This window comes from Eptatretus burgeri, chromosome 6, assembly GCF_056783735.1.
Source record: "Eptatretus burgeri isolate ZD-2024b chromosome 6, Ebu_testis_v1, whole genome shotgun sequence".
NCBI lineage: Eukaryota > Metazoa > Chordata > Myxini > Myxiniformes > Myxinidae > Eptatretus > Eptatretus burgeri.
Genome location: NC_140966.1, coordinates 28,421,064 through 28,565,242, shown reverse-complemented (window position 1 = coordinate 28,565,242; position 144,179 = coordinate 28,421,064).

Here is a 144,179-nt window from a genome sequence, read left to right as displayed (position 1 = left end):
ATCCAATTAACAGTCAGGCAACAGTTGCATCCCCTGCAACCAATATGTAGAATAAGCTAATCTGACCAGGGGCACTGAGGGGCAGGTGGGGTAATTATCCCAGGGTCCGGAACTAATCGGGGCCTGTAATTATTTCTTCAATTTTATGTTTCATATCATTATTGTGACGATACAACACTGTGGGCAGCTTTATTTTGTATCTCCCTCCAAGCCACTCAGGGCAATTCTCTGGTATGGGCAGTGACACCACTTATGCAGTGCCCTCCGTTACCAGTACACTGATACTCATTCCACCAACCTCGGAAGGATGACAATCTGAGTCAACGCACTTGGTGTTAATTCAACAGCTGACAGGGGCTCAAACTCAAGACCCTAAGATCTGAAGCCAGCCACCTTAACTTTTAAGCCAACACCAGGCTTGACAGGTTAGTGATGTCTTGATTTCTATCTTCTGCCTGGCTTTGCATCTCATACCATCTCCAGCATTACCTCTCTACAACTCCTGTAGGTTGCACTGCACATTGCAATCCAAACACATTTCTTGTTAACATACACAAGTTCAAGTTTTATGCTCACTCCCACTCCTTTATGCCCCCATTTTTGGACTAATAATCCAAACCCAAGTGTATGAATGAAGCATCTTTGATGAAATCTATCAGGAGGCTACATGGAAAGAGCTTTTGTGCTCAGGTTATGCCATTTGCGGTTTATATGAAGAACAGGGTGAAGAGTACTATACAGCAGTAAGTGTACTATGCAGTTTTCAAAACTAATAAAAACTAATGTGAAAGAGTTCACTGAGTTGGTGATACATCATCCTTGCCTTGATGACACCGGCAAGTGCAGAGTATATACAGGCTGCTATCATCGTAAACAATGTGTGCAAGAGCATAATTAAATGCTTAGCATTCCTTCCTTTTTGCATATTGCATCGAGAGCTGTCAGTAAGAGTCGATCATTTTCTTTCTCCATCTCAGGGCTCGAGTTGAATTCTCAACAATAGGAGCCTCTCCCCCATTTGCCAAGCCCCCTTTGAAGAGAATCAGCCCGGGGAGTTGGAAAGTGAGAAAATTTGGCTGTAGGTCATGCCACAGCCATTTGGAGCATATTCCTACCTTTCCGTACCATTTTTCTATTTTCCTTGCCCAACATCCCTCCACTGAATTCTCAGTCACTGCTCTCACTCCCCACCCTACCCCCATCCCATCCTTTTTCTTTCCTGAGGGGTGCATTAAGACTTGGCAAATGTGTTCTGCTTAGTCCTGGTTGAAGGCCAATTTGTGGTTGAAACATTGCACCTCTGAGCCTTTGTTCTTCAAAAAAAAAAACCACTCAAATTGGTTTTTCTCTCCGGTTTTTGCCATTTTGTGAGCTCTGCAATCTTCTCGTGTGTGTCATGATGTCAGATTCATGAAAAAAAAAGAAGTAAAATTGTGCATCATGTACTTGTGATCGTGTTTATATTTATATTCAGGGAAATATGGTTTATGTCAGATTATAGTTCACTTGGCATTGAACCTACGATCATATATATCTCATTTATAATAGCATTTCTCATCTGAGCTATCTTGCTGCTTCAAATATATTTTGCTGGCACCATGCAAGCTCGTCAATGGTTGCTTTGTAAATGTCATTAGTTTAGTGGTAGCAATGCCAGAGGCTGACTGCTCTTACTGCTGCTACAAGGCTGACTGCTCTCTTACTAATCTGGCTGTTGACATCACTTGCACTGTGGAGAAGTAATACATGTCACTGAAAAAACAAATGTCTGAATATAATCATTGATGCCACTCTTCTTAGGTTTTAACACATTTTTCAATGAAGGTGATCTCACCCCAGCTGCGAGGGGATGAAACTGACAATTGTTTCCCTTTAACAAATAAAAATATACACAGGTATTTTTGAAAGATTCAGGTAAAGAGTACATATAGGACATAATCTCTTCGAAATGCCAACTAATCACCGTTGCGTTAGATTTAAGGGATGCCGTGCTTCCAACATCACTTATTCACTGGGCTGTAAAACGTTAGTTTTTTGGGACAATTGCTTTGAGTTATCACCATGGATCACTGTCACAGAAGGTCTTCACTGGTCATATTCAACCAATCTTGATTCAAAACATGATTTTGTCTTTCGCCCTTCACTATACAGCTAAACAACAGTTATTTTGGCATTTGACAGTTGAGCATGTAACAAGTATGACCTTGCAACTTCAGCTGTCAAATGTGAAAGACAATGCCAAGAAATTCAACTCCAGTGGTGAAAGGGGGATGAACAGTTTAAGACAGACTTTTTAAAGATTGAAAAGGTCACAATCTAATCAAGCAATTCGAAGCAGATTAAGGTTGTCAAGCCACCTTGAAGACCTTGAGTAAATGCAACCGCATGAGCTTTTTCATTATACATATCTGTTTCCAACATCAGAAAGAAGGCTGACATGTTTTCAAAGCAGTAGAGCATTGGTACATTCTCATGATAAGGACTCCACTGTGTCACAAACTAAACTGGGGCCTTTATGATCACTGACCCAGTGTCGTTACAAGTGCACCAACTTCACAGCTCAGTGAGTAAGCAGAACGCACAGATGAGCTCGTTGTCGGGAAGATTTGACATCCGATTATGGGAAATGGTGGCTGTGTAGGTGCTCCTGCGGAGATGACACATTTTGTCATCGCGGATTCATAAGGCGTGAAAGCAGATAAATCAGCCCTGGGCTAGGAATGTGTGACAAAAGGGAGTTATGGGAGACATAATGAACTTTAACAGCCGTTTTCTACTGTCTGCTTGTGCTGTTTCCTGTGACAAGGTTTAATCACTGTGGAACTCATTATTTCTGGAAAATGTGTGACCGATAGTGACTGATGGTTGCTCTCATTATTGGGCTATCCACACAAATGGCTTCAGGCTTTGTAAACAGTGATGAATCAGTGATCTCTTTCTTCATGCTGCTCTCCACAATTCTGTCAGACTTTATTTCTCTCTTTTATCTCTATCTGACCTTATAAGCCAGAGGAGTGGATCTTTATATGAACATTTTGGATGTAGTTCCAACATACTGACCTGGAACTATGTTCTTACCTCCACCATCAAAGTTGGATGGAAGTTAAGTTTTCACTTCTGTTTGTAAATCTGTCTGTCTGTCGTCTGTCTGTTTGCGAACAGGAGATCTGAAAAGGTGATGGACGGATTCTGACAAACCTGGTGGACATGTTGGTTGTGTGACAAGTCCGAATTGATTCGATCTTGGTGAAGATCTGGATCCGGCCTATCAGTCGGATACAAAACGTAAACTGTTCAGCCTGCTGGAGGTATGTGCTCTACCAAGTGCTGTTCTAGTTCTTCATTTGTTTTTCTTTCTGCTATTATGTGATAGTGAAAGGTGCAAATATAATGAAAGATTGTCCACGATAAAAGTCAGTGATAAAAAGAAAGCACAAACGAGTGAAGGAACATGGATGCATATCCTGCAGCTCCAAGGCTGTTGCGGTAGCTGACATTATATTCTTCAAGACTGTAAATACTACCAGCCACAATGGGTACACTGTGCAGAGCATGAACCTACTTTCAAAATGGCATAGAATGTGGTGGATTAATTAATAAGAAGAGCATATGTGATGTCATGAATTTGGTCAGGTGTTGCTGATTTGCAAACTTCTGTTGGTCGTGGAAGAGTTGCTGCACAACTGATGTAGCGAAGTGTGAGGTCACCTGTCGAAGAAAAGACATTTATTTCAATGGGATCTGGACAAAGGAATATGAGGAATGGGAGATAACCAAAGTTCACAAAAGAAGTGTTGAAAGGAACTACATTGAGGAATGGCAGCAGAGTTAAAAATGGAAAACAACCATTGTTTGGACTCATACATTGAGCTAACCTACAATGTTCTTGCCCGAAGGAGAAAAGAATAAAAAAAATATTGATTTATTAAGGAAAATGTGCAGTGAAGCATTGCTTCTCTGACAGCCAAATTTGCATAACAGACTGACATTCTTATTGGTGTTGATGCTATTTCAAAATAACTGTACACAATGGGCCTTATAGATGGAAAGTTAGTGTAAATGCCAAAAATACTGTCACATTATTTCTATAGTACATGCAATGCTGGTCATGTATTCAATAACGGCGTATTTAATAGAGCGGTGAGTCTTGGTCTACACTGGCTATCCACAAGGGGTATGTCTAAGTATGACTTTAACATTGAAGCATCACATCATTCTCTCTGGACAATTTTGACGAGCACTATATAGGAACTGTCACAGTGTTTGAACGGGGTTGTGCTCAAAAGGAACTGCCCCAAATATGGCAGCAGATGGAAACTTTTAAATCCCTGGAATAAGTGACAATTCTGTGAAATCCTAGCAAAACTACATGTACCAAACTACAAAAATACACATTAAAAAAAAAACATCCCTTTCACGCCGTCAGGCACATTTTTATTAGTTAAGGCTCACAATTCTGAACGGGTCGCCACTCCGACGCAGGATACTCGAATGGTTCATTTTTCCCAGAGCTGGTACTCATTTGCCCATCTTGGAAGCATGGCAGGTTGAGACGACCCACATGATGTTCTGGATGGCACAACAGGAACTTAAACCCTTAAGGTCTTAAGCCAGCCATCTTAACCGTTAACCCACCAACAGGCTCAACATACACACGTAGAAAATCTTAACACTCAAAATCTTGAGAAAGAATATACTAAATGTCAAAGGTTATCGATGAACTTCGTGCCAACAGCTATGTGAAAGGCCAATCGTTGACTGCGTCTTTTCCTTGACTTTTGACGTTGTAACATTTTACTTACTGATGTGCAAGGTTCCCCTCACCCCCCCCCCCCCACCTCTGGAATTACATGTACAAGTGCGGGCCCGAACATGCGTGCCCGTACGTGCGTGGCCGTACGTGCGTAATCCCGAACACCCATCACAGATTTAGTAGTTTGCTTTTGTAGTGCATGCCCGTACTACCCATCACGGATTTTGCAACCAACAGATTTTGAAGGATCTGATGGATGACGTACCTTGAGCCATTGCAGTGTTCGCTCTTCTGGTCGAAGTTTCGTAGCAGCATGATCACCATACACACCTTGAGAGTGATCCGATGTGGAGGCACCCCAGATGGACAGAGGGTGTTCAGGAACTCAGGTGGATAGAAATGATCACCCTCAGATTCCGCTGTATCGACGCTACAGCAAACATGTTCCTCCCCTGGAAATATGGTTGTCATGTTTTGATAAATTATTTTCGCTACAATTTTTCTTCAATAAATAAATAATAATAAAAGGTTTGTCTACATGTACACACCTTTACCTCGTTAGCACCTCTTCATAAACAACATTGCTGAGGAAACGAAATCCACTCCCTTCTCCAAAGGTTGCCATGGATACATCAAGCTGTCCATTTAATGAAGATTAAAATTGGCCATCTTAATCAAAGCCAAGGTCAATCGGATGTAAATCGACAATTTTTCAGTTGAAAATTGATGATTTTAGAGGTTTGACCTTGAGGTGACCTTTGACCTTTTGATCTCAAAAATAGTTGCTTTCTCAATTTATCAATGCACAATGCAAATCCTCTTCAAATTTCAAGTCAATCGGATGAAAAAAAAAAAATGATGATTTTAGAAATTTGACCTTTGACCTTAAAATCAATGGGCTTCTCAGTTGAGACTATCTCCACAACTTGGTAAAGTTTCGTGAAAATCGGTTTAAAATTGTGACCTGTAGGTGATTGACAGAAAGACAGACAAACAGATAGAATAACAAAATCAGCTGACCAATATACTTGAAAAATCTTTGATGAAGGAAATAAATAAAATGTAATTGCTGCACAAATAATGCTATTTATACCGGACAAGCAAGTGTTATTGACATGTGAACAACTTAAGGATTTGTGATGTTAAAACAGTTTATATTAAGCTCACATATTTGATGGACATTTGAAAATGATAAAGTACTGGACACATACACACATTTTCACCATATGACAAGCAATTGTTATCGTTGTGTGATGATCCATAACATCAAAGGAGCTCAGTCTCGGCGTGCCTCAGTCTCCGTGCGTCTGTCCATCCGTCTGTCTGTTCCTGCCTGCGTGCATCCACAGTTGTCCTGAAGGGAATACCACAGATCAAGCTCAAGCTGCAAGCAGTTGAGTAAGATGTGCCGGTTCAAACAATATATCTATCACTATCTCTACCCACTTTACCCAGTCGCACCCAACTGTCCCTGGACTCTGTATCCTTTTCTCCTGACAAGGTGGAGAGCTTGCTTTCAAACCTCGAGTCAGATTCTGCAACCGGTCCAGACGGCATCAGCCCACATGTCCTCAAAGCCTGCTCTTCTGCTCTTGCTCACCCTCTCTCTGTTCTATTCACCCTCTCATTTGCCCAAGGTCATCTGCCATCTGCTTGGAAATCTGCTAACATCACTGCCCTGCATAAAAAAGGTGCAAAAACAGATCCCTATAACTACAGACCAATCAGCCTTCTCCCAATCATCAGCAAGGTGATGGAATCCATCATCGCCTCAGATATGAAATCCTTCCTCTTCTCCAATGGCTTGATTTCCAATCATCAATTTGGTTTCAGACCAGGTCACTCTACCCTGGATATGCTGCTTCTGCTCTCCCATCAATGGATGGAGGTCCTCAATGCCAGACAGGAAATCCGAGCCGTATCCCTGGACATATCACGTGCTTTTGACACAGTCTGGCACCCTGCCCTACTCACCAAACTCTCTTCCCATGGTATTCAAGGCCATCTCCACTCATGGCTCGCAGACTTCCTCTCCTGTCGCAGTCAACGTGTGGCCCTAAATGGAGTTCTTTCATCCCCTCTTCCTGTGCAGGCTGGAGTTCCTCAAGGTAGCGTTCAGGGCCCTATTCTTTTTCTGGTTTTCATCAATGATCTCTCGGACTCTCTGGAAAATCCTCTATTTCTCTTTGCCGACGACTCCACCCTCTGCCGTACCATCTGTCATCCCTCAGACTGGCAAGCAGCAGCTTCTTCACTCACTGCAGATCTGGATAAAATCACAAACTGGTCCAACACGTGGAACATGTCTTTCAATCCAGACAAATCTCACACTCTCACTATGTCTCTTCGAAAGGACCGTTTACAAAACCCCCCCATCCACTTTCTCAACAATCCTCTGGAAGAAGTCTTTTCTTTCAAGCTTCTAGGTCTCACTATCTGCCATGACCTTTCCTGGGAAAGTCACATTTCCAACCTCGCCTCAAAAGTCAGTCGCCGACTGGGAATCCTCCGTCGTGCTAAGTCCTTCCTCGGCCCTCTTGAGCTCCTGACCACTTACAAAGCTTTTGTCCGTAGCCTGATGGAGTACTGCTCTCCCCTCTGGGCTGGTGCTCCTGCCTCCCACCTTTCTCGGCTTCACGCTGTCGAAACCAGGGCATTTAAGATCATCGGCATCTCCCGCAATGAAGCTGAGTCTTTGGGCCTCTCACTCAATCACCGCAGGTTGGTCGGTGGTCTTTCTGTCTTCTACCGACTCCTCTCCAGCCTTGCCCCCCTGCTCTCTCTGCGATTTGTCCCCACCACATTTCCACAGGGCGCTCAAGGTCCGCCAACAACCCCCTTCTGGTAAAACTACCAAAATCACGAATCACTGCTCATCTTCACTCTTTCATTCCTCTTTTTTCCGCCTTTGGAATAAACTTCCTCACTCTATTCTTTCCCATTCTTCCCTCCAGGCTTTCAAAACAGCTGTTCACCACCACCTCTTATCTTCCCCCATCCAAATCCTCGATCTTTTCTACCCCCGATAATCCACCCAAGCCCACTTCCTTCATTTCTCCTACTTTCCTTCCTGAGAGTCCCTGAAATGTCCATCTTCTCTTCGCCATGTTCCCCGTCCAATCCCCATCCCTCTCCCTTCCACTGTTCACCTAATGTGTCTGTTCCCCACTGTTTTGTCCCTTCCACTCCCGCCCCTCTTGTCTCATGCCTCCTTGCTGGGAGTTGTGTGTTAGCTCTCATACGAGCCTCGACCAAGGTATACAAAAAAAAAAAAAAATATATCAAACAATATTTCTGATTATACACCGCCTTTCACTCCACTCGCAACACGGTTGAGAAAAGGATATGACAAAACCAGCTCATATTTCAATAATTTATGCCCACAATTTTTAAAGGGTGAAAGTTAATTTTTCGCCGTGTACCCCTTCCAGTTTCATTAATTTGTGAAAACCGGTTGTTGAATTAACAGTTAAGGTTAAGGCTTGAAGGTCTTAGGGTCTTGAGTTTGAGCCCCTGTCAGCCATTATGGAACACCAGGTGGGTTGACACTGCCTGTCATCCCTTCAAGGTCAGCAAAATGGGTACCAGCTTATTGGAAACAGAAGGTACTGCATCAGTGGCACAGCCATGCTCCCAGCAATGATGCAATCAGCAGCCACAGGCTGAAAACAAAATAATAATAATAAATTTGTGGCAATGGTACTTCTGATTTTGTTGATGCTGAAAGAAATTCGAGTGAAAGAAGTATGACAAAATGGGTGAAGGTGTGTGTGTGTATGTGTGTGTGTTTCAGTGTGTGTGTGTGTCTCCTCCATAACTCCAAAACCATAAAATGTATCAGCCTGAAACTTTGCATGCATATTATGAAAACTCCAAGGAAGAGTGAAAATTAGGTGTTTGGGTTAATTCAAAGACCCCTTTTGAAGATAATTAATGGCCTTATTTAATTATATCCCTCATCACGCGATCCTCAGCCACCTTGCTGTCTGGGGTATGAAGGTGTTTCCTTGGTAAGGGCCCTGTCACACCTTGACGTTTTAGTCAGCGTATGGCAACGTATCAAAATGTATGTAAAACGCTGGCGTACGCTGAACTATTGATGTTTTTTTTCAGTTTTGGGCATATTCATAACGAGTTGGACGTATGCATAACGTATTAGTAACGTACACAGAACGTTTCGATAACTTATAGATAACTTATACCAACAAATGCTTAGCGTGTTGTCGGCGTTCACAACGTATGCCCAACGATAGTGTAACGTATGCATAGCGCGCGGCAGATTATCGCCGACGATCACGTGGCATAGCCTATTAAAAGGCTGCCGCTCAACGATTTCAATCATAACCGCACGAGACATCGAAGTGTCAACATCACCGTCATGCCGAAGAAAAAAATAACCAAAAAAAACATGGAATCTGAAACACTGACGGGTTCCTCCTGTGAAGCCCATTTTTATATACCAATTCCCCTAAACGCTGCCAATACCCCATTATACGGTAGCTGTAAGTTAGAAACATGTTCAGTAAGTTCTGTGGTCGTCCGGAAGACGTCAAATACGTCTACATACGTCAATATGCGTTGGAGATATGTTACACATAGGTTCAAAGCACGTTACTCATAGGTTAGAAATAAGTTTTGGGTACGCTAAACATTACCTCGACGTGTTTCGACTTATGAGTAACTTACAAGTAACGTGTGTCAACGATCTCATAACTGCCTACAACTTATGGCCAGCGTATGCGGAACGTGTGAGTCATACGCTGGCATACATCGAAAATTTTGAGCATGCATAAAATTTGTCGACGAGCTCGGTGGACTACGACGTATGCCAGCGTGCTTCAGCGTGCTTCAGTGTGCTCTTACCGTATTCAAAACTTACCCATAACGTATTCGACGTATGCCAGTGTGCTTCAGTATGCTTCAGTGTGCTCTTAACGTATTCAAAACTTACCCATAACGTATTCGACGTGTGGCAGCGTATTCGCCAAATTTTTCAAACGTCGGCATACGCTGGCTAAAACGTCAAGGTGTGACAGGGCCTTAACTTTGCTGGGGTCTGAAGCCGCCATGTTTTTTTGGCCTGTTCAACCTTGCCCTGACTTGGAACAGGCCGTAACGATTTCTTCAGGATAGTTTTTTTTCACTTTATTCACTCATATTATGGAATGCCTGTTCATCACAGATATGAATCGCTGGGTACATTGTAATGCTTATAAACACCTGGGGATGCCAGCGTTCATTGTTTTATTTCATTTCTGCACATGCGATTACCACGAGTATTTCTTAAACTAAAAAGAATTACAAAATTTAATCTCCAGAATCCAACTTACAAGCAGTTCCGACTCCAAGAAAAGTGTTCCTTTGTCCAAGTTAGACATAAGTGACATTTCAGGCGTCTCCGGGACGTGTATGTTTGAATATGACGGTTCGGTGATTGCCTATTGCATGTCAAGGAAGCCGTTTCTTATTAACCGTTTCTTTGGAGTGCTTGATTGAGTGCTTCAGCCACTTGGCGAGTGCTCTCCAAGAGCTGCTTGGTTGTTCATTTCGGGGAAAAGTACACATGCTTTCAATCTCACATCGATTAGATGTATGTTACCGCCTTTGTTGGATCTGCAGTGCCATGCAGTGGGTGCCTCAGGAGGTGTCTCATCCACTGAAAATGTGTACTTTTATTTTTACAGGACATCAGTTTGTTTTAATTTTTTGTGCTATCTATTCTAATCCACCTCTCACTTTGACATCGATACATATATAAAACCAATAAGGTTCATCTAACCAGGTGTTTGCCATGTTTGTTCTTGCTATGAAGGCATCGAGTACAGATCGACATTTTGTGTTCTGTGGCTTGGTGCATTTTTGAATTGAATTTCGTTAATTACCAACTATGAATCCTTTTTCAAAGAACGCAGTTTCAAGGGAAATCTTTATGTTTGTTGTTTTTATTTACTTAATGCATGTGTACATTTGCACGTGTGTACATTTGCATGTGTGTACATATATATGCTGTATGACCACAATGGCATTTGGCACCGATGTGTGTGTGTTATTGGTTATTGGTCGTTGGTTGTTGTCTCCATATACAGATTTCAGAAAGTGGAATGGAGCCCTCCCAGGTCTCAAAGTATCCACCTTCATATGAGTGCATGTGTGTGTGTGTGTGTGTGTGTGTGTGTGTGTGTGTGTGTGTGTGTGTGTGTGTGTGTGCACGCAAGTGTATGTACGTGCAAGTTGCTGTTGTCTGCTATTTCCACACGTGAGTGGGTTTTAGGAGGTGAAACATAGACCTACCACGTCTCAAAGTGTGTGAGTGTGTGTGTGTGTGTGTGTGTGTGTGGGTGTGTGTGTGTGTGTGTGTGTGTGTGTGTGTGTGTGTGTGTGTGTGTGTGTGTGTGTGCACGCAAGTGTATGTACGTGCAAGTTGCTGTTGTCTGCTATTTCCACACGTGAGTGGGTTTTAGGAGGTGAAACATAGACCTACCACGTCTCAAAGTGTGTGTGTGTGTGTGTGTGTGTGTGTGTGTGTGTGTGTGTGTGTGTGTGTGTGTGTGTGTGTGTGTGTGTGTGTGTGAGAGAGAGAGAGAGAGAGAGAGAGAGAGAGAGAGAGAGAGAGAGAGAGAGAGAGAGAGAGAGAGAGAGAGAGAGAGAGAGAGAGAGACAGAGACCGAGAGAGAGAGAGACCGAGAGAGAGAGAGAGAGACCGAGAGAGAGAGAGAGAGACCGAGAGAGAGAGAGAGAGACCGAGAGAGAGAGAGAGAGAGACCGAGAGAGAGAGAGAGACCGAGAGAGAGAGAGAGACCGAGAGAGAGAGAGAGAGAGAGACCGAGAGAGAGAGACCGAGAGAGACCGAGAGAGACCGAGAGAGACCGAGAGAGACCGAGAGAGACCGAGAGAGACCGAGACAGAGACAGAGACAGAGACAGAGACAGAGACAGAGACAGAGACAGAGACAGAGACAGAGACAGAGACAGAGACAGAGACAGAGAGAGAGAGAGAGAGAGAGAGAGAGAGAGAGAGAGAGAGAGAGAGAGAGAGAGAGAGAGAGAGAGAGTCATTGATTAGTATCTTCATATGCGGGTTTCAGAATGTGGAATGGAATCCTCCCAGGGTGGGCTCACAGTATCCACCATTATTTCGGTAAGGGGGGTCACGATTCATGGACTAAGCTGTGAAGTTTTCTGTTCTCAAGGTTTTGTACCGAGGGCTCTCTTCATGATCGTTACTGAGCTCAGGACAGCTTCCAACTGTAGTTTGTTTGTAATATTATTTCCAGGGATGGTTTTTAATATCCCTGTGAGGCTCTTCGTCATCATTCCCATAGCTCCAACTATCATTGGTGCAACTTTGGCATTCTTCAACTTCCAGAATCTTTTCACTTTATTCTTGAGATCTTGGTATTTGGTCATTTTCTTGATTTCTGCATTGTTTAGTTCAAAATCACTGGTATTAATACCACTGAGCAATGCCTTCTTCTCTCTTTTTTGTACTGAAGTGTGATATCTGGTTGCAATGTTTTGTTTTCCATGTTCACGCTCAATGTGATCATTCGGTCATACATGAGCTGTGCTTCCATGTTTTCAGTCCACGCTTTTGGTTTCTGTTCCCATTAATTTTCTGGAACTGGGATATCAAAATTTTTGCTGATATGTCAGCGGTTAACTTTAGAAATTCTGTTGTGTCATTGTGTGTACAGCCATTCTGACATGAGTTTTACTTATTTGTGTTCGGTCATAAAGCATAACATATCACTCTGTCTGCTGACGCCACCTCTACCCCTCACCTATCTCTTTTTTTTCCTCCTCCCCCCCACCCACTCACTATCTTTGTATATCTGTCTGTCCTCTCTCTCTCTCTCTCTGTCTCTCTCTCTCGCACCCCTCCCTCCCGCAGTGTATAGCATCATTTCATTTCATGAGGCGTCGCTCTCCCCACCTCCACCATTTTCCTCGCTCTTCTCCCCTTCCTAGCTTCCCCTTCTTCACCCACTCCTCACTTTCCCCCTCTCTCTCCCTCTCTCGAAGCGACAGGTTGTATTTGCTAGTTGATTTTTACATATATATATATATATATATATATATATATATATATATGTGAAAAAAGTTTCTGTGCATCACTGGCACCTTTATGAAATGAGAAATGAAAACAGACACATCATTTTGTTTGGTCATATTAATACTTAGTGTTTGAAAAACATGAAATTTACATGAGAATATCAACACATATGTGCAAGACATGTCTTCAGAGGCTTGAAGATGGATGCAGTCAAAAATCAGTTAACAGCTCAGTGTCTGGTGTGACCATTATTTACATTGACACACTTCGCAACTGCACCTCATTGAGGACACAAGATGGTTGAAGAAGGCTTGAGGGATGCCATTCCCTATCTGGAGAAAGGCCTGCCGTAGTTGGGCCAACGCAATTGTCATTCCATTTCATCCGACACTGTTATATGAGAGAAAGATCAAGTGAAACAGCTGTCCAGGGAAGTGTGGGAATCTTTTCTTTGCGATGAAGTCGGTGACCATTCGTGCAACACCAGGGTGCCCATTATCCCATTGAAGTGACATCCATGGAATGGGAGGATGTGAGGACTGAGAACTTCATCACAGTACTGAATACCTGCCACATTGCCATAAATGAACTCCAGCTGGGTTCTGTGATGTTGCATCATGCCTCCCCATACCATAACGCTTCTACTGCCGAACGACGAATGTTGCACATTACATGCATCAGCATAGCATTCCCCTTCCCATCGATAAATGCGACAACAGCCATCTCTGCTGTCAAGATGGAACCTCGACTCATCTGTAAAGAGAATAGCAGCCCAATTTTGTCTCCCTAGAACCTCTGACGTTGTCTACACCAAGTTCGGGTCACATATCGATGAGGTGGCAACAAAATCGATGTACTGCTCATCCTCATGGTCAGATGTTATGCTCGCGTAAACACTTCCTGACAGTTCTGGCACTGATTGGTCACAAGCCAAGGATGCTACAAGCTGACAAACTTGCTGTCTGGAAGCGATTCCTCGGGAGGAGCAACCGGATATGATTATCTTGCTGATGTGATGTCACACATGGTCGCCCAGAACGTGGATGGTCTGTGATGTTGCCAGTTGGTTGACAACATCTCCAGAGTGACTGTATGGGGTTCTCATGAACACAAAAACACTTAGCCACAACATTTTGTGGCATTTCTGTCAGGGGAACCCAAATGCATTTTTTTTCTTCTGAAAACCATTGAGGATCATTAATCACGGTCTAATTTGAAGGGGAAAATCATTGAATTTTTTTTGCCAATCACTAAATGATGAAAAAAGCACTTGAGTGTTGAGTTTTTGATTTCGCCAGTAATGTCACATCTGGAATCCATATTGATCCGAATGGCTGTTTTACATAGAGAAACAGTGCAAGTCGAGGTCAGATTCTTATGCTGATTCCACAATCATAAGCAACATTGTGGCATGACCACAGACACAACGGTGGGACAGGGCACGGACATGATGGTGGGACACTGCGTGGACACGATGCTGGGACATGGCACAGATACAACCACAGACACAAATGGTGTCCCGGGACAGTATGAAATGAGACGATGCCGTAACATCCAGGATACTTGGTCAGCCTGCGAAGTTGAGACAAAACATTTTGCGCCCATTTTGTTAGCGGTGTCCGAGTGTGCCTGTATATTGTGTGTGCCATGTCTGTGCCATGTCCACGTCTGCATATTCCCGTTTCCATGTTATGCCATGCCATGTACCACCATCGTATCTCTACCGTGTCCCACTGTCGTATCTGTGCCATGTTTGTGCATGTCCCACTGTTGTGTCTGAGTGTGCCATGTCTGTGTCGTGCTGTGTTTCTGCTGGAGTAGTGTAACTGATGCATCAATTAATACTAAATCCCTTACAAACTGTCAATTGAAAGAAAAACAAAACCTACCAATCTGTAATGAACATGTGACCGGCATTTTCATATTCACCAACCCCTCCTTTGTTGCCATCTTCATCTGAATAATTCGCAGATAGCTCAAACCAAGCGACTGCATAATTCCATCAAAAGTGTTTCCATCACGAATTTTGTCTCCAATAGTTTTTTCAATGTCCCACTGATCAGTTTCAATAAACTGAGAACCTTCAAAGTGGCCAATGATGGTGGAATCAGTATCGGAATCTGAGCTCAACATGCACTGTTTCTCTATTTAAATCCGTCATTGGTTCAAGATGTGTTCTGAGTGTGACGTCACTGGTGAAAATCGAAAATCGATACTCTCGGGCTTTTTTCAGCACTTTGTGATGAGCAAAACAAGAAGTCAAAAAAAAATTTTCCCTTCAAATTAGACCATGATTAATGATTTTCAACGGTTTTCAGAAGAAAAAAAAAATTCCCATTTGGGTTCCCCTTACATGGAGATCGTCCTGGAGCTCCATGCTGTGCAACATCGGTTGTGTCCTTCTTCGTGTACCTCTTATAGGGACAGAGAGAAATGCCGTACCTCAAGCTGCCATTCTACTTCACCTTCCCTGAGCACTCCAGATTGGTGTTGGTACCGCATGACCTTCGGTGCTAATGCTCGTCAGTGTGGAGCACCGTTTTCATACCAGCTGCAGGGAAATGACAAGGCCCACAACTAATAGTGACGAGTTCACCTGAGTCATACATCAGTCACTTTCTCTTCATCCTGAATCATACTAGCAGACTTCGTTTTCTTGTGGATACAGGGGAAGAGGTGAGCATTGTGCCAACGTCTGCCACTTCAAGGAATCTTCATTGGATGCTGCTACCAACAGTGCTATTGCTGCTTTTGGGGAATGTCTCCTCCAGCTTTATTTGAGTTTATGTCGTTCATTTTGATTGGGTGTTTACTCTTGCCGGCATGAAATACTTTAACTTGGGTGCAGATTTTTTTTATGTCATTTCAATCTCTTTGTCGATATCAAAGGTCTCCATCTATTGGATGCCTCAACACAGCTTGGTGTTCTCAGTAAAGCATCCACCATTTTGTCGCTGAATATCAGGTGTCTTCCATCCACACTTACGTGCCATTTTCAGAAAGTACTTGATGACTTCCCATCCATAAACTGCTGATTGGTGACAATCCAGCCCATCAAACACCAGAGCACACATCACATCAAGACCACGGGACTACCTGTATTTGTGTGTTCACGCCGACTAGCACCCGATAAATTATATATCACCCACCAGGAGTTTGAAAATACTGTATCTTACAACATAGGATCATCAAACCATAATCCAGCAGTTGGGCTTCACCAATACACATGGTACCCAAAAGACACCTGAGGATTGGCCTCTTTGCAGGGATTGCCAGTCTTTAAACAACACAGCTGTTCCAGACTGTTACCCATCCATCCATCCATCCATCCATCCATCCATCCATCCATTGGGACCATACTCTGTGCAGAGCATTGGTGCTGCCGAATCAGTCCACTGGGCTATTGGGCACAATCCTGGATGGGTCACCACTCCGACACAGGATACTCGAATGTCTCAATCACGTCCCAGCAAGCTGGTAGTCATTTTGCCGACCTCAGAAGGATGACAGACTGAGTCAACCCCACCTGGTATCAATTCAACAGCTGAGCAGGATTTGAACTCAGGACAATAGGATCCCAAACTCACCACCCCAACCAATCAGCCAACACCAGGCGTGCGCGGGACAGTATGAAATGAGACGATGCCGTAACATACAGGATACTTGGTCAGCCTGCGATGGTGAGACAAAACATTTATCGCCCATTTTGTTGGCAGTGTCCGAGTGTGCCTGGATGGTGTGTGTGTGTGTGTGTGTGTGTGTGTGTGTGTGTGTGTGTGTGTGTGTGTGTGTGTGTGTGTGTGTGTGTGTGCGCCATGTCTGTGCCATGTCCACGTCTGCCTATGCCCGTTTCCATGTTGTGTCATGCCATGTCCCACCATCGTATCTATACCGTGTCCCACCGTCGTATCTGTGCCATGTTTGTGCCATGTCCCACTGTTATATCTGAGTGTGCCCGTGTCTGTGTCATGCTGTGTTTCTGCTGGAGTAATGTAACTGATTTATCAATTAATACAAAATCCCTGTTACCCAATTCCATACTGCTACCAACCCTGTTACTGTTACTACTGGAACATACTGTTACTCAATTCCACCCATTCTGACTCACTCTCCTCGCACATTTCGTCAACTCAGTTATATCTCGCAATTTACCACCGACATCCAGCCCATCAACAGAATCACAAACTCAATGGCCGACGCTTTCTCATGCATCGAGGTATTGACATTGTCTTTAACCAACACACCGACCATCAATTTATAACACTTGCATCAGCACAATGGGAGGACAAGAAACTCCACCATCTAAAGTCTGCAGTCAGTTCGCTTACATTTTGTGAGATACCGCTCTCAGGGACAAACACGACCCTCGTGCGTGATGCATCGACAGGACAGTGATGCCCTTTTGTTTCTGTGGCATTCCGTTGTATCGTCTTTGATACTTTTCATTCACTCACATACCTGGGTATTTGAACAACCCAGCAACTCATCACCATGCGCTGCGTCTGGACAAGCATCAAAGCCGACGTGTGCCATTGGGCCAAGCAATGCCTTCAATGTCAATGCTTCAAGATCCAACATCATGCTATCGCACCACTTCGTAGCTTTTAAGCACCAGATATGCATTTCAACAGGGTCCATGTGGATCTTGTCGGTCCCCTACCACCTTCAAATGGACCCCGCTATTTACTGACTTGTATTGGCTGCTTTACCCGTTGGCTGATGGCAACACCAATAGCTGATATCACCGCACCTACCATCACCAAGACCTTTGTCCACACCTGGATCGCATGTTTTGGTGTTCCATCAACCATCACCATTGATCATGGTAGCCAGTTCGAATTGGCTCTATTTTGTGAGCTGACTCAACTCCTGGGTACCAACTATGTGCAAACAACCACTTCCCATCCAACAGTGAATGGTATGGTGGAGCATTTCCACCACCAACTCAAGTCTTCCCTGAAAGCTCATGACAATACCACACCCTGAAAGAACGTCATACCTATGGTCCTGCTTGGTACGCAAGCTACTTCAAAAGATGACCTTGGATGCTCCACAGCAGAGCTAGTGTATGGTGCACCACTTCATCTCCCAGACGAATTCTTCTCAGCATCCGTTAACACCTTACTTGACGCCACCAACTATGCCAACCAACTTTGTGCGGCCGTGCAGCCGAGCGTGGTGTAGCCGTGTGGCTACACCAACATGTACGCCTTTGTGATATCCAGTTTTTAGTCCCCAGGAATTTTCTACGTGCACTCACATATTCGTACGGTGTGATGCTGTCCGGAAACCCATGCAGCAACCTTATGATGGACCTTAAAATGTTCTACAATGTTCCGAGAAGACCTTCACACTCAATATTAACAGTGGTCGTGACACAGTCTCCATAGATCATTTGAAGCCACCTTTTCTGGATGCGGCAACAAAGCTGACCATCCCACTGAACAATAGGTCGACACCTACGACAACAGTACCCTTACCGTTGTATAAAACTCACTCTGAGCATCATTATACACGTCCTCGCACGATATTTATGACAGTACATTTAACTTGTGGACCTTTTCTCTTGGCTGTGACTTTTATTTTTACTTGGACAGTGCACGTCTCTTATTTCACAACATTATGTTTTTATTTTTGTGAACATTCTGTTCGATTAATGCATTAGGAGGGGGAGTACTGCAGCTGAATCATTTTACCTTGGATTTTGTAAAAGGTAAATATGCTTGAGCTCTGGTTTATCAGGGGATTTCCGGTATGGGGGTCCCGGAAGTAGGACGAGTGGGTTGGATGGTGGCGATTGAATAAATAGAACTGATTCGAAATCTGAACGTCTCGGGCGTCCGTTCTTCAACACTAAACGTTCACTAACTAATGCCGGGAGATGGGATGCTCAGTTTAACATCCATCCGAGGGACGGCACACACAATTATGAATCACCCTGCTTGTGAAACACTGAGATGATAGTCGAAAGCTGGGTTAGGATTCAAACTCAGGATAGATGTGTACCTCTAGTCCAGGGGTCTCCAACCTGCGGCCCGCGGGCCACATGCGGCCCCTTAGACGGATTTATGTGGCCCGTGGTGCCATATTAAGTTTACATTACAATGCGGCCCGCAATACTGCCAATTTGGCAGGGTCAATGATCAAAGCGTTCTTTTTTTTTTTTAAAGCAAAAGGATGTAGGGATGGTATGCCAAAAAGTATGTAATCAAGGGTAGGGATGGTTACAATAAATTATCATGTGAAACCATCCCTGCAGCTTTCTTTCAGTAATTGTTGTGTCTGCAAATGACACTGTATATCTCTCCAGATTTTTTTTTTGCATACCATGTGGAGGCTCGGTAAAAGCTAACACACAGAAACATATAACAAGGCAGGAGACAAGATGAGGGAGGAGACAAGAGAGGGAAGCACAAAATAGTGGGGAACAAAGACAATAGGATATCTGTGGAAGGGAGAGGGATGGGGCAGATACACAGGGTCAACAAGATGGTACTACAAGGACTTTCAGGAAGGAAAACGGGATTTCAAGGAGGTGGGTTTGGGGTGGATTAACGGGGTAGAAAAGATGATGGTTTGGGATGGGGGAAGAAATGAGATGGTTGTGAACAGCTGTTTGGAAGACTTGGAGGGAAGAGTAGGATTGAAGACAGTGTGGGAGTTTATTTCAGAGGTGGGAAAAAAAGAGGAATGAAAGGGTGGAGCTGAGCAGTGATTCTTGATTTTGGCAGTTTCACCAGAAGGGGTTTTTTCGTGGACCTTGAATGCCCTCCAGAAATATAGGGGACACAAATCACTGACAGAGTAGGGGGGGGGGGAGCCGGAGAGGAGATGTTAGAAGACAAAAAGACCAACAATCTGCCTCTGGTGAAAGAATGAGGGAACCAAAGACTCAGTCTCATCATGGGAGATATCAATGATCCTAAAAACCTTGGTTTCCACAGCATGAAGTTGAGCGAGGTGTGATGCAGGAGCACCACCCCAAAGGGGAGAGCAGTACTCCATTAGACTGCAGATGAAAGCTTTGTAAGTGGTTAGAAGCTCAGGTGTGTCAAGGAAGGACTTTGTACAACGTAGGATGCCCAGTCAGTGACTGACTTTGGAGGCCAGCTTGAAGATGTGGCTTTCTCAGGAAAGGTTGTGACAGATACTGAGGTCCAAAAGCTTGAATGAAAGGACTTCTTCAAAGGGATTTTTGAGAAAGTATATGCGAGATGGGGGCGGGGGTGTTCTGGATGGTCTTTTTGGAGAGACATGGTGAGGGTGTGAGATTTGTCAGGATTGAAAGACATATTACAAGTGTTTGACCAGGTTGTTATTTTATTCAGGTCTGCAGACAGCAAAGAGGCTGCTGCCTGCTGATCACAGGGATGAAAAATGGTCCAGCAGAGGGTGTATTCATCAGCAAAATGATAAAGAGGATTTTCCAGAGAGTCAGAGAGATCATTGATGAAAACCAGAAAAAATCACAGTGCCCATTGCACTGCCTTGAGGAACTCCAGCTTGGACGGGAAGAGGAGATTAGAAAATGCCTTTGAGAGGCACGCGTTGACTGTGACAGGAGAGGAAGTCTGTGAGGCATGAGTGGAGATTGTCTTGAATATCAAAACAAGGGAGTTTGGTGAGTCATGCGGGAAGCCTGACCATATCAACAGATCGCGATATGTCTTGGGAGATGGCTCTGATATCATGTTTGGCATTGAGGACCACCATCCATTGTAGGGAAAGCAGAAGCAGCATAGTCCAAGGTTGAGTGATTTGGTCTAAATCCAAATTGATGGTCGGAATTCAAGCCATTGGAGAAGAGGAAGGATTTGATGTCAGCAGTGATGATGGATTCCATGACCTTGCTGATGATTGGGAGCAGGCTGATTGGTCTGTAGTTGCAGGGATCTGTTTTTGCACCTTTTTATGCAGAGCACGTACACGAACACGAGGGCTGATGCCATCTTAACCGGTTGCAGAATCTGAGTCGAGGTTTGACAGCAAGCTCTCCACCTTGTCAGTAGAAAAGGACACATAGTCCAGGGACAGCTGGGTGCGACTATGTAAGGTGGGTATAGAAAGCGATGGGTTTGGGACACATTTAGAAGCAAACACAGAGTTTCGGCATTCAGCCTTTATGCGTGCATTGTCAGCTGTGCAGCCATTTCAGGTGAGGTAGAAGGTTGAAGAGTAACATACACTAGAAACAGATTTCATTAGATGCTACCAGGACTTGCAGGAGGGAGACAGGTTTGAGAGTTCAGACTTGTGATGAGAATGATGGTGTTTCCTGGCTCTCCTGAGGGAAAACACACACTTGTTCCAAGCTTTGTGGAAGGAACCGAGATTTCCTTCAGTAGCATTTGCCTTCCATGAGGAGAAAGTAAGTTGTTTCAGGACAACAGCCTCGCCACAAGCTTCAGTGTTCCATGGGCACGAGAAAGAGTGGAACAACTGAAGACGAGAGGGGGTAAATCTGTGCATGAGAGAGATAATTTCTTTGAAAGAATTCCCAGGCTGAATTGATGTCAGTGAGAGTAGAAATGGGAGACCAGTCGAGAAGTTTGATGGCTTCTTGAACACCTTGTCAGTTGGCCTGAGTGAAATGCCAGACTCTTAGGCATTGAGATAGTCCTCTCATCACAGCCAGAGGGATGACCACTTTATCAAGCAAATGGTCAGATGAACCGATTGGATCAAAAGAAGAACAGCAAACATTTTCTGGAAAATTGGTCAAAATCAAATCGAGAAGAGATGGAGTTACGTTGGCTGTCATCCGGGTCAGGACGTTCACAGATTGAGTCAGTCCCAATGAGTTGCAGAAGTCCTTTGCTGAAATGCCATGGCAGGTCAGAGAGGTACCCACATCCAGCCAACTGGAATGATGGCAATTGAAGTCACCACATATGAGGAAGTGTGGGTTTGGATGAGTGGATAGAAGTTAGTCCATGTTTTTGGCTAGTGAGATGTAAATGGAGTCATCACTGTTTGGTGGTTAGTACAACACACAGATAAACAAGAGTTGGGAGAGGAGAGGAAGCCTTGCCAGAGGTGTTCCTGGGGGTATGGAGGAGCGAGGGCAGTGCATGGAGAGTGAGGAGTAGAGTTTTTGATAAAGAGAGCAACTCCACCACCAGGACGAGGATCAGGTCTATCATATCGGTGGAGGGAGTAACCAGGGAGAGATACTAAGGAGTCAGAGATGTGTGGAAGGAGAAAAGTTTCTGTTTGGCAGATTATGTCTGGTTTGTCAGTGGCAACTTGTATTTGAAGATGTCAGATTTGAGTGAAGGCCACAGATGTGTTGAGGTCCAAACTGTTAAGGAAGAGGGAGGGGAGGGTGCTTTCGGTGCCGGTGAGGTGAGAGTGAAGGTAGTGAGAGTTGTTGACAGTTGATGACGGATTGCAGAAGAACTAGGGGGAGAGGGTCAGGTGTGGAGGAGCACAAATGGTAGGTGGTGAATGGATGAGTTGCAGTGGGGAGTAATAAGAGAAGGCGCAAAGGGAAGTGGGATATTAGAGGTGGTTGAGGAATAAGTTGGAAGAGAGAGGTTGAGGAATGGAGCCAGCTTTGTGGATGTGAAGGGGGAAGTTTTGAGAAGGGGAAGTGGGGGGTGGGGGGGGGGGGACAATTGAGGAGAAAGTTGTGGGGGAGTTTTTTGAGAAGGGTGAACGGAAGCTTGCGGGGAGGGGTAATAAGAGTGAAATTTGCTTTGAAGAGGGAGGTGGCTCAATTAAGAGGGACGGGTTAGAGGGAAGCTTTGAGAGGGAGGGGAGATGATGAGAGCTTGCATGGTTATGGGGGAGAAGGGAGAAGGAACGAGTAGGGAGAGGCGGAGGATGAGACTGGGTAGTGGTATGGTGGATGTGGGATTGGGCGGGGGGTGGAACAAGATTTGAGGAGTGCGAATAGGGGGAGATGTGATGAGAGGAAAGAGAGAGTGTGTTAGATATATTGAGGAGTGTGCTGAATGAGAGTGTGAGACATTTGTTAGGTTGAAACAGAGCCCACCGATGTTTGAAAACCATACAGTCTGAAATACCAGAGGAGGAGCTGTTAATAAGGCAGAGGACAGTGGAGAGATGCTTGGATGGAGGTCAAGATGGGAGGAGTAAGGAGGGGTATAACAGGGAAGGAGTTTGGAGGAGGTGGATTTAAGGAGGTGGGGTGAATTTGCACTGAAGTTGGAAAAAAAAGAACGATTAATAATGGAAGACGAACAAGCATTGCAAAATGGGATTTTTAATATTTGTAGGTCAGAGATTTGTTTAAATACATTGGAATATGGATGGAGTGCAGAAGAATTGACAGAGTGGAGAAAGGAAACGTTGAAAGAGATGGAATTTTTCGACATGGGATGAAAGAAAGGTCGAATTGAACACAATATTTTGAAGAAAAAGTCGTGAAGGTGTGTGGTGAATACCTTCATGGTAAGAGTGGGATTGGCAGGGAAGAGGGAAGAGAAGGAAGAAGAAGTTGGTGGAGGAAGTCACGTGGTTTTGTGGGGTATAAGGTGAGAAGGGTAAAGATTTGTTGTATTTTTTTAAATATATTTTAAGACATGAAACAGAGGATATTGTTGGGAGGGGTAGAAGGAGGGTGGAGGGAAAAGTGAAGAAAATAGAAACTGAGAGCAATAACGAGAAAATACAAATAAACACAATCGTGCGCATATACGGGAAGACCGGTCAGCCTCAGGGAAACCCGACATGATAAGACCGACGAATACTAATCAAATTGGCACAAATTTTGAAACAAAACCGAACTAGGATCACACAGTAAACATGGAGGCAACAAAATAACAATCAAAACGTGACAAACACCAACCGGAAGCTTATCTTTGAGGAAGATGGCAGAGACCTCTGAGTGAACCACCTGTCGCTCAAAAACCGGAACCGGAAGTCGAATCTTGGTTCACAATCACCACAAAGACAATCTGAATCCGTGTGTGTGTGTGTGTGTGTGTGTGTGTGTGTGTGTGTGTGTGTGTGTGTGTGTGTGTGTGTGTGTGTATTCACTGTTTAATATTTCACTGGTCAAATTCATAAATGCAAACAATCAACACACATTATCGTTGCAAATGGATACAGGGATGGACAGTTAACATCCATTATTCAAAGAAAGATCAAGGGATGCTTTCACTTGATAATTTGTTGCAGCCATCCCTTTGTTGTTTACAAACTTTTTGGCATACCATCCCTACATCCTTTTGTATTGAATTTTTTATTATTAATATTATTATTATTATTTATAAATGTAAAAATACCCCATCGTATCCTTCACAAAAACAAGCATTTGGGCAAGTAATGTGGTCAAATGCCACGTGTTCTGTATGGATCATATGTGGAGGTGCTCATCTTACCTCATTTTGACTCTCTGTGAGCTTTATAACCACTTTGGCAATCCCATGAGGCCCCATTTAGCGAGTCTTCAACGAGGGATCAGGCCATCCATCAGTCTGCCCATATATCTCCTCCATAACTCCAAAACCATGAAACTTAGTGGCCCCAAACTTTTCATGCATACTTGGGGAACTCCAAGGTGGTGCAAGAATGAAAATTGGGTGTTTGGGTAAATTTAAGCAACCCTTTTGAAGATATTTTGATGTGTGCTCATCACGAAAAACCAAAAGAAACCTCACCAATATGGCAGTGCACCATCTTGGTCAGCCCTCTATCAGCTCACAAGAGTCTTAAGCCACCATTTTTTTGGGCCTGCTCAACAATCCCTTGGCTTGGAACAGGCCACAATGATTTCTTAATGATGAAGTAATTTTTTTTCACTTTCCTCATTTATATCATTGAATGCCTGATCATCATACCTATGAATCGCTGTATACAGTATATTGCAATCCTTGTAAACGCTTGAAGATGCCAGCATTTTTGGCTTTATTTAATTTCTGCGCATTCTATGACCTTTGAAATCTCTGAAATTATGCCGAATTTCAAAATTGAAGCTCCAGAATTGAACTTAGCAGCAGTTCTGACTGCTAAAAAAAGTGTTCGTTTGTCTAATTCGGACATAGTTTCACATTTCTGGCATCTCCGGGAGCTGTTTAATCTGATGGATCGGCAATCGCTCATTGCGTACCAAGCCATTCCTTATCAACCGTTTTGTTGGAGTGCTTCCTTGTGTGCATAAGCCACCTGGCAAGTACTCTATAATATTCCCACTGTCACTGAACACTATATCGATCGACTTAAACAATGTACAGTGGCTCCTCGCCTGCGTTGGCCCCGCGTTGTTCTGCGGCTTGTTGGATGGTGGCTGGCTCGCAGAAAATGTGCAATTATATTTTACACTGTATTTCCCATTTTTGTATCATCTCCTTTCATTGTATGACCGATCACGTCGACATAGATAAATACATATAAAAAAATGTAATGTTTCGTTTTTAAAAGTTCCTTCAACCGTGTTGCTGGAGTGCTTGGTTGGAGCGCTCTTCAAGCTTCAATCTCTAACAGCTTCCATGATGAGAGTGCGGCGCGGTTGTCCATGTTGACATCTCCGGCATTAAGAAGGCAAAATAAATTTGATGATTACAATGAGTAAAAAATCCCTCTCCCTCACTCCCTTCCCTCACTCCTCTCCCTCCTCCCCCTCCTCTCTCCCTTCTCTATCCTTCCCTTCCATACTCTCTCCCTCCTCTCCATGTTTCTCCCCTCCCTCCCTTAATAGTCCCATCAATGAAGTGACAGGTTGTATTCGCTAGTCGTAAATAAATAAAGAAACATGGAAGCGTTCAATAAAATCTTGCCGTCTCCAGCTTGACACGTGTTGGTCAGACTGATTAAGCCTCTATTTATACTCACTGTGACTTTGCGCTTTAACATTATCAATTAGTCTTCTCCATATTCTCATCATAAAAGTTTGTTGAAAATTGGATGTCAAAAGCTGAAATGGTAAAGAAAGTTATTCCCTGGACGGACGCACGCACGCACGCACGCATGCACGCACGCACGCACACACACACACACACAGACACACACACACACACACACACACACACACACGATTGCAAAGGTCTGTCTTTCACGACGCAGGGTACGTGATAATTACTAAAACAAACAATATATTTTATGGGTGCTTTCAACCAAGGGTCAAATGCTTTGTTGTTGCACTTTAGATCATTGCCGCGATATTTGTGTGCAGTACCATAAAGTATCCCTCACAATTTAGAGTTACAATATCTTCTTGGTGTTGAATCTTTGACCTTTTGCCTCATTTGTATTTCACTTCAAGGGTCAGTTTCAGAAATTGATGTCTGTTCAATACAAGCAAGTGGTCAGTTTATCTTTCCTTCGAGCCTTGCTTTGTTGTTTTCTCCTTTTATGTCTTGCATTTGTTTGTTGAGAACCCCCTCTGAGTACATGTGCAAAACCTATAATACTTTCAGCTCACCTCCACTCATAATTCCCTGCAGGACCTACTCCATATGAATGACAAATTTCAATCTTCCCTTCAAGCCTTCAAAGTGTTGCCCTTCACAAGCTCATGCCAATAACTACGTCCAGATATTTGTTGGACATATGAAAATTTAGTAGTTTTTATTTTTCAATTGCCAGGCCTATTGAGAGAGAGAGAGAGAGAGAGAGAGAGAGAGAGAGAGAGAGAGAGAGAGAGAGAGAGAGAGAGAGAGAGAGAGAGAGAGAGAGAGAGAGAGAGAGAGAGAGAGAGAGAGAGAGAGAGAGAGAGAGAGAGAGAGAGAGAGAGAGAGAGAGAGAGAGAGAGAGAGAGAGAGAGAGAGAGAGAGAGAGAGAGAGAGAGAGAGAGAGAGAGAGAGAGAGAGAGAGAGAGAGAGAGAGAGAGAGAGAGAGAGAGAGAGAGAGAGAGAGAGAGAGAGAGAGAGAGAGAGAGAGAGAGAGAGAGAGAGAGAGAGAGAGAGAGAGAGAGAGAGAGAGAGAGAGAGAGAGAGAGAGAGAGAGAGAGAGAGAGAGAGAGAGACACAGAGAGAGAGAGAGAGAGAGAGAGAGAGAGAGAGAGAGAGAGAGAGAGGTTGAGGGGGGACCCTAACAGCAGTGTTGCATGAAGGCCAAGATAGAGGGAGACAATGACAAACAATGGGCTTGGGAGGAATGGAATGCAGGAGAGGATGCATGGTGTGGACAATATGGATACAGAAGAATACTCTCAGGAGGGAAAAACTGGTAATTTGGAAGGAAAGGGTGGGGGGGCTTAGGGTTGTGTGGGAGGGGAAGGGGTTAACGAGGGTATAAAAGATCATGGTTTTGGATTGGGGACGATCTGAGATGATGATGAATAGCTGTTTTGAAGACCTGGAGGAAAGAAAGAGGAATGAATGAGTGGAGGTAAGCAGAGATCCTGAATTTCGGAAGGGGGTTGATGGTGTACCATGTGTGCCTGCAGAAACCTGCGGGGACAAAGTACAGAAAAAGCAGAGGATACAAGACCTGGAAGAAGGTAGTAGAAGACAGAGGGACCACCGACCTGTCTGCGATATAAAAAAAAATTTCGGCCCATCGACTCAGCTTCGTCACAAGAGATTCCAATAATCTTGAAGGTCTTGGTTTCCACGGCATAAAGTTGAGCAAGATATGAGGCAAGGGAGACAGCCCAGAGGGGAGAGCAGTACTCCATCATGTTGCGGACGAAGGCCTTGTAAGTAGAAAGGAGTTATGGTGTTCCAAGGAAAGATTGTATGATGGAGGATGCCGAGTCGGCGGCTGGCTTTGGAGGCCAATTTTGAAATGTGGTTTGCTGAAGAAAGATCATGACTGATAGTGAATAGTGAGACCTAGGCTTTTAAGTGAGTGGACTTCCTTAAGAGGATTGTGAAGAAAATAGATGGGGGGGGGGGGTTGCCAGACGGTCCTTTTGGATAGAGATAGTGTAATATTTGTCAGGATTGAAAGACATATTCCAAGTGTTTTCCCAAATTGTGATTTTTTTTTCAAGGTCTGTTGAGAGGGAAGAGGCTACAGCCTGCCTGTTTGAAGGATGAGGTATGTCAAGGCAGAAGATGAAGTCATCAGCAAATGGATAAAGAGGATTTTCCAGAGTCGGAGAGATAACTTAGGAAGATAAAGAATAGGAGTGGGCCCAGAACACTGCCTTGGGGCACTCCAGCCTCGACAGGGAAAGAAGATGAAAGGATTCCTTTGAGAGCCACACGTTTGCTACAAAAGTAGAGGAAGTCAGGAAGCCATGTGTGGAGTTGGCCTTGGATGTCATCGGCAGATAGTTTGGAGATCAAGGCAGGATGCCGGACTGAATCAAAAGCATGAGATACTGTATGTTCAGAGAGATGGCCCTCATCCCATGTCTGACATTGAGGGCCTCCATGCATTGTTCGGTAAGTAAAGTTAGCATGTTGAAGGTGGAGTGACCTGATTTGAGATGAGGTTGTTGCAGAAAAGGACGGATTTCAAATGAACTGTGATGATGGATTCTATAACTTTGCTGGTGATTGTAAACTGATAGGTCTGTAGTTAAGAGATCAGTTTTGCACCTTTTTATGCATACAGTGATGTTGGCTGATTGTTGGCAACACTTTCATTCGACACTGCTTTTCCTGCTTTATCATCTTATTTTCCATATTGACCTTGTTCCAGTGTCAGTGGTCCAGCTATAGAATTGCCACTTCTACTGCATAAAACATGCAAGTGGCATTGTTGGTAGTGAATGCATATTGGAGTGAGATTCAGTTATTAATCCAGCCTTCTGGTTGCATCATTACTAAGTCGCAGCTGTGCCATTAATGCAGTGTTCCTGCACGTGAGGACAGGTATCTGTAGTTAGTTCAGGGCACCGACCATAACTCACCTCTTCTTCACAAAAGACATCGTCGGATCCTTTAAGTACACCATCAAATAATCCGAGCAGATGAGACGTGCTGCTCCATCCGAATGATGGCCCACACACTGATGCTTTGCCTTGCCTACAAAACACTCTGCGTGAGAGTTTATGGCTTGGCCGAGATTGGAACCCGGGCTTGACAGCTCAGTGGTGAGTGCAAGTTGTAAGTGGAATTAATTGGATGGAAGTGGAGGGTTCACAGATCTGAAACCCTCTCTTAGGATGAAAAAACTCTCATACACCACATTTCAACAATTATGCCTTAATTATTAATCATTTTAACGTCCATCTCAACAAATTTATGTGCGGAGACCTTCAATTATTGCTTTGCACCTACGGTGCTGGCCATAGTTTTTCAACATTTCAAAGAACACATGGGCCCAATCCTTTTCAAAATCCTGGAGCAGACAGATTTGATGCAGAATGTGTGGCAAAGTGGATACCAGAAGGTTTTCACGTATGTCAAGCAAGCAACTGAAATAAAAAGGAAAGAAAAAGATTGGCAAAACTCGTTCGGTATATCTCTTTGAATGATCCCAGAAAAGTTGGTGGCAAATTTGAACTCGTCATGGTATTTGACAGAATGCCTCGATTAAGGAGTCATGTAGGGCTACCTCGTTGAAAGTAAACTTTTAAGCTGTTTGCTCAGAAGTTCCATCACCAGGACATTTGAAGGGTGTTGCCTTTCAATGACATCTTATGCAAAGACAACGTATCGGCCAACACTTTTATTAGACAATGCAAATTTATTGAATGGATATTTAAGTTCAGGTTAGTTATGGGTAGACTGGCTTCTCCCTGTGTTCAGGTTTTCTGAGGGGTTGTATGCTTATTACGTACGCAAAATATGGCATAACCTCTTTGACACCTCCACCATGCTACCTTACTTTCCCTCCCTTTCCTCCGAATATTCTCCAAAGCTTATTTTCTTTCTGGGGCTGTTAGGATGGCCCAGAGGTAAGCATGCTCACCTCTGAGGTGTCGACCTAGCTATAAACTGTCATCCTGGTGTTTCACAGGCAGGTGATTCATCAATGTGTATGTGTTGTCCCTCGGATGGATGTTAAATGGGAATCGCATCCACCAGTATTGGTTGATGGACGTGAAAGATCTCCAGGTGTCCTTTGCAAAGACGATGCGAAGTGTCGCTGGCATCCTGATTTTTTTCTTCTCTAATTTAGAGGGGGCACTGCATCAGCAACACAGCCGTGCTCCGAGCAATGATGTAACCAGCAGCCAAAAGCTGCATCCGAAATAAAATGTTTTAATTTTCCATCTCTACAGTCCTCTCACTTCTGTTATCTCTTATTTCCCCCCCCCCCCCCCCGCCAGAGGAGAGAGTATTGCATTTGGGTCCATTTGTCTTTGTGTTTGTTACTTGGCAAAAAAACAAATGAAATTTTTGACAAGTATGTTGATCGCCTCCGTTTGGTTGGGTGTTTGTGTGTGTGTGTGTGTGTGTGTGTGTGTGTGTGTGTGTGTGTGTGTGTGTGTGTGTGTGTGTGTGTGTGTGTGTGTGTGTGTGTGTGTGTGTGTTTGTCTGTCTGTCCGCTCGCATCCAGCCCAAACCGCTCAACAGATCATTCTGAAATTTCCAGAGATTTATGGCACCGACCTTGCGATGGTCCTGCATTGAAGTTTCGTAGAATTTGTTCGTCCAGAAAGGTCTACATAGGCCAATGGGCCAATTTGAGCCAAATTTTCTAAAATCCTCAAATTTCATTTGATCAACTTGAAATTTGAACAGGATTTGCATATCACGTCACTGGATTCAACGTCTGATTACTTTTAAGGTTATCATAGGTCAAAAGGTCAACATAGGCCATAAGGTCAACCCAAAATGGGCCAAATTTTAAAATTGTTTCTAAAATTGTCAATTTTCATCCAATTGACTTGAAATTTGAAGACCATTTGCATATGAGGTCACTGAACTCAACCACCTATTAATTTAGAGGTTACTATCGGCTAAAAGGTCAACATCGACCAAAAGGTCAACATCACCCAAATTTCTAAAATCATTTTTAATCCAATTAACTTGAAATTTGAAGATCATTTGCAGATCAGATCACTGAATTCAACCACCTAATAATTTTGAGGTAAACATAGACCAAAAAGTAAAAATAGGCCAAAAGGCCAACATGGGCCATATTTTCTAAAATCCTCAATTTTCATCTGATTGACTTGAAATTTGAAGAGCATTTTCATGTCAGGTAGCTGAATTCAACTTCCAATTAATTATAATGTCAAAAGGTCAACACAGGCTTAATTTCTAACATTGATAGACAGGGTGAAAAACTAAATATATCCTCTATCTCAAAAAGTTGTGGACGAGTTATGACAAAACAAGGTGGTTGAGTTGGATAAGTGACAAGAACAAGCGGATCTGAATTTGGTTTGGATCCAGTCCATCAGTGGGATACAAAATGTGAACTGTTCCACCTGGCAGAGGTATGCACTATACTGAGTGCTATTCAACTTTGTGCTGTTTTGCCAAGTTGTCACTCTATGAGTGATTTTTCATTTGTTTGTCTGTCCGCTCGCCTTTAATCACCTCGAGATCACAATTTTAAACTGATTTTCACAAACTTCACCAAATCTTAGATTTAGTGGTGCAACAGAATCCTATTTATTTTTGAGGTGAAAAGTCAAAAGGTCAACATGGGCCACATTTCTAAAATTTTCAATTTCCATCCCGTTGACTTGAAATTTGAAGAGGATTTGAAGAGGATGTCACTGAATTCAACCACCAACTATTTTTGAGGTCAACATAGGCCAAAAGTTCAACATAGGCTGAAATTTCTAAAATTGTCAATTTCCATCAAGTTGACTTGAAATTTGAACAGGATTTGCATATCAGGTCAATTAATTCAACCCAATTATTTAAGGTAAAAGGTCAACTTAGGCCTAATTTCTAAAATTGAGAGATAGGGCCTAAAACTATATAAATATATATATTTTTTCCCTCATATATATGTGTGTGTGTGTGTGTGTGTGTGTGTGTGTGTGTGTGTGTGTGTGTGTGTGTGTGTGTGTGTGTGTGTGTGTGTGTGTGTGTGTGTGTGTGTGTATATCAAGATTTCTCAAATAGTTATGGATGAGATGATAAAACTCGTTGGAAGGGCTGGTTAGGTGATGAGAACAAGCCGATGAGATTTTGGTTCAGATCCAGCCCATCAGTGGGACATAAAATGTAAACTGTTTAACCTGGTGGAGGTATGCACTCTGCCGAGTGCCGTTCTACTTTGTACTGTTTTGCCAAGTGTTGCTCTATGAGTGATTTTTCATTTGGTTGTTTGTTTGTCTGCATAGAACATAAGTGTTTTTCTTGACAAACACTTGTCGAATTGAGAAAACATTTTTATGATCGGAGTGACTTCTCATGTGGAATGTTTTAATGATAATTATGATGTCATGGGTCATGTGGTGTGGCAACGATGTTGAAAAAAGGAAAAACTTTGGACCTCTGTATCTGAAACTGCACCAAGGAAAAAATTGAAAATTGGCACATGGCAAGTACTCCTCATGGGAAACAAGTGACTTTTTATGACGTCATAGGTGCCTTCATTATGACGTCATAATTTCACACATAGAACATTACATCTGATCAGTATGACAATTTTTTAAAGGTCATCTATGGATAAATTGAGCCACAGACAAAATAATTGATGACGTCATCGGTCACGTGGTTTGGCAGCCATCTTGTAAAAAAACAAACATTTAAAAATCTTGAAAAAATTATTTCTCTTGAACCACTTCATTAATCGACATGAAACTTCACAACTATGATCTCATTGTGATGCGGAATATTGGTATTAAATTTCAACCTGATCAGATGCATGGTCTGGCAAGTAGAATTTTTTTTTTGATCTGGGTTCTTTTTGACATATATATATATTTTTAATGTATCACTTGGCTGTGCCTGGTTAGGTTTGGGGGTAGAGGAGTAGCAGCTGAAACGTGAATCCTATCCAGGTTCCTCCTGGTGACTTTATCTTTGCTTTTTGCTTGTTTGGTTTCCTTCTGATAATTCCAATGCTGGACTGTACCTATTTAGTCTTTCATTTGATTTGAATTGAATACATTTTTATCCCATTCTGGATTCAATTGAATAATAATAAACGTCATGGGTCAAGGTCAGGTGTCCAATCAAAGCAGGGTTGCATCAAAGCGGGACGTCTTGGCGGCCCTATTATCACTGCCAGCAGTTATAAAGTGGCAGTTCCAATTATGTCTCTTATTAATTACGTAACACACCAGTACACAAACGCCACACAAAATACACCATGCAAAACTCCACAAACGCCACACAAAACAAGTCCTGGCGAGGGTCTGCAATCTCTGATTGTGCTTTTTCTTGTTCTCAATGCATTTCATGAAAGGTCAGAATTGCACAAAACCGACAAGGCATTTGTTTGTAGCTCAATGGAGTGCTCTCCACTCGAGGCGAGAGTGCCCCTGCTTCACATCTCTCCTGGATTCTGAAGAATCACAAGCTCTCAACATCATTGGCATTTCCCATGATGATGCTGAAGCAAAAGGCACATTGCTCACATCACAGGGAGGTCGGTGGCCTCTGCTTTTAACGTCTCTCCTCCAGTCTTGCTCCCTTTGTTCTCTCTCAGCCCTCTGTGGCCCACTCCAGCAACTCCAAGATGCACATGGTCTTCTTATCTACTAGTCACTCCCACTCTGTGAAACTCCAAAAATCCAGACTCACTGCCCACTTCCACTCTTTTGTTCCTCTTTTCTCCCGTTTGCGGACCGCCTTTTGAAAGAAGTTCAATCACCCTCTTCCCTACAGGGCTTCAAGCAGGCGTTGCTCCAGTTTCAGGTCACCACCATCGCTCCCAACCCACTATATTTATTATCCCCATTAACCCAACCAAACTGAACCCTCTTCCTCTCCCCCTCCTCGCGTTGTGCCGTAATGTGGCCCCACTCTTAGTACGTTTATTTTTACACGGTCCCTGGCTCTTTCATTTAAAAAAACGACTTTTGTTCTCCTCTCCTGCATATGTAATGAATAGATGGTATCTCCGTACATTGAACCTTGGCACACGTGAAGTACTCCACATGGGGAATAAGTGTGATTTTTAAAAATGATGTCATAGGTGTCATAGGTGATGTGAAAAATCACAGTTATGATTGAGTCGTCATGGGGAATATATATATATATATATATATATATATATATATATATATATATATATATATATATATATATATATATATATATATATATATATATATATATATATATATATAATTTCACCCTGACCGGGCGCATGGTATTTCATATTTTGGATCTGGAACACGTGGGTTCAGGGATTAAAATCAAACTTCGTACAAGTATGTATAATGATGATTACATCATGTCAACATCGCAAGGTCAAAGAGCCCACTTCTCGCTTTTTTGCTTCCTTGTTCCAACAACAGAGCAAACATGTTGAAGCAAATAAATAAATCACACGTTTGAGCAACTTAACGGAAAGCAACACCAGGGGGCAGCAAATCATACCGGTCCAGCGAATCTGAGCAGAAGCTTGAAAAAGTGCCATGGCGACCGGGAATGGGTGAAAAAGGTCAGCTTCAGAGTACTGTGCGGATAGCGTTATCGCCAAGCTCGGCAACGCAGGACAATCACAAAGACCGAGTTGGCGCCCACAAGTCATTTGCTTGAATTGGTGTCTGTCGCCGAGTCTGCGACTGAGTGTAAATTTGTAGACTGTATTTGAGTGTGTAATCTGTACGTGAGTGTATATCTGTATGTGAGTGTATCTGTCTGAATGTGAGTGTGTGTGTGCATCTGTGTGAGTGTGTGTGTCTAATTGTGAGTGTGTATCTGACTGTGTGTAAGTCAGTGTGTCAGTCTCACCCACACTGCGCACAGATTGCCGCGTGCTCAGTGCGATAACCGCCAGCAATCAGCGCAGCGCGACGTTCACATTAATGGGAACGGGGCGTAAAATCTGCGCCGAACGACTTTCAGGCACTTTTCCCCCTGTTCCAATCACCCACCCCCACCCCACACCCCAATTATTCTTTCTGCGCGTGTTGCGACCATAATTTCAGCATTGTCTTGGCTGTGGCGGACAGCACTGGGCTAATTGAAAGTCGGAGATCGGGCTCGCCTGACTATGAGCCACACGTCCCAGAGGATGTGTGCTCCATGGCATTTTGAAGCAGATTAATAGCTCGACTTTCTCGAAATATTTTTTTGTTAGATTTTGTCTTTTCTCGGTGGGAGAATTGGGCGGTGTATTAATTTAAGGGTTACCACTGTGGGGCCTTTCAACCGAATACACGAAGGTAATGCGCAGGAGGACACGTGTCTTGCGTGATTGCAAGGTTGGTGGAATGTTGGACAAGCTCGTTTTACCGGCTTTGTTATCTCAACCGAAAATAAATAAAAACAGTCGAAGCGAAGATAAATTCGGTGCTGCGAGTTAAAATAACAAGCGCGTCAACCCAAAATAAATAAATAAAAACAGTCGAAGCTGAGATAAATTCGGTGCTGCGAGTTAAAATAACAAGCGCGTCAACCGAAAATAAATAAATAAAAACAGTTGAAGCTGAGATAAATTCGGTGCTGCGAGTTAAAATAACAAGCGAGTCAACCGAAAATAAACAAAAACAGACGAAGCGAAGATAAATTTGGTGCTGCGAGTTAAAATAACAAGCGAGTCAACTGAAAATAAACAAAAACAGCTGAAGCGAAGATGAATTTGGTGCTGCGAGTTAAAATAACAAGCGAGTCAACCGAAAATAAACAAAAACAGACGAAGCGAAGATAAATTTGGTGCTGCGAGTTAAAATAACAAGCGAGTCAACTGAAAATAAACAAAAACAGCCGAAGCGAAGATGAATTTGGTGCTGCGAGTTAAAATAACAAGCGATTCAACTGAAAATAAACAAAAACAACCGAAGCAAAGATAAATTCGGTGCTACAAGTTAAAATAAGAAGCGTGTCAACCGAAAATAAATAGATAAAAACAGTCGAAGCGAAGATTAATTCGGTGCTGCCAGTCAAAATAACAAGCGAGTCAACCAAAAATAAACAAAAACAACTGAAGTGAAGATAAATTCGGTGCTGCTAGTTAAAATAACAAGCGAGTCAACCGAAAATAAATAAATAAAAACAGTCGAAGCGAAGATAAATTCGGTGCTGCGAGTTAAAATAACAAGCGAGTCAACCGAAAATAAATAAAAACAGTCAAAGCGAAGATAAATTCGGTGCTGCGAGTTAAAATAACAAGCGAGTCAACCGAAAATAAATAAATAAAAACAGCCGAAGAGAAGATTAATTCGGTGCTGCCAGTCAAAATAACAAGCGAGTCAACCGAAAATAAACAAAAACAACCGAAGCGAAGATAAATTCGGTGCTGCTAGTTAAAATAACAAGCGAGTCAACCGAAAATAAACAAAAACAGCTGAAGCGAAGATGCATTTGGTGCTGCGAGTTAAAATAACAAGCGAGTCAACTGAAAATAAACAAAAACAACCGAAGCGAAGATAAATTCGGTGCTGCGAGTTAAAATAACAAGCGCGTCAACCGAAAATAAATCAATAAAAACAGCCGAAGAGAAGATTAATTCAGTGCTGTAGTTAAAATAACAAGCGAGTCAACCGAAGATAAACAAAAACAACCGAAGCGAAGATAAATTCGGTGCTGCAAGTTAAAATAAGAAGCGCGTCAACCGAAAATAAATAAATAAAAACAGTCGAAGCGAAGATTAATTCGGTGCTGCCAGTCAAAATAACAAGCGAGTCAACCGAAAATAAACAAAAACAACCGAAGCGAAGATAAATTCGGTGCTGCTAGTTAAAATAACAAGCGAGTCAACCGAAAATAAACAAAAACAGCTGAAGCAAAGATGAATTCGGTGCTGCGAGTTAAAATAACAAGCGAGTCAACTGAAAATAAACAAAAACAGCCGAAGCGAAGATGAATTTGGTGCTGTGAGTTAAAATAACAAGCGAGTCAACCGAAAATAAATAAATAAATAAAAACAGCCGAGGCGAAGATTAATTCGGTCCTGCGAGTTAAAATAACAAGCGAGTCAACCGAAAATAAATGAATAAATTAAAACAGCCGAAGCGAAGATGAATTTGGTGCTGCGAGTTAAAATAACAAGTGAGTCAACTGAAAATAAACAAAAACAGCCGAAGCGAAGATGAATTTGGTGCTGCAAGTTAAAATAACAAGCGAGTCAACTGAAAATAAACAAAAACAGCCGAAGCGAAGATGAATTTGGTGCTGCGAGTTAAAATAACAAGCGATTCAACTGAAAATAAACAAAAACAACCGAAGCAAAGATAAATTCGGTGCTGCTAGTTAAAATAACAAGCGCGTCAACCGAAAATAAATAAATAAAAACAGTCGAAGCGAAGATTAATTCGGTGCTGCCAGTCAAAATAACAAGCGAGTCAACCGAAAATAAACAAAAACAACCGAAGCGAAGATAAATTCGGTGCTGCTAGTTAAAATAACAAGCGAGTCAACCGAAAATAAACAAAAACAGCTGAAGCAAAGATGAATTCGGTGCTGCGAGTTAAAATAACAAGCGAGTCAACTGAAAATAAACAAAAACAGCGGAAGCGAAGATGAATTTGGTGCTGCGAGTTAAAATAACAAGCGAGTCAACTGAAAATAAACAAAAACAGCCGAAGCGAAGATGAATTTGGTGCTGCGAGTTAAAATAACAAGCGAGTCAACTGAAAATAAACAAAAGCAACCGAAGCAAAGATAAATTCGGTGCTGCAAGTTAAAATAAGAAGCGCGTCAACCGAAAATAAATAAATAAAAACAGTCGAAGCGAAGATTAATTCGGTGCTGCCAGTCAAAATAACAAGCGAGTCAACCGAAAATAAACAAAAACAACCGAAGCGAAGATAAATTCGGTGCTGCTAGTTAAAATAACAAGCGAGTCAACCGAAAATAAACAAAAACAGCTGAAGCAAAGATGAATTCGGTGCTGCGAGTTAAAATAACAAGCGAGTCAACTGAAAATAAACAAAAACAGCGGAAGCGAAGATGAATTTGGTGCTGCGAGTTAAAATAACAAGCGAGTCAACTGAAAATAAACAAAAACAGCCGAAGCGAAGATGAATTTGGTGCTGCGAGTTAAAATAACAAGCGAGTCAACTGAAAATAAACAAAAACAGCCGAAGCGAAGATAAATTCGGTGCTGCAAGTTAAATAACAAGCGCGTCAACCGAAAATAAATAAAAACAGCCGAGGCGAAGATTAATTCGGTGCTGCGAGTTAAAATAACAAGCGAGTCAACCGAAAATAAATGAATAAATAAAAACAGCCGAAGCGAAGATGAATTCGGTGCTGCTAGTTAAATAAAAACAGCTGAAGCAAAGATGAATTCGGTGCTGCGAGTTAAAATAACAAGCGAGTCAACCGAAAATAAACAAAAACAACCGAAGCGAAGATAAATTCGGTGCTGCTAGTTAAAATAACAAGCGAGTCAACCGAAAATAAACAAAAACAACCGAAGTGAAGATTAATTCGGTGTTGCGAGTTAAAATAACAAGCGTGTCAACCGAAAATAAACAAAAACAACTGAAGCAAAGATGAATTTGGTGCTGCAAGTTAAAATAACAAGCGCGTCAACTGAAAATAAACAAAAACAGCGGAAGCGAAGATGAATTCGATGCTGCTGGTTAAAATAACAAACGTGTCAACCGAAAATAAATAAGTAAGTTAAAAAAACCGAAGCGAAGATGAATTCGGTGCTGCAAGTTAAAATAACAAGAGCTTCAACTGAAAATAAATAAATAAAAACAGCTGAAGTGAAGATGAATTCGGTGCTGCTAGTTAAAATAACAAGCGTCACTGATCCCTGGAAGCCGTCCGTTGCCATGGCACAGCAGCCTCATGCAGCTTTCAGGGCCCATTCCTCTCATTCGGGCGGAAACTTGTGAGAACGTGTCGTCCTCGTCGCCCGACTCACGTCCGATGAGCGAATAACGAGATGTGTGGAATCTTTTGATAATAAACGATCAATGCGGAGGCCGCGCGGGATGTCTGCTTTGCAGCAGCAGCAGTGAACGTTTCTCTGCGATTTCTCGGTTTTATTATTCTCCTCCAAAGGAAAAATAGTTGAACCCCTTTCACCTTAAAATGTTAATACCGAGTTTCGTTTACAAGTGACATCTTGGAAACTCCAGTTTCACTCCAGTCGGACTTTTTTTAAACACCAAGCCTTCGCTTGGTCCTTCCTCCGAACATCCATCGTCTTTGTTACATGTATCCATGCAAAGGGGCCGTCTACATATTACGTACGTAGTTGAGGAAAGGGACTGAGATAACTGAATAAACAAAAGGGTTCTGGGAGTTGGGGTGAGGAAGGAAAAAGGGGGAAAGTTAGGACATTAAAAGTAAAGGGAGAGAAAGGGCATATTTTGGACTTTTACAAGGAAATGAAAGGAATGTGTGGAAACGGAGGTCAAAATGCTGGCATTTTTACACACGTATTGCCTTGGTGGCCCTTTAGTCCCTTATCGACGTGGATTGGCCCAAGCAAGGCCGTAAGGGACATCTGAAAATAGTTCAAGGTTGCCGTGGACTTTTTATTATTCTTCTGTTTTTTTTTTTTGTTTGAAGCATTCGAATGAAAAGTTGATGAAACCTCACCTATTCTTCAAGGTACTCTGCACCTGCTTCACATAAATGCTTGTCCCATCGTCATCGATGTCATACCTCCTCGAGTGACACAGCCATTTCAGGACATGCTCTGACGTCACCATCTACAAACTCAGTGTCACTGGATGTTCTTTGAGTGGTCCAGAAACATAAAAATCACAAGGATACAATCTGGATTGGATTGGTAATGATTTAAGAACTTCCCAAGCCACCTTGTACTGAAAGGAGAAGTGTGTGTGTGTGTGTGTGTGTGTGTGTGTGTGTGTGTGTGTGTGTGTGTGTGTGTGTGTGTGTGTGTGTGTGTGTGTGTGTGTGTGTGTGTGCGCACGTGCGTGCATGCGTGCACACTCACCTCTAAGATGTCTAACCTCGGTTAGAATCTTGGCCCAGCTATAAACTATTCTGGTGTTTCACAGTCAGGGTGATTCTTCAATGTGCGTGCTGTCTCTCGGATAGACATTAAACAAGGCATCCCATCTCCCAGCATTAGTTGGTGGACGCAGGGCAGGTTGAGGACATAGTACAGTTCAGTCATAGCCTCGGGCCCCATACTTGAAGGGGTCCTGCACCTCAGGTTTCAGAATTGAAGGGGCCCTGCAACTAAGGCTTAGGGATGAAGCCTTTGCCAATCTCTACAAAACTTAATTCGAATGGACAAATAGACCATTGGATAGACAGATAATTAAATTGATAACTCAAGAGTTCGGAGAATACATTACCTTGTGCTCTGTTCAAAATGACACTGTAGAACACACAAAAAATGGCCCAGGGCCATGCGAACTCTTACTCCGGCCCTGGGGGTTAAATATCCCATGGTGTTCTTCATGAAGAGTAGGTGAGCTGTCCCTGGCACCCTGAACAAGTTACAAATTCTTGCCCTAACCCGGAGGGGGAATTTCATCAGTGGCACAGCAGGGCCCTCAGCCAATGATGCTACCCCGTCGCCTAAAGCTGCATATGAACGAAGAAGATAGATCCCCAGATAGCTTCCAATTGTAGTTTGTTTGTTGTAATATTCTCAGGGATGGTTTGCACTATCTCCATAAGGTTCGTCTTTATCATTCCCGCTGCTCTAATCATCACTGATACGACCCGATGATCTTCAGCTTTCAGGATGTTTCAACTTAAATTTTAAAATCTTAGTATTTGGTCATTTTCTTGATTTCTGCGTTGTTTTGGCCAAAATTGCTGGGTGCTGATACCTCAATTAGCAATGCTGTCTTTTCCTTTTTGTACCTCAATACTGTATTATATCCGGTCGCAATGCTTTGTTTTCTTTGCTCATGCTCGATGGGATCATCAGGTCATACATGAGTGTGACTTCCTCGTTTTTAATGATCACTTCAGTTTGTGTTTCCATGAGTTTTCTGTAACTGGGATATTGAAATTTCTGCAGATGTGCCATTAGATTACTCTACATACCTTGTTGTGCCTTTGTGTGTACAGCTGTTCTGATACGAGTTTTTTTTACATCCTGATAGGAGGTGACTCATGCTTTCTGTTTCTACCTTGCAGAACCTACACCTGTTCAATTGGCTCAGTCCTGCCATCTTTTTAAAGCCATTGGTATAGTGGCCGTAGCAGGGGAGTCGAGAGGGGGGGGGGGTCGCTGCCTCGGGGCCCGGGGTCCGTTGAGGGACCCGAGCTTCTCCTGTAATTAATTTTTAATACAAATATAAGAGAGAAAGGGTGTGGGTGTGGGCTCCGAGGTTGTTTGCCTCGGGGTCCGTGCTGGCTCTCGATGCCTCTGATCCTTGGTCTTGGGCATTCATTGTGATTTGTTCTCATCGCAGTTAAAGCTGACCTCTTCTTAACCATTCCAATGTGTGTGTGTGTGTGTGTGTGTGTGTGTGTGTGTGTGTGTGTGTGTGTGTGTGTGTGTGTGTGTGTGTGTGTGTGTGTGTGTAATTTTTGTTTAACTAATATGATACTTTCCATATCTTGATTTTACTGGATCCTCTGTAAGTATTTTTAATTTGTTTTATATATTTATAATGTTTTATGTACATAGCATTACAGTTGATTGCAAATTAATTTTTTTCATTACTGGACATTATTTCTTCCTCAGAAAAAGAAAAGGAGGAAACTGGTACATACATACACTAGTAATACAAAAAATGATATTGGATCTGTTTGAGAAGCATATCCAAAATGGATATGTGAGAGTGGAAATGGTAATATAAACGTCATACAAAAACTTTACAAAAAAAAAGATCTGTATTATTACGTTATATGTATTAAAGTGTGTGTGTGTGTGTGTGTGTGTGTGTGTGTGTGTGTGTGTGTGTGTGTGTGTGTGTGTGTGTGTGTGTGTGTGTGTGTGTGTGTGTGTTTGCTTTATTCTAAAGGTTGAAAGGTTGAAGTGTAACATTCTGCCTTTTGATTAAACCCGTCAGTGAAGCGAAGGATAGGCACAGCTTGTGTCTCCGACAGCAGTAATGGTCACACTTGCCATGTTCAGGCAAGCATTACCATGTAGTAGTCACACCCTGAGATAGCAAACCGAGTCATCTTGTATCTTGCTTGTCTCACTTCATTGAGTAACAAATCCCTATAGCACTGTGCAGTGATAGTTTTCGCACATTTAATAAATTAGCTCATTACAGGAGTGGCGGGGAGTGTCGTCTTATTATCCTTATTATTATTGCCAATTATTATGACTATTACGATTGTTTTTTTTTTATTTGTATTAACAACAGTAGCAACTTTTGAAAATGGTAATCATGTGTGTTTGTGGTTTATAACATTATTACTTCCAGTAGGTGTGCCCCTCGAAACACCACGATAAGCTATTTATGTACCTTAACACGGAATTTGTTCAAGGAGGAAAAACCCCTTAGGAAGGGGGGTATTATTAGCATTAATATTGTTTTGTAATAGCATTAACATTGTGCTATTATTATGATTGTTGTTACTACTTTTGTTATTAGAAGCAACGTTGGAGAAAAATGCCACGATAAACTACCTGTACACCTTAACAAGGATGTCACCCAAGGCGGGAAACCCCCTGAGGGAGGGGGTAAATTAAGTTGCCACAACCTTCTTCATTTGACCCTTATTCCTCCTGTCAAGTTTGGTTGAGATTGGATAAGTAATGACCAAATGTATTGTGGTCAGACAGACAGACGCCAAATTGCATATTTTAGTATGATGTGTCCACATTCCCAGTTTTTTTCCCCAGTGGTCCCAGAACACGATCATAAAATCAGAGTTTTTGTTACTGTATTTTGTTATGTGACTGGCAAGACACCCAAGAGATATGCTCATTGCTTCTGAACTCTCTAGCCTGGGTTTCAATCTCGATCCACCTATGACGTTGTCTATGTGGTGTTTTGTATGCGAGACCAAGCATTAATGGGTGTGACATCGATTGGAAGGATATCAAGCAAGAAGACCCGGCTGCCAGCACTGGTTGCTGATGGATGCTACAGATCCCACAGTGGTATTTTTGTCAAGAGTAGGTGAGTTATTGGCACCCTGACCAAATGCCAATTGCCTGCACTTTCAATTGAGTATCCTGCAATGGAGTGGTGATTAAGTGCAATGGAGTGCAAAGGGCAGAGGAGCTCCTTGTGAGCCAATGGCCATCCATTTCTAGTGCCCAACTGTGTCTGCAGACATCCTTCTGCAGTTGGATTACCTTTTTTTTTTTAGAAGGTTTGTGGCAGGATTTGCACTGCGGCCACCGTAAAACCCTTCATACAGCAAAACCTATAAATGTTAGGAAATCTGAAAGCCCACTATATGGGAGTACCTCCTGTGCTGCTGCCCTTCGCAGGGCAGCTCACCAGATGACAGGATTGGGGCAAAGCCTTCAGGACCCCCATTCTTTGATGATGGGAGAAAAACCACGGGCTCAACCTCCAGGGTCAGATTGCGGTTCTGAGGTGTTGTCAACCAGACGGCGGTCTCCTTGGATTAACCAGAGGTGGTCCCTTCGGGTGGGTGCCTAGCATCTCCTATCTCTAAGAGAGAATGATCACCTGTCTCTGTTGTCATCTGAGCTCAAGCGTTTAAACATAGGTATTACAGCACTCTCTGAGGTACAGAGACCAGAGAGTGGCGAGATCATGGCTGGTGATTACACCTATTGGTCTGGTTGCTCTGATGGTTACCATGCCCAAATAGTTGCTGTAGCTGTGTCCAATAAGCTGATTCCAATGATAATTGAGGCAACACCGGTCAACGAGCATATTATGAGACAAAGGATTCGTCACTCCTTGGGTGTCATTTCCCTGGTCTCTGTATATGCTCCGACTGAGGCGAGTGATCTCATGGTGAAGGATGCAATATATGCCACGCTCGAGTCTGTGGTTGATCAGTGCCCCAAGCAAGATACTCTTCTAGTCTTGGGGGATTTCAATGCATTAACTGGAACTGAAGGGGATGATTATGAGATGTGTGTTGGTCCCCAGGGGTCTGGAACTGTGAACCAGAATAGCACTAAGTTCCTTAACTTTGCAAGAAGTCATGGATTTCGGGTGGCTGGTTCACGGTTTCAGCAACCACAGGCTCATCGCTGGACTTGGCATTCCAACACTGGTGGTCTGGCAAAGAAGAATGACTGTGTGTGTTGATGGACTAGAGGATTATCCAGAATGGTAGGGTCTACCAGAGTGCTGAGTTCCTCAATTCAGACCACAGGTTTGTTGTAGCAACTAAATGTGATTTTAACGTGGGAGATTCGAACCAGGTGCCTCCTTTGACATGTACTGGAGTTGCCGTGGAAGCACGGAGGTACCCCAGAATGGCTGAGTCAGTACAGTGATAACCCCTCTCGCCGTATATTCCAGTTTCGACTCACTCTGATGTCGGTGTGAGGCACGGTGAACCGGCAAACTATACGGAAGTGTCGATTTTTATGCCATTTTTTTCCCAGCGTTCTTAGCGGCCGATCCATTATAATTTTCAACTTTCAACTTTCGATTTTAATGTAAGAGGAAGAAGAAGCCGATCTTTCAGAAAAAGGGTCGGACTGATGCTGAAGGATGATTCGCAATCACTGCCGTGACGTGCCTCGATCGTGACGACCAGGAGGGGTTCACCAGGTGCACGTGAACCCCCCTCCCCTCCGTCCTTACAATTATATCACATGATTGTCATGTGATATTGTTGTGGGCCAGTTATTGGCGACGAGCACGACCGCTAGGTGGAGCAGCAGAGTCAGCTCTACCGAACACCCGGAATTTAGATCGTACCTTTTGGAAAACTCCGACAAGTACGGGTCCCTTACCGGACCGTGAATCGTCAATAATTACACCACGTGGTACAGGGTTATTTGCCAATCTTCAAAATACCTAGAGCTCCACGTGGCGAGTTTACCGAGTATTCACACCCTCGACGGCGCTCGTACGGAACGAGCCGCTAGCGTGCTCGAACCGTGTGCGACCCGAGCGGTGATTCACCGAGATCCGTCGGTCCAAATGTCCCGTTACAGTGACAACAACCGCCTGGCTAATTCTCCAACACGCGCCGTGTTCAACCAATAAAAGAAACACCAAATCAAACTGATACATTTAACACATGGGTTTATTTATAATGGGGCAGGGGGGCACGCAAGAAGCAGAGTTATCCGAATAATAGAGAAGCACTTATGTACAGCAAGGCACTTAACAATTCCTACTTACTAGACTGGCGACACACACACACACACACACACACACACACACACACACACACACACACACACACACACACACACACACGAAACGGTGGCTACAGCCTTTATTGAGGCCTCCAGCTCAGAGGGAAAGGCGAGCTGAAGACCAGAGCCTGCTTCGGACCTGTCCACCTTGTGTGGTCTTCGAGCTGATTCGAACCGGGCACTAGCGAGAGGCGAGCCGAATCCAGACACCAGCGAGTCGCGAGCGGCCTCCCGAGCTCCGTTCGGCGCTCGTCCTAGCAACCAAACCTCTTCTCCGTATCCCAAACTGTCGAGAAGGCAGGAGGTTTCTCTGCTGCCTCTCCGAGTCTCCGAGTTGAATGTCAAAGCGAGGGCCGACAACTCCACGCCCTTTCAACCTACCCATCAGATCGACCACGACCCTGACTGCTCGATGGTCATCAACAAAATCAAACTCTCGCAAGTTCAGACAGCGCGCAACCTTGCGGTTTTTGTCCCGACAGGATCTCCCAAGCTCTCTCAAGCTCTCCCAAGTTCCTGTGGTCCAATCGCGCAGCACCCTTATTCACCCTGTCTCCGGGGAGGGGGGGGACGCCTCCGCCATCCCCGCTCTCCCTCACTGGACGGTTTTGGCGCGCAGAATCACTCGTCGCCCTGTCATTGGCCAAAACGAGTGGCAAGTCCGTCGATTGGCCCGGGGGCGTGGTGACGTCACACGGACCCCTTTCTCCCTGTTGCGGGATCTGATTGGCTGAGCGGCGGTCACCACACCTGGAGCACGCTGATTGGTCGAGGGCCGCCGCGAGACTCCTTCTTGTCCTCCGCCCACCAAACAGGCAGAGGAACATTATTCTGCATGGGCTCTGCCCACGTACGTGCTGACACGCACGTCGGCAATGGCGTCGGCTAGAGCGAGGTGAAGGTGATGCTGGCATTGTCGTAGTTATGAGGGGTGTAAAAATGAAAGAAAACCCTGACTATCAAAGTAACTCACAGCGCAAGTACATTTATTCACCCATTAAACGAGGGACAGGGAGCTATCTATCCACATTCACTTATCGAAATAACTGAGCTATAGGACCTGAATGTTGTGTGCTCATGGCTTCCAGATTCGCAAGAATATATCGCTGGACAATCTGCAACGTCAGTTGGTGGACGTAAAAGATCCTACGGTGTCCTTCGTGAAGAGTAGGCAAGCCATCACCAGCACCCTGGACAAATTACAAATTCCTGCTCCGATTTTCTGTGTCGGCAGCACCGACGCTCTGTCTTGAGTTTGGTTTATGATCTTGTCTGATCTCTTCGTGTGTCAGTGTCTGACACTGCACGTAGATCTACTTTAACAGAGATTGCTAATTCTAAGATCTACTGTAATCTACATTCCCTGGAGGGTTCTCAGTGTTCAATGCTGTCTTGTTCCATGCATTTGGATCCGTTGGTAGGATTAATTGTCTTTGCAGACTTCTTTTTGTTTCTTTTATTTGGAAAGGAGTGTTTTTTAATTCCATTTTACCTTAGATGCTGTATCAGCAAGATAAAAAAGAAACTCAAGAGTTTTACCATCAGCCCCCCCCCCCACCACCCTTTTTGTGTTATATCCAGCTCGATGTAATTTTCCACTACCTGTATGGCATTAATGTGGTGAAGTGTTCATCAACTGCAGCCCATTGCTATAAATCCTCAAAACCTCTCAAATCCTTTACTTTCTCACAATCTCCCTTCTCCAGCTCACTGCCCTAAGTTTCTCTCCTTTGCTCCCCCACATAGCTTTTGAAGTCCCACTCTGCTGCTGTAAACCTTTGCTGCTTATTTTCCTGGTTCTCATCACCTTGCACATATCCTTTTTTCCTTCAAAGCCTTTGTCTGTGTTTTATCATTCCCTGGTCAAAGACCGTGAAGCTGACTTAACCACACCAGGAAATAGACTGTAGAATGTAGGCCAAAATGGTATTATCAATAACATCCATAATCAACTTCAGTTCTCATGAGAGTTCATGCAAATTTGTTGCAAATATTGTAGAAATAAAAAGGACTTTATAAATCAGGGTGTGCTATATATAATATGGGTTACCTTTTATACAACTGATGCCCCTCTCCCTCCCCAACAATTTTAACGATAGAGGTGGGCCCAGATTCAGTTTAAAACAAGACTGAGCATTTACCAATTTAATAATGTCGGGGTATGTAGATTACCGTAGATCTGAGAGTGAAGGATATAATTAATGTTGTTGGCGTCCAGGCTCGCACTCACCAGAATTTACCACCATGACACACAGATCGATTACACACAGCTTGTCCTATCCCTTGGGAACGCTGAGCCTAACTAAAGACGATTTGAAATTGCTGCTATTATTAATCTCGAAAAATGGGCACGTATACAGTTTTCTAATTACTAATATTAATGTTAACAATCACCCCATGTCTTGTATAGCTAACAGATATAAATCCAGATTTTTTTTGGGGGGGGGATTCCCAAATTCAGTTCCTTGGATACATTTACTGAGATTCTAAGCCTTCGGCCAAATGGCAAATTTGGTGAAAGTTCTAAATGTTATGCATGTTCCTTAATCTTGGGCTATTCCCACTTCCTGTACCAGGCAATTGTGCCTTTATCTTTCAGTTTTACAAATATCAGGATTGTGTCTTGATCTACCATTAATGGAAAATGCAATGGAGTTCAAGCATATGCAACGAAAGAGCAGTGTTGTTGAAATGGCCATGTTACGAGCACCGGCTGTCTACAACCTGACAGATGGAGAAGGGGAGGTGGGATAAGAACAGGGGGTTTTGATTTCCTGGCGCAGTTTATTTCCTGAGGGAGACCAAAAACCATAATAGCACAGGATTTGACTTTTTCTGTTGTTGGATCAGAATTAGAATTTTGCAATATGGAACATTTACTTTGAAAGATTATCTCTGCATTCGTGACATTGGGGCATTTGATGGATCACAGCACAAGGTAGGCTTCCTTGCCACTGGCAGACCATGGCATCAGGAACATACTCGGATCTTAATCATGAGGGCGGTCAAACCATAACTCCGGCCGAACCAAGGAACGTGGCCAGTCTACCAGGCCAAATGCCTACTTTTATACAACATTACCAAAGGATCATCATGGGTTGGCACGTTTGGCATTCCTCTCAAAGCTTATAAGCTGCAATCTATCCCAGCTTCAAATGCTGTATTGTGTGTTGATTTTGTAATTATGCAAAAGTACACTGATATCTCCTAATGTCTGGACAGCGAATAGTACAAACTCCTCTATGAGCCTTCGACACTGGGGGTGGCAGGAAGGGGTGAGGGGGAGGGGCATAGCCTTTCCGAAGTAGTGTCTTACCTAATGTATTGACTCCTACTTTGCGTGGTACTCATATCCTCTATTTTCAAATTGATCTGTGGAGTCATGAAAGTATTTTGGAAAGATCATACTTTGACTTTGAAATCACTTACCATGTCATTAGTTTCTAATAATTTTGGTTTTGATGAAAGGGATGGGACTACATTCACAAATATTTCTCAGGAAATCTGTTGAGATTTTCATCACATGTCTATCATATCTCGAGATAAATTGGAGGATGCATTTTTAAGGCGAGGCATAGGCAAAAATGCACATGATATTGATTTGGATCAGGTAAGCTCCTTATCATGAATCAAAGTGGGAGATGGTTGGTGTTGGAGAAGAAAAGGTGGTGGAATTAAACAGATACCGTATAGACTAGAGAAGATTGGAGCAGGGAAGATGGGATTTTCAAGAGGGGAAATTGTGCAAACTGTAAACTACACTACAGATTTCACACATTCAAATCATTTCTGCTAAAAAGACCATGATGCGAGAAATGTGATATTTAAGGTGCATCAGACTGCACCTGGTTATAAGGGTCACGACAGGTGATTTACTGGTGCCAAAAGATGCTGAACAGAGGGAACGGCACTTGTACTTCAGACAAATGGTTGATTACTGGCTGGCCACATTAAGTTATGGCTGGATAAATTGGTGGGGATAAGGTGGGGATAAGGTGGGGTTGAATGGCCAGATTTTTTTTATCTTTCCTTTCAATATCAATATGAGGGTCGGTACGAAAGTAATGCCTTTTATTTTGTTTCTCACTAAATATAATTAGAATTACAATGAAAACTATAGAGTTCATGGAATCGTAGTATATGATACAACATGCAGACTTTAGGGACATGCAGTATTGCACTTCAATTTTAATAAAATAATGATTTTAATGATCGTTAAAATCATTCTTTGTGTTCTACAGTGTTTTGTGTTCTGTGTTCTTCAGTGTTTAAGTATATAATTAAATTGAAATAAAATAATGATTATAAAAGTCATATAAATGAATTAATTCCGGAATTTACTGCTATTTTCCAGTGTCAATGACACCACCCGATCTAACACATTACATTAGTTCTTCGTGCTTGTTATTTATCTCCTTTATGACGTCCTTAAAAACAGTAAGTCTCCTGTTTGGAATGATTTTCAATTTTGATTGATTTTGGGAACATACTTACATTTCGGGATTTTGATTTTGAATTTTGGTTGATTGATTGAGGCAGAGCAAAATATTATCTCACTTCTCTCTGCACATGTGAAATTGGGATTAATTCAAAGCCAAAGTACTGTAAAATGAGACTTATCTTCCTATTCATGATCTGATTTGTTTGTAGAGAATATGCATACATACAGTATGTGGCAAATATGGTTATTTTTCCACTTAGTCTCCATCAACTGCAATGCACTTTAATGAGCACATCAATCCGTCTCTTGTTTTCTCTTGTCACTGGTGTGATTTTTTTGGAAGCGTGGTGTGATTTTGTCATGTGACTGATCACAGTGCCGCTCAACTTAAAATGGGTGGGAGATACAAACCTTTCATTGTGATCTCGCATAGTTTTCCTATGATGCTTTGGTTACAAACTGAAAAATAGGACCACTGGACATGTAGCTTATCTGGGCCATGGCCTAATGTTGTAACCCAAATTTGGTGTCATTCTGACCGGTGGGTCTGAAGAGGAAGGTTTTTGAAGGAATTTACACAATTTTCCCAAACATTTAATAAGTGTGCCGTTTTGACACACTTCCGATCATTAGATCGGCATGACCTCCACAATTTCACATCATGACCCTGTCCTAATGTTGTAACACAAATTTGGTAGCATTCTGATTGGTGGGTCTGGATAAGAAGATTATTAAAGGAATTAATGCGATTTTCCCAAAAGTTGACTAAATTGGCCATTTTGACACACTTCTGGTCAGGTGATCAGAATGACTTTGGCAATTTATCATCCATACCATGGCCTAATGTTGTAACCCAAATTTGGTACCTTTCTGACTTGTATCAGGAGAAGAAGATTTTGGAAATAATTTGTGGGACCGCCATTCTGACACACTTCCGGTCATGTGATTGGCATGGCCCCCACAATTTAACATCGGGACCCTGGCCTAGTATTGTTACCCAAATATGGTTGCATTCTGACTGGTGGGTCTGGATATTAATGAGGAAATGTGCTGTCGGCCATTTTGACCTACTTTAAGTCATATGACCAGAACGAGCTTTGCAATTCCTGTTATCAGTCAGGAGAGGAATGATACTGCCAATTTTCAGCTGGATCGTCCCAGTGTTTTGGCCAGAGAAGTCGAAAAAGGAGACAGACGGATGGTGCGCGATGACAATACTTTATCTGGAATTTAAATTCCAATGCATATGCATAGGGGGTGATTTTAATTGTACATTTGAGCCCAAATTGGACAGAAACTCACCGGAACCACATCCCGAAGCCCATGGTGATGTCTCCCTTTTTCTTTCCGTCGCCGGTTTCCTTGATGTATGGTGCTTGATGCACCCAAATGACCAACAGTACACATGGTGTCGATACTCCAATGGTCAAGTGTCCTTAGCGAGGCTTGACCGTTAATACATAACCCCCCGTTTTTAGAATGTGGTGGCCTCCTCAAATATTTTCCCCTCAACCTTCTCTGACCACCACATGGTCACTGTGGGCCTATCCTGTCCACAATTCCATCATAAAAGCGCTTATTGGAAATTTAATACTAGTCTCCTCAATGATGCCCTTTTTAAGGAAGCTTTTCACAATTACTGGATAGCTTTAGCTGAAAAAAAGCCTTATTTCCCATCTAGTAATGTTTGGTGGGACAACCAGAAAACCCATATATGGCTGTTCTGTTAACACTTTAATTCATACAGGACTCATGAAAGTCGAATCACATTGGCCAGGTTGGAAACCGAAATTCTAAAACTGGAGAACAAACTGGTAAAACAAGAGAATGAGACAAATTATATATTACTCCTTGAAAAAAGGACTCAGCTTAGGCAATTCTTGCAGGAAAAGGCTACTGGATCATTAGTTAGGCTTAGAATACAAAATCTAAAAGTATCGGAAAGCCCTAGTAAATCCTTTTTTCACCTCAAATCCGAAACCAAGCCATCTCGGCTTATTTTATCAGTAATGGACCCCAGTGAGAATGTAATTACAAATTCTGATGAGGAAAAAATACCATTAGAAAGTTATATTCAGAACTATTTTCAAAAAAAGATGTTTGTGAGGATAAGATAAGCGTCCTTGCCTCCCATCTCCCATCCCTGACTGAGACTCAGTGTCTGGAGCTGGAGGTGCTGTTAACCCTCGCAGAATTAGAACGAGCCCTGGGTGAAATGGACTCTGGAAAGGCACCAGGAATTGATGGCATACCTGCTGAATTTTACTTGGAATTTTGGGACCTTGTTGGTCCATAACTCTTGAACGTTATCCAGGAATCTTTGCGATCTGGTGTAAAGACAAAAATTGAAACTTAGCACATGTCAAGTACTCTTCATGGGGAATGAGCATGATTTTTTTTATGACATCATAGGTGCCTTTGTTATGATGTCATAATTGCATATGTAGAAGGCTACATCTGATCAGTATGAAAATTTTTGAGGGTCATCTGGGGCTAAAATCGTTCATGAAAATTGTTTTGATGACATCATCGTTTTTTTGTTTTTGGCAGCGACATTATTTGGCAGCCATATTTTTTTTTATTTTTTTTTAAACCTTCAAAAATCTTCTTCTCCGAAATGGCTGAACAGATCGAGGCAAAACTTTGCACATATGACCACCTATCCATGTGGAACAAAAGATTCACACACATGCTGTCATAGGTCACATAGTTTGGCAGCCATATTGGATTTACCCTAAAACATATAAAAGTCTTCCTCTCCAGAACAGCTGGACAGATTGAGGGCAAACTTCACAAAAATGTTCCTCAAGGCATGGGTGTACAAGGTTGTTAAGGAATAATTGAAAAGTCGCATGGTTTGGCAGCCATATTGGACATAAGAAAAAATATTAAATAATGCTTTTTCTGGAACTACTTAAGCAATCAATGTGAAACTTCACAATCGTGATGAAGTAGGGATGGTGAATACATGTTTTAAATTTCAACTTGATTGAACACATGGTCTGGCAGCCAGAATTATTATATTTGTTGATCTGGGTTTCTTTTTTTTCTTGATTATTATTTTTTTATTTACTTATTGAATTAGGCTCACTTGGCTGTGCCTGGATGGGTTTGAGGGTAGGGCAGTATCCAGGTTCCTCCTGATGACTTCATCTTTGCTTTTTTTTGTTCGTGAAAAATTAAAGACCATTTTCCAGTTCTAGAATATTTTATTCAAGTGGCTCGAATAATGATTTCTCGACCAGATAGATATAACGTTGCAGACCCTCAACGTTACTGGCTAAGAAAATTTCTGAGTTGCGCTCGGAATGAACTCAAAGCTCATGGCTGACGTAATCTTTGCCGGTGACCGCTTATCGATGAAACTATTAATTGCTCGCCTAAATATCAATGGTGGTCGCACAGATCTCCATAAAGTGCAACTTAAACAGCTAGTTGAGTGTAACAAGGTTGATGTCTTACTTCTTCAAGAAACTCACTCTACTGATGATTCTTCAACTGAGTGGGAATTGTTTGTTAAAGGACATTGGTTTTTCAGTTGTCTTTTCAAGTCTGATTGCTGGGATAGCCCTGTTTTTTTTTTTTTGGTTAACTCTTCCTTTAACTTTGGTTTCCTTTAAATATATTGTGAAGGGATATTTAGCTTCCCTGACTTTCTCCATTGGTCAACAGCTTTTCACAATAGTCAATGTGTGTGCATCAAGTTCAAATGCTGAAAGAGGAGAGGAGATTGGGACCATACTCTGTGCAGAGCGTTGATGCTGCTTAAGCAGTCTCCTCAGCAATTGGGCACAATCCTGGACGGGTCGCCACTCCGACACAGGATACCAGCATGCTGGCACTCATTTTGCCGATCTTGGAAGGACGACAGGCCGAGTTAATCCCACCTGGTATTATATTAATTCAACAGCTGAGCGGGATTCGAACTCAGAACCCTAGGATCCAAAGCCCACCACCCTAACCATTAAGCCAACACCAGGCATAAATGCTGAAAGATCTTCCTTTTTTTGACCATCTTTATTCGTTTCTTGCTGGTGTTCCTCCTGACTACTTCCTATGTATTGGAGGAGATTTTAGTTGCACACTAAACCCCTCCCTTGAGAGGAATAGAGCTGAGCCGCATGTAGCGAGCATAAGATCTCTTGTTCACTCAATCCCAAGATTCAAGTAAACTGACATTTGGAGATTGCAACATCCAACGCAGCAATAATTCACTTGGTGTCGCTGCTTGAACAATTTCGTGTCTCCAGCTCGACTTGATAAATTCGAAGTTTCTAATTATTTCCTTAACCTCGTCAGAAACACTTCTATTCTCCCATCTGGGTTTTCTGATCACCATGTAGTTATTATACGGTTTCAGTTGCCATTTGTTAAGGTGGTGAGCCCATCTTGGGAGTTCAATACAGCACTCCTTCAAAACAAATTCTTTGTTTCTTATTTTAGGACCTTGTGGGCACATTACATCACAATGGATCAGGAGTTCTCTTGTTTACATCAGAGGTGGGACAAGGTTAAAGTTCAAATTAGAGTTTTTTATCAAAAATTTTCACAACAGTACTAGAAATCGCAGCATCAAAATAGACCAGGTGAAGACGCAAATTCTTCACTTTCAAAACAAGGTGTCCACTTCTAATTATAATGGGCAGCAACAAAACGTGCGAAAAGAAAGCCCTTTTGAATGAATGAATTATTGGCCGAACGTGCAAAAGGTGCACTTCTTCGGATGAGGATGGTTCACTTACAACAACCGAATACTCCTAGCAGGTTCTTCTTTAAGCTAGAAACTGCCTCAAAAAATCATAAACAAATATTGTCCTTGCGTTCTGTTGACGGAAGGATTTTGACTGATCCGAGTGACATTAAACTTCAGTTAAAATTTTCTTTTCTCACCTCCACTCCTGTAAACCCACTTCCCTCGGCCATCTTACTATAATTCACCATCCGTCCGTCTGTCTGTTCCCAGATACCGTAAAAATGGCTGAACCGATCGCAACCATTTTTTGGGTGTGTAATCCCGGGACCCCTTGGAGTAAAATAAGCATAAATATAATAACATGACCCCCTTGATGGCTCCTGTAACGAGCAGGTGCTTCTATTATACATTAATATACTGATTCATTGCCTACACTTACGGAAGTCCAGAACTTGACTGTTGAGGGTGAAATAACATTCGATGAACTTTCCAGTGTTGTAAAATTATTGCCCACAAACAGGGCACCTGGTATAAACGGGTTGCCAGTCGAATTCTTCAGCACCTTCTAGGATCTGCTGGGATCAAATGTATTAATCATATTTCTAGAAAGTATACAGACTGGTGAACTTCCTTTAAGCTGTATACGTGCTATCATTTCATTAATTCCGAGAAAAGGAGATCTTCAACTTATTGAGAACTGACACCTGATCTCTCTACTTTGTGTTGACTACAAAATACTGTCCAAGTCACTTGCTAATCACTTAAAGACTTGAATTGGACACATTGTATATCCTGACCAGTCTTATTGTATTCCCAGTGGATCAATATTTAACGATATATTTTTACTTACGAAATCTAAAGATTTCGTAAGTATATTGATGACTTCCGTCATCTGTTTGTGTGTTTGCTTATTTATGTGTGTTTGTGTGTGTTTGTTTGTTTGTAGGCAGAATAACTTGAGAACGGAAGAAGCTACCAATGTCAAATTACACCACGTGATTCAGGAGGGTCATGGCTAGTGCTGATTAGATTTTGGTCAAAATAAGTCAAAGGTCAAGGTCACAGTGAGGTCAAACATTCGATTCTTGATGGTTTGGTACAGAATCATCGTAGAAACTTCTGGTTTGCATCGCTACCTTCTCCAGAGACAGCTTTTATTTGACAAGGTCAGAGGTCAAGTTGACGATTTCGTAAGTACCAGTCGATGACTGCTTGTTACGAAATCTAAAGATTTCATAAGTATATTGATGACTTCCGTCCTCTGTTTGTGTGTTTGTTTGTTTGTGTGTTTGTTTGTAGGCACGATAACTCGAGAACAGAAGAAGCTACCAATGTCAAATTACACCACGTGATTCAGGAGGGTCATGGCGAGCGCTGATTAGATTTTGGTCAAAATCGGTCAAAGGTCAAGGTCACAGTGAGGTCAAACATAATTCCGTAAATTCATGTGGAGAGATGGAGTATTTTTGCTTCGGTCGACGTTACGAGCTCGTTTTAACTTCGATTTTAATTTTGTCTTCGGTTTTTGCGATCGCTTAGGATGCTTAACACTCGGTTGTCGAAATTCTGGTAAAAATCGGATGTTTTGGAGACGTTTTAAGATTGTATAAAAAATATTTCACTCGCCGCGTCACGGCTCGTCACGTGGTGCAGCGCGCTCGAGCAGACGCGTCGTTGATCACGTAAAGGTTTTCCGTGTGCGCGCTGACAGTGTTTTTGATAAAGATGGTGTTTAAAAGTCATTTTTATCCCAATAAAGGTTATCGTCGCATGCCTGACTCGCTAAGCCGTCCGATTATGCAAAGATTGTTGGTGGATGGCCGAATATTACGGTTTTGTGACTTTGATAAATTAGTATTAAATAATTGTGTGGAGAAATGGAGATTTTTGCTTCGGTCGACGTTACGATTTTTGATGGTTTGGTACAGAATCATCGTAGAAACTTCTGGTTTGCGTCGCTACCTTCTTGAGAGACAGCTTTTATTAGACAAGGTCAGAGGTCACGTTGACGATTTCATAAGTATCAGTCTATGACTGCTTGTTTTTCTGTTCGTGATTTGATTTATATTTGTTATTAACCTCCGCGATCGAAGATGGATGGAGGTTACTGTTTTCACCCCTGTCTGTTTGTTTGTTTGTGAACAGTATTACGGAAAAACTCCTGGACGGATTTCGACGAAACTTGGTGGGGGGATTAGGTATGGTCCAAGGATCATGCCATTAGATTTTGGACTTGGTCCAAAAAAAAAACTTAGAAAATTTTGCAACTTAAAAAAAAAAAAAAATTCTATTTTATTTGAAAAATATTTGAATTTTTTTTTTTTTGCATTTCTACATGTTTTAAGTGATTTCCAACCCCTCCAAAAAAATTTGTTAGAGAAAAAAAAAACAAATTTTGCAACTTTTTTTTCAAAAAAAATTTCGATTTTATTTTTTTGGCATTTCTACATGCGCGTTGATCTAGTTTAGTTTATTCAATCGTGGTTCAGTAGAGTCTGATCCGTTTTGACCTACAATGAATTGGATATCAGGTTCACTTAAGTGACCCAGCAGTATTGGTGGCGGAGGTTTTGCACTCTACCGAGTGCTCCCCCTCTCGTTGTCAGAATGTTAACACTGGCCTGATATGATGTTTCTCGATCAATAAAAGGCTTTTAATAGTGTTCACCATTCGTATTTATTTGAATTTTTTCAAGGGGTTTGAGTTTGGTTCTTTCTTTATTTCTTGTATTAAATTGCTGTATCACAACTTCAGTTTAATAAACATCAATAACAGTTTGTGTTCACCTTTTCCAGTTCAGTGAGGTATTAGACAAGGTTACCCTCTCTCTACATGCCTGTATTCCCTTGCTATTAAACCTTTGCTGATTTATTTTCCAAAAAAGCTTTCTGGTTTATCAATGGCACCTCTTGTTAATCCTGTTGAGGTGCTTGCATATGCTGATGATATCTGTGTGTGATTGTTAACACAGTCTGACATTATTGCCCTTACAAGTGCTCTACATGAATTTAATCTGGCATCTTCTGCTACTGTCAATTGGAGAAAGAGTAAAGTTTTGTGTCTTGGTCCTACAGGGTTATTTATCCCACCTTCTCTGCCTAAAGGCTTGCAGTGGAAGTATGATGGTGTTAAGCATCTTGGGGTGTTTCTTTGGAATGAGACATCTTTAAAGAACTGGGATCAGCTTGTTGATCAAATCTCTCACACTCTTAACCATTGGAAAAAATTGTCCAGCCTCCTGTCTTAGAGAGGTAGAGTGCTGATGTATAATTTATAGCTTGTCTGTTTCCTAACTCTGGCATCGCATGACTGTCTTACAATCCCCCAAATCACTTATCATTAATTTGCAGCGAATCCTTGTGGATTTTTTTTTTCTGGAATGGCATTCATCGGCTTCGAGCAGATCTTAAAAGTTTCCCGCCAACAAAAGGTGGTCAAGGGCTCGTGGACATTACCAGCAAATTACTGTCCTTTTGGCTGACTATCTTGTGTCAACTTCTGTACAAGGAAGTCCTGTCTTGGCAGCCTCTGGCTTCTTGCTTGCTGCAGCAAGCCAGTGAGCTCAGGTATGGCCCTGAGCTCTTTCTACTTGACCTGTGATGAATCGACACCTCATTACTGCCCTCATTTTATCAAAGTCTCCTGAATGCCAGTCAGTGTCTCATTTCAGTATGAGACAAGGATTCGTATCAATTTTGTAATCTTATGTGTGACCCTGTCTTTTACAACAGCCTGTTCCATCATGACTGCCAAAGTAGATCCCGAATGCAATCTTTCATTGAATCTGGTTTCTTCCTTGTCAGGGACTTTGTTAATCATACTTATTTTGGATGGCAAACCCTAAACCAGATTTTGGAAGTTTGCCATGTTAAGTCAGCTCATTTAATTGGACGACTTCTACGTTCAATTGTTAAAGTGTTCAAATAATTTAATTTATCGTGGCCTCCATTGCATGGTGCTGAAGATGCAAGTACAACACATCCTGACTTCCCTGACTTTTGTTTTTCTAGTACTCCCTCCACAAAGCCTTTACAAACCTGTACAAAGACTGCTCTGTATGGGCAATGTCTTAATGTCGTTATTTCTGCCAACCTCAATAGTACACACACTGATCACCCACTGGAAAGAGCTTCTGCCTGTGGGGGGTTCCATTATCTCCTGCCTGGTCCTCCATGTATACGTCACCTGTGTCTAAACATGCCGGAGACAAACAGTGGAGGCTCACACACGACTCCTTACCTTCAAAAGTGTTTTTAAAAAGACTGAACCTTGTGTCGTCTGATGAATGTCCTTTTTGCCGTTACTCTGAGGATATTTTCCACACTTATGTTGGATGCCAAAGGCTGGTTCCGCTTTTTCAACTCTTGATAATTATTTTCCAGGAATTTGGTTTGTGTTTTTATTTCCATTATTTTGTGTACTGTATGCCTGTATCTTACAAGAATGTCAGATCTTAAGTTGCAGATTTCCTGCTTGCGGAAGCAAAACTCTCGATATACATTACTCGGAAGAGAATGATTTTGGGTGTAAATGCAGAAGAATGCAGTGCTTTACTAGCCTTTAAAGGCTCTTTATGGTGCCCGTCTTAAAACGGAATTTCATTTTTACTGAGAGATGTCTCAAGTTAATGATTTAATACAGAAATGGTGCAAAGTTGAAGTTTTGTGGAAGGCGGAGGGAGATGAATAATTTTTGCTGCTTTAATTAGTATCTCATGTATTCCGTTTTTTTGATTTGTTACATCTACATTGACTGGGATTGTTTATTCCTTGTTTCTTTTAAACTTAAAAAAACTTATCCTATGCATTCACAAGCCCCAGATATGGCTTACCCATCGGTATTCAGAAGCACCCAAACCAGATACAGTGTCTCCCTCCAACCCTTTCCTTGTGCAGAGGCACACCCCAGCTTTCTCTCAGGTACTTCTCCAAGTATTTTTGGCTTATTTTAAAAGCTTTGTGAGCCATTTTAGATGACAATCCTTACTGCGCATGAACTATAACAATTCACATGCTCTGAAAATCGCTATTTCTAGGGGTTTCTGCGCATGCACGCTGAGCATTCATGGATGGATTACATCTTTTCAGAAGTCCCATATTATGCAAAGATTGGTATTCCCATCGGCGAAGTAATGGGTCTTATATGTGAGAAATTAATGAAAATCCTATAAAGCAGGAGCTCCAAGAGCCATATAACCACACTCATATGCGACGATCTAAAAATTGCATCACATCTACACAATGAGTATGCAAGTACACAAGTCTGAAGACGACGATGGTTCACGAGCGGTATTTGACCATGTAGATTGTTTCAGAAGTCAAGGATGAGACAATGTGATAATGTTTGACCAAGTTATAAAAATGATCAACATGATGTGGCACGGGTGACAGGTTATTCGCTGCAAAATGTCGAAAACCCGGTTTCATTCAATAACTTTAAAAATTTGACCTTTGCATAACCTTTAAAGGTCACAGAACAATGTTGTGGACATTATAATAAGGAAACAGGATATGTGCTATAGCTTATTGGAGTTAGTTCGTCGAAGAAGGTCGAAAACCCGGTTCGATTCCCACAACTTTGAAAATTTGACCTTTGTGAACTATAAAGGTCAAAGGTCAAGAATTATGACCTTTGGTGCAAAAGTTCCTCTGGAACATTCCAGGAACAATATAACGTCATATAGGCTATATGGCATTTCGCACTCCTCGTTACTGGCTAAGAAAATTTCTGAGTTGCGCTCAGAATGAACTCAAAGCTCATGGCTGATGTAATCTTGAAACTATTAATTGCTCGCCTAAATATCAATGGTGGTCGCACAGATCTCCATGAAGTGCAACTTAAACAGCTAGTTGAGTGTAACAAGGTTGATGTCTTGCTCCTTCAAGAAACTCACTCTACTGATGATTCTTCAACTGAGTGGGAATTGTTTGTTAAAGGACATTGGTTTTTAAGTTGTCTTTCCAAGTCTGATTGCTGAGATAGCCCTGTTTTTTTTTTTTTTTGGTAAACTCTTCCTTTAACTTTGGTTTCCTTTAAATATATTGTGAAGGGATATTTAGCTTCCCTGACTTTCTCTATTGGTCAACAGCTTTTCACAATAGTCAATGTGTGTGCATCAAGTACAAATGCTGAAAGAGGAGAGGTGGTGGTCCCCTCTCATTGGCTGCCTGCTGCTGTTAGTGAGTGGTGCTGCCTTCCAGGTCATCGTGCCCCTCTACAGGGTTCCACAGTTCACTCCTCCAACTTGACTTGTTCTCTTTGGCCAAATAGCCATTGATGTTTCCATTCCATTATAACCAGTGCCTTTCTGGTGCCTTTATGTCCACAAGTCCTCCACCTGGCCTCGCCTGTATCGGAGATTTAACATGACACAACCTTTCTCTATTCTGCTCCATGCTTTACATTCACTGCCCCCTTAGTGCACATATTACATGCAACTTATCTCTAACAGATCCCTGTTACAGGTGCAAATCTAAGCTACTCAAGTACATGGACAAAGTGTTGCTGTGTTTGTGTGTTGCTGATACCCTGCTTATATTCTAAATATTCCTGCCATAATATTGTTATGGGCCGGGAGTCGGTGGCAAGAACGACCGTTAGGTGGGGAAGTTTACGCCATCTCCCACCGGTCTCCCTGGAATTATAGGTCGTCGCTCCGGATAACTCCGAAGCCGGCGGGTCGATTAATCAACCGTGAAAAGCCAATGTCTCGACCACGTGGTGTAGGGTTAATTGTCTAGATCCCAATATACCTAAATAACCACGCAGTCTTGGCTACCGGGGACTCATGCCCTAGGCATGTCTTTCTCAAACCGGATCACTCTACCGACTGCAGTAGAGTTCCAACTAACGACTACCAACTCCGGCTCGGTTGCAGCCGAGCGGAAACTGCCAAAGCCATGCCGGCTCGGATTAACAGATTATCAGGGATGAAACCCCGTCTGAACTCAGACCCGGACCATGCTGGACCACATAAAGAAAGAACAGAAACTAGCTGGGAACATTTCTAATAATTTATTTACAGTAAAATAAAGACACAGGGCAGACTTATCGCGAATTTGCAATGCAGTATTTACAATGATGAAATAAACACTCAAACAATTTACTTATAGACGGGCCCACACGCAGACACACACACACACACACACACACACACACACACACACACACACACACACACACACACACACACGAAGAGAAACCCTGGAGTTCTTTATTGGACCCTCCAGCCGATGAGAGAGATACGAGCTGGGGGTCAGAGTCCGGACGGGTACCTTGCCGTCGGAGAAAGGGGGTACTCCGTGCTGCAGCACCTGCCAATGGTCATCGGCCTGGTCCCAGTCGCACATGGGGGACTCCTTGTTTGTGGTGGAGCTCGGTGGTGAATGGTCAGGGTCCACAGAACTCTCCCCAGAACAGCCACCGTAATGAACGTGCCCCCTCGAGAACTCCAGTACTTCTTCCCAGAGCGTGCTCGGGGATCTTTATCCACCTCCCTCGTGAAACACACACAGCTCTCGCACTGCTTTGCTCTCAGACACCACCAGCGCCAACGCCAACAACCCTCTGAGTCTCCGAGATATATATATCTCCTCCCACACGGGGAGGGGCCTTGGTGAGAATCATCTCGCTGTCCATCCCTCATTGGCCCACGGCTACACCCCACTGGGGTGGAGCCGTGGCCCTGTTCAGAGACCCCATATTCTCCACGTGGCTCCGCTCTCGTAGAGTAACAGTATCCATGTTGCGTTGGTGCAAGAGTTAAAATATGTGTGGAAGGAGCGTTGGTGGGAGCGGCAAGGAACGGCTGCAAGACCCTGCCCTGGCAAGTCAGAGTGCTTGTAGACAGCGGGTGGGTAGTGGATCGTGATGGGGGATGGATCATGCAGATGGGATGGTTTATTTGATGGCTCTTTGGATATAAGAACCTCATCATCGTCACAACGTCACAACGTACGTTTTAGAGCCTCCCACTAAACAAAAAGGAAAGGGACCTGACTACACACGTATTTGCCGGCATAACTAACTATGGGACCTGAATGTTGAGTGCGCATGGTTTCCAGATTCGTAACAATATTCAGGGACCTCAGTCGGTGTAACGAATGGACTGAATTGTTAATATAATGCACTTTTACTTTGAATCCACAGCTAACAGCAGTGCAGGAATTTTTATTTTTGCCAAACCGCAGGAAGCACCCAGTATGCGACTTCTACTGCACAAACCATGTCAGCAGGAAACGTGGAAAGAACATCGATTGCATTCTGTGGGTTAGTCAACAGCTCTGATAGCCAAGGGGATATATCCATATTCATCCTCTTTCCTGGCTTCCTGTGTCCTGACTTTGAAACATTTTGGCACACATAATGCATACATATTGTGTGTGCCAACCCTGCCACTGCAAGATGAAACCCTCCCACTTAAACTCATTTTCATTGGAAATTCAGTGGGTCCAAATTTTCTGATAACTTGCTTGTTGTCCAAAAATCAACATTATTTTAATTTATTTTAATTCTCAATGACACATGTTATGTTAATTTTGCACTGCTATTGGGGTAGTACGGGTGAATATCAAATTGGCAGAATTTACTTGTCTGCATCTAAATTCCCTTGAGTATTGTCAATGAGCACACTGTCTCTTGTAGACAATAATAATCAGGCTGCCGTTTAATCGTTCACTTGGTTTTGGATGTGAAAGAATATGACTTTGATCTGGTACCATGGCCAACTTCCAAACCTGTTGTATTGAAGGGGTGTGAGGTTGATCACCATGCCTCATTCGGACCCCTCTTCTTTGTATATCATGCGGTGTGGGTGGGTAGGTGGGGGGGGGACCCTCGGGCTCCATGAGCATTTAGAAGATCAGATCAGGTCAAATATGGTATTTTTGAAAACGTTTATGCTTCACTAAGCCAATAATTGGAGACAAGCTGTTTGTAGGAAAATCAACCGGTTTCGCTCAACAAGATTGCCATTGAAGACTGTCCACAAACATGTTTCATTTAGTTATTTAAATAATCAAATGTTTTAAAAAATAAAATCTTTAGCTTATAGTTAGGTTGCCTTTGGAATATTTTCATTCATGTTGGCTTACATAACCATGGCAAATATGATAGTTTTCATGAAGTTTTTCTTCACCAGTGAATATGTTCTGAATAAGCAGAGCATACAAAATTCATGACACTAAATAGAACAAGACTGTGTCTCAAAATGGAAACTTGATGAAAACGACAGTTGAAATTAAGTTGTAATTTTATTCATGTGTGTTCCCCTTATTCTCATGATAAAGGCTTGTTGAAGGTTTGATACCAAAAACTCAATTCGTAAAAATGTTATGGCCCGGACAGACAAGTTGACGCTCAATGGTATATATATATATATATATATATATATATATATATATATATATATATATATATATATATATATATATATATATATATATATATATATATATATATATATATATATATATATATTTTTTTTTTTTTAATATAAAACACAAAGCGATTTAAAACAAGGACAAATGTGTCCAAGAGCAGCGGCCTAAAGGTTTTGTCGGATAAAAAACAACAACAACAACAACAACAACAACAACAACAACAACTTACGGTATTTTGTCACGTGCCTTGATTAAGCCAATAGCGAGACCCGTCATAGTGTATTTACGTATTTACGAAATATAGTGTATTTACGAAATAAATAATGTATTTACGAATTTACAATACATTAAATGGAATAATCTTTGAATAGTAACGTGAACTTTTCAAAACTTTAAAGCAAATGTCCGAATATATTTAAAAGTTCATGATAGACGCTCTCAAAAGGCACTGTCTATGTGAGGATGTGTACAAGTGTTTAGTATTTAAGGAGATCCGGATTGTGTATATAAAAGAGCCGAGTCCGAATATTAAGGTTTTGGAAGAAGAAGAAGACGAAGAAGAAGAAGACGAAGAAGACGAAGAAGACGAAGAAGAAGAAGACGAAGAAGAAGAAGAAGACGAAGAAGAAGAAGAAGAAGAAGAAGAAGAAGAAGAAGAAGAAGAAGAAGAAGAAGAAGAAGAAGAAGAAGAAGAAGAAGAAGAAGAAGAAGAAGAAGAAGAAGAAGAAGAAGAAGAAGAAGAAAAAGAAGAAGAAGAAGAACAAGAAGAAGAAGAAGAAGAAGAGAGAAGAAGAAGAAGAAGAAGAAGAAGAAGAAGAAGAAGAAGAAGAAGAAGAAGAAGAAGAAGAAGAAGAAGAAGAAGAAGAAGAAGACTACTGAGCGTTCTTAGAGCTACGCGAGACACTGCTAAAAATAGGACCACTGCAGCTCATCTAGGCCCTGGCCTCATGTTGTAACCCAAATTTGGTGGCATTCTGTCTGGCTGGTGGGTCTGAAGAAGAAGACGAAGAATGTTGAAGAAATTTACTAAGTCGGCCATTTTGACCTACTTTAAATCACGTGAGCGGAACGAGCTTTGCAATACCGCAAAGTTTCAACCAAATCGGCCCAGCGGTTTGGCCGGAGAAATCGAAATAGGAGACGGACGGACGGTGCATGATGACCATACCTTATCTGGAATTCCAATAATCTCACAGCTCGGAATTCCAATTCCAGATCAGCCAAAAATAGGACGTCTTGCGCTTGACACGCTGCGGTGAGGCTAATAAGGGCTATTTATAGTCACTATGAGTATTTTGACCCAATTTTTAATTATTTTCTGCATCTTCTCATCATAAAGGTTTGTTGAAAATTTTATGACAAAAGCTCAAATGGTAAAAAGGTTGTGGCCGAGACAGATACACACACACACACACACACACACACACACACACACACACACACACACACACACACACACACACACACACACACACACACACACACACACACACACACACACACACACACACACACACACAAACAGACAGACAGACAGACAGACACACACACACACGTGATTAAAATATACCGTCTCCCGCTGCACAAAGCTGAGAGGGAGGGGGATGGGGAGTGGGCCAGGGGGTGGGGTGGGGTGTTAACAACCATGGCCTAAACTGAAGTCTGTCGCAGAATCCTGGGAAGGTGGTGAAAGTGACAAGAATCATCTCGAAGTAACCTGTGCCAAATATAAAATTACTAATCCGATCTGGAGTGTCATATCCTGTTACAGAGTGGTTGTGCTGCAAAGCAGTTTCTTTGCCAGGGGTCATGCTGGGCAGTTTGCCATCTCCCTCCCAGCAGTAGTTAGGGCTGGGAATTGGAATTTGGCCATTTTGCTGGTGATAGCAGGCATACTCTTCATAAAGGACTCTGTAGATTATTTAACATCCACCAACTAATGCTGGCAGACTGAATGCCAGTCTCACGTCCATCTGAGGGACGGCACACACTTTCATGAATCACCTTGCTTGTGAAACACCGGGATGACCGTTTTTTGCTGGGATGGGATTCAAACTCAGGTTAGAAATCTCCCAGGCTAGACGGCTAAGAGCTGAGTGTGAATATGTCTTGGTGATCCTGTCAGCCCAAAATGATAAAACCGACAAAAAATTGTGTTTGTGTGTATCCAATTGGAGAGCAATGTAAATGCAGTGCATGACTGATTGAAAATATTCATAGCACTGTATTGGAAAATTACTAACTGTGTGGCAGCTCAAAACTTATTTAGGTCTTCAATACTAAAAATGAACAAGTTGGACAACAGAATTTAAAGATGTGTTTTTATTTCGATAGTAGCAGGGGAGAATCTCCTTGAGCCAAAAGTACGTGTTCCACAAACCATTCATCTTATCTAAAATGTGTCCAGAGCCAGATTGCAAGAGATGAACTTATAATGAGAGCACACGCTTTTCTCTGAAATTCATGCAGTATCCAGTTGGGGCTCAATAAATGCATCTTGGCCACCTCTTGTTAGTCCTCGGGCCATGTATTTATTCGGTGTAGCAAGCATATTGTTGCGGACTCAGGGTTTGAGGCTCGTCACGAGGAGAAGCACTTGGGTTTCTCCCAAACAACTTTTCCTGCGGCGGCCGGGCACAGATAACTCCACACACGGCGGATTGCTCGGCAAACAGGAACGCTTGTTTATACGGCCAATCCTGCAGGGTTACACTACCTCGTATGATACTTTACATGTAGACGGCCGTGCCAAGGGGTGGGGGGGGGTCACGTAACCTCGACGTATACTTGTGTTAAACTTACCATATCAGGTGCAGCCTAGCGGAGCTGCCAAGTACGCACCGGCTAATGATGCAAATTATTGGGGTAGAACTTCCCACGAAGCTAATGTGTGGACCATGAAGGAGAAGACGAAACAGGCTGGGTACGTTTATAACAAGCAATTTATTATACGCAAGGGCGAGGAAAGTTATGTGGCACAGAAAAGGGTTTATTCACAGAATATACAGCAGGAGAAAGCAAGGAATTGTGGGTGTGGCAAAAGTAATGCAAATATGTTCAAAAAGAAAGAGGACACAGAGCAGAGTTAACCTGAGATAAACTTCTACAATCTCAATATATTTACCTCCACCATCGAAGGTGAAGGAGGTGATGTTTTCACCCCCTTTCTGTCTTTTTGTTTGTTTGTTTGTTTGTTATTTGCAAAATCAAAGATTTCTCAAGCATATTGGTTCATCGATTTTGTTATTCTGTCTGTCTGTTTGTCTGTCTGTTTATCACCTGCAGGTCACAATTTTAAACCAATCTTCACAAAACTTCACCACATGGTAGAGTTTGTCATAAGGAAGAAGCTTATTGTTTTTGAGGTCAAAAGGTCAACACAGGCCAAAGGTCAACAACTTCGGTGGTATTTCTAAAATCCTCAATTTACATCCGATTGACTTGGAATTTGAAGAGGACTTATACTTAAGTTCACTGAATTCAACCAGATAATTGTTTTTGAGGTCAATGCAGACCAAAAGGTCAACATAGGCCCATGGCCAACAACTAAGGTGGTATTTCTAAAATCCTCAATTTTCAACCCTTTGACTTGAAATTTGAAGAGGATTTGCCTATCAGGTCACTGAATTCAAACACCAATTATTTTTGAGGTCAACACAGGCCAAAAGGTCAACAACTAAGGTGGTATTTCTAAAATCCTCAATTTTCATCCGATTGACTTAAAATATAAATCCTGAAGAGGATTTATATTTCAGTTCACTGAATTCAACCAGCCAATTATTTTTAAGGTCAACATCAACAAAAAGGTCAACAACTAAGATGGTATTTCTAAGGTGGACTTGAAATTTGAAGAGGAGTTGCATATTTGGTCATTGAATTCAACCACCAATTGTTTTTGAGGTCAAATTTTTTGGGGGGATTTTGCAAGTATCGTGTTCTGCACGACGTCTTCTTCTTGTTGTTTGATTCGTTAGACCCATTTATTAGTTCGTCCTTTCCATATATCTAGTGGGTAAAGGAGAAAGATGCGTTGCATGGGACTCCTTCAGTTAGACTTCTTATATCCCTTCAATCTTCAACCGTTGAAGTCATTCCACTCCTTTGCTGCACCCCTTTCTCTCACACGGAACACACAAATCAAAAAAGACTATGAGTAACCAAGCAAGCATGCCGCGAGTGCCTCCTGTGCATTTGCGTGCCAATTCTCAACTGCCATTTCACCTCAGGCCTTCATTCCGCTCACCAAACTATACCACGCTCACCACAACCACTTCATACGGCGACCAAAAATCCCTGAAACAACCCACGCTTGCATATTCCATTACAAACGTGACAATAATTCACAATCTTTTACAAGGTATTTCCACCTCTTCCCCACAATGCCAGAACGTACTCCTACTTCACTACAAATGCCACAACGTGCTCCTGCTACTCTACAACCACCTCAACTGCCACATTCTCATCAAACACACCATAGCCTCGAAGGACATGGAGGAGATGTAGGTTGGGGTATTTCTGGGTATAACTCGAAGTGCGAATGTGTGCTGGAGCTCATTTAAGGACCTAAGGATAGCGCAGGGATTCCCCGAACATCCTACGTTTGAATGAAGGCCAGCACACGTTCCGGTCCGGAAAGTGCCTCCAAAAACCACGGCCCCATGTAAATGTCAGAGCTCCAGTGCGTGCCCCTGTTGGTCGGTGAGCGAGACATTTTTTTTTGCCTTCGGGGCATGGCGGGGCATGGCTACAACTGGTATGGACCAACAGGGGAGCTCAATTTTGGTGGAGCCTCTTTTGATCCGAAGTTTGGCTCCTCCCCTTGTACGGGGCTCATAAAACGGACAAGCGTGGCACATTTTGAGCAGAGCATCGCTGGGGACAGAGCTGGAGAGATCACAGAGAGCATCACAGGAGAGAATATCACCAGACATAATACCTCGCTGGGGAGACAGGCGGCGCAAGGCCAAGCATCGAGTCAGCATGACCAGGCATGGGGTCACTCATTGCTGCTGCGAGCAAAGAATGTTTCCACGTCACTCATTTAGGTTTCATCCTACAATGACATTTACACATACAGACTCTTACACAATTTCCAAGAGGATCTTTTCTCTCACACATTTTTCTACTACCATCTATTTCTCATCTACTGTGGACGAAAAAAAGCAATCAATGCGAGCAAGCCCGACCAACTGTTCTTTTCAGAGCAAAACCCAAGAGCGAACTGAAGAGTGAACCGAACTGACCTGCACCTCACATTCTTCCTCTTACACTACGCTGCATCACACGTTGCATTACACTTGCACTTCTCAAACACGCACCCTAGACACCCTCAGTATTTCTCCCTCCTTCCTTTTCCTAAGCGTTCTGGGTTGTGCAGTTCAGCCTTCTGCGCCAGGTATTTAGAGATCGTTAATCCTCAACTGTTTCTATCTCTCTAGGCTATCTCCAATTTTCCTCAGGTGTGTGTGTGTGTGTGTGTGTGTGTGTGTGTGTGTGTGTGTGTGTGTGTGTGTGTGTGTGTGTGTGTGTGTGTGTGTGTGTGTGTGTGTGTGTGTGTGTGTGTGTGTGTGTGTTAAGCATAAGTTAAGACTGTATAAGAATTTTCAGGATAACTTTGCACTGTCTTCTTTTGTAAATATTATTTGCCTTTTGCCATAACACACAAATTCCTTGCTTTCCCTGCTGTACATTTGCAATAAATCCCATGACTGTGCCACATAACCTTTCTCGCTCCTGGTTTGAATAAATGTGTTTTTTAGAAATGTTCCCAGCTCGTTTTTGTCCTTTCCTCCATTGGTCTAGCATGGCCCGCACCTTAGCTTAGGCTCCACTCAGCCGTACCTGATCCAATTGGTAATCTAAATAATGCAAGCATGTACCGAGGGCACAATTCCCCAATAAGGAGGTCACGTGTCCTTAGTTAATTTGTTATTAGACGGAGGACCCAAAGTCACGTGATCAAGTTATTGGCATTCAGGGTCGATTCGCGACCCGCCGAGACACAAAGTTATTCGTGTGTGATGGCTTGCGATTCCCGGTGAGTCTGGAGAGGAACCCGAGACAGCCACTCCCTCTTGGTTTTCCCATGACACCAGGTCTGCAACAACATATATATATATATATATATATATATATATATATATATATATATATATATATATATATATATATTATAGGAATGGAAATGAATAATATATGTATATCTGTATGTACGTGTATATATAATGGTTGCATTTTTGTTTTTTTATATTGTGGGTATCTCATTCATGGTAGTTTTTGAACACCTTTTGCACTTTATACATAAACTTGAATGGCACTCGGTAGAGCGCATACAGTGGCCTGCAAAAGTATTCAGCCCCTTCTGTCAATAGTTGGTAGAAGCATCTTTTTCAGCAATGACTGCTTTGAGTCTTTTTGGGAAGATGTCTCGAGCTTTGCACAGTGAGATGGTGAAATCTTGGCCCATTCTTCTTATGAAAATTGCTCTCATTCTGCCAAGTTTGATGGGGATCGTTGATGGACTGCAATCTTTAAGTCTTGCTATAAGTGTTCAATTGGGTTTAAGTCAGGGTTTGATTGGACCACTCAAGAACATTTATTTTCTTCTTATTCAGCCACTCCCGTGTGGCTTCAGCTTTGTGCTTTTATAACCATCTCATTTCTCTAGTTTTGTCATAACTCATCCACAAGTTTTTGAAATATTATGCAAAACAGTACATTGTTTTTGGCCCATCTCTTCTTCTTGCATATGGCAGCTTGGCTGCCAGGGGAGCTATCATTTTGTTGGGTTGATGCTGTGCCCCTATACCAGTATACTGGTACTCATTTCACTGACCTCGGGAGGATGACAGGGTGGGCAACACCACCTGGTGTTAATTAAGGGCCAACAGGGCTCGAACTCAAGACCCAAAGATCCCAAGCCAGCCACTCTAACCGCAAAGCCAATACCAGGCTAAGGTCCATCTATCACTGGTGAAGAATCACTTCAAAAAAATTTAATCTTGTAATTGCTCCAAATTCGGATCTTTACCAAAATCGAATCAATTTGTCCTTGTCACACACGCACGCACGCACGCACGCACGCACGCACGCACGCACGCACGCACGCACACACACACACACACACACACACACACACACACACACACACACACACACACACACACACACACACACACACACACACACACACACACACACACACACACACACACACACTTTCCACCAGGTTTCATATGAATCCGTCCATAACATTTTGAGATGTCGTGTTACATATAGTGTTTAGCCCTACTTTCACTCAATGGTGAAGAGAATTCAATTTGGTATCAGGGATTTGAACACGTGATCTTAGCTTCAAGAACTATGTGTTCGGATTGAGAACATCAATCAAGTGAACCCAATGTGGATGATGTTCACATTCTCTCAATAACAAACAGCCTAGATGGAGAGATAATATCCAAGATAGGCCTTGAGATCTTGCATGTACCTTTGTGGCATTCTTTTAACGTTTAACTTTCCTTTTAAAATCACGTGTTTGACTCATCTGTTTTTGTTGCTAACCCCCCCCCCCCCCCAAAAAAAAAACAAACAAACAATGCTTCGCTATAGGTTTGTTCATATGATCATCATGACTAAAAGTGAGCAGTGTTCACGATCGTGGAAAAAAACTGTAAATGACATCTTGTGCAATTGGAACAGGTTGGTTCTCCAAGCATGACGAAATCCTGTTGTTTGGTTTACCTGAAAAATCTTTTAGATCCATCAAGTTGTGTGAGAAGACTTAAAAATGATTTTACTGAGGTTTGACTAAACAAGACTCAGGGATGGTCCAGCTGGCTGCGAAATGAGCCAGACTGTGTACGACCATTTAGTAGCTTTATTATCGGCATTTTAAAAGGCAGTTGTGTAGCTGCCAGACACTCTATTAAGGAAACTGTAAAATAGACTTTTCAGAGGAAGTTTATTGAGAGACAAAGCAAGGGGCTGTGCTGTGACTCCTGTGAATATTCTGAGATGTCAGGTGAAACATGCTACTGAGCCTGAGTTCTGACTTGATTTTCTTTTGCAGTCATTCTGTGAAAAATAACTGCCGATTGAGCTTCTTGTGAATAAATTCCACCATTTGGACCCGGAACTTTGCAAGAGGTTTCTGGAATATAGGCCGCCATTTCAGAGATACAGTACATTACATTATATAAATGTAAGTTTGGTCACCCGATCAAGATCGAGTTGTTTAAACTTCAGTAAAACATCAAGAAGGTCGTTATTTAAAGCTGTAGCAAAAATACCCCAAAAAACTCAGAAGTGCAACATGGCAATGACAAGCCAACTGACCTCCTCATTTCCTTTTTTAAGGTCGTACGGTAGCCAACGACCACACCATACATGCAGTGTAGTCCTGCGGAGACTGTGGATCCTTTGTTTATTATTTTGCATTCTGCATTTGGAATATAAATATTTAAATGCAAGTGGTTTGATTCCAGAATCCCGACAGAGAATCGCTATCTAACACAGAAGCCCAATCCAAGCACCGCCCCTCTCCCCGCTGAAGGGGACACCAGACGTACAGCAGTCGATCGGCCAAAATGCCGTTATTTCTTCTTTTAACCAATTCAATTTGGTTAAAAATTGAAAGTTTTTGTTGTGACGAACTTCTGCATCTGAAATAAGATATTGAGCTTCCTATTCACTGTAATCAGACGATGTTGAATCAAAGTTTAGGAGATAGGCTTTATTGATCACCATAGAATGCAGCGTCGATCAGCATCATACAAAGCCGTATTGGCGGTCTCTTCTTAAAGCTTATTCTGTATCCTCTCACATGCCACACCTCATGCTTTCTATCGATAATGGAGGTACTGTGAAGGCGATTTGTGTTCTTCAGTGATCAAATGCATAATTCAATTAAAAGCAAGGTTTAAAGAGATTTAAAGGTATATAAATAAATTGATTTTGGGTTTTACCGCCATTTTATCCAGTGTCTATGACGTCACCCTATCTAACACATTGCATTAGTTCTTCGTGCCTGTTGTTTGAGTCCTTTATAATGTCCTTAAAAAACAGTTAATTTACTGTTTGAAATGATTTTCAATTTTGTTTGACTGCCAGGCAGAAGACAAAAAAAAAAAAATTCTCACTCCTCTCTGCGCATGAACGATTGGGACAAATTCAGAGCCAAAGAACTTTTAAATGCCAGGCTTGTCTTCCAATTAATATTCCGATTTGTGTTCAAAATATAACATTCGATTTAAATAGCTTGTTCCCCAATCATAAACTGGTGATCATAAACTGATAAGACAGACGTACAGATGGACATGAACCAATTGCAGAGCTGTCAACACAAACCTGCTTGAAGGAGTAAGAATATTTAATGAATAGTTATAGAATTTAATATTAATATATTTAATTAATATTAATAGAACAAAGCAACCATTTAATTATCAACTGCTTCTATAGACAATAAAATGGAACATAAATATTTGATTACAATGTAATGGATTTTTTTTTTTTGCAACAAATTTACACTTTTACATGTCACAGATAATGGAAACTATTTTGGTAGAGATAATGAATGGATGCATTTTGCTACATTTATACTCATTTTAAAACTGTTCATTAGTCATGTAACTAACACACAATTTAACTTCAAACTCCTATTGATTACAGACAAAACAAATTTACACTTTTACATGTCACAGATAATGGAAACTATCTTGGTAGAGATAATGAATGGATGCATTTTACTACATTTATCCTCATTTTAAAACTGCTCATTAGTCATGTAACTAACACACAATTTAACTTCAAACTCTTATTGATTAAAGACAAAACAAATTTACACTTTTACATGTCAGATAATGGAAACTATCTTGGTAGAGATAATGAATGGATGCATTTTGCTACATTTATACTCATTTTAAAACTGCTCATTAGTCATGTAACTAACACACAATTTAACTTCAAACTCCTATTGATTACAGACAAAACAAATTTACACTTTTACATATCACAGATAATGGAAACTATCTTGGTAGAGATAATGAATGGATGCATTTTACTACATTTATACTCATTTTAAAACTGCTCATTAGTCATGTAACTAACACACAATTTAACTTCAAACTCCTATTGATTACAGACAAAACAAATTTAGTACTAATTATATATTATGTAAACATATATTATACCTTTTCGCCAATGGTGTTTTCACTTGCAAATGCTTTGAGTACGGATCTTCATGAAGACTTGATCTTTTCATCCATTGCATGCATTTGTTTTGATGTGTCTTTCAACATCATGCAGTCCTTAGTGTTTGCAGATGATTGATTTATTGATTGCAAACTGTGCACCAGAAGTAATGCTGATTTGTCGAATCGAACACGAAACACGGATATTTCTTCGTCTATTGTGGATCGAACTTCATGTCATACTTCATGGCATCATGATACTTCATAATATTTGGCTATTTTGATGTTGAAGGACCATCAGATTCAGATCCGCTTTCGTCCATATTTACTCTTGAGAATAATAATGAAGAAATGGCGTGCGCAGAACTATATGGAACAGTGATAGAATTCTTCATTGGTTGGAAACTCAGCAGTTTTGACTAAGCACCCATCTAATGACTGTTTAAAATAAATATCGTTTCTAAAAAAATAATTAAAGCATGATATTTCAGTCGTTGAATGTGAGAGCATGATCTGAGTTGAAAAAGCATGAGTCTCACGCCAAATGTGTGAGTCGAAAAGCAATTGCTCAACCCCGCTTTTCACTTTGCGTACGTGGAGTAAAAATAAATTATTTCTTTACGTGTAATCTATACTAATAAAAGGGCAACGTGTGTGTGTGTGTGTGTGTGTGTGTGTGTGTGTGTGTGTGTGTGTGTGTGTGTGTGTGTGTGTGTGTGTGTGTGTGTGTGTGTGTGTGTGTGTGTGTGTGTGTGTGTGTGTGTGTGTGTTTGTGTGTCTCTTCCATAACTCCAAAATTATAAAACCTAGCAGCATGAAACTTTGCATGCATACTAAGAAAACTCAATGGAAGTTCAAGAGTGAAAATTGGGTGTTTGGGTTAATTAAAACACTCCTTTTAAAGATAATTAACGGCCTTATTTAATTATATCCTTCATAAGGTGATCCTCGGCCACCTCACTGTCTGGGGTATGAAGGCGTTTCCTGGGTAAACTCGCTGGGGTTTGAAGCTGCCATGTTTTTTGACCTGCCCAACCATGCCTTGACTTGGAACAGGCTGCAACTTGGAACAAACTGTTCATCATAGCTACGAATCGCTGGGTACATTGCAATGCTTATAAATACTTATAGATGTTAGCATTCGTTGTTTTATTTAATTTCTGCATATCCGTTCGGCACAAGTATCTCTTAAACTAAGAAGAATTACAAAATTTAAGCTCCAGAATCGAACTTGCAAGCAGTTCCAACTCAGAGAAAAGTCTTCATTTGTCCAATTCAGACATAAGTGACATTTCAGGCGTCTCCGGGAGGTAGATGTTTAATATAATGGTTCGGTGATTGCCAAATGCATGCCAAGGGAGCCATTTCATATCGACCGTTTCGTTGGAGTGCTTGCTTGCATGCTTATCACTCTGGGCAAGTGCTCTCCAAGCTGCTTGGTTGTTCGTTTTTGGAAAAAGTACAGGTGCTTTCAATCTCACATCGATTAGACGTACGTTTCCATCTTTGTTGGGTCCCAGGGTGCTATGTGGTGGGTGCCTCGGGAGGTGTCTCATCCACTGAAAATGTGCAAGGATCCCTTTTGTGAGATCTCCATTTGGAATCCACCTCTCACTTCGACATCGATACATATTTAAAAAAACAAGAAGGTCCATCTGACCAGGTGTGCGCCAAGTTTGTTCTTGCTATGAAGGCATAGAGTATAGATCGACATTTTGTGTTTTGTGGCTTGATACATTATAAAATTGAATTTCTTAATTACCCCCTTTAAATCCTCTTTCAAAGAATGCTGTTTCAAGGTAAATCTTTGTGTTTGTCGTTTATATTTACTTGAGGTGTGTGTACATTTGAACGTGTGTGTATGTACATAAACTGTATGACCACAATGGCATTTTGCACCGGTGTGTGTGTGTGTTATTGGTTATTGGTCGTTGGATAATATCTCCATATACAGGATTTATAAAGTGGAATGGAGCCCTCCCATGTCTCAAAGTATCCACCTTCATAATAGTGAGTGTGTGTGTGTGTGTGTGTGTGTGTGTGTGTGTGTGTGTGTGTGTGTGTGTGTGTGTGTGTGTGTCTGTGTGTGTGTTGTTGGTTGTTACCTCCATATAGGGGTTTCAGAAAGTGGAACAGAGCTCTCCCAGATCTCAAAGTATCATCATCCGTTTGAGTGTGCGTTTGTGCATGTGCACGCGTGTATGTGTACGTGCAAGTTGCTGCTGTCTGCTAGCTGCACGTGTGGGTGGGTTTCAGGAGGTAAACATAGACCTACCACGTCTCAAAGTATGTGTGTGTGTGTGTGTGTGTGTGTGTGTGTGTGTGTGTGTGTGTGTGTGTGTGTGTGTGTGTGTGCGTGTGTGTGTGTGTGTGTGTGTGTGTGTGTGTGTGTGTGATTGATTAGTATCTTCATATGCGGGTTTCAGAATGTGGAATGGAATCCTCCCAGGGTGGGCTCACAGTATCCACCATTATTTCGGTAAAGGGGTCATGACTCATGGACCAAGCTATGAAGTTTTCTGTTCTCAAGGTTTTGTACCGAGGACTCTCTTCATGATCGTTACTGAGCCCAGGACAGCTTCCAACTGTAGTTTGTTTGTAATATTATTCCCAGGGATGGTTTTTAATATCCCTGTGAGGCTCTTCGTCATCATTCCCATAGCTCCAAGTATCATTGGTGCAACTTTGGCATTCTTCAGCTTCCAGGATCTTTTCACTTCATTCTTGAGGTCTTGGTCTTTGGTCATTTTCTTGATTTCTGCATTGTTTAGTCCAAAATCACTGGTATTATCATCTCACTTAGCAATGCCTTCTCTTGTTTTTTTTTGTACCGAAGTATGATATCTGGTTGCAATGCTTTGTTTTCCATGTTCACAATCGATGGGATCATGAGGTCGTACGTGAGCTGAACTTCCATGTTTTCAGTCCATGCTTTTGGTTAATGTTCCCACAAATTTTCTGGAACTGGGATATCAAAGTTTTTTGGGTTTTGTTGTATACCTTGTTGAGGCTCGTATGAGAGCAAGCACACGACGCACGGCAATGGGGGTGGGGGGCATGTGACAAGCGGAGCAGGAGTGGGAAGGACAAAACAGTGGGGACAGAGACAATAGGATATCTGGGAGAGGGATGAGGGATGGGGTGTGGAACATGGGGTATACAAGATGGATACTACAGGGACTTTCAGGAAGGAAAGCAGGGAATTTGAAGGAAGTGGGTTTGGGGTGGATTAAAGGGGGAAGAAAAGATCGAGAATTTGGATGGGGGATGATAAGAGGTGGTGGTGAACAGCTGTGTTGAAGGCCTGGAGGGAAGAATGGGATTGAACAGAGTGAGGGAGTTTATTCTAAAGGCAGGAAAAAAAGAGGAATGAAAGAGTGAAGGTGAACAGTGATTCGTGATTTTGGTAGTTGTACCAGAAGGGGGTTGATGGCGGACCTTGTGCGCCCTGCAGAAATATGGTGGGGACAAATCACGGGCAGAGCAAAGGGGGGAGGGTGGTGAGACCAGAGAAGAGACAGTAGAAGAGAGAAAGACCACCGACCTGCCTGTGGTGGGAGAGTGAGAGGCCCAAAGACTCAGCCTCATCGCGGGAGATACCAATGATCCGAAATGCCTTGGTTTCCACAGCATAAAGCCGAGAAAGGTGGGAGGCAGGAGCACCAGCCCAGAGGGGAGAGCAGTACTCCATCAGGCTGTGGACGAAAGCTTTGTATGTGGTCAGGAGCTCAGGAGGGCCGAGGAAAGACTTTGCAAGACGGAGGATTCTCAGTCGGTGACTGGCTTTGGAGGCCAGGTTGGAAATGTGGTTTTCCCAGGAAAGATCATGGCAAACAGTGAGACCCAGAAGCTTGAAAGAAAGGACTTCTTCCAGAGGATTACTGAGAAAGGCGATGGGGGGGGGGGGATGGGCGGGGTTCCAAACGGTCCTTTCGGAGAGACATAGTGAGAGTGTCAGATTTGTCCGGATTGAAAGACATGTTCCACGTGTTGGACCAGTTTGTGATTTTACCCATATCTGCAGTGAGCGAAGAAGCTGCTGCTTGCCGGTCTGAGGGATAACAGATAGTACGGCAGAGGGTGGAGTCATCAGCAAAGAGATAAAGAGGATTTTCCAGAGAGTCGGAGAGATCATTGATGAAAACCAGAAAAAGAACAGGGCCCAGAACGCTATCTTGAGGAACTCCAGCCTGGACAGGAAGAGGGGATTAAAGAACTCCATTTAGGGCCACATGTTTACTGCGACAGGAGAGGAAGTCTGTGAGCCATGTCTGGACATGGCCTTGGATACCACAGGAAGAGAGTTTGGTGAGCAGGGCAGGGTGCCAGACTGTGTCAAAAGCACGCTATATGTCCAGGGATACGGCTCGGATTTCATGTCCGGCATTGAGGACCTCCATCCATTGATGGGAGAGCAGAAGCAGCATATCCAGGGTAGAGTGACCTGGTCTGAAACCAAATTGATGATCGGAAATCAAGGCATTGGAGAAGAGGAAGGATTTCATGTCTGAAGCGATGATGGATTCCATAACCTTGCTGATGATTGGGAAAAGGCTGATTGGTCTGTAGTTGCAGGGATCTGATTTTGCACATTTTTTGTGCAGGGCAGTAATGTTTGCTGATTTCCAAGCAGATGGCAGATGACCTTGAGCAAATGAGAGGGTGAATAGAACAGAGAGAGGGTGAGCATGAGCAGAGGAGCAGGTTTTTAGGACACGTGGGCTGATGCTGTCTGGAGCGGTTGTAGAATCTGTGTCGAGGTTTGACAACAAACTCTTCACTTTGTCAGAAGAAAAGAACACAGAGTCCAGGGACAGTTGGATGCAACTGGGTAAGGTGGGTACAGAAAGTGATAGGTTTCAGACACAAGATGTCGATGCAAACACCGAGTTTTGGCATTCAGCCTTTTCACGTGTGGTATCAGCAGTGCGGCCATTTGAGGTAAGGGAGGGGATGGAGGGGGAACATACACCAGAAACAGATTTGATTAGACACCAACAGGATTTGGAGGAGGGAGAGAGGTTTGAGAGTTCAGACTTCAGCTTGTAAAGTTGTTGTTTTCTGGCTCTACTGAGGATAGACACACACTTGTTCCGTGCTTTGTGAAAGGAGCTGAGATTGCCCTCAGTTGGGTTTGCTTTTCATGAGGCAAAGGCAAGTTGTTTCAGGACAACTGCCTCACCACAAGCTTCAGTAAACCAAGGGTGGGAGGAAGGGTAGGACAACTGAAGACGAGAGGGGATAAATCTGTGCATGAGGGAGAGCAAGGTGCTTTGAAAGAATTCCCAGGACGACGTAATGTTGGAGAAAGTAGTGATGGGAGACCATTCTAGAAGTTTGATGGCTGCTTGGAGACCCTGCCAGTCGACTTGAGTGAAATGCCAGACTCGACGGCATTTTGGTGGATCTCTCATAACAGACAGAGTGATGTCCACTTTGACAAGGACGTGGTCAGAAGAACCGATTGGAGCGGAGGAAGAGCAGCAGATATTTTCAGGGAAATTTGTCAAAATCAGATCCAGAAGAGATGGAGTACCATTGGTTGAGATCCGGTTTGGGAAGTTGACCGATTGAGTCAGTCCCAATGAGTCGCAGAAGTCTTTTGCTGAGGTGCCATGACAGGTTTGAGAGGTACCCACACCTAGTCAACTGGCATGATGACAATTAAAGTCACCACATATGAGGAAGAGAGAGTTTAGATGAGAAGATAGAAGATGGTCCATGTTTTTGGATAGTGAGGTGTAAATGGAGTCATCACTGTTCGGTGGACGGCACAGTGCACATATAAACATGAGGTGGGAGTGAAGGGGAAGCCATAGCCAGAGGTATTCCTGGGGGTGTAGGGGAATGAGGGCAGTGCATGGAGAGTGAGGAATAGAGTCTTTGATAAAGAGAGCAACTCCTCCACCAGGCTGAGGCTCAGGTCTGTCAAACCGGAGGAGGGAGTAACCAGGGAGAGATACTTGGGAGTCAGTCACGTCTTGAGGGAGGAAAGTTTCTGTTTGGCAGATTATGTCTGGTTTGTCAGTGGCAACCTGTATGGAAAGATCTGTCAGGTTCGAGCGAAGGCCCCAGATGTTTGAGGTCCATGCCGTTAAGGAAGAGGGAGGGGAGGAGGCTTTGGGTGCAGGGGATGGGATGAGAGGGGGTGGGTAGGACAAGGGAGGAGGGGCGGGAGGGAAGGAGAGGTGTTGAAAGGGTGTGGGGGATTGTAGAATAGCTCGGGGAGGGGGCTGGATGAGGAGGAGAAAGAGAAAGGAGGAGATGAGTGCTGGGCGAGACGGGGCCAGGAGAAAGGGCAGAATGCAGTTGAGGATTTGAGGAGGTGGAGTGATGAGATGGAGGTGAGAGGGCAGGGGAAGGAGGAAGCTTTGTGGATGTAGGGGGGGGCAACTTGGAGAAGGGTGAGTGAGTGGGGTGAATGGTGGGAGAAGGGTGGGTGGGGAGAGTTGAGAGAGAAGGGTGAGGGGGAAGCTTGGTGGGAGAAGGGTGTAATGGTTGCATTGAGAGGGAGGGGTGAGAAGGGTGAGTTGGCACTGAAGTTGGAAAAAAAGAATGGTTGATGGAAAGCGAACATTCATAGCAAACTGGGGTTTTTATTTTAATTTTTTGGTCAGAGATGCGATTGAAGACATTTCTTGAGGGATGCAATAAAGGCGAATTCAGAGAATGGAGAGAAGAAACGCTGTAACAGTTGGGTTTTTTTGGCAAGGTACAAAGAAGAGGTCGAATTGAAAGCAGTCTTTTAAAATCGACGAAGAGTAGCGCATTCTGATACAGTCATGAGAACCATATGTGTGGTTCTTTTTTTTTTGGACAAGCAAATACAGCGAGCAAAGTTTCTTTTTGACTCGCAAAGTTTTTGCAGATGTACCTGTGTTTAACATTACAAACTCTGTTGTGTTGTTGTGTGCACAGCTATTCTGACATGAGTTTTATTTTTATTTGTGTTCAGTCATTAAGCATAACATATTACTCTCTCTTTGCTAATGCCACCTCCACCCCTCACCTATCTCGTTTTTTTTTTCCCACCCTCCTACCCCCCTCCCCACTCTGTCTGTCTGTCCCCTCCTCACTCCCCTCCTCTGAATAAAATGCAGCACTCTCCTCCCACAACTCTGTGGCTCTCTCACTGTCTCTGTCTCTGTCACACCTCTCCCTCTCGCAGTGTATAGCAACGTTTCGTGAGGCATTGCTCTCTCCCTTCTCCACCTCCTTCCTCGCTCTTCTCCACCTTCCTAGCTTTCCCTTCTTCACCCACTCCTCGCTTCCCCTCCCTTCGCTCCTCTCCCCGCCCCTCCCTTCCCTCCATCATCTCTGCCACCCAAACTGCCTCCCAAAAGCAAACTTCTGCTTCCTCTCCTGTGTTATTCTCATCGTGTGTGATGCTGAGATGAGATCATGGAGGAATATGATTGGCTAATTACTGTGCTAAAAGGTGACATAAGCCTGTTTACCTTCTCCAGCGAATGACGCAGAAGCAATATTTTCCATCAGATGATATTCCTCCAGCCGTGTTTGCAGAATACGTTGATGTTAATACCGTAATGTTAATATAAGGAAAATAACACATGTTGCTCAGTACGTCATTGTTTATTATTACTCTCAGGGAAGCATGGGAGAAATATAACAGAGGTACAAGGAAGATTTGCAACACCAGAGGAAGGCAATGACATCGACTTTAAAGTGATAGATGAAGCCTGCAAGTTAATTTATGATGTGTACAAAGAAGCTGATGGGAAAGTAATTGGCAACTCAGAGGGCTAAAAACAAACCATGGATTTCCACCCAAACATGGAATCTAAATGAGGATAAGAAGAAGTTGGAAGCACAAAATGCAATGTGTGTAAAACACAGAGGTCAAAGGAAGGATTCAACATAAATATCCTAATCAAGCCAAAGCTGTGAGAAAATCTGCCCATGATAAAATAAATGACATTGACAACATAGATGAAGAAGCAAAGACAACATCTAAGGAGGGAGACATGCCAATGCTACAAAATCACCAGTCAGCTGACTCCAGACAGCAAGGGAGGGGGACAAGCCAATGAAACACAAACAGGAAGTAGATTCACTTCTGAGAAGGAGCAGATGGGAAAGAGGGCAGAACACTTCAAGGAAAGTTTGAATGGAGGGAGTAATGAAGGACAGGATGAGAAGGAAGAATGGACAGGAAGAGATCGACCAATTGAAACAGAAGTCATCAAGCAGTCTATAGTAAGAGATATAAACAAAAGGTTGAAGAACTGAAAAAAACACCATTACCAATATGGTAGCAGCACAACAGTGCCGCCATGGCGAACAGATATGCCTGTTGCGATGCTCAATGAAAACATTTCATTGCAACAGTTCAACTTCTGTAGGGAGCAATGGAATGACTATGTATGGACTGGTCAAGTTCCTAATGGAAGTGGAAGAAACTATTTGAGCCCCCCACAATGAGATTCATGCCGAAGAATGCTGTGGAATTGACTGGCGACGCTACTGGTGAGGAGGTGATCACAGTCGCCCACGCATACTTGGAGGCACAGCGTCATCACATTCATGATCAGGAGGAAGGCAAGCAGGAGGAAAGTGAGAATTTTGACTAATTTCTATGTGCATTCCGGAAAGTCGCAGTGAACTGCGACCTTGAAAAGATGATGGTCGATTGCCATTTGATCGTTTGGATTATCACCGGCATTGCCGAATCAGATGTCCTTCGAAAGCTACTTGCAAAGCTGGAACTCAAAGTTAAAACAGCAATTGTTACATACTGAGAATAAGAAGCAGGCAAAAAGGCTGATGTGATGGTGTCTGAGACTCACGGGACTAACCTGAAGTCTGTTGCCAAGAGAGCACCCTGACTCGGTAAGCCAATAATACATCTACCTGCACATGGCAGCTTTCATTGTGACAGATGTGACAGGTGTGACAGGCAATCTAGCAACTGCCCTGCAAAAGGCAAGAAGTGTCAGAAATGTGTTATTTCTGAACATTTTGGAAAAATGGCCTAGAAATCAAGAGCCACAAGGACAAAAAACATCCAGATCAGCCGTTCGTCACATGGTGTTGGAAGCAGGTACCATCCAGGTTAATCTGAAAAACACACCTCATATTCAGATCGACGTCTCTGATTTTAACGATAACCCCCTCGTACAAGCAACTTTTCGGATAAGTGACTTTTCAGCCCGAAAATGGAGCTGAAGTCACGGTTATTAGTTCTACGCAGCTGAAGCTGCTGGATATCGACATGGATAATCTGGACGATGGAGCTGCTGATGTGAGAGTACCAGTGTGCTGTAGATGGTGCCTCGATGCAGTGTTTGGGAACAATCCACACGATTCTTCACAGGTGTGATGAGTCAACATCAGAGAGACAATGTATGTGTGCAATGACATGCAGACGGCATCTTTAGCTTATCATTGGCTAATAGTCGGCAGGCCAAGCCCAGGAATACACAGATAAAAAGATGAACAGTACCCCGAAGTCTGCAATGCTTCCCTTGCTAACCGCTGATCTTGGTGTAGAGAAAGTCAAAGGAACACCGGAGACAACAGGAAAAACATGCATCATAATCCATGGCCATGCATTGAGTCAGTCCCGAGGGAAGCCACCGAAGTGCAAGACCTTTGGTGACTATGCCAAAAACTTTGAGAAGACTATGGTGAAGCAATTCAGTGGTAAGGTTTCCAGGATTGACGTTGTGTTTGACCAATACTGGCCTTTGTCTACCAAGTCAGCTACAAGGACCAAAAGAGCTGGGCAGATGAAGAGACCAATCCGAAAAGTGATCGACTGGGAGGATCTTCATCTTCCCCAAGCATGGAAGAACTTCATCGCTTTAGATGGAAACAAGAAAGACCTTGCCATGTTCCTAAGTGACAGACTTGCGAAGCACAATGACAGAGACAAAGAGGTAGTTGTTGGTGGCAGCAAACCAAACGGATATTCGACAACGCACGGAGTCATCCCAACACTACAGGCAAACTACGAGGAGGCGGACACAAGGATCATCCTCCATGCCCTTGAAGCCATTGATGCTGGATTTGAAAGCATAATCGTGAAGTGCCGGGACACAGACGTCCTCCTCTTGCTCATTCACTCTACCAGGGACAAACTGTGCCAAGTGTGGATGATGAGCGGCACCTCCAAGGAGCAGGGATGCTTTCCAGTGCACATCATCAACGAGAACCTCCCCCGAGTAGTAGTGGAGAATGTGCTTGGCTTCCATGCCATAACCGGCTGCGATACCGTCTCGTCCTTTGCTGGGCATGGGAAGAAATCGTGTGGGAGGGTGTATTTGCAACATGCAGAGCTGTTGCAAGGTGTTGGTAAGGATGGTCCGTTAGACAAAGTTGAAAAGTTCGTATGCCTGTTGTACAAGGCACCGTGCTCTACGTCGGGTGTTGATAGGGCCAGACATGACTTGCTCCAGAAAGGAAAAAAAGGCAATTGAAATGTTGCCACCAACAAGTGACGCACTGGAGTTACATCTCTCACGTGCCAACCGCCAGGCCAAAGTGTGGCTGCAGGCAAACAAATCTGACGTCCTTATCCCAAGCCCTCAGGAGACAGGAGGTTGGCAGGTAATGGACAAACGGATAGAGGTGGTGTGGTTACGGAAGCCATCTGTTCCAAGCAGCTGTTTGGAGTTGGTTACTTGTGGATGCAAAACCAAGTGTATTTGTCATCGGAAGGGGAAACCATGTATACCTGCATGCGGTTGTGATGCAGATTGATGCCTTAACACGGGAGGCAGTGGACATGGTCTGGATCAATCTTGAGGATTTCAACGGCAACATTAATTGGCAAAGGTAATAGGACACCGGGAAAATGATGTTCAGCCATCGTAGTGCCTTCTTGATGAAGAAACTGAATTATTTTCAGGAAGAAGTGACGTTAAAGGAACAAGTCTTTACTTTGTGTGTATTCCGATCCATAATGGAGGAACGAGCATTTTAAATCCTAATTTCCTTCACAATTACCTATTATTTTGCAAATCAAAACCCTAGTATCTCTTTAATTCCTCAATGTTTCTTGCCAAACCTTACATTTGTTGAAAGCACGTGACAAAAGAGGGAAAACACAAAATTTGACCTCAATTGACCTTTTGACCTCCAAATTTGACCTTAAAGTTCAAATGCCATTTTGGCAACCAGGTGTTTCTGAAACCTCAAACCATAGTGATACTTTCTAGCATGGTTGCCAGCTTTGAACAAAAAATGCCATCAAAAGTTTTTTTTGAGGGTCTTGGCCTGCCGACTATAGGAGAGCTACAATAGTGTTTGTGCAAGAAGTAGACATCTGGTATAACCACACATTTGGTACGTGTCCTGTACGTGTCCTGATATGTGTCCTACGGAACCAGGTCATAACAAACTTCATAGCTGAATTCAGTGATGTGTTCAATGCTACGGTCCGACAACTGTTGAATAGCAAGCACACTGATCTGACAGGGTGCCATTCCAGTTACAAAGGGCATGGCCAATCCCTCTTGCCTGGAGAAACCAGGTAAAGTCAGAATTGGGTAGTATGCACAAAAAAGGCATTATTGCACCGACGAGCAGTGAATTATCAGAGTAGTGCTATCCCCTCATCATTATGTCCAAGCCTAATGATAAGATTCAGATGTCTGCCGATTTCCATAGTCTTAACCATGGCGTTGAACAACCTAAAACACTATATGACTAAGCCAGCAGCAGCAATATTGTGAATCTCCACTTCCAGATTCTTTGGAATGGCTGATGTGACCCACAGTTTTTTTTTTCCAAAAGCCCCTCAAGCAAAAGAACTAAACTCACCACAGTCTTCATTACATCATGGGGCAGATACAAATACTTAAATGCCCCCGTGGGATTGAATGCTCGCAGTGACGAATATTGGATGGTCTACACAACACCATCAATGTGGTCGATGATATCCTGATGTTTGAAAATTTGTTCCCCAAACACATACAGCAGGTAGGACAGTTCTTGATGCACTGTTGCATGCACAGACCACATTGAATCCTGAGAAATTTCAGATTGCTCAGGACCAGGTGAAGTTCTGCAGATATGTTTTTGGGCACGATGATATTGCTTCATGTCCTAATAAGCTGAAAGCAATCACTGATTTCCATACTCGAGCCAACATCACAGATCTTCACTCGTTTCTCAACATATGGTACACCAGCTGGAAAATTTTTTGGCAGACATCGCCAGTACATCGGAACCACTAAGTGTACTGCTCAAGAAAGGATCTGTCTTCGAGTGGACTGCTGATCATGACAAGACATTCAACAACGTTAAAAACATCCTCGTGTCACCACCAATCATGGCCCATTTTGATGCTAAGTTGCTTCAAACGGTGGAAAATGGCGACACAGCCTCGGTTTTTCTCTGTTTCAGCTACACCTTTCCACTCTAGACTGGTTCTGTGTGCATCACATCACCTTTCAGACAAAGAATCCAGGTATACTAATGATTGAATCAAAGCATTGGCCACATCTAAGTGCAAGCAGTACCTCATGGGACTTTCGTCATTCGACCTCGTTGTGGACCACAGACCCTTGGTGCCCATTCTCAACTCATACATTGGATGTAATTGAGAATCCTTGCCCGCAGCACATTGTGGGAAAACTGACACCATACAACTTCACCACCACTTGGCGGAGAGGTGCAGAACATGTGCTTCCGGATGCATTTCCCGATCATTCAGTGGATCCACCACGAGTTCAGGATCTACTTGTGGAGAATGACTTCTCCCTTCATCACATTGTCGCCTCTGCTACGTGACAAATCAATGATAGCCCATCAGGGGACACTTTTCGAGATCTCCAACCTTGAGAAGTTACTGAAGTAGCCCCCAATGACATGAATTATTGCCTTATCCTGCAACCTGTTACCGACGGTTTACCCTTCAACAAAGGATCGTTGATCCCCGTGTTCAGGAATTGTACTGTGCAGTATTCGCAACTATCTATCAGTGAACGATGGTCTCATTCTGTACGGAGCCCACATCGCTGTGCCTGCAGCAGCCTGTCCAGTTGTACTAAATTGCTGCACACCTCACCCCAAGGAATCGAACGGATGGATCGAATGTATCGAGCTATTGAATACAGTATATCATGCCTGGTGTTGGCTTAATGGTTTGGGTGGTGGGCTTTGGATCCTAGGGTCCTGAGTTCAAATCCTGCTGAGCTGTTGAATTAACACTAGGTGGGGTTAACTCGGCCTGCCATCCTTCTGAGGTCGGTAAAATGAGTGCCAGCTTGCTGGTATACTGTGTAGGAGTGGTGACCCCTCCAGTATTGTACTCCATAGTCAAGGAGACTGCTGAAGCAGCAGCAACGCTCTGCACAGAGTATGGTCCCCATCTCCTCCTCATCCTATTGAATACATCAACCGGATTTGAACTTTTACTGGTCAGTCAGTGTTAGTACTAATCTCGGGCCAGTGGACCAGCACTGAGACTTTACATTGTTATTGATTTATTAAGTCAACTTTAGTGAGTTCATCAGATTGAATTTCTACTCAACATACAAAATGTAGTGAGTTTAAAAAAAAAATTTTTTTTCAATAGATATCTGCTATCAATCAAATGTACTCAATTACTTGCAAACTATATAATTAATATATTAAATTAAATTTTAAAAAGTTTTATATTTTTTATATACCCAACATTCTGCCACGGCTTCCGAAGCAGTTTTCTCAACATTAATTATGTCTTGCTATAAATACGATTAAAAGTCCTTATTATGTTTTGTGCTATTATACTGGCTGGACAGAAATAGCCTAAGTTGTGTCCTGTCATACTCATTCACTTGCGTTTCTAATTTGGAACCATGTCCAGTGAAGAATGTTCCTCTACTCAGATTTTCATTTGTACTTTGATTTAGGTTCATGACGAGCTTCATTATTCCACTGTAGAAATCTAAAACGTCTGAGAGAGAGAGAGAGAGAGAGAGAGAGAGAGAGAGAGAGAGAGAGAGAGAGAGAGAGAGAGAGAGAGAGAGAGAGAGAGAGAGAGAGAGAGAGAGAGAGAGAGAGAGAGAGAGAGAGAGAGAGAGAGAGAGAGAGAGAGAGAGAGAGAGAGAGAGAGAGAGAGAGAGAGAGAGAGAGAGAGAGAGAGAGAGAGAGAGAGAGAGAGAGAGACAGACAGACAGAGACAGACAGACAGAGACAGACAGACAGACAGACAGACAGACAGAGACAGACAGAGACAGACAGACAGACAGACAGACAGACAGACAGACAGACAGACAGACAGACAGACAGACAGACAGAGACAGACAGAGACAGACAGAGACAGACAGAGACAGACAGAGACAGAGACAGAGAGGTTTGAGTAGCAGAAAATTGTAGTCCTGATGAAAAGAATGCACGCATTTGACTTCGCACAACCTGATTGAAATAAGAACATTTCAGAAGCAAAATATATGAAGAATGGAGCACAAACATTTGGAGGTTGAGACAAAAATGTGGAAAACAAAATAACCAGTGATCAATCAGAAAAATCTTTTGTTGTTCAGAGATTCTGAAGGTGTAAGAAGTCTGTGTGTGTGTGTGTGTGTGTGTGTGTGTGTGTGTGTGTGTGTGTGTGTGTGTGTGTGTGTCATTGGATGTAATCTCCATGTGTGGGTTTCAGAAGGTGTAATGGAGCCCTCCCAGGTCTCAAAGTATCCACCATTGTGTGTGTGTGTGTGTATATACAGGGTGTTTCAAAAAGAGTGAAGCAACTTTAAATGTTTATTTACAAAGAAACAGAAACCTCAGGAATGTGAATCAAACATTTCTTGAAAACTTATGACATGGAGTTTTATATCACCGATTGCTATTGCAGTAACTCACTGCTGGAGTTAGTGAGAGCCCAAGATCTGAAATTGGAATTTACGCAAAATCCTGGTAATTGACGTTCTCGATGTGTGCCCCCTCCACGGTTCAGACAGGCATTGATCCTGACTCCAAAGTTCTGTCCAAGTTTCCTGTAGGTCTCATGTGGCACTGCCTGGAGGTCGTCTGACACCTGCTGCTTCAGATCATCCAGTGTGGCAGGGCGTTTGGCATAGACAGAGCCCTTGGCAGTCCCCCCCAGAACTAGTATTCCAGAGGGTTCAAGTCTGGGCTATGGGGTGCCCAGTCATGAGTGGTACCCAGGGTAATGAGGAGGTTTCTGAAGAACTGTTGCAGGAAAGTGATGGTGTTACGCGCTGTGTGTGGGGGTGCACCATCCTGCATAAACCCGGTCATGCTGAGCTGAGCCTGGTAGCACTCATCATTGATTGACACTGACAAGCTGTTGTCATTCGCAAACGAGTAAGGCCCGAGTGTTCCCCATTTGGTATTGAAGGTGCAGAAGTATGTAACCTTTGGCCCTTTCAGGTACCTCTCAGTGATCTCCTTAGGTGGTTCTACCCCCCCCCCCCCCCAGAAAATGTTGTTGTGGTTGTTCAAGTGGAAATGGGCTTCATTACTGAACCAGATCAGGTTGATCCAGTTTGGGTACCGCTCCATCCTGTCACTGAGCCAATTGTACGTATCAAGTCTCCTTCTCATGTCATCTTGACTCAGTTTATACCGAATGGAGATGATGTTTGGGAAAAACGTTAAGTTCCTTAGTGAGGATACGCCAGATTGATGCTTGTTTGATGCCGAGCTCCCGGGAGCACCAGCGGTGGGACTACTTGGGACTGTCCACTACAGAATCCCTCACGGCGTCGATGTTGGCTTGGGTCTTGGTTCCTGCTGCTGACCCGCCACTGTTGCCTTTGCTATGGTTGTACACTGTACCCTTGTGCTCAAAATGTTTCATAATATGTTGAATGCCACAATTTGAGGGTCCATCACGTGTTCTGAGGTCGCATTCCCGGCAGAACCTCCGGCGGGTGGCTACATATGATTTCGTCTCATACCATAGAGCCACCACTTTTGTCTTCTGCTTCACTGTCAATGGCATAGTTGATCTACGAAACTAGAAATCTCAGGCAACAAATACCACGATGATACCACGAAACCCTGAAAAGTTGTATCAATCTTTTTGAAACACCATATATATATATATATATATATATATATATATATATATATATATATATATATATATATATATATATATATATATATATATATATATATATATATATAAACACCAATTCAACCGATTGGGCGTGATGTAGAAAGAAACACACCTTTCTATATGAGGCCCCGCAGTTGACAGGGCATGCCAGAGCAGAAACTCCACCATGAAGTCCAAGGAACTGTCCGTAGAACTCCGAGATAGAATTGTGAGGAGGCATAGATCTGGGGAAGGATGTAAAACAATTTCCTGAGCGTTGGAAGTTCCCAAGAGCATAGTGAGCTACATCATTAGGAAATGTAAATAATATGGAATTATCCAGACTCTTCCTTGTGCTGGCCATCCGACCAAACTGAGCAAATGGGTAAGAAGGACCTTGGTCAGGAAGGTGACCAACACCCAATGACCAAGAACTACAGAGTTCCTTGGCTGAGATGGGAGAACCTGCCAGAAGGACAATAATCTCTGCAGCACTTCACAAATCTCGGCTTTATGGGATAGTGGCCAGATGGAAGCCTCTCCTGACAAAAAGGCACATGACAGCATGCCATGAGTTTGCAAAAAGGCACGTGAAAGACTGGGAGCATGATGCAAAAGATTCTGTGGTCTGATGAAACGAAAATTGAACTCTTTGGCCTGAATGCAAAGCACTATGTCTGGTGGGAACTGAGCACAGCTCATCACCCATCCAACACCATCCCTATCGTGAAGCATGGTGATGGCAGCATTATGCTCTGAGGATGCTTATCAGTGGTGAACATTTATGTTCCAACAGGACAATGACCCCAAGCATGCAACCAAAACAACACTGGAATAGCTTCAGAACAAGAACGTAGAAAACTGGAAGGTCTTATGGACCGATTAATCAAAATTTGAAATCCTCGGTTCATCATGCAGGGTTTTTGTACGCCGTCGAGTAGGCGAAGGATGGTTCCTCAGTGTGTGACACTAACTGTCAAACATGGAGGAGGAAGCGTAATGAGCTGGGGCTCTTTTGCTGGATCCAGAGTCGGCGACTTGCACAGAGTGATTGGCACCCTGAACCAAAAGGGCGACCACAGCATTTTGCAGTGCCATGCAATACCCTCTGGTCTATGCCTAGTTGGTCAGGGGTTCATCCTACAGCAAGATAACGACCCAAAACATACCTCCAGGCTATGTCAGAACTACCTTAGAAGAAAAGACCAAGTCGGTAGGCTTCAAATCATGGAATGGCCAGTACAGCCCCTAGACTTAAACCCCATCGAGCTGGTTTGGGATGAACTGGACAGAAGGGTGAAAGCAAAGCAACCTACAAGTGCAACACATTTGTGGGAACTTCTGCAACAGTGTTGGGAAGAACTTTCTGAACAATATTTGATTTCCATTGTGGAAAGAATGCCACGAGTATGTTCGGCTCTTGTCTGCACAAGGTGGCTACGTTGATGAGTCAAAAATTTAGATTAAATTTTGTTCAACAAAACGATTCCATGTTTTCTTTTTTATCTGCAATTGCTTATTTGTTCTGTGCTTTAATTTCAGAGTACATTTAAACATTATCCATCCATTAGGACCATACTCTGTGCAGAGCGTTGGTGCCGCCGAAGCAGTCTCCTTGGCTATTGGGAACAATCCTGGACGGGTCGCCACTCCGACACAGTATACCAGCATGCTGGCACTCATTTTGCCGACCTCGGAAGGATGACAGGAAGAGTCAACCCCACCTGGTGTTAATTCAACAGCTGAGCGGGATTTGAACTCAGGACCCTAGGATCCCAAGCCCACTACCTTAACCATTAAGCCAACACCAGGCATATTTAAACATCAAACTGCTTAAATTTCAGTAAAAACTGGAAAAATGGGGGTGTTCGAAAAATTTTGACCGGTAGTGTATCCAGTGCCTTCAGAAAGTATTCACACCGCTTGACTTTTGTTACTTTTTGTCTTATTTCTGTAATAGTCCAATTTCTGTGTTGTTGTGCATATTCTAGCCTTTTAGTCTTGTGCCCCTTTCTTAACAAAGAGTTTCTTACTTCTTACTTTAACGTCTGATTTCAAAAGTGACTTTCAGACTGTGGATGGATGGACAACACCTGAGCCTTCTGCCAGTTCTGTTGTTTGTCTTTTTTTCTATTCCTTAAGGAATATTATCTCCAAGTATTGCTCATACTTGTTAGACAGTTTTTTGGGTCTTCCAGTCAGGGGTTTGTCAATTACTCATCATGTTTCCCTGTTCTTGTTGATTGTGCTTTGGATACCACACCTTTAAAATCATGTGATGAGAGCTATTTCACTCTGTTTTTCCTTCTTCATGCAGAATTGCAATACTATGATGGTCAACAACTAAACTTTTAGTCACTTTTGTTTTAAGCTGCAGTGGGAAAAGTGGGATTTTAGCTTGATGGATGTGTCAATAGAAACACCTGATGTTAATAACTTGGAACACCTTACAATGAGTCATCAATTGGATTTGATTGGTAAATGTGATGCATTAGCTACCACAGGGTAGGATTACTACCTTTCAGAAGGCAGGTTTGTATTTTTTTAAAATATTTATCTCATTAATTATCCAGATTTATTTTACTTTACCTTCTCATGCATCGAGTAATCGTACATTACTGTATTTGACAAACCACACATTCACTTACTGAACTGCCATTATATGTGTCTTCATAAGAAAATGGTGATGTTTCAATCGCATGATACATAACTGCGCACTTTTGCAACATTATGGATTGTGTTCGCTTGGTATTGGGGAGTACAAAGTGATTTCATGCAAGTCATTTCTTGACAGAAACTTTATTAGGTTGAAAAAATTCGAAATCATGGTACTGTATTTTAATAACTAGTGTGGAAGGACCTACAAAATTGTTGTATTTCATTAAAATAAATGTACTTGCAGTGAGGCAGTGTACTATTTTGACATACACCTTCATTACCATGAAGAATGGAGCACAATACTGACCCCACATATTTTTGACAGGTCCACATAACGTGAACTAGAGCAATAATGGGTAATCTAGAAGAAATGGCTCCGTATCAGAATGGGCATGAAATATCTGACACATTTTTAACTTGTGCAGAATTCCCCAAAAAATGTTAATATCTATATTCTTTTCATCTCAGATGATAAGGGACCATTGCAAGATGCACTAAGATGGTGGAGTGGACGTTTCCCTATAAAATTCAAATCATTCAAGAGCTTGGTGAAGATGACAAACAAAGAAGGATGGAATTTTGTAACACATTTCTTCGAGGAAGATGATAGGTTTATTGAAAGACTAATGATGTAAGACGAAGCTAATTTCGAGCTTGCAGGTTATGTTAACAAGCAGAACACTCGATTTTGAGTGGAAGAAAATCCGGAGCAGTTCCACCAATGACCGTTACACAGTGAACATGTCAGAGTGTGGTGTGGCATTTCTTGTGCTGGAGTTATTGGGCCATATTTTTTTATTCTGCTGCCAATGGAGCAACTGTTACAATGACACCTAAGTGATATCAAGAAATGCGATGCGATTCTCTTTCTTCAAAACATGGGATTTGATGGTCAAACCTGGTTCCAACAAGAGGGGGAAACTGCCCATACTGCTTGAGCAATGGGCATCAATGTCATTCCTGAAGGACCTTTTTCCAGATCATCTCATTTCATGAATTGGATATGTTCCTTGGCCAGCAAGAAACCCAAATTTAACAATGCTCGATTTTTTTTTAAATGAGGGGGTACCTCAAATAAACTGTCTACCAGACAAGACCAATAACTATTCAAGACTCGCACAAGCAAATTCAACAGGGAATATCCCGTATTCCACTTGAAAACTTAAAGAAAGTGTTGGAAAACATAGTTGTTTGTGTGCATCAATGCATATTTGGAAATGGTGGTGACTTCAAAGGTGTTATTTTGAAGACCTCAGTCTTATAATAAGCTAAAGTATTCTCCTGAAACTGTTATTTTGTACGACATTAATATTCTCATTTTCAATTAAAATGCTATTTCTACATGAAATGTAAATGTCAGTTATTTATTGCCCACCCTGTATTATCCAACACTTCTGGTACGAATTCCTCTCTTTATCCTTTGTACAATGAGAAAAAGGTGTTTTATTTTTGTTCATCCAAGCTGGAAAAAACACATTTGGTGTATTATAAAAAATTTACTTGTTCTGGTATGTTACAAAGTTGTATCATAATATCACATAATAACACAAGTTCCCTTACAAGGAACTTTGATGCAGGATGGTATTGGGCCCATCTAAGCTTGAGCTATTAGTCTTCCTGGTGTTGGCTTAGCAGTTAGGGTGGTGGCTTGGGATCCTAGCGTCGTGAGTTCAAGCCCCGATGGCTGCTGAATTAACACTAGGCCTGTCATCCTTCCGAGGTCAGTGAAATGAATACCAGTGTGGCAGCCAAAAAGGCTGCACATGAAGGGAAAGGGTATCAATGCATAGATTAAATCGGGTATTGGTGTGGTGCAGGCATGATGGGCCGAATGGCCTCCTCCTGTGCCTTGATTCCTTGTAAATTATTACCACTTATGGTTGATTATTGTCTGTGCTCTGTTCTTGTTTTTTAATGCTGAGCATCAAGAAAGGAATTTGCACATGCCATTTTAAAACGTTTTGGTATGACTCGGCCAGGATTCAAACCACCGAACTCCCAGATTCAGAGTGGATGCTTTAACTATTGTCATACCAAGGCTAGTGTGCATACGACCGGGTTGCCATTTCTAGCATAAATTTGGAAATCAGAAACCTTTTCAAAGAGTTGGTGGTAATTTTGTCAGTGCTGTTTGTTACCATAAGTGACAAAACTGAAGGCAAAATAACATAACCAGTGCATCACTGTATATTTCTCAGTGATGAATTTTGTAGAATAAGCTAACTCAAAAAGAAGATGCAACCCCCAAAAAACCGACACATGTTTTCCTTCAAATATGCAGTTCAGCATGCTAAAATTTAATCAAGAGGACACATATTGTAGGATGTTGAAAAAGGCAATAAAAGAAAGAGAATTAAAGTAGAAAAGGAACGAGGAAGAAACTAATGCAATATTACGATAATGAGGTAATAATGAGATGAGTGAAAGGAAGCATTCAACATTTTATATAAATGTTAGTGGTTGAGAAGAAAAACAATCTGAAAGAGTAAAAGGTACTCATAAATGCTCAGGAAAAAAAAAAGAACTTGCAATTATAGAGACTTGATTCAAGGAGGAATGTAATTGGAACATTGATTTAACAAACGAAAGAAGCACAACAGGGACAGGGTGAGTAAAATGTCTAACAATGGCATGAAAATATGTAATTTGCATGTAAAGAGGCATGATTCGAGTACTTAATTCAACATCATGAATCATATCGCTGTGGAACTTTGATCACTTGAGACATGGAAGCATATTCTGAATGTTGTCGAAATAAAAGGGAGAGGCAGGGTTTGTGGGATAGTAAAAGGCTTAGCATATAGTACTGTAGTTAATTGAGGATGCTTGGAATGGTGCAACTGACAAGGTCTTTCAAGGCAACACCAAAGTATTTTTTTCAAATTAACCCTCTTTGCCCTCAGAAGCATTTTCATTTATCCTTCTCTTTAGGCTGTGTTCACTCTTCGTTCAAAGTGGAAAATGTTACACGAACACATAATTTTTGTTTTTATCACCCCCAACAGTTCCTCTCATTTTTAAAATCAGGTTATGGAATAATTAATTCCAAAAAAACATATCAGATTGATTGATGAAATCCTTTATTTTGACAGGTCTTCTAATGTTTATGGAAGAGCTTGTACATATATATATATATATATATATATATATATATATATATATATATATATATATATATATATATATATATATATATATATATATATATATATCAGACGCACCGCAACAACATTAAGAGACACAGCTTAATTTTACATCGAATACAATTAAAATTATCTCTAATAATAAATGTCAGTGTGTGTCATTGTTTGTGTCTTCTCCATAACTCCAAAACCATGAAACCTAGCAGTCCAAAACTTTGCATGCATACTCAGGGAACTCCAAGGGAGTGCATCAATGAAAATTGAGTGTTTGCGTAAATTTATAAACCCCTTTTTAAGATAATTGATGACATACCTCGATGAAAGGCTTATCCTTGGTCAACCCAACTTCACCTCGCAGGTCCCATAGCCCCCAATTGGATTCAGCCTATCCAAACATGCCTTGCCTTTCAAACACGATGTACTCTCACTGACTAAATCGAGTACAGTATATAATCGAAACATTATTTCGAGTTTGAGAACCGGATCTCATGGATGAAACGAGTGTCAAAATCTGGAGTAAAATCTGGAAATTTTAACAAATTTGCGATTATTCGAACTAAGTGTATTTATTAAAGCAAAGCAATAAATTTAACTTTATTTGATTCTATTGGAAGATTATATTGAGTGAAGAAAAGATTAAGGAATGTTCAGAAAGTGGAACTTCATTGAGTGCAATGAAAAAAATTAACCAGCGTGATCACCACTCTCTACGAGCTGCTTTTGCAAGCTATGGCGATACAGTCCACAGGATTCCTTTTGTTCGGCAATTATTAATCGTTTTCTTTTTCACCTTTTTGTGTGATCTGCTTTCGTTACAAAATATTAATAATAATGTATTAATATATATCTATGAAAAAACAGGCCGCGTTTGCCTCGGTCACAATTGATGCTCATTTGGGACCATTACCTAAAAAACATCTATATTAATATTTCGGCACGCCCCTTTCTTTGTTCCACCATCAGATTTTTGTTACTGCATGAAATGAAACAAGATTTGGCATATATAGTAATGATATTATTGTCTTCCTTAAGAGGCCCCTCAAAATTCGTTTTGATGCATTTTCACAAACTCCAACGGATTCCATTCAAATTCGGTACGATTATGGCTTTTGGTCCAACTTAGGTCATTGGCTATAAATATTTTCCATAACACTTCCGATATTCGAAAAAATCGATAAATCGATATCCCTTATGGGATTTTCCATTCAAATCCACTCAAGTTTAAGGCCTACGGGGGACGCAAATTTCCACTTTGCCCCGGGCGCTGTTTACCTCCGCTACGCCAAGCTGTTAGGGTTAGGGTTAGGGTTTGGGTTAGTGTTAGGGTTAGGGTTTGGGTTAGTGTTAGGGTTAGGGTTTGGGTTAGTGTTAGGGTTAGGGTTAGGGTTAGCTACCCTAACAGCTAACCCTAACCCTAACAGCTAACCCTAACCCTAATCCGAACCCTAACAGCTAACCCTAACCCTAACCGCTAACCCTAACTCTAACTGCAACCCTAACCCTAACCGCTAACCCTAACCCTAACCGCTAACCCCTAACAGCTATTCAGGAAATTTGCAAGAAAGCCCGGGCAACACCGGGCTTTATTGCTAGCCCGAGCAACGCCGGGCATTACTACTCATATATATATATATATATATATATATATATATATATATATATATATATATATATATATATATATATATATATATATATACACACACACACACAATTGACCCCTCCCACACTCCACTAGCCAAAGAAGCTGCATAAAGCAATCCAAGAAGACCTACACAAGGTAAGCGCTATGCTGTTTCGAACCCTTCCCAAAGTTCCTCAACAACTAGAAAGACATTCACACATAGTACACACATGAGAATCCCAATGCTACACACCCCTTCAGCCACCGGACCGGTTTCATCACTTATTGGTGAATCATCAGCGATAGCACAGACAGCAATGCATACCAATGAGGCTCCCAGGCACGTGCCACCTGCAAACTTCAAAAGCAGTCAATATATAAATAAAGACCCACCCACATCTCTCATATGTGAATGGAGGGAATAGCCAATCAGCTCTCATCTAATCAACTAAACCCAGATGGCTAGGATTATATAAACAATTGACACCTCCCACACTGCTTTCGCCGAAAAAGCTGCATAAAGCAACCCGAGAAGATCTACACAAGGTAAGCGCTATGCTGTTTCGAACCCTTCCCAGAGCGTGTGATCGTCTTTATAGTTGTTGACTACATTCGTCGTTTATACATCAGATGCACCTCCTGACTGTTTTGGTGAGCATTGCTGTGGATTAATTATCTCTCACACGGTAGAACTGCATAATCCACAAAGAGCAACCGTCCATCTGCCATCCAGACGATTGTTACCATAAATGCAAGCCATTCAACAAGAAGGCACGTGATGTGATCGTTGGGTAAATCGAAACATCTGGATGGTGACGAGCACTCCCCCGATCTCCATTGGACATAGTCCTACACCATTGTCTTCTAGTGTGGTCATCATTGGTTAGATATTTATTGGTATGCCATCCTGATGAGGGCATATAAGCCTGAAATCTGGATAGGCAGCTCCGTTTGATATTTAACTGATGTTGACCATGTAACCTTTGTCTGGTTGACAGAGTAGCCGGGCCGAGGCCTCTGGATTGGAGGTGACGCTTTGATGCAGGACTATTTATATATTACATATTATATTATTTTTATTACATATTATATTATTTCTATATATGTATATACACACATATTGATGTGATTAAACACATATTAGATGTGACATTATATTATATACACACATATTGATAAACATATTATACAGTGCCTTCAGGATTTATTCATACCCTTTGACTTTTTCACATTTTGTTGTTACAGCCTGAATTTAAAATGGATTAATTAAAAAAAAAGTGTCACTGATCTACATAAAATATCCCATAAAGATGAAGTGACAATATGTTTTTGAAATTTTTACAAATTAATTTTAAAAGAAAAGCTCAAATGTCTTGCATCAATAAGTATTCAACCCACTGAGTCAATACTTTGTAGAAGCACCTTTGGCAGCGATTACAGCTTCGAGTATTCTTGGGTATGTCTGTATGAGCTTTGCACATCTGGATTTGGGGATTTCTTCCCATTCTTCCTTGTAGATTTGCTCAAGCTCTGTCATGTTGGATGGGGGGGGGGGGGAGCATCAGTGAACAACAATCTTCAAGTATTTCCACAGATTATCAATGGGATACAAGGCTGGGCTTAAGCTAGGCCACTCAAGGACTTTCACGTTCTTGTTCTGAAGCCATTCCAGTGTTGCTTTGGCTGTTTGTTTGGGGTCATTGTCCTGTTGGAACGTAAATGTTCGCCGCAGTCTAAGGTCTTTTGCACTCTGAAGCAGGTTCTTCTTAAGGATGTGCCTGTATTTGGCTCCATTCATTGTTCTCTCTCTCTCTCTCTCTCTCTCTCTCTCCTTGCAAGTGTCCTAATCCCTGCCACTGAAAAGCATCCCCATAGCATGATGCTGCCACCACCATGCTTCATTCGGTGTGTGCAGGGGAAGGTTTGATTTAGTAAAATAAATAATAGTCCTGGGGGTTCAGGGTGAGGAGAGAATCCCACTTATCTCTTTGTAAATATGTTTGCCATAGCACCGCTTCCGGTGGGATTGGGTATTACAGGTTATACTAAATCAACAAATGTGCTGATTATAACATTCCTTCGATGAAAACCGCAAACATCATAGAAGTGAGGGAATTAACCCATCCAGAATGACAGCCTTTTTGCTAATTTACTCAATCTAACTTCACATCTACATCCATTTCCATTTACTTTTCTATCCCAAGGATGTAATGCTCCCATATACTGAGACGATGCATCAGAACAACAGTTTTTAGCTACATCTGACCTCTTCAAGGACAAACCCAAACTACATAGCTCAATGTTGGTGGCATGGTGGAAACTGAGCTATCCTGGTGTCCATATACGAAAGTAATTTTTGCATTTATTTTTATAATATGATTAACCTTTTAAATGAAGTGACTCTTATTTTATCTTTCCACTTCAGTGTTAAGCTGTCGACTTACTGAACCTTGAATTGAATTCAAGATGGAAGAGAAAATAAGGATGGAGACTGAGAAGGACCAAGGTATAAATACGAGAGATATAGAGTTGTAATCAAAACCAGTAGCTGATTCTTCAAAGCACGAGCAAGTTATAGTTCCCTCTTTGACCTTAATTGAAATGTGCATCGCCCTTCATCTTCTGTTGCAATGTTTTCCTGACCTTTCGCCATTTTAAACCTTGTTTTTTGGTCATTCGCTGTCAACTTCTTAATTCTTTCAACCTTTGCCTCTGTCAAGTTTTCATTCAGTTTTGCCTATGTTGCATTCCCTCTCTCACTCCCCTTTCCTCCTGTACTTTTTCAAAACTCACCCAACAAATAACTTGCATACTTGACAGATTTTTCTAGCCAAATCCGATTGCAAAAAACATGAAATTCTTTTTCAATACCTCGATCTTTCTGTGATGCCAATAGGAGCCTGCTTGCTGAAATCTCCCAGGAGTTGGCATATGAAACATATTCAGCCTGGCTACCAACCTGTGGCAGGAATGCAAAATGTGGCATAAAATGATATGGAATAAAAAATAAACATTCCGCACACACAGTCGGTTCTGTGGTATTCCATAATGCACGAGCTTGCACGCTCAAAACAAGTCAGTAATAATACCATGCTCGTCCAACCTGCTTTCGGATATCTCTATGTATGGTTGTTTACGCCTATATTTCTTTATTGTCATAACTTAATTTGGGTGTATATAATAATTCATTCTTGAACCCTTCAATAATTTTGCTTTTCTTGGGTTAAGATCCAGAGAGCAGGCAACAAAAGTCACACTCTGCACCAAGCATTCAAAGCTATGGCCAATAAACAACCCACGGTTGGCAATAAAGGTTATTACCAGCCCTGGGGCCTTCACCTCCAAAGATGGCTTAATGCCAATAGGCCACCACAAGAACTGGTGGCAATAATCAATATCTCAGGAGAAAATTCTCCGGGGATTGAAATAGGTAATTTGGGCCACTATGAAGTTGTTCTTTTTTTTCAATGTTAGGCCTATCTTGGACAGATAATTTTTTTTTTTTGACATCCCAGTGCCACCATTCAATCAATTAATTCCTGAGCCTGGTGTTGGCTCAGTGGTTAGGGTGGCGGCTTGGGATCCTAGGGTCCTGAGTTCAAGCCCTGTTGAGCCACTGAATTAATACAACAGGGGGTTGACTCAGCCTGTCATTCTTCCGAGGTTGGCGAGATGAGTACCACTTCCAGAGTACCAGTTTATCTGGTAGAGGGGCACTGCATCAGCGACACAGTCATGCTTCAAGAAATGATAGCTACCCCGGCAGCCAAGCTGCCATACGACCACCACCACATTTAATTCCTTATACAGTGTAGCACTTTACATTTTATTTGGCTGAGGCCAAGTGAAGTGAGGTCCAAGCTGTTTATTCCTGATACGCGAAACACCCTGCAACAGCCATGCCTCCAAAAAAGAGTCCATTTGGAATGCCGGCCACATTTTCCATCCAATAATCATGTAACTTCGGTAAAATAATTTTACATGGGTGGATGCTCCTCTGTTGGAAGTTTCGTGTCAATTGCTGAAGTAGTTGAAGAGAAAACAAATTTAAAAACAAATAAAGGTGAAAAAGTGAGGGCCTCGGCCAATGTTCTAAAGCATGGTCAAGGATGGTTGTGGATGCCCATGATTAGATTTAAAATCTCAAAGCACTTTACCAAGGAATGAGGGAAAAGAGAAGTAAACACAAAGAGAGAGCAACTGTCAAAAGATAAAATTTGAAAAGAGATTTAAAAAATGCAATGATGAGCCTGGGCGAATTTCAATAGGCAGTGAATTACACTGTGAAGGAACTTTAACTTGGATCACCAAAAATATTCATTCCAGAGTGAGTAACAACTGGAAGGCGCTCATTGTTAAACTGTAGAGTTCATTCAGGGGTTATCAGCAATATTTTATAATCCACAGGGCAGTTTTATAAAAGATCTTTATGACACACTGGAAGTGATTTACATGTCAATGTTTGGTTTACTGTGATCAATTTTATGAGCTTGAACAATAACCTGCCTGTCATATTAATGACAGATTGAAAGGAATTGAGATAAGAGGCAGACAAACCTGCTAACAGTGATTTGTAGTAATTTAAGTGACATCAATACAGCCAAAGTTTCAGTAGTTCACCGATTTATGAATGAGTGGAATTGAGCAATTTTGTGCAGATGGAAGAAAATAAATTTACAGATTTTGAAATTTCTAGATTATTTGAAAGTCTTGGCTCCGTAGTGACAACTTCAATGTAAATTTCAGAAGCAGAGATCAGCTGGTGATCATGAAATTTTCATATTTGTTATCCTACAAATGAGGTTAAAGTCTTTAAAGAATGGATAAGGGGCCTAGGAGCAGCATGTAATTCGAAACAGCATTGTGAAAAAAAGCACATAATTATGCTCAGTGAATAGGTAAATCTGCACATCATCATGCTCACTGATAGTTAGATCTGCACATCATCATGCTCAGTGAATAGGTAAATCTGCACATCATCATGCTCAGTGAATAGGTAAATCTGCACATCATCATGCTCAGTGGATAGTTAGATCTGCACATCATCATGCTCAGTGAATAGGTAAATCTGCACATCATCATACTCAGTGAATAGGTAAATTTGCACATCATCATGCTCAGTGGATAGTTAGATCTGCACATCATCATGCTCAGTGGATTGGAAGATCTGCACATCGTCAGCAAAGTCGTGAAAACTTATGATAAGATTTCAAAAGATTGGATAGTGGAAGTCAAATTCCAAAAATGTGACATTCCTGGAGATCCTAAAACTGGATTCAATAATGGTCAAAGAGCATGTTATTGTGAGTAGTGTCAAAAGCAGTTGTGAGATCCAAAGGTACCAGGACTGGAGTTGATACTTGGTCCACTTTATATCGCATATCATTTGTGACCTGGAGGAGGGCAGTCTCAGTGAAACCATTTGAAACCAGACTGTAAGGTTTCTGAAAGATAATGCATGTATTCCAGAAGCTGATTGGCAATTTCACGTTCTAAAACATTGTAAACTAGTAAAAGCCATCCACAACCATCCTTGATCATGTTGTGGAATGTCGGCCGAGGCCCTCACTTGTTTTTTTTTCTTCCACCCTCACTTTTTCACCTTTATTCCCTTTTAAATTTGTTTTCGCTGCAACTGCTTGAGCGATTCACACAAAATTTCAACATAGGAGCAGAGCACCTACACATGGAGAATTGTTTTTAACAAAGTTATATTATGATGGGATGGAAATGTGGTCGGCGTTCAAAAAAGTCTGTTTTCTGTAGGCATAGTTTACAGGGTGTTTCACATGTCAGGAATAAATGGCCTCAACCTTGCTTGGCTCAACCAAATTAAAAGTAGGTGAGAAGCAGGTCTGTAATTTTGAAGATCATTTGTGTCCAGTAAAGTTCTCTTCAAAAGGGAATTATTATGGCTTGTTTAAATGAGGATGGAACTGTAGATGATGCAACAGAGCAATTGATTTGGCCGAGAATTTAATGAAGACATTATTTTTTGTTTGAGTTACTGATGATTGACTGGACATCATCTTGACTGACGAAACAAGAATCTACCGTGCTGAAGCCAAGTCTGCGGGCCAATCACTTTCTCATCACAGAGAGGTCAGTGGTTTCTCTGTCTTCTACCGCCTCCGTTTTGGTCTTGCACCCTTTTCTCTTTCCGTGTTTTGCTCCTCCAATATTCCATCCAGGTTCACTGCTCACCTTCACTCATTTGTTCCTCTTTTTTCCTAAACTGTGGAACCAACTTATACATCCTCTTCAATCCAATTCTTCCCTTTAGGTCTTCAAGAGAGTTGTTCACCACCATCTCAGATCATCCCCAATCTAAAACCATGATATTTTCTATCTTCTTTAACCCTCCTCCTCCCCCAAGCCCTTTCCCCCCAAATTCCCAGTCCCCCCCGAGAGTTTCCTTGTGTTCATCTTGTCCAAGTCTCCCAATATTTTGTCCTTCAACCCCCCTCTCTACTGTTCCTTTTGTTCTGTTACGTCCTGATATGTTCAGTGTTCTAGCTCTTCCACAAACCTTGACTGAATACAAAAACAGGAAGAAAAAAAAAGTAAAGGAACCAGACCATTTTTGCCAAGTGCACTGTGAATACCTGAAATGTTATTCTTAAAAGCAGCATCAAAATGTCTGCTTTTGATTGAGATATAATTGGTGGAAAATGGCTTTTACCCTAACTTAAAAGTTTATTCATGACAGAGAACAGCCTTCGAGTTAGAAGATTTCTCAATCTAGGTACAGACATATCAGGATTTTCTTTTCTTTAACAAGTGATTTGGTACAGTGTACTGTGGCTGTATTGAAAGAGAGATAGTTAGAAAAGTGACGCATTCAAAACTGAAGATCCACCGACTCAAATAGCTGCCGAGCACACATGGCATGTCTTACATTTTGGACTCCAGGGTGGTCTTCATCTGCGACTCTGCAAACATCATGTGCCTGGTGTTAAGTGGTCTCCTAAGGGTGATTGGGCATTATGTAAGTGCATTAAGCAGATGGTGAGAATGTGCATCATGTAGCTGTAATTCACATCATATAACTGCATCACGGGGCATCATGTAACTGCAATAAGCAGATGGTGAGAATTCATGTCGTTTTCATCATCACCTCATATTTGAAAAAGGTCATGTGATCAGGTGTATGTGTCGGTGGAATGATCTCACAAATTAAAGGCATTATTTTATTTTGAGGAAAAGTTTTCTTTTATTCTGGTGATTTATAATTTAATAAAAGGCCACATACATATAAAAAAACATGAAAAATGGCATCATAAAACATAAACAAAACACAACTGTTCTGACATTGCATATGTTGTCCTAATCCTAAGCTGTAATGATCTTCCCAACAATAACCAGTATTTAAAACAGTTAAAAAGTACAAGATTTGTTTTAATTTGTTGTTTTTTAACATTTGAAACAAGCTATTTTTAGAGAATGAAAATCAGCAATAAACCAGGGAGACAATTGACAGTTTTAGGGACTGAAGTGGAAAGTGGAGCAAATTGCTCGATGGAAGTTGAAAATTTCTGGCTTCAAATTGAGATCAATTCTTCAGGACCATTTCGGAGGTGTGAAAACAGAATAGAATTCGATAGTTTCTGACCGAAATGTTGAATAAATGATGGAGATAATGTTATGGAACATTATAGACTTGGACATAAATGTTTCATCAGGGAAAGGATAAAAGCAATACATGAGTGATAAGATAAATTGATTATTTTAAAATGAATGCTTATAGCTCAATCACATGCGGGGGGGGGGGGGGGGGAATATGAAATCCAGAATATGAACCCTGAACATCGGTGTGAAAGAGAATATGTTCCTTCAGATTGAAAATATCCACCAATCAGATAACTTTTTTTATTAATTCAATCATTGAAGTCATCAACTTGGAAGTTAAAATCCACTAGAATCGATATCTTTTTTTGTTACAAAATCTGGGGGCCTTGGAAGAGCGAGGTGATCGAGGAAACAAAGGTAACTTACTGAAATTAGAAAAATGGGGCAACAGAGGACGCAACAAACAAGGTAATGAAGAAACAGGAATAGAGAGAGAGAGAGAGAGAGAGAGAGAGAGAGAGAGAGAGAGAGAGAGAGAGAGAGAGAGAGAGAGAGAGAGAGAGAGAGAGAGAGAGAGAGAGAGAGAGAGAGAGAGAGAGTGAGAGAGAGAGAGAGAGAGAGAGAGAGAGAGAGAGAGAGAGAGAGAGAGAGAGAGAGAGAGAGAGAGAGAGAGAGAGAGAGAGAGAGAGAGAGAGAGAGAGAGAGAGAGAGAGAGAGAGAGAGAGAGAGAGATAAGAAACCACAGGAACTGACCAGAAGATGATTGTGGTACCAGAATAGATGAGCAAAGTTGAAAAATCTGAGCAGTGATCAATTAATGAAGCATGTTGTTTCGGAGTCATGAAAGTGATCACAATTTTTTTTTACTTAATCGATGAAACAGATATAGAAATGCATTTAAAAGATGAATATGAAGCAACAAAGTTAATTTGAGATGACAGTGTTCATTTGGATAGGCATGCAGACCTTTGACAATGGCTATGCTCTTGTGGATAATGATAGAAGTTGTAATCAGAACAGATTTTATCAGCAACCTCATGGTATAGCACTATTGGGGAGCGGTTGTTGATTATGGATGTCAGATATATATTTTTAGCTCACCTGGAACAGAGTTCCGGGGAGCTTTTGGGATGGCGCACCTTCCCTCAGTCCACCTGTCCGTCCACAAACACATGCAACTTCTTCTCTGAAACTACACATACGATTTCAATCAAACTTTACCACATCCTTCATCACCCCATATTTACCAAAGTTTTTTTCATGGAATTAAGTAAATTGGGGTTTGGGGGGGTCTATGGAGGGAGTTTACAGGAGGGTTGCTCCCCCCAAAGAGGTATTTGCTTTCTTCTCACAAATGACACAAACAATTCTGATGAAACTTGACTACAACCTTCATCACCCATGATGTACCAAAGATTGTTCACACTATAAAAAAATTGGGGTCTGAGGGGGTATACGGGGAGATTGACCCCAAAATATGAATTTACTTTCTTCTCACAAACTACACACACAATTCTGATGAAACTTTACTACAACCTTCATCACCTGTGATATGCAAAAGATTGTTCACAACATTAAAATATTTGTGGTCTAAGGTCTAAGGGGTTGTGTGGGGGATTGCCTCCCAAAATAAGTATTTGCTTTCTTCTCAAAAACTACACACACAATTTCGATGAAACTTGACCACAACCCTCATCCTGCATGATGTACCAAAGTTTATTCACACAAGTTAAAAAAATCAGGGTCGAAGGGGATATACCGGTTTGGTGGTGGTTTGCCCCCCAAAAGTGGTATTTGCTATAACATTGATTCATTGGTACATTTTGCTGATTCCATCCCACATTGACTTCCTCCTCAGTATAATTATTCTAACAAGTGAGCACCCAAGGGTATTGCCCCTATTTTTTGAATACATGATCAAGGCTCGTGAAAGAGTTTGAACAGAATCAAAGGGAACAAAATGAATATGGGGAAACCAACGGCATGAGTAGAAGTGAAAGTGAGAACAAAGGGGGGAAGACACATGGGGGTGAGCTCAAGATACACACAAGCTAAAACAGCAAGAAGAGGAAGGAGAAAGTGGGGATGAAACATAAAAGGAACAAACCAACTGATAACTAACAATAGAAAAGAGGTGAGGGAGAAGGGGGAAAAACACAATAACCTGGAAAAAGGGAGTGCTTGGGAATGGGGTCATTTGGGGTGGAAGAGATCATGAGTATGAGTGGGGAATATCATGGAGTGTAGTGGTCCTCCATATAGAGGGATAATGCGGGAAATGAAATGGCTGCCCATCCAAGTGTGTACACAATGATAGGCTTATAAACTACTACAGGGAGAAGTCATAAACATTTAAAAGCCATAACTTTTATTCTCGGGCGTTTTCTGAACTACCAGGATTAATAAAGATGCCAAAATAAATCGTTCAAGTACCACATCAGGAGATCGCTAAATCGCCAATTTGTACTTCTTCTTCCCTTCTAAAAATAATGTAAAACTGTAGCCTGACCTACCTTAATAACTGCTGAAGCCATGACAGTGATTCCAATGCGAGGAAGTTACTTTGTTTCTGGGCTAGTGTATGTAACCCAAAATTTAATGAGATAAAACGTCAATCGTTTTATTAGGAAAATAAATCGAACATAAATGTGGACTCAACCAAACCAGGCCAGGATCTTTAGAGGGAAGAAAATGGACACTGGACAGTCCCATTACAAAAGTGACACATATCCAAACCATCACCCAAATCAACTGAAACAACTATTAAAATAATTTAATAATATATATGGATTTAAAAATACCAAAATATATAAAACATGAAGCATTTTACGACTTAAAAATTTTCAGAAACAAGAAAAAAAAAACATAAAAAAAGTAAAAACATAGAGGGATGAAATCTTTTTAAAAAAAACAACCAAACAAGGTTGAATGACACCACATTACGATGCCACAATACGACACCACAATACGACACCACAATCCTCATGGTTAGCATCATGATATCGATATCTTTTGACCTTGTTCCATCGCAATCCCACAACAAAAGTAAAATGTCAAAATACGTCATGATGTTTATCCATAAGAGGATTGTGGTGTCGTATTGTGGCATCGTAATGTGATGTCATTCCGACCTTGTTTTTTTTTTTTTTTTTTAAAGATTTCATCCCTCTTCGTAATGTGGTGTCATGGTTTTACATTTTTTTTTTAAATGCTTTTTTTTGTTAAAAAAAAAGTATTCAGGAGTCTCCAAAGACCAAAACAGCACCACAGATGACAAAACAAACACTGTTCAATGGTCATATTTACCTCTGCAAACAAAGGTGGGAGGAGGTTATGTTTTCACCCCTGTCTGTCTGTTTATCACTTGCGAAAATCGAAGATTTTTCAAGTATATTAGTTGGTCATGTGTGTTACTCTGTTTGTTTGTTACTTGGCAAAAATTTTTTTTTGCCAATTATGTTGGTCTGCAGCATTTGTCTGTTTGTCTGTGCTTGTTTATCACATGATTTTGGCCACAGTTTTCAAATTTCAAATTTTGGGGGGCAATCCCCCACAATCGTTCTGACATTTTTTTGTGTTTGTATTTGACCCACCAAGGACAGCAACTCATAATTTTAGTGAAGATCCGAATCCGGATCCAGATACGTGAATTTTTTTTTTTGAGTGATTCTTCACCATTGAGAGATAGTGCTAAACTGATATATAGCACGATATCTCAAAAAGTTGTGAACTGATTTGGATGAAACTTGATTGACGGGTTGGATGTGCGACAAGGAAGAATTGATTCGATTTTGGTGAATATCAGAATCTGGATCTGGATACGACAATTATTTGATTTTTTAAGTGATTCTTCACCATTGAGAGATGGGGCCAAAAACGATATATAACATGATATCTCAAAAATGTATTGGGTCTGATATGTTCTCTTGGCTCAGACATTGCATCATTAAGGTATGTGCTCTATCGAGTGCCCTTCTAGTTGTTTATAGTGTACATCAATGCCAGCTTGAGATAGTAAGGGGAGGTCAGATTTGAATGCCTGGCTACCTGTAAGCTCGCTTTCATTAAAAACTGGTGTTAGTTCTGCTCGTATTGTGGAAAATGTCTTGAAAGCAGAAATTCAAACCTTTCATAGACTAAATATCGGGTGGACTGGGGTGGATGAAGTGGTAGACTCACGTCTCTATTTCCCTGAACTTCAAATTGCCTCAAAAAAACAAGAGGGTGTGTTCTCCTCAATCTTAGAGGAAATTGGTGTGTTTCACGCCATGGGGAAAATGGCTATCAACAACATATGTCTGGAAGCATGTATTCCTGGTTTTACAAAACTGTTGAAGAATCTGTGGATTGAGACCTTACCTGCTGGAGCTTTTTTAACTCCAGTGTGGAACAAAATGTATAGTTCTTCAACTCTTGGGCGAACTGGAGACCTGAATTGGAGACGAGCACATCAAGCCCTGGTCACACAGACATTACTCCAGAAGTTTAATTCTTCTGTTCTAATTTCTTGTCCTTTTTGTGATTTGATTGAAAATGTTGCCCACATTTTCATTGAATGTAATGTAAGAGATTATCTCCGACCCGGAGCTTCGATTGCTCCACACGGCTGCCGCCACGAGCCACGAGTCCCACACGTGCGGCTGGGACCTTCGACGACCCACAGGTGCCCATCCGAACTCTGACCCACAGCTAGTCTCTCTCATCGGCTGGAGGGTCCAATAAAAACTCCGGGGTTTCTTTTCTTTTTGTGTGTGTGAGTAGGGTAAGAATACTGATTCTGGCTCACTTTTCCCCATGTAAATGAATGGGGGATTTTCAGCGATTCATATTTTTTTCCCTAAAAATAAATTCCCTTTTTATCCCAAGGTATATTTATTTGTCTCCCCTTTTAACTTGGAGGTTGAACCTCATTGAATTGAACACCTGGGGGTTGAACAGCTCACTCATTGAACCTATAAAGATTTGTTCATTCTCAAATTCCTTCAATAGTTTAATTTTCTTTGCACAATAATCCCCATCTAAAATATTGACAAACAAAACATTTGAATCTTTATATTTTTGAAGATACCCCATTTGTGCCATTACGAAATGATAAACTTCTCTTAATGCTCTCATCTGACCACCTCCTGAGCCACATATCATTTTGAGATTATAGTAAATTGTTTTTTCATTGTTCAATTGATAACCATCAAAGTTTTCAGTCCATTCAAGGATATTCATTTTTTTCTTTACATCCTCTAACTTACTAGTTTTTAAATTAATTCGCTTATTTGTTTTATTTACCTTTGTTTTAGTTATTTTTTCAATAAGACTTATTTGATATTTTTCACATTCATTATGTTTTCCATTTATATACCAAGACTGAGATTTTCTCCACTTTTTAGTTTGATTAATACTTGGTTTAACCATTTATATATTGTGAAAAAACGCAGCGGTAGCCTCTTAAAACCCTAACCCATCTTCCCATCGTTAAAACATAATCTATTTTATACACTCTATCATACAATATCCATATGGAACACAATCTATTCCATTATCTAAAATAAATCTCTTATCATCAAAGGCTCCTAATGCCTTTTTATTTACTTCTTCACTATATATGTTATGTTTATAACTTCTTATTGTATTCATTTTCCTATATTCTTCTTTCTTATTCATCAAACAATTATAATAATTTCTAAAAGTTATTGATTTCTTTATTACATATTTCTTTATTCCCTTTAACCTCTTATCAATCTGTTCACCATACTTATAAGCATATGCCTTTGCTCTCAATCCAATAAACTCACTCATTACTTTTCCACCCAACTCATCCTTAAACTTACCAATAACCTTTTCATTCTTTTTGGAAAATAACTCACTCTTCTTGCTGAAATTACTTGTATCATATACTCCAATATTTTTCTTCATATCTTCATAAACATCATCAGTTTTTATATCTAGGATAAAACTATCAGTATCCATATACAACAATGAAACATTTTCACCATACTCTTTCTTTAAGTCATTATACAAATAATCATACATCAATATCTTTGATAAATCAAGAACTGCTGTTCCAATATAAATTGGTTTATCCATTACAATACTTTCCTTTTTCATATGAATTGCAGAAAAGTTCTCTGAAAAAACCTCTTCTCTCTCAAAACTTGGTTTATTTATCAATCTCGAAGCTTCTTTCCAAGATGTTGCGAATCTAATGTTTTGCCTGTTTCTAACATTTTCCATAGTCTTTCCAAATACAGCATTATTCATTAATTTATAAAAGTCCCCTTCAAATTTTACTTTTGTATTTGCTCTCATATCTGTATTGAATTGAATATACTTTTTCACCCAAGGACTTTGTTTAAATTTTAAAACTCTATGAATTTTAGCTACTCTCAATCCTTCTCTCAAAAACTGTTTTAAGCTTCTCTGATGCAAAACATATCCCTCTTTATCATAGAATGTTGTTAATAACTTTTCTGTTGATTTACCTTTAATATTAAAACTTTTATGATAATCACTTAACCATTCTTTTCTTTGGAGTTTCTTTCTCACATGCAAAGGAAGATCTTTATGCTTATTATGAAGATCACTCGGGTACCTCAAATCAACTTCAAAATAATAACCTTCTTCTTCGTCATTCAATTCCTCTTGAGAAGAAATAACAATATTCATCAAAGCCTTTTCATAATCCTTTTCTTCCACCCACTCTAATTTACCATAAGGCAGAGATTGAGACATTGCCCATCCATACAAATTATTAGCATCAAAATACATCAAATAATTACTATCTTTTTCACTATCATAATTTGGAAGATATTTATTATTTGCTTTAGCATATCTTTTTGAACATACTTGTGATATTCCACCTCTCTTGGACTTCTCAATCATCAAAAGCATATCCACATCACTGATTAAATCTATATCTTGTTTTGTCATTTTCAACATTGCACTCCAAGCTAAACCAGGAGCTGTGAAATAGTGGGCAGGATCTAATCCATAACAATTTTTATTATGACAGAGTGATCTAAAAGCTTCAAACACATCAGCTAACAATAAAACATCTGTTTTTAGATATAAATCCTGATATTCTCCAAGGTTCTTTATCTTAAATATTTTCCATATTTCTTGTGCGTGTTTATATTCCTTATCACTTATCTCTTCTTCATAAAGGTTATTATAGAAACTTTCTTTTGAAGGAAGTTGTGTTTCTTTAAATCTCATAAATGAATCCATATAATCAAAAGGATAAATTCCCTTACTTGTAAGAATTTTCTCTTTACTTTGAATTTCATTCCTTGTTTGAATTTCCTCTCTCGTAAGAATTCCTTCTTTAATCAGAATTTCATCTTTAATCTGAATTTCCTCTTTAGTTCGAATTTTCTTTATAATTAGAATTTCATCTTCAGTTAGAATTTATTCATTAATTAGAGTTTCCTCTTTACTTTGAATTCTCTCTTTAATCTGAATTTCCTCTTGAGTGAGAATTTCCTCTTTTGGAAAGAATGAATTAAGATTTGGAAAAGAGTCCGTGGAGCTTAGATTTGATGCGAGGTAGGCTAGTGGTGTTCCCATAAACTTGTAAGAATCTAAAAACCTAATACGAGTTAAAGGTTTTGTGAATATCATTTTTGAAAATGAAATATACTTTTGACTTGTGTTTGTTATAGCAGAAATATTCCCTGGTGTTTTTGAAAGTTCATTTATAAATAGATGTGTATCATAGTTGGCGCTGTTGTGAAGAAAGACTGGAATAAAAGAAGGTAATTTATAATTAAGATTACAACAGGAATGAGCGGGACCTCTATATTTACCAGTAAGATGACAATGGTCTCTAACTTTAGACTCCTTAATTTCCCCCTCACAAATATGACAGATATTGTTCATTCTAAATTCTAATTTTTCTTCTTTGGTTAATTTCATCGGTTCATTTGTTTCTTTCATTAATTTAGTGAGTCTTATACAATCCTTTTCTAATCGTTTTACAAACTCTTGTGAAGCATTTTTTCCACGATAATGTTCAAGTTTGTTATACTTTTCTCCAACAGATGATTTGATATAATAACAGAAACCACAAGGAATATGTTTTTGATATTTATTTGTATATGGTTCTTTTGGATTAGGAGAAGCAGTATTTATCTTTTTAAGGATACATTCAAAATCAGCGTATATCACAAATGGGTGCATGATAGATTTATTATAATCTTCAAAATAAATCTTTTCACCAGGTTTAGGCATTGTAATTACAGCTGATTTATGATTACTACAATATTTTGAATGTTGTTCTAATCGTTCTTTTGTATGAAATGAATTAAGACATCGCTTACAAGGATATATTTTGTTTGCTGTTCTGAATACCTGAGAAGAGATTAATCTTGATAAATTATTGATGTATGTGTAATGTGAATTCTTTCCAACACTAAAATATAAAAGGTCAATGTGTGTTTCTTCATTTTTATAGTTGTTTGAAATTTTTAATATTTGAACTTTGTTTGTATCCGTTAATCCATATACATTAATAGAAAGATTATTCTTTTTCTCAAATTTAGGAATATCTGTTAATGGCATTGGGAATTTAAAATCTTTAATGTCCAAGGTATTCTCATATTTCATATATTGTTTTACTCTTTCTGAATTACATTTTGGTGGATGTAAGTGAGCAAGAACAGACCAGAGAAAACATTTATTATCATTGTTCTTAATATTAACAACTGCCTTCTTTAGTTTTATTTCTTTTGGTAATTCAATATAAGAAGAAGCTTTAAGAGGGTTTGATTTTAGAATGTGTATATCTAAAAAGATGATTTTTTAATATTGAATCCACTTCCTACCACTGTATTATCAACATCCTCCTCTTGTCTTGATAGTTCTTCATAAACCCCACTATTCAAAAAATCTTGAAATGATGTTATAAAATGAAGATCTGTTCTCATATAAGGAGTTTGTTCTTCATCTTGTCTTTTCATATTCATTTTCCCTCCCATATAAAACTTTAAAGTTTTCATTTCTTTTAATGTCTTTTTAATAAATTTTTCAACATCGGGTTTCACTATTTCAATTGATTCAGCTATTGATGATGGACCGGGTTCTCCAAATTGAAAAATCCTTATTTTTATATGCCCTTTAAATGCCTCATCAGTGTTTTTAATATAATAGTCTCCCTTTACTTTAAACTCATTTTTCTTGTGTTTTTGTGATTGAAGATGTTGATTATAACTACTCTTCAAAACATCCTTTGAACAGATATCACAATGTTTTCTTTCCAACTCAAGAGGAGATATTTGATGAAATAGATTAAATGTGTGTTTGTTGGTTCGGAGGTGTTTTCTATAATGTTTATATTCGTGATTACAAACATCGCAGTACGTTGTATTCACCATATTTATAGAATAAAACTTTGCTTAAACTAAAATTTTCTTGATGAAAATTTCGTTTAATTTATAGGTGAATCTGTGCTTAAAAACATTTTATCCTCCAACTTTTTCACTTAATAAATACAATGTTTCAAGACACAAAAGACAAGTTTCAATCAATCTCTTCATCTGTTAAAGATACTGAGAAATATGTCAAGGATGTAAAATTGAACAAAGATAAATATAACAACTATTGGATAAAAACTATTATGGTAAATAATATGAGTTCTTCAATTTCCTTCAGTGGAAGGGCTTTTAGTATACCTGGTAGAACATCAATTAAAGTATCTCTAACAAAAGTTTCTCCTCTCCTTCTAGTAATATATTCAAAACTAGAAAAAGCAATGAAACAAGAAAAAGTATCAAAGAACAAAAACCTTATGGATGAAGCTTTAGAAAGAAAAGATAAGACCATCTGTAATATGCAAGGAGAAATTTGTATTTTTTCCAACAACCCTAAAGATGTAAATCTTGATGAAATAAAGGATGTTAATATATCAGGTGAAATGACATTTCGTTCAATAGTAGTTAACGATAATTTTAAAATTACCTTTAATATAAAAAATGTTGTCCTTGAATCTGATAATGAAAAAAAGTATATCGATATCGATGGTAATATACAACTGAAAGTATAGATGAATTTCAGTTTAAGTAAAGTTTTACTTTATAAATATGCTAGACTTTCCTGATTCTCCATATGACAAATTTGAGAATTGTCCTGCGTGTGAAAGACGGGGATTAAACACAGAGTCAAAAGCCTATAAACAATGTATATTCTGTGATTATCTTCTAATTAATGATAATAAAAAATATAAAAAGGAAAATAATTCTTTTAGATTTACACCAAAAATGAATTACTTTACAAGATTGATTAGAGAAATGAATGTAAAGTATGAGGATGATAACACACCTTTCCTTACAAGGGAAGAAACTGAACGTATAAGAGAAATGTTCAAAGGATTGTTGTTGTATATTATTCATGGATGTAATTTTCAGGGAAATATCAACACAAGATATTGTATAAATAAAATAATGGATTATCTTGAAATTAAACCTGAACTTAGGATAAAATATAGAGTTTCTAAAAAAGCCAATAATAAATTAAATAACCTGTTTTTCAAATATATAAATGAATGATTTTTTACCTATTTGGGAAAATAAGATAAAATTTAACAACCATAAAAATCTCCCAAATTCATTAAGATGTCTCATAGTTGGTTCAAGTGGATGTGGAAAAACCTGCTTACTTTTAAAAATGCTCCTCACTCCCAACTTTTTAGATTATGATAATTTAATAATTTTCACAAAGTCGAGTTTTCAACCAGAGTATCAACTACTCTCACAAGGTTTTAATGCTGGTCTTCAAAAAGAAGATATAATAGGTTTATTTAAACGTCAAAAAAACCTAAATGATTATAACATTGAAGATATAATTCAACTATTTTGTGATACACAGAGATGTAAAAAGAAATCAAATCTTATAACTTGTATTCTTAGTGATAATACGGATGATATACCGTCTCCCAAGATTTGGATAAATCAAAAAAGAACCTCGTTATCTTTGATGATTGTGTTAATGAGAGAAACCAAACGGTAATGGACAGCTACTACACAAGAGGGAGACATTCTTCTTGTAATTGTATTTATCTTAGTCAATCGTACTTTCAACTTCCTCGTCGTTCCATCAGAAACAATGCTAATACTTTTATTTTATTCAAGTTAAATTCAATAGATATCAATAATTTTTGGAGAGATAATTGTTCTACATTATGTAGTAAAAAGAAATTTGAGGATTATATGAAGCACACGACTGAAAAATATAAATATATTGTTGTGAAACAAGATGAGATATTAAGGGATATATTTTTTGTTTTATAAACAACTACATATATAAATGACAACTATTATTATAAATCTTGTGGGTAAATCTGCTTCTGGAAAAAACTTTCATAAATCAAGGTTCTTGTGTAGTACAAATGAGAATATTGTAAATTTACTACAAAAACACCCCGTGATACGCATTGTATCAACAACAACTAGAGCAATAAGACCTGGAGAAGTAAAAGGTGAAGATTATCACTATATTTCAGTGGAGGAACATATGCGATTGAGGAATGAAGGACAAATATTTGAGGAGGTTTCTCTTGGTACAACAAAATATTCACATTGTAAGAGTGAGTTAAAGAAACTAAAATCTGGTGGTGTTGGGATATTAGAAACTAATCCAGAAGGAACGAGACAAATTATTAAATATCTGAGCGGAGTGAAGATTTTATCATTCGGTTTTGATGTTGATGAAGAAACTCAACACAAACGTATGAAAAGCAGAGATGCAAGGATTAGTGAAGAAGAAATTACAACTCGCATTAATGTTAATAAAGAATTTGATGAAATATTTAAAGAAAAGGATTTATTTGAACACATCTACTTGAATGATGAAGAAAAGGAAAATTTCCCTGTTGATCTTTACAATTCATTAAATGATATTTTACAATAAATAAATGGATACAAAAGAAAGAGCAAGAAGATTTAAGGAACATCAAGAGTTGGTTTCAAAAGTTGTAAAACAACAGGAAGACATAAAGAAGAAACGCAGACAGAAACTAACGGGCGAAGAAGCATTTGAAAGAAAACAAGAGAAAATTTTTAAACCACTTTTAAAAACTTCCCAAGAAAAAATGAAAGATGTTTCCACAGTTCCCACAGTAGAATATACTCCTAGAAAGCTTCAAATGTTAAAAGATTTCAGTCAAATGACGGAGGAAGAATTAGAGCATTTAGGAGAATTAGAATATGATGATGAAGGTTTATTTCAACAACTGGAAGAGATTAATCAACCCCCTGATTATATTGTGAATGCTGTTCAAAACAATGAATATTCAGCGGATTCAAAAACCAAAGCAGGACTCATTCCAACAGAACAACCAGCAATATTTCATCTTGTTCAAGAAAAGGTATTGATATTTAATGATGAATTAAGGTTCTTAAGTTCTGCTCAACCCCCTGTTAAACTAACTCCGAGATTAATGTTTCTTCTCACAAAAGATGGAAGACAAGGTTCAACTGTGAGGGATGAATCAAAGTATATTGATAAACCATTGGATATGGAAAATAATGATGATAGAGTATATATTGATTTGCTGAACACTCTAAATTATAAGGTTATTCTTTCTGGTAAAAGTAGGAAGAATGAGAAGGAGAAACACATTATTCAGGCTTTAAGTATCCTTGGTTCAGGTATTAGTTTTCTTCCAAATGACCCATCGCAATTAGTTAATAGACTGTTATTGTTGTTCGGCAGTAAGAAGGCTGGAAATAACAATTGTTTTAATGAAGCATCAGCCATTTTAGACCAGTTGATGAACATGAAAATAATTAATAAATCTCAATATAAAGACATTTTATCTCATATTAAATAAGATGAGAAGCACAATCCTGAGTTTTAATTTCACAACAAGCGACCACTCATCTTCATTCCCATACCCACTACAACTTGACACAACAAAAGAATATGAGGCATCTTTATTGTCCATGGAGACTTATAATACCTTATTTAATATAACCGAGAAAAATGACAAGTTTAGTTATAATCCGGGAAGTGGATACAAAACGATAACAGTCTCACGCGGAGCATACGAGATTTCTCAAATATCTTCCGAAATTGCTCGTCTTATGAAAGAACAGGGTGATGAACCAAAAAATATTGTTATAAACATTCAAAAACATACTTCAAAATCAACGATTAAAGTTAAAAATAACTACAAGGTTGATTTCACAATTGATAATTCATTTAGAGAGTTATTAGGTTTCTCCTCAAAAAAGATTGAAACTCATGGGACGTTTTACAGTGATAATGTCATTCAAATATCCTCAGGAATAAATTCGGTGTTAATTCACTGTGATTTGATTGATGGTGCTTATAATGATGGATTAAAAACAAATACAATATTTTCATTCAGCGCATACTCAACCCCAATTGGTTATAAATTCAATATGGAGCCTAAAAATTTGGTTTATCTACCTGTGTCAGGAAAAACCATACACAGAGTAAATTTTAGGATAACCGACCAAGATAATCGTGTGATTTCTTTTAATGGAGAAGTTATATCCATCAGAATTCACCTACGTGAAGTTTTTCAATAAATAAATACGATGGTTATTGTGAGGAAGCACGAGTTGGGAAAATATAAAATAATTACAGGGGATGGGATGTTCCTTTCCCCGTACTACAAGGGTGAAGGTATGTATCTTGGTAGAGGATACTATAAACCTAAGAGACAAAGGGGTGTCGGACATCAATTTAGAGGAGATGGGATAATTGATACTCTCATGGGTATTGGTTCAACTATTCTTAAACATAAAGACCTAATTGGTTCAACTGCTTCTGCTGTGGGAAATGTAGCAGGTGCTGTAAAGAGTATAAAAGATGCTCAGAAAGAATCTCATAAATTACAAGCAATAAAAGAAATTAAGAAAGGTAAAACTCAGTTGTCCCCGCAAGAACGACAGAAAATAATTCAAATAGTTGGATCAGGGTTTCAAAAGTTTTAACATGTGTTTTCCTAAATAAATACAAGTATGGAAGCAATTGATAGTATCTATGATTTGGATGATACTATTATTAACTCAAACTCCACTAAAAAAGAAGATTACTTCAAGGTAAATGCAATAACTGGAACAGACTGGAATACAAATGGTATAAAAAGTTTTGAAATAAATAATCAACAAACCTATTTGAATCTCTCCGACAGTTTCTTGTTGTGTAAATTTAAATTCACTAAGGCTGGGAATAACACAAACGCTACACTTGTAAATGATTTCTTCTGGAAAATGTTTGATAGTGTGCGATTGTATATTGGAACACAAGAAGTTGAAGCGGTTGATTATGTCTCTGCTGTATCTGAAATGATGAAATTTACACTCTATACATTCAGTGATAGAATGGGAAAGGGGTCTGTCGAAGGTTTTATTCCTGATATGTCAACGGGAACAAACACAGACCCTGGATATATTCAAAGGAAAGGAATGTATAATGATGATACAAAAGCAGAAAATAGTTTTACTGTGGCAGTTCCTCTTAAAGGTATATTTGGATTTTGTGATTATGATAAAGTTCTGTATGGTCTTAAAATTAGATTTCAACTACAAAGGAATGATAATGAAAATAGATTGCTTTTTGGTGTTGGTAATGCTTTTGGTGATCAGAATAAATTTGTAATTGAGGAGATGAGTTGGTATATCAGTGAATATACTCCTAATCTTAAAACAGAAGAGATGTTGAATCGAAGACTTAACTCAAAGAAACCACTCAGTGTATCATACCTCAAAAGAAGATGTCAACACGTTAAACTCAATCAAACTACTTACACGTGGAATTTGGGTGTTCTGGAAGGAAAGCCACGATATCTGTGGATGATTTTTAAAAAGCCAGATGGTGATACTGCGACTGTTAAGAATAATGCATTGAGTGATAATGCTAAGGTGAAACAACTTCGCGTTTCTCTAGATGGAACATTTTATCCACGAGATAGATTGGAAATTAATTGGGAAAAAAATGATTTTGCTGAAGCATACAAGTCTTACCAAAAGGTGTGTGAAAGTAATGGAAATAAAGAACCTATTTTAGATATGACAGCATTTAAAAGTTTGTATACAATCTATACGCTTGACCTGAGCGCTCAAAAAGAAACTATAAAGTCTAATCGAGTGGATACTTCCCTATACATTGAAAGAGGAGAGAGTGAAGAAGTTGATACATATTGTTTGCTTTTGGAAGAAACAGAATTGCAGATTAATACAGATAATGGTGTGATGATTAGTCTCACATAATTTTTTGTTAAATAAATGAGTGGCAAAGTACCAACTGGGGTATATGTTAATCAAATCAATCTTCATAAACTATCATCTTGTGTTCAAAATCAAAAGCCTTGTACGATTAACGTTAATACAATTAAGAGAAAAGGAGCAGTAAGAATTGATGTTTTGCTCACAAGAGAACAGGTTAAAATCTTGAATGACACTGGCTCACTTAAAATTAAAATGACAAAACCAATGTTGAAAAAATATTCAATAAGAGAGACGAGTGGAGGATTTCTCCCATTTCTAATTCCTTTATTTGCTGGTTTAAGTGCGGTTGGAGCATTGACGGGTGGTATTTCAACAGCGGTCAAAACTGCCAACGAAAGGAAGGCTCAACTCCAGGCTCAAAAAGAATTGGAAAGACATAACAAAGAGTTGGAGAAACAAATTAGTGGAAGTGGTGTAATTGTAGATTTTGCTGAAAAACTTGAAGGTCTGCCTGATAAAGCGAGATTGTTAGTTGGAGATATGCTTTCTTCTATAACACAAGCAGGTGTAAAATTAACGAAAAGAGGTAATGGATTATATCTTTCTAATAAATAAATGAGCATTGATGAGTGGTTGAAAGAATTTGGAAAGAATACAACATCAAATTTACAACTTGCCAAATATTGTAAGAAATTAAAAATTCATAATGTGGTTATTTGTATGAGAGATGAATTAACAAATGTGTCGAAACATACAAAGAATATTATTATGAACTTAGAAGATAATGATGGGAACGGTTCTCATTGGGTTTGTATTTTTAATAGTCAAGACAAATATTATTTTGATAGTTTTGGTCTTCCACCACCTGTTGAAGTCATAAAATTCTTACAGAATGGTGTTTATCAAACATTTCAAGTCCAAGAATTAAATTCCAAGTGTTGTGGTCAATTATGTCTATATGTGTTATTTCAACTCAACAAAAATAAAAAATTTTATGATATTATTTTTAATCTAATATAAATGACTTATGTTGTTAAAGATGGTTCTATCTTTGGTGTATCTCAAGAACTGAATATTGATTTATCAAATTATTATACAAAGGCACAGGCTGAACGATATAAATATAATATAAACAAAAATATTAACATGAAAAATGCTTATAAATTAAAAAATTATCCAAGCCCGACTGACGCGAATGACTTGGTGAGATTAAGCGATTTATCACAATATATATACTTAAATAAAACGGCTGTGTATTCTAAAGATACAGAAGTGTTGATATTATCTCCAGGTCATACAGAATTCACAGTTCGAATTAAAATAAATTTTTATAAAGAAGGGCGTATCGTTTGTATGAGAATAGAACAATGGGGGTATGATATGAATGATTTAGGGTATAATTGGTCATTTAAAATTAACCTCGAAGACCTGGAACAATTAAATCAGTCTCGTAAGGAAGAATATTATCCACTTGGTATCGAGAATGAGTTTTGTGGAGCCACGATTAGTAAACAACAAATAAAAGAATTTAATAAGGGTAAATATAATAATGGTTTTGCCCTTGTTTATCTCATGAAAACAGAAAAAACAGGATTATATATAATAAGTAAGGAAATACAAAATGATTTAACTATGGGAAGATGGGGAGGTGTTTCGTGCCATAATATTATTCTAACATATATTTCTAATACATAAATGACAGCAAGAAGGCTTCAAGAAAATTATCATTTCTGTGTCCAAGCATACCTTCAAGAAAAGGGTATTCGGTATTTTAATAAATATGTTCTACAACATAAGAATGAGGTATTTTCAATAAAAGATTGGCATTATGCTGATGTTGATAAACCGACAACTTTAGATTTAATTAGAATGTTAAATAATGAAAAAATTATAAGGTTAAGAAAAGGTAAGGCTCTTTTAGAAATTCAAAAGAAATTTTATTGGTTTCCTGTTGTAAAAAAATTATTTTGGATACAGGAATAACAAGAAATCCTGATGAATATATGTATAATATTCTATGGGGTGTAAACGATTCAAGTATAGTAAGGGATGAGGAAGGAGTTGAAGAAGAGAGGGAAGAGGAGGAAAAGGAGAAGGAGGAGAGAGAGAAGGAGGAAAGAGAGAATAGAGAGAGGGAGAATAGAGAGAGGGAGGAAAAAGAGAAGAGAGAGAGGGAGGAGAGGGAGAAGAAAGAGAAGGAGGAAAAAGAGAAGAGAGAGAGGGAGGAGAGGGAGGAAAGAGAGAGAATAAATAAATATTATAGTATGGAAACCAGTGAGATTCAAAAAAGAATAGAGGTATTACAGAAAATAACTCAACCCACCAAGGAGGAATACAAAGAATTAACAAGTCTATTTGCAATACTTTCAACAAAACTATTAGCATCGTCAAGCTATTCATTTTAATTCAAGTTTTTTCTTAAATAAATGGAGGAGAGAGTGAAGGCATTTCTAAGGATTCTTTATGTTTTAAAAATTAAGATTCAAATGTGCATGTTGGAAACTAAAAAGGTTTTTGCACTCTGCAGAAATTTTTCTCATAAATAAATGAGTTATTGTCTCAAATGTAAAAAGAAAACTAATACTAAAAATATTTCATATATTAAAAGTAAAAATAACAGGGTTATACAAAAAGGTATATGTTCGGTGTGTGGTTCAAAAAAAATCAATTTATCTCCAAACACAAACTCGGAGGAGATATACAAAAGTTTTTATCAGGAAGTAAATTTACAACTACTGGAATACCAGGGGAATTACATCTTCCAGGTTATTCTTTCTGTGGTCCAGGCACAAACTTAGATAAAAGATTAGATGAGGCAGACAATCCTAAATCCTGGAGTAAACCAATCAATAGAGTTGATGAAGTGTGCATGAGACACGATATTGATTATGGGAATACCACAACGTTGGAAGAAAAGCATGAAGCCGATAGAGAAATGTTGTATAATTTGTCTCTGATACAAAATCCAACCTTGAGAGAAAAAGTTGATAGGTTCATAGTGAAGAAGATGATTAGTGCTAAATTGAAACTTGGACTTGGAAATTCAAAAACTTATAGGCTCTAATGATGCCATTAAGACTGAAGAGCAATTAGCTGATGAATTACATAAACCAATATTCACAAAGTTTCAGAGAAGGAAAGTTTATTCCAAGGAAGTTGATTATATCTGGTCTGCTGATTTGATTGAACTCAATAATGATAAGGGGTACAAGTATGCTTTAACCGTTATTGATTTGAGGAGTAGATATGCGTGGGTTGTCCCTTTAAAAACAAAACAGGTAATACTCTTATGTTAGCTTTTCAACAGATATTTAATAAAAGTAAGAGAAAACCTAAAAAATTGTGGACTGATGAGGGTAGAGAGTTTTATAACAAGACATTTATGAATTTTCTAAAAAATAACAGTATTACATTATACAGTACCTTTAATGAAGGGAAGGCAGTTGTTGTTGAACGTTTTAATCATACCTTAAAAGAGAGACTATATAAAAATTCACACAACTCGGTTCACAACAATGGTCATCTTTTATTCAGGATATTGTGGATAAGTATAATGACACGATTCACACGTCAACGAATATGAAGCCATCAGAAACATTTACAAAATTAAAATATGAAAAAGAGATTAATGTCAGAAAACCTAAGTTCAAAGTTGGTGATATCGTAAGAATATATAGGTGGAAATCTCATTTTGAAAAGGGTTTTACTGAACGATGGACGAAAGAACTTTTTAAAATTGTTGATGTAATAGATACAGTTCCTTGGACTTATAAAATATATGATTTGGAAGGGGAAGAGATTTTAGGTTCATTTTATTCACAGGAATTACAAAAGACAAAACTAAGCAGATAATACACCTTTGTGGACACTAGAGGGACAAGTCCGAGGTGTATTACAGTATATAATGTGTGTCAAGGGGGACGTTCTTAGATCTGTGAACCCCAAACACAGAATCCTCAACTGAATAGTCAAGGCTTAACTTTTGTTTGTGTGTGTGTGTGTGTGTGTGCAATGGGAGCAATAGGTTGGCGCTTCACTCCCTCCTACTATACACCGTTGTGGACACTCGAGGGCCAAGTCCGAGGTGTATAACAGTATATAATGTGTGTCAAGGGGTGGACGTTCTTACATCTGTGAACCCCAAACACAGAATCCTCAACTGAATAGTCAAGGCTTAACTTTTGTTTGTTGATGTGTATGTGTGTGTGTCCCAACCCTCACATTCAAAATCTCAACCCCAACCCTCACATTCAAAATCTCAACCCCAACTCAATCCTCGCCCAACACAATGTCTTTTTCAAAATGAGATTTCCACCTATATATATATATTTTTACGTTTTTCTTTCTTCTTCCAATTCTGTCTTTTAAGGCTTTCAGGTTTGATGACGTAGAAAGGGGGAGTAAGCCTGCACTTTCTTCCCAGAACTTTCTTGATCTTGCTCCCATCAAGCACCATCCGACAAAGAACTACATCGATAGGTTTAGATCCCAAAGAGTGATAGCAAGTCCAAAAGTCTCCAAAATATAAATAAATAAAATAATAATAATAATAATAAATAAATAAATAAATAAATAAAAGCCCCCAAAAAAATTTCAAGTGTCCAACATAAACCCAACTTTCCAAGTCTTCAAGGTATAACCACATTCCCGTTGAGTTTCCAAGATATGTATCACATTGTGAGTTATCAATCCAGAACCCACATTTCAAGTATTCAAAGTAAAACCAACTTACAAAGTCTCTTAAGGATAACTCATTTACTGATTTTTTCAAAATTTGTGAGTCTCCAAGGTAGGACCCATATTTAGAACCATCTTGGCAGAACCCTTTTCCTGAGTCTCCAAGGTAGTTATTTAAACCATCAAGGCAGAACTCATTTACTGATTTTTTCAAAATTTGTGAGTCTCCAAGGTAGGCCCCATATTTAGAACCATCTTGGCAGAACCCTTTTCCTGAGTCTCCAAGGTAGTTATTTAAACCATCAAGGCAGAACTCATTTACTGATTTTTTCAAAATTTGTGAGTCTCCAAGGTAGGCCCCATATTTAGAACCATCTTGGCAGAACCCTTTTCCTGAGTCTCCAAGGTAGTTATTTAAACCATCAAGGCAGAACTCATTTACTGATTTTTTCAAAATTTGTGAGTCTCCAAGGTAGGTCCCATATTTAGAACCATCTTGGCAGAACCCTTTTCCTGAGTCTCCAAGGTAGTTATTTAAACCATCAAGGCAGAACTCATTTCTTGATTTTTTTAAAATTTGTGAGTCTCCAAGGTAAAACTTGTATTCTGGCTCATCAAGGTATAACTTGTTCAGTGGGTATTGTCTTGATAACTCACAATGAGTACTATTGCTGTAAAACTCTTTTTCAGGATTTTGCTGGTCTCCAAGGTATAACTCTTTGGTTGGGTCATCAAGGACAAACTCGTTCTGTGGGTCTTGGTCGCTCATAAGGTCTTCAACCAAGCCAACAATTTCGCCCCAAGTTGTAGCAAAAGCAGTATTTTCATTTCATATTTCAGACACAATTTCCTGTGAGAGAAAATAATAATGTATTAATTAAGTTATTTAATTATTAAATGAGTATGCTTCAATCAAAGTTTGAAAATAGGAAAATAAAAAATCTTACCTCAATAGATAAGAGGTTTGAATCCAGTTCATCAACTTGAAGGTTTAGTTCAATAGAAGACAGACAGTTCGAGACAAGCACACAAAACACCATTGCCAGCAAAAACAAATGTTTAAAATGGAGCCTGGGTTTGAAGCTTTTATAGAGAAAGACTGGTGGGTGTGGTTTCCTTTGGAAATTCCCTGGGCAAGCCTAGGCAAGCCTTCATTGGGAAATTTTTCAAAACCATAACATCCTGTAATTTTCTAGTGATTTCTTTGTGAGTCAGAGATGAACTGGAAATGATGTAAGAGTGGGCGGGGCTTAGCAAAAGTAGGCGGAGCTTAGGAAAAGTGGGCGTGGCTTAGAAAAATACCTTATGAAAAGTGGGCGGAGCTTAGCAAAAGTGGGCGGGGCTTAGGAAAAGTGGGCGTGGCTTAGAAAAAATACCTTATGAAAAGTGGGCGGGGCTTAGCAAAAGTGGGCGGGGCTTAAAGAAAAGTGGGCGGGGCTTATTGAATACCTTGTGGAAAGTGGGCGGGGCTTAACAAAAGTGGGCGGGGCTTAAAGAAAAGTGGGCGGGGCTTAACAAAAAATAACCTGTGGCTCAGGAGGTGGTCAAACAAGAGCATTAAGAGAAGTTTATCATTTCGTAATGGCACAAATGGGGTATCTTAAAAAATATAAAGATTCAAATGTTTTGTTTATCAATATTTTAGATGGGGATTATTGTGCAAAGAAAATTAAACTATTGAAGGAATTTGAGAATGAACAAATCTTTATAGGTTCAATGAGTGAGCTGTTCAACCCCCAGGTGTTAAATTCAATGAGGTTCAACCTCCAGGTTAAAAGGGGAGACAAATAAATATACCTTGGGATAAAAAGGGGGGTTTATTTTTAGGGAAAAAAATATGAATCGCTGAAAATCCCCCATTCATTTACATGGGGAAAAGTGAGCCAGAATCAGTATTCTTACCCTACTTGTGTGACTGCGTGTGGGCCCATCTATAAGTATAATTGAGTAAGTGCTTTGAAACGTTGAAAATTCCTTGCACTGCATATTTGCTTCAAGTCTTGCCTCCTTGTCTTTTATTGTATATAAATTATTAGAAATGTTCCCAGCTCATTTCCGTCCTTTCTTTATTTGGTCCAGCATGGTCCGGGTCTGAGTTCAGACGCAGTTTCATCCCTGATAATTCGTTAATCCCAGCCGGCATGGCTTTGGCAGTTTCCGCTTGGCTGCAACCGAACTGGAGTTGGTAGTTGGAACTCTACCGCCGTCAGTTGAGTGACCCGGTTCGAGAAAGACGTGCCGAGGGCGTGAATCCCCGGTAGCCAAGACTGCGTGGTGATTTAGGTATATTGGGATCTAGACAATTCACCCTATGGCACGCGGTAGAGATATTGGCGTTTCACGGTCGATTAATCTACCCGCCGGCTTTGGAGTTATCCAGAACGACGGCCTATAATTCCGGGGAGACCGGTGGGAGACGGCGTAAACTTCCCCACCTTGTCGTTTTCATGACCTACCCCCGGCCCACAACAGAGTCATGGATTCACTGGATAATGGGGTGTGGCGCTGCCAGTACCTGTGCGGGAGGATGAAACTCCGAGTCTTCAGGTTATTGGTGCTTCCAGTCTTGCTCTATGGATGCGAGACTTGGACTCTGACCAAGGATCTGAGACGGAGACTTAATTCTTTTGATACTGGGTCTCTTCGGAGAATCCTTGGCTATCGCTGGTCGGACTTTGTGTCCAACGAGCGGTTGCTGAGAGAGACTCAAATGAGATTTGTTACCTGCATAGTCCGTGAGCGTCAGCTGCGGCTGTATGGACATGTGGCTCATTTTCCTGACGCTGATCCTGCTCACCAGATTCTCTCAGCGAGGGAGTCTCGTGAGTGGAGGAGGCCAATGGGCCGACCACGTGCCTCATGGTTGCAGCAGGTTGATCGGCATCTCAAGGAGTTGGGGATGGGCCAGGCATCTACCTGGGGGATGACCAGACGGAGGCCCCTGGAGTACCGACGGCAAGTGGACGCAGCGACGCGCTGCTCTGCAGCATGCTCCCATACCTAACCTGACCACAATAAAGCTGTCTATGGGTTTATCACTTTGCAATTGCAGACAGGTCACTGGTCTCTCCATCTTCTGCCACCTCCTTTCTGGTCTTGCAACCTCTTTTTTTTCCATGCATGGTCCCCCCCCCCTCAGATTTCTGCAGGGCTCAGAAGTTCCACCATCAACCCCCTTCTGGTGAACTACCTAAATCCATAATTAATGCTCACCTCCACTCCTTCTTTAATCTTTTTTTTTTCCCCCACCTGTGGAATCACATTCTCTTCAATCTCATTCTTCCATCCAGGTATTCACAACAGCTGTACACCACCATCTCAGATCGTCTCCAATATAAAACCATGATCTTTTCTGCCATCATTAACCCACCCCAATCCATACTCCTTCCAAGTTTCCAGTTTTCCCTGCTGAGACTTTCCTTCTGTATACATCTTATCCACCATAAGCATCTTCTTTTGACCCTCATTCCCACCCACACCCATTATTTGTTGAAGTCTGCCTCCATTTTGGCCTTGAACGCTGCTGTTGGTGTCCCCCCCCCCGCCCCCCCCGGTCAACTGTTCCTTTTGTCCAGTTGTGTCCTGATCCGTTCAGTGTCCGAATTCTAGCTCCTCCATGAATCTCGACTATGCATATAATGTTGTTTTTTTTTTATATTAACACCAACATTCGGTCCCCAAATGCTTTTACTGACTCATGATTTATTGGTATATTAGAGTTATCAACTACATTATTGTTGTTGTCCCCAAAGGGAAATAACTGTAAAGGAGTAACGTGCAAGGTGGAGTGCTCAGCGACTTTGTCAAAAGCACCCTGATGTGACGTAGCCAACTCTGGGAGGACTTACTGATGTACTTTTACGGCAATATAGAAATAATTTAATTGCAGAGTGGAGTCATGATACACCCGGTGAATAGAGCATTTGCTTTGACAGCATTTTCGCTCCTCCTTAGAACAAAAATAAATAAATAATAAAAAACCTGGTAAAAAAAAACAGTCATATGAATGGAAAAAGAAGTGTAACGTCTTCACAGATGCCTGATAATTTGGCAACATCAAGGTTTATCTCAAACTCCCCTGGGAAATACCAGGACTCTTTTTTTTTTATCTCCTTGAAAGGACGAAATTTTAATAAAAGCTTTTAATACAAGCACATCAAACTGAAAATGCTTTTGCGGCTTTATTGCACCTGGAGCCCTGATCCAGACAGGCAGGTGAAAAGTTCCACCAAGATGAACCTGCCCGTTTATGCAATTTATTGCCACACGACGTGTCTGCACTCGAAACACCCCCCTTTGTTGGTTGATCCACTCTTTTGCTGTGTACATCTATTACATATGTGTGCAGATTTCCCCCCCCACCCTAATAGCAGAACCTCTGTGCATCTTCCAAAGCGCATCAGTTCATTCCCACTGCCACTGAGGTTAGATGGAGATGGTTTTCACCCCTGTCTGTCTGTCTGTCTGTTTCTTTGTGAACAAAATATCTCAAAAGGTTGTGGACGGATTTGGACGAAATTTGGTGGAGAGCTTGGATATGTGACAAGAATAAGCAGATTAAATTTTCGTTCAGATCCGAATCCAGATACGGCTGATCGGTGGGATACAAAACTTAAACTAATCAGCCTGGCAGCGGAATGCGCTCCACCAAGTGCCCTTCTAGTATTCTTCATGCATTGAGTGTGACAGTACTGTCAGGCACTGGTGTACTCAGGGGGGTGGGGGGGATGCCATTGGGAGGGTTGAAATACCAGTAAGATGATACAACGATGGTTTTAGTTGCAAGTGACATAATATTATTATTTACCCAGTAATAAAGGCAGTAACTCGGAAATAAAACCATCGTTATATCATCGTGCATGGAACCGAACATCAACATGGGACAGGAACACAGCATTGCATGACATGGCAGGAGGTGGTGAAAGTGGCAGTTAATGGGAGGAGGTAGGAGAAGGCAGAGCTGATGATGTGCTTGGCATGGGTTCGTCGGTGGATGACACAGATGTTGAAAGTGGACTGTTAACAATTTTTCAATTTCTCCTCAAGAACCCTCATATAAAGCATGGGAGCAGATCCCAGGAATGCTTTTTTTGTCATCAGCTTTCTCCACCAATTAGAAGCAAGCTTTCATCAGTTATCAGGGCATTATGTATTGTAGGAAAGGTCATGATTCATTCTTTGAGTTGACATCAGTTTGAACTAATTTGCATACACGTCTCAGCCATGATGGTAGCTCGACATGCTTTATGAGTTAATCCTTTCATTCTGAAAATTTAATTACATTACTGTACTGTATTTGCAGGCCTTCTGAAAAGTTAGTCTCCTTCATTAAATAATTAATGGGCAGGAAAAACATCACCACGGAATTGACGTCTGGCAATCACCGGGAATTCCTTGACACTGGATTTTCCGTTACCTTTTTGAAAATTCTTCCTGGTGGTGTTTTCTCTGTGGTTGAAGATGTGTTTTTGTTCTATCAATGCCAAAGCAGTGTTACCTGTTTGCTGAGTTTTTAATGTCCTGCATTTTTCTTATTTCCAATTTGCTTACGACAGGTACAGTACTGTAATCTGTTTGAAATTATTACTTGCAAACATGATGCATGTTTTCTGTGTCTTTCATTTTTTAAATTAATTATTCATCTTGGGGGTGCCAAAGAAGGGTCCGCCCCAGGTGCCAAATACTCCAGGTACGCCCCTGCTGTCAGGTCTTTCATATTGTATTGCATGATAGCAGTAAATCATGATTCGAAAAGAGAAAGTACAGAAATTCCCATATCTGTATCATGTAATCCACATAATTATATTTTGTTCACTTATAAACCCACACGAGGCCAGAATATGAGAAATGTGAAAATAGAAGATACGATGTGGAATGGACTTTCAACAAAATTGCTGTTTACAAACCAAAGGATTATGCAACCTTATATTATATTTATTTTTTATTCAAAGTCCACCTCTCCCTTTCCACACGTAATCGTGGACATCGACAAGAAACCACTTATGAGGTAGGCCTATTATTAATTATTTGCACCTAAATTATCCAAGAGCTCTGCCTCGTATGTAAGAATGATAAAATCAAACAAGTCTGAAGACGACGATGGTCCACGGGCGGTATTTGACGATGTAGATTGTTTCAGAAGTCAAGGATGAGATGATGTGATAATGTTTGACCAAGTTATAAAATTGATCAACATGATGTGGTTCGAGTGACAGGTTATGAGCTGCAAAATGTCGAAAACCCGGTTTTGTTCAACAACTTAAAAAAATTGACCTTTGCGTAACCTTTAAAGGTCACAAAACAATGTTGTGGGTATTAAAATAAGGAAGCAGGATACGTGCTATAGCTTGTTGGAGTTAGTTCGTCGAAGAAGGTCGAAAACTCGGTTCGATTCCCACAACTTTGAAAATTTGACCTTTGTGGCCTTTAAAGGTCAAAGGTCAAGGATTATGACCTTTGGTGTAAAACTTCCTCTGGAACATTCCAGGAACAATATAATGTCTTATAGGCTATACGGCATTTCGCACTCATCGGATTATCCATACTTTGATGAAATCAGCGTAAAAACAAACTTGAAGGGGGCGCCACGGGCAAGGTGTTCGAGATGGAGAAAAATGGTTTCAAGACTTTAGGTGGGGAATGACCTCAAGATTATGTATAAAAAATATTGTCATCCTAGCTCTCAAAGTTTGGGCGGTCGTATGATTTTTATGTCAAAATTTGCAATTTTCTAAGTTTTTAACCTTGTGACCTTGACCTCAGGACGAAAATGAAAAAATCGGACAACGACACGTTTTAGATAATTCATTTTTCTATTCAAATACCGAAGAACCCAATCCATTCAGTCAATTCCCTCGGAAAAGATAGATTTTTAATCCGACTACCCCCTAAAAATGGCTATCTTTTGGGCGTGGCTCCGCCCACAATGGGCGTAGCATGCCCTCATCCAGGACAACACAACTAGACATTGATATCGAACACATAACCAAGTTTCATCAAGATCGGATCAAAGTCCACGGAGTTATGCTCTGGACAGACAGACACACAGACATAACGAATATCGTGGTCACTCTGGCTGGCGCTCATGAACCAATAGCCTATTTTATCAGTTTGAGAGATTCTATCCCTGTCATTGCTCTGACTTCGCTGTGGGACATTGCCCTTCAAACAGTACAAATATAGCTATGGTGTCAAATACAAACAAGATGTTGAACAGGAACAATTAATCAATTGTTCTATCTCCTTATAAAACTAGTTTTGAAATATAATGTTACATTTATGGGGAAAGGGGTCAGTATTTAGATTAAGGCCTGAGATGCCATGTAAATTTGCATGTAGCTTATTAACTCATCTTGTGTTAAGTGCGTTGTTAAGGTAAGGAATCGATGTAAAATGTTCCCTGTTAAGAAGAAGGGAGGTTGCGTTTGTCGAGGTAGCTCAGTCAAGGTGTCTCATCTCAGCTTTTTATCTGTAAGGCTTGGGGGGGGTGGCTGTGTGTGTGTGTGTGTGTGTGTGTGTGTGTGTGTGTGTGTGTGTGTGTGTGTGTGTGTGTGTGTTTGTGTGTGTGTGTGTGTGTGTGTGTGTGTGTGTGTGTGTTTGTGTGTGTGTGTGTGTGTGTGTGTGTGTGTGTGTGTGTGTGTGTGTGTGTGTGTGTGTGTGTGTGTGTGTGTGCACCTACGTACGGCCTCCGTGGCAGTTTGCGTCGACCGTGCGTCCACCGTGTGCTACCGCTAGAGATTGGGGTATAGGTGTTTGCCAATACCGTGGTGCCCCCAGAATCCCAATTTAATTCGTTCCAGGAGGCTGTTCGGATTGCAAAAAGCTCGGATTCCAAAAATATTTTCCCAATAAGAAATCATGGAGTGAATTAATCCGTTCGTGGACCCAAAGAAAACCCACTTTCAAGACACTCTAAACTGAAATTCCCCATGATTAAGGTAAAATGAGATGAGAAAATGACCTTGAGTCAGGTCAGGTTCGATCTGTGACCTGCTACAGGTACCATGTAAACCTGTACTAACCTGTTCCATGGTCGGGTTGTTGGCGACTAAACCGTCTCCCCCACCAGGTTTTCTGGTGAGGGGGGTGTTTGGATATGGACACCCAGCAGAATTAAAAACAAAACCTGTCAAAGGGCGGAGGAGCTCCTTGTGAGCCAACGGCCATCCATATCTAGTGCCCAACTGTGTTTGCGGACGTCCTCCTGCAGTTGAGTCACTTCTTATTAGGAGGTTGGTGGCAGGATTTGCACTCCAGCCACCGTAAAACCCTTCAATCCGCAAAACGTAAAAACGCAAAAAAATCTGAAAACCCACTCCGTGGGAGTACCTCCTGTGCAGCTTCCCTTCGCAGGGCAGCTCACCGGATGATGGGATTGGGGCAAAGCCTTCGGGACCCCCAATCTTTGATGATAGGAGGGAAACCACGGGGTAACATCCCTGGGTCAGATTGCGGGAGAGTGTGTCGGAGTGGTGCTGAGGTGTCGTCCACCAGATGGCGGTCTCCTTGGGTTAACCTGAGGCGGTCCCTTCGGGTGGGTGCCTGGAATGTCCTATCCCTAAGAGAGGATGATCACTTGTCTCTGTTATCATCTGAGCTCAAGCGTTTGGACATCGGGATTGCAGCTCTCTCTGAGGTTCGGAGACCGGATTGCGGCGAGATAATGGTGGGTGGTTACACCTACTATTGGTCTGGTCGCTCTGATGGTTACCATACCCAAGGAGTTGCTGTAGCTGTGTCCAATAAGCTGACCCCAATGATAATTGAGGTAACACCGGTCAACGAGCGTATTATGAGATTAAGGATTCGTCACTCCTTAGGTGTCATTTCCCTGGTCTCTGTTTATGCTCCGACTGAGGCGAGTGATCTCACCGTGAAGGATGCATTCTACGCCACACTCGAGTCTGTGGTTGATCAGTGCCCCAGACGAGATACACTTCTAGTCTTGGGGGATTTCAATGCATCGACTGGAACTGATAGGGATGGTTATGAGGTGTGTGTTGGTCCCCATGGGTCAGGAACTGTGAACCAGAATAGCACTAAGTTCCTTGACTTTGCAAGAAGTCATGGGCTTAGGGTGGCTGGTTCATGGTTTCAGCGCCCACAAGCTCATCGCTGGACTTGGTATTCCAACGCTGGCGGTGTAGCAAAGGAGATGGACCATGTCCTCATTGACGGTCGTTGGAGGATGATCCAGAACTGCAGGGTCTACCGGAGTGCTCAGTTCCTCAATACTGACCACAGGCTTGTTGTAGCAACTGTAAAGCTGCACCTTAAATCCTGGAGAATGGTACCATCCCAGCCTAGGCTGGATGTTGCCAAGCTCAGGGATGAGAGAGTAGCTGAGGAGTTTGTGAACAGGCTGAGTGGACACTTGGGGGGTCTGGATGCTTTGGGGGGTCCTGAAGAGTTGTGGAGCGCCTTCAAGACCACCGTCCTTGATGTTGCCGGTGGATGCCTTGGAACTCACCGCAGGGCAAAGAAGAATTTTGTCTCTCGAGGGACACTGGATACCATTGACCAGAGTCGCAGGGCCAGGCTGAATGGCAGAGCTGAGCTGTTCAGGGAGCTGAGGCGTAAAACTGTACGTGCACTGAGGGTGGACAAGGAGGCCTATGTGCGAGGAATCTGTGAGGGGGTAGAGCATCACCTGTGGACAGGTGATTCTCGTCCCGCTTACAGGGGAATTCGCGCATTACGTTCATCCAAGCCCATCCCTTGCATCACTGCAGTTAGAGCAGAGAGTGGTAGGCTCTTAACAGAGGAGTCTGAAGTGAAGGCCCGCTGGGCCGGTTACTTTGAGCGGTTGTACCAGGCTGATCCCCCAGCTGTCGAGTTGGACGTCAAGGGTGTTACAATCCCTGTTGCTGACCCTCAAATCAACTGTGGTCCACCTTCGCTTGTGGAAACACGGGCTGCGGTGAACCAGTTGAAACGGGGCAAAGCTCCAGGGATCTGTGGCATCCATGCCGAACTTCTCAAGGCTGGTGGAAATGCTGCACTCGTGTTGTTGCATGCAGTTTTGTGCTCTGCCTGGAACACAGGCATCATCCCAACTGACTGGAAGAGGGGCCTTGTTGTCCCTCTCTGGAAAGGGAAGGGTGATCGCCAAGACTGCAACAACTACCGAGGGGTGACGCTGCTCTCAGTGCCGGGCAAGGTCTTTGCTCGGATAATTCTCGATAGGGTTCGCCACCATCTGCTTGAGCACCAGCGTCCAGAGCAGTCAGGCTTTACACCAAAGAGGTCAACGATTGACCGTATCCTTGCTCTTCGTGTCCTCACCGAACGCAGACGAGAGTTTCGGCAGGGGCTGCTTGCAGCCTATGTTGATCTCTGTAAGGCGTTCGATTCAGTGAATTGGGATGTCCTCTGGAGGATTCTTGGTCTTCGTGGGATGCCACCAAAACTGATCGATCTGATGTCTGAACTCTACTCTGGTACTGAGAATGCTGTGAAGTGTGGTGGTTCCATCTCTGACTTATTTCCAGTTGTTACTGGAGTTCGTCAGGGATGTGTACTTACCCCCACACTTTTCAGCACTTGTATGGTCTGGATTTTAGGGAGGATGTCGGAGAGATCAAGTTGCGGTGCATCGTTTGGAATGTCAAGATCTCGGACCTTGATTTTGCAGACGATGCAGTCATCTTTGCGGAGACTTTAGACATCCTCTTGGGGGCCCTCGAAGTGCTGAATGAGGAGTCGGAGCCGCTGGGATTACGGGTTTCTTGGGTCAAAACAAAGATCCAGGCTTTCGGTGACATATTGGATGCTGCTGTCCTGTCTGTGTGTGTTTGTGGTGAGGATGTTGAGGTCGTGGAGAGATTCACTTACCTTGGCAGTGATATTCATGTCTCTGCTGGCTGCGAGTCAGAGGTCAATAGACGTCTGGGTCGGGCCTGGGGAGTCATGGATTCACTGGATCATGGGGTGTGGCGCTGCCGGTACCTGTGCGGGAGGACGAAAGTCCGAGTCTTCAGGTCCTTGGTACTTCCAGTCTTGCTCTATGGGTGCGAGACTTGGACTCTGACCAAGGATCTGAGACGGAGACTTAATTCCTTTGGTACCAGGTGTCTTCGGAGAATCCTTGGCTATCGCTGGTTGGATTTTGAATCCAACGAGCGGTTGCTGAGAGAGACTCGGATGAGATTTGTTACCTGCATAGTCCGTGAGCGTCAGTTGCGGCTGTATGGACATGTGGCTCGTTTTCCTGACGCTGATCCTGCTCACCAGATTCTCTCAGCGAGGGAGTCTCATGAGTGGAGGAGGCCAGTGGGCCGACCACGTGCCTCATGGTTGCAGCAGGTTGACCATCATCTCAAGGAGATGGGGATGGGCCTGGCATCTGCCTGGGGGATGGCCAGACGGAGGCCCCTGGAGTACCGGCGGAAAGTGGACGCAGCGACGCACTGTTCTGGCACATGCTCCCATACCTGACCTGAAATGACCTTCGGTGGCGGTGTATTGTATGTAAACTGGTACAATCACCACATCCAAAGGTCCACACAGGCTCGAGCTCCGGCCTGGGTTCCGATCGCTCGCGCACTCTGCGAGAGCACTGCCCCTGGGGCAGCTCATCAAACATGATGCCCGCAGAACCACAATCACTTTCATCAAACACATCTGGCTGACGTAATCATGGCTATTCCAAATTACAACTGGTTTTGCTGTGAAATTCAATCCTTGCCTGACAGTCCGTCCCACCACGTGATCGGATTGCTTTTTTTGTTATTAATTAAAACACAAGATGATTAAAAAAACAAACATCACAAATGAAGGTGAAAACACGAGGAAAGGCCGAAGTCACATTTGGCTCGGCGGCCCGAGGGTCTACAAAATGTACAGGCACTAGCAATTATAAAGTGCCCGCAGTATTTCCACGGTCACACAATGTCGCAGTCACACATGTTTTTATTTTTCGGATTTACGCACAGCGTGATTATAAATTGTGGAGACCAAAACGTGGGGGTGCCGTTCGGTCTTTGATTTGATGTCGCACGGTGACCTTAGGGCGTTGCTGGGGCGGCCAGAGATTTTTCAAGGCAGACGCAAGGTGCCCCGCAGGGGGGCCCTAAGCCGAACGTGCGGCCAGACGGACGGTAACGAATGGGTTAATTTTTTTTTTACCAGTTCTTTTGTTTCGGCTTGTCGCATTGCTACGGCGAACGTAGAAATGAAAAAAGTTATAACTCCGCGTTATAATTCCACGGCGACCTTACGGCCTGTAAAATATAGCCATACGGCGTGGGGCCACCCTGAGGCCACCTCAGTTTCTCTGCGGCCGCCACACGTTTCTGTCAATTCAGAGGGCGTACGGCCGCCGTATCCTCGCCGTAGAGCAAATGTGACTGAGGCCTAAAGTATCGATCGACACACGAGAGATGCTTTCACGAGTACTTCCACCGACAAACTGAATGAACAAAGCGTGAAGATGCGGCTCGAACAGGTGGGGGAGACACGTGAACAAACATGAACGCCACGTTGTGTTCGGTTTTTTAAAATGTATTAGGTTTTTAGGGCAAAATTTTATCGAAAAAATTGTTCGGATTCCAATTTGTTCAAACAATTGGGCGTTCGGATTCTGGGGGATCACGGTATATTATAGTTATGGTATATTCAGTTATATATACTGGTATATTTTTATTTGAGTAAAAAAAGAACTGGTATATATATATACTCACTCGTTACCGTCCGTCTGGCCGCACATTTTCCTTAGGCCCCCCTGCGGTCGCCTTGAAAATTCTATGGCCGCCGCAGCGACGCCCTAAGGTCACCGTGCGACATCAAATCAAAGACCGTACGGCACCCCCACGTTTTCGGTCTCCACGATTTCTAAATACCCCGTGCGGCTCCCCGAAAAATAAAAACATATGTGACTGCTACATTGTGTGACCGTGGAAATACTGCGGCCGCCGTATAATTGCTAGTGGCCACAGATTTTGGAGACCCCACGGCTGCCGTGGCAAATGTGACCTAGGCCTTACTGCCAGTATTAGTTCTTTAATTGTCGTCTTTCACATTAGTTGGTGTCATTCTTGGAGTTGATGGAAGTAGATAAAGCTTTGGGGCCAGATAAACATCTGAGAGTCTTGGAGATGGGAGAGCTGATAGGCATGATGTTAACATGTGTAAAATCATGCATATTTACTCTGCCAACATGAGTCTGTGTCATTGATGTATTATAGGTCTCCCCATGCTCATACAATTTGATAGCCATTCTTCACGAGAACAGCTACATCAATGATTCACCCAAACTTCCACTAGTTGTAGGCATCCATTGTTATCCAGGCCTTCAGATCTTCCAGGGTGTAAGTTCTTTTTGTAAGTATAAGATTATAATTTACGAAATCTCCATGGTTGCAAAGTTTGTCTCGCTTCTGGACCTTGAAGTATTCGGCAATTCAAATGAGTGTGTTGTCCATAACCTGCTATAATATTGCTCCCTATACAACGTGTCCAATGGATTGTCATATCCAAGCCTTGGGACCAGCTTTGACCCTGATTATTTGACTATGAAAGCACACAAAGCACAATAACATCACTGATTATGAACATGGGTGCTTTTTTTTTGAACTGCTGTGGAGCTAAGCTCTGCCATGTATGGATTAAGTTGCTGGTGTGCTCCAGCAGGGTTACACGCCTGGAATTAATACAGATCTTCATGGAGTAACACACAATTTTAAATAGCTATATTTTGCCCTTATTTTAGACAAATCCCACCTCTGCCACCATTTTGCGGTGGGTGGTTTCAGTAGATCAGAGCTTTATTTCAGAGGCAAAACAAGAGTGCAACACAATTAACCTTTTTAAGTCCATGAAAAAAAAATGTATACGTAGTCAAAGCTCGTGGGAGAGCTAGTACTAGTACGCTTAATGGATCAGGACATAATGGGACAAAAGGAGCAGAGTTGAAGGCCAAAATCGAACAGACTTGGACAAGCAAAGAGTGTGGGGAGGAATGAGGGGCAGGAGAGGATGTATGGGGTGAACAAGATGGATACAGAAGGAAACTCAAAGGAGGGAAAACTGGAAATTTGGAATGAGGAGGGGGTTTTTTTGGGGGGGTAAGGTTAACGAGGGGAAAAAGGATCATGGTTTGGATTGGAGATGATATGAGATGGTGGTGGTGAACAGCTGTCTTGAAGATCTGGAGGGAAGAATAAGATTGATGAGAATGTTGAAGTTCGTTCCACAGGCAGGAAAAAAAGAGGAATGAATGAGTGGAGGTGGACAGTGTTCCTGTATTTAGGTAGTTTCACCAGAAGGGATTTTAGGGTTGACCACGTGTGCCCTGCAGAAACCTGGGGGGGGGGGGAGAGACAAAACACAGAAAGAGAAGATGGTGCAAGACCAGAAGGGAGCCAGTAGAAGACAGAGACCACCGACCTGTCTACGATGGCATATTGACAGACCCATAGACTCAGCTTCCTCGCAGGAGATTCCAGTAATCTTGAACTCCTTGTTTTGAAGGCAAGATATGAGGAATGGGAACCAGCAAGAGGGGAGAGCAGTGCTCCATCAAGCTGTGTATGATGGCCTTGCAGGTGGATAGGAATACAGGTGTGCCAAGTTAGGACTTTGTACAATAGAGGATGCATTGTCGGCAGTCGGCTTTGGAGGCCATCTTTGAAATGTGGTTTGCCGAAGAAAGATCGTGACTGATAGTGAGACCCAGGAGTTTAAATGACCGATCTACCTCAAGCGTATTGTTAAGAAATTAGATGTGGTGGGGGGGGGGGAGTTTGTAGATGGTCCTTTCTGAGAGAGATAATAGTGAGAGCATGAGATTTGTCAGAAGTGAAAGACATTCCAAGTGTTTAACAAACTTGTGATTTCCTCAAGGTCTGGAGAGAGGGACGAGGCTGCAGTTTGCCTGTCTGGAGAATGAGGGATGTCATGGCAGAGGGTGGAGTCATCAACAAATAGGTAAAGAGGATTTTCCAGTTTTGGGAGTCCCTTGCTCAGCAAATAGATAAGGAGGATTTTCCTGTTTTTGGTAATTTTCCCATTTTGAGTGTCCCTTGGAACAGAAGGTGACCGATGTCAGAGAGATTATTATTTATGAAGATCAGTAATAGGACTAGGCCCAGAACACTGCCTTGGGGCACTCCAGCATTGACAGGGAGAGGAGATGAAAGGATTCCGTTGAGAGCTATGTTGGCTGCAAGAGTAGAGGACGTTGGAAAGCTATTTGTGTAGTTGGCCTTGGAAACCATAGGCAGAGTGTTTGGAAAGTAAGGCAGGATGCCAGACTGTATCAAAAGCATGAGATTTGCTCAGAGAGACAAATCTGATCTCATGTCTGGTATTGAGAGCCTCCATCCATTGTTGGAGAGTAGAAGCAGCCTGTCCAAGGTAAAGTGACCTTGTCTGAATCTGAATTGGTGATCTGAGATTTGCTCATTGGAGAAAAGGAAGGATTTCATATCAACTGCGATGATGGATTCCATGACCTTTCTTCCTCTGGCTTTGGATGAATCAGGAGTGAGGCATTGGTCAGTGCGTCTTTGATGGTGTGGAAGGCTGATAAGGTTGGATCTGCCTATTGGAACACTTCAGGGTGCTTACCTGTTGTGAGTAACTCGTTTATCAGCTGCAGTGGGGTGGCTGCATTTGGAATAAATTGATGGTAAAGTTGACGAAGCCCCAAAACTCTTACAGTTCGCATTGAGATGAAGGGAACGGGAAATAGGGAATAATTTGCATCTTCTCCTTGAGCGGATTGATGCTTGAGCAGTTAACATCGTGGTTGAGGATATTCAACTCTAGAATGCCAAATATGCACTTTGTGAGATTGATTATGATGATGCTGAAGTCCTGAAAACGGGCGAAGAGGAGACATAGGTGTTCCTGATGTTTTTCTGCGGTTTTGCTGGTGATTAGAATATCAGCTATATACACGTAGCAGAAGTGTAATCCCAGGAGCATCTGATCGATAAAACATTGAACGGTTTGTGTGCACTGTGCGGCATTAAAAGGCGTGGTAACTGCTGTCTTTACTTTGGGATGTTATCTGGATCCATGGGAATCTGATGGTACACATGAATGAGGTCGACCTTGGAGAAGATTGTAGTGCCATGGAGTATAGCTGTAAAAACCCTGAATGTGTGGAATGGGAATGGGGTAATGGTCTGCGACAGTCGCGTTGTTGAAGGACTGGTAATCCCCAGAAGGATGACAATCCCCAGGTGTCTTTTTGGGTATCATGTGTAGCAGTGAAGCCCAACTGCTGAACGATGGTCTGATGATCCCACATTATAACAGGTAGTCAAACTCCTGGCATGTGATACATAATTTCTCAGGTGCTCGTCGGCAAGAACGTGCGAAAACAGCGGGTCCCATGGTCTCGATGTGATGCGTGATCTGGTGTTTGATGGGCTGGATTGTGAAGGGCACGTTGTGGATGGGAAGTCATGAAGTACTTTCTGAAAAGGGGAATGTGGGTGTGGATGGAAGACACGTGATATTTAGCGACGACATGGTGGACGCTTCACCGAGAACACTAAGCTGTGTCGAGGCATCCAATAGACGGTGACATTTGACCTCCACGAGGAGATTGAAAATGGCACAAAAAATCCGCACCGACGATGGAGTATGTGGTGACAGCAATAGGAAACACCCATGGAAATGAGTAATGTAAACTCAAATCAAGCTGGAGGAGACGTTCTCAAAAAGTAGCAATACCACCGTTGTTAGCGGAATGTAATGAATATTCCTGTGGATTTTTTCCATTCAGCAGCAGACAGCGGCACTATGCTCACCTCTGCCCCTGTATCCACAAGAAAGTGAAGTCTGCTCGTGCGATCCTCGAGGAGGAGAAGGCAACTGACGTATGGCCCAGGTGAACTCGTCGCCATTAGTTGTGGACCTCGTCGTTTCCCAGCGGCCAGCTTGGCTAAACGATTTGGGAAAGTCTTGGCCCAAACACTCTCTCCAGCTGAACTCACTGGATGAAAATAATTGGCGCTGGTAAGTCAGTGGTAGTTTTACATCAATGTTGTTTCCTTATGATTGGTACAAAACGTTTTCCACATTCATGGTTTCTGTAGAATCTAGATTATTATTAAATTGAAAAACGTTCTTGTAAAGAGGAATATAAGAGCAATGTCTCTTCTTCACTCACTATCCTCACAAATCCTGTGATTGCTTCTTTTTTTTTTTTTCTTCAGATTCTCAGACTTGGTGAGATGGACCATCAGTGCACAGTGCACAGCCAGAGGTGTGTGGACATTTTCATAATCCATTATTTTGATGCCACTCCAACTTTCTTACCGACCAAACAACAATTTACACTGCACACAAACACTACATCCTCCTCGTGTGAGTACATATAATTCCAATGTGCACTCATCACTTCACTGCCCTTACTTTGGAACTGATTCAATTTGATATGAATCGACGTGTGTTTAACATTGATTACCTCGTACAAAAGCCACGTTCGCTGTCTGACAAAGCACATCGCTGTGGAGCCTTATTGTCCAGCCACCCCTGCCCTGCACGCCGCAGTCATCCATATTAACTCACCAATCAAATCATAGTCCCATTACCCTACTCTGACCAACAATGATCTGCACATGATGCATTTTAAAGATTATTTTTCATTACATGAAATCCCATTGTTGTCACATCACAATGAAATATAATCACAAAAGCTCTAATTAATATCGTCCTGGCACAAAAGCAATCGATTTTTCGAATTGCAGAACTCACAAAAACGCGTAAATAACGAAGTTGGCGTCCGCTATTTCACACAAAATAGCACGCAGGTGTGTGGCTTCCACAAGGTGCATTCGAATCTCCGCTGAGATTTGCACACTTTGGTCTCTCGCCCGGATACAAGACTTAATAGCCTCCACTCACTGAATTTGCTCAATCAATACCGCCTTTAACTCCCCACTGCCTGTCCATATTTATGGTCTCTATGGCTCGATACTTGCTTTTCTGTAAGGCGGCCACTATAAGGTTCGGGTTGGATATGGTCCGCTCGGAAATATGACTCAGCAAGCGGGTGCTCCATCACGATGGCTTCAACAAAAATGATTGAAATCTTGTTTTGATCAGGACACTTCCTTGGCTGAACATATTTATGTTGCGTACACTTTATTTATTTGTTTCTCGTGTCGTAAATGCATGGAGGAGTTTTAACGTACATCACATGTCCAACAAGGACGTCAGAAGAGACCAACCTTCTCAGTATTGTTACATTAATTGAAAGGATCTTTGTAGAAAACAGACAAAAGACGAGAACCGCACTCAGTCGAGAGAATACCACCACCAGTTTAAACAGTTTAACTTTTGTATTCCACTGATAGGCTGGATCTGCATTTGGACCAAAATCTCATCGGCTTGTTCTTGTCACCCACCCAACTCATCCAGAAAGTTTGTCCGAATTTGTCCGTCCACAACTTTTTGAAATATCATGCGATACTGTGCATCGTTTTTGGCCCCCATCTCTCAATGGTGAAGAATGACTGAAATTTTTTTTTTATAATTGTCGTATCCAGATCTGGATGGGACCTTCACCAAAACCGAATCACTTCTTCCTTGTCACATATCCAACATGTCCACCAAGTTTCGTCCAAATCCGTCGAGAACTTTTTTGAGATATTGTGCTTCATATCGTTTTTGAGCCCCAATCTCTCAATAGTGAAGAATCACTTAAAAAATTCTAATAGTCAGATCCGGATATGGATCTTCACCAATATCTAATCAGTTCGTCCTTTTCACACACCCAACCTGTCCACAAAATTTAATCCGGATCCATCCACTACTTTTTGAGATATTCTGCACACAAACAGACAAACAGACAAATGAAATTGCTCGTTGAGCAAGGAATTGTCGGAATAACTTTGTCATATCTCCATGATCTCTGAAAAAACAAAAACCTGGAAATCAATTTGGTTCTTATAAGTCGATAGTGCTACTGTTTAATGAGTTATAGCACTTAGTTTGGTCATGATCAAAACTTGGAAGTCAATCGGACTTGAAATGGCGTTGTTATCGCAATTTGAAAGTTTTGACCCGACCCCCCCCCCCCGACATTCGACCCCTGACCGCTAAGAAGGGTGTTGGTGTGACACCCCAATGAGACATATGGTTGGATGCAGAATTGGAAGATGCACATTTTGGATTTGGTTTGAAGTCGATGCGACTATTTTAGCGGACGTTATTGCGAAAATAAAAATTTCGGTTTTTCGGTGACCCTGACCTTGACCTTTGACCTAGATTCACCAAAAACGACAAGTGTCTAAGTTGGACTATGGCTGACGTCTGTACCCAGTTTGGTCATGATCGCTGAAACGGTGTGGCTGCTACAGGGTAAACAAACATACAAACAGACAGACAAACAAACAGACAGAAAAGGGTGAAAACATAACCTCCTTCACCTCCGGTGGTGGAGGTACTTAAATAATATAATTTCTCATATCAAGATCTGGATCTGGATTTTGACCAAAACTCAACCAATTTGTCATTGTCACACACCCAACCTGTCCACCAAGTTTCATCCAAATCCATCCATAACTCTTTGAGATGTTGTGAAATATATAATTTTGGCCCAAAACGTTGATGGGGAAGAATCACTTAAAAATTCTCGGCTCCAGAACCGGATCTTCTCAGAAATTGAACCAATTTGACCTTGTCGCACTCCCAATCTCTCCACCAAGTTTCGTCCGAATCCTTCCATAAGTTTTTGAGATATTG